The sequence below is a fragment of the Neofelis nebulosa genome, chromosome 8 (genome assembly GCF_028018385.1).
Source record: "Neofelis nebulosa isolate mNeoNeb1 chromosome 8, mNeoNeb1.pri, whole genome shotgun sequence".
NCBI lineage: Eukaryota > Metazoa > Chordata > Mammalia > Carnivora > Felidae > Neofelis > Neofelis nebulosa.
The window spans coordinates 27,756,170-27,878,444 of NC_080789.1; the positions used below are offsets into that span (position 1 = coordinate 27,756,170).

General features: G+C 36.1%; 1 protein-coding gene across 4 annotated transcripts; it reads left to right on the forward strand.

Moving 5' to 3' along the window:
* The first annotated feature begins 3,906 nt into the window (after positions 1-3,906).
* Positions 3,907-115,763, forward strand: EEA1 (early endosome antigen 1). 4 transcript variants are annotated; one of them, XM_058741809.1, is made up of 31 exons: positions 3,907-4,176; positions 25,399-25,491; positions 32,321-32,446; positions 36,975-37,099; positions 37,688-37,742; positions 37,837-37,902; positions 40,020-40,059; positions 41,383-41,496; positions 42,206-42,327; positions 43,465-43,620; positions 47,410-47,424; positions 50,673-50,789; positions 60,102-60,440; positions 66,648-66,797; positions 68,071-68,190; positions 76,547-76,750; positions 79,700-79,900; positions 82,057-82,170; positions 85,038-85,193; positions 86,936-87,075; positions 94,395-94,725; positions 95,815-95,916; positions 97,703-97,897; positions 103,805-103,987; positions 108,813-108,998; positions 110,645-110,776; positions 111,940-112,125; positions 113,077-113,315; positions 113,588-113,708; positions 114,546-114,644; positions 115,352-115,763. In XM_058741809.1, exons 1-31 carry the CDS (start codon positions 4,153-4,155, stop codon positions 115,472-115,474), a joined length of 4,374 nt encoding a protein of 1,457 aa, XP_058597792.1. In that variant the 5' UTR covers positions 3,907-4,152; the 3' UTR covers positions 115,475-115,763. The 4 variants fall into 4 exon arrangements, with proteins under 4 accessions (XP_058597792.1, XP_058597794.1, XP_058597795.1 ...); XM_058741811.1 differs by lacking the exon at positions 47,410-47,424 and having other exon boundaries at positions 3,908-4,176; XM_058741812.1 differs by lacking the exon at positions 32,321-32,446 and having other exon boundaries at positions 3,908-4,176.
* The last annotated feature ends 6,512 nt before the right edge of the window (positions 115,764-122,275 follow it).

The window sequence follows — 122,275 nt, forward strand, 5'->3', positions numbered from 1 at the left end:
TATTAATTATATATTATTATTGTATTAACTACATATTATAATATTATTATATTCCACAGGAGGGACACCTGTCTGGTTCAGTCAGAATAGTGTAAGACTCTTGATCTCTGAGCTGTGAGTTCAAGCGCCACGTTAGGTATAGAGATTACTAAAAAAAAAAAAAAAAAAAAAAAAAAAGATTCTGCAGAATTCCAGTGTAGAAGGCCTTAGCATGTGACCTTAACAAACAGCTTTAAACTGAATAAACTTTTGAAAAATAAACAAAAAAGAGAAACAAATGTCACTTAAAAAAAAGAAACTTGTTGGGAATGCAAGCTGGTGCAGCCACTCTGGAAAACAGTATGGAGGTTCCTCAAAAAACTAAAAATACAACTACCCTATGACCCAACAATTGCACTACTTGGCATTTATCCATGGGATACAGGTGTGCTGTTTTGAAGGGACACATACACCCCCATGTTTATAGCAGCACTATCAACAATAGCCAAAGTATGGAAAGAGCCCAAATGTACATCGATGGATGAATGGATAAAGAAGATGTGGTGTATGTACACACACACACACACACACACACACACACAATGGCCTATTACTCGGCAATCAAAAAGAATGAAATCTTGCCATTTGCAACTATGTGGATGGAACTGGAGGGTATTACGCTAAGTGAAATTAGTCAGTCAGAGAAAGACAAAAATCCTATGACTCCACTCATATGAGGACTTTAAGAGAAAAACAGATCAACATAAGGGAAGGGAAACAAAAATAATATAAAAACAGGGAGGGGGACAAAACAGAAGAAGACTCATAAGTATGGAGAACAAACTGAGGGTTACTGGAGGGGTTGTGGGATGGGGGATGGGCTAAATGGGTAAGGGGCACTAAGGAATCTACTCCTGAAATCATTGTTGCATTATATGCTAAGTAATTTGGATGTAAATTTTAAAAAAGAAAAAAGAAAATTAAAAAAAAAAGAAAAAGGGTTAAATAAGAAAAAACAAAAAAAATACGTTGATTTCACAACTACAAAAAACACTTGTTTCCTTTCTCTACTTACAACCCTTTTATTTTTTTAAGATTTTTTAATTTTTATTTTTAAGTAATCTCAACACCCAGCATGGGACTTGAACCCACAACCCTGAGATCAAGAGTCACACACTCTACTGAATGTATCAGTCAGGAACCCCTACTTCTAACACTTCCAACACCCAATGTGCGGGGTTTTATTCCACACCAGGTAATTTGCCAATTCTCTGGATAGCAGCTGGGTGTCTGTTGGGAAAATGAAGAAAATTTTACACCACAAGATGGCCGATGGGACTAAAACAAGCTCTGGTCTCTAGTTTAGAGACCCCTCTTCTGGGTTCTTTTTGCCCTGTTTGCCGCGCGAGTGAAAACCCATCACAGATATGGAAGCTGACAACTATAAATTACCCTTCCCCCCTTCATCCGGGGCTCAGATCTTGGAGAAAGTCTCCTCTGAGACCGCTGGTGCTAAATAAATCTCCGATCCACCAAGATCTCCGAGTGCCGCTTGGTTTTTCCGCCAGCGTTCCGGCCTGGTTCTGTAACATGTCCTACAATTTAATTCAATTCTGATACAAACTACCTGGAGCCAGTGCAGACCCTCCAGGTTCAGGGCTCAGTCCACAAGATTTCCCCCACTTCAGACACCAGTCACAAGGTTCAGGTTGTCACCTTTACTTTGGACCAGTTGGCTATAAATTGGAGGTTCCCACAACACCCTCCTCAGGTTTGATAATTTGCTATAACAGCTCAAAGATCTCAGGGAAACTCTTTACTTACCATTACTGATTTATTATAAAAGATGCAACTCAGGAACAGCCAAATGGAAGGGATTCGTAGGGCAAGCTATGGGGGAAGGGGGAGGGGTTCCCTCTTCTCTGGGCATATCATTCTTCTAGTACCTTGGTGTGTTGGCTAACCTGGAAGCTCTCCTGGGTTTAGGATCGTTATAGAGGTTCTATTACATAGCTATGGTTGATTAAATCAATGACCATTAGTGATTAACTCTTTCAGTCCCTCTTCCCTACAGGAGGTGGGGGGGATGGGGGGGCCTCAAAAATTGCAACCTTCTAATCATGCCTTGACCTTTCTGGAGATTAGCTCCTATGAGAAAGCTATCTAGGGACCCCCAACCACCAGTCATCCCATTAGCACACAAAAAGACACTCAAGGGGCACCTGGGTGGCTCAGACCCTTGAGCATTCAACTCTTAATTCAGCTCAGGTCATGATTCCATGGTCCTGGGATTGGGCCCTGTGTTGGGCTCTGAGCTGAGCAGACTCAGTGTTCCATGCTGATTCATTCATTCATTCTCTCTCTCTCCCTCTGCACCTCTCCCCTGCTGGCTCTTGCTTTCTTTCAAGGGTCTTAGAAGCTTTGGTGTCAGGAAGTAGGGTCAAAGATTAAATATTAGAACAAAAGATGCTTCTAGCATCCTGCCAGTCAGGAAATTACAAGGGTCTTACAAACTCTGTGTCAGGATCTTGGTACAGAGACCAAGTATATATTTATTATGCCACATAGTTTTATCACCCTATGTTGGTCAAAGTATTTCCCATGTTGTCTGAAAATAAAGCACCCTGTGTCTGGAAAGATGGAAAAGTGTGTGCTTTGCTATGTTTGTCTGGAAATATTTAAGTGCAATAATCAATAGTGATTAATAATGTATTAGTTTTAGGTGTGACTATTTTGTTGCACTATAGACACACACACTAAAACACAGAACATGTTTGGAATAGAAACATATTATATCACATGCTTTACACTTTAGAAAAAACACTTACATTAACTCATTTGAAAATAGTATTTGCTGCATCTTTTCAAACAATCTGGAAGTACTTTCCAAAAAGCACTCCATTCATTGCTTGGGTAGGCAAGGTCAATTGCATTACTCCTTCTTTTCCTATTTAAATAATATTAAAGTTTTCTCTTCTTCTCAGGGTAAAACTTCTGAACCTCTTAGCTTGTGAATATTAGCAGAATGGTAGGACTCTGGAGCTGTGATTGTTGAGTTTAAATGATGACATGGTACCTGGAAGTCAATTTGAAGTCCATGTCCTTGTTTTGGCACACTGTTTATCTGTGACCTTATTATTTTTTCTTTATGAAACATACGCATTAATGTTGACTCAACTCATATACCTATTATTCGAATAGGACTTAAAATTCCTTAGGAGAATGGGCCACACATGTGCTTTAGAAAGACAAAGTGTATCATGTTAGCGACATCCGTCCATTAGATGTTGTTGTTATGGTCCAGAAAGGAGAACCCTAAACTTCTCTTGCCAACTCAAATTCCAGTTTCTTCCTATCCTTTCTTTTGATTCTATACTTTCTCTTTGGCTGAAATTGGAAGCAAAAGGGAGTAGAGAAAGGAAAGCAGGGGTTGAAGAGGAGGAAAGCCCAACAGACAGGTTAATCCTGTCTGCGATTCTCTGCTTTCACCCAGGGGCTAAGCTCTTCCAGCAGAAATGAAGATGCAGTCCAGGCTCGGTCGAGACCAGGGTCACGTTGACAAATGTGACGAAGCAGCCTGAGTTTTGGTCGCAGGTGCGCACCCCGCAACCCCTCCACCCGCCGAGGTCTGGGACCACCCCAGGCCGCGGCCCAGGTCTCCCCATCCACCTCCCGGCGGGCACGCGGTCGGCGCGCGGGCACGGCCTCTGACGGAGCGCGGGCGTGCGCTCGGCGGCCGCGGCGTCCCCTTGTCCGCCGGAAGGAGCGGCGGCGCCAGCGTCCTGCCGCCTGTCCGTCACGCAGCCGCCCACGCCGCCGTCGCTACGGATTGGTCGCAGGCCGGGCCGGGCCCCTTGGGGCCCCGCCCCCCGCGGATGGACAGGCCGGGAGGGCGTGGCGCGACGGGCGGGTCCGCCCAGCTGTCAGTTACGGGGGCGGCCCGGCCGGCGGGCGGGCGCTCGCTGGCTACCTCGTCTCTCGCTCGCGCGCGCTCCCTCTCGCCGCCTGTGGGGAAGTCGGGGCCGCCCGAGCGGCTGCCGCCACCGCCTCGCCCCGACCTCCTCCCCGGTCCCTTCCCGGCTCAGTCTCTCCCGCCCGCGCACCCCCGAGTAGTGAGTGGTCCCGCGTAAGGTCCGGAGAGTCACCGCGGCGGCCCGGGTGGTGTTTTAAACCATGTTTAGGAGGATTTTGCAGAGGGTAAGAGAGTGAAACCGTCTTTCCGGCAGCACGTGAGCGGGAGAGCCCGAGTCCGGGGCTGCGGGCGCCGCCGCCGAGCTGAGGAGCCCAGGCGGCGGCGTGGACGCCCCTCCTCAGCGCGGGCTCCTTCCTTCTGTAGGCCCCGCAGCCCCGGGAGGCGGTTAGGCCTCGGCCGTCCTCTCCGGGGGCGGGCCGCGGGGGCAGGGAGGGCGGGTGGGGCGGCGGCGGCGGGGCGGCAGGCCGGAGCCCGGGCCGGCGCCGAGTCCCCGGCGGCCCCGCGCGCCCAGGCCCGGCGCCGCGCTCCCGCGCGGGGCTGTCAGTGCGACGAGCGGCGGGGCGGGAGGGTGTGGTGCCGGCGCGTTCCTTCCAGCTCCGGGAATGGCAACGCAAAGGGAGTTAGTGCGTCCAGACGGGTGGAGAGCGCCCCGTGGGAGATCGCGGGAGGCTTGCTCAGCCTCTGCATCCTTCGCGCCCACCGCGCCCCCCAACTTTGCACGCACCTGCCACTCTTGGCTGGACAGTATTGCAGGGTAATGTGGTTAAACCCGGCCTAGCTCGGGCCCAATCGTGGTACCGACACTTACTGGCAAAGTCAGCTGAGGAAGAAGATATTACTCACTCTTGGAACCCCCCCCCCCCAACCCCCAGTTAAAAATGCGTTTCCCCCTCTCAGCCCAGGACCCTTTTTGAGCTCTCCAAGAATAAATTCGCAGTAAGCCTTATCCAGTGATATACGCATACTCCTTCACTTTCTGCCAGTGCTACTATCCCTATTGGAAATCTGGGGGGGAAAAAAACAACAACAAAAAACCCTTAAGATATAAAAAATAAGAACATTGGAAAGCTGTAGGTGTGTTGTTTAGAAATCAGTTCCTGGAATAATAATAGGGCATATTTTCCTACAAGAGTTACTGTACTCAAGTTTTTGTTTTGGATAGCTTTTTTTTTTTTTTTTTTTTTTTGAAAGTGATGGGGGTGTGCAACAAAATGTAAATGATTGAAAAGTTGGGGCCAAACTCATTAGATGGTTGCTGGGGAAGTAGCCTCACTAGTTCAAAGGACAAAAGAAATTAGTGCGTTTGTAGTATTCAGCCAAGGAATGTGCCAAAGACAGTTGAGTCATCCACTATATGGAAAGGGAGTGTTCTTGGCTCCTGCATAGCTTTGTGAAATGTTCAAGTCATGTGAAACTTGGTCATCCGTCAGGGGGAGAAATAGTTAACTTTTGAATCTACCACCCCGTATTGACATTTGATGATTTTCTGCAGTGGTTTTGTCAGAGTCTTTTAAAATCTTGATAAGCCGATGATTTTGGCAGTAGCAAGGGCATGCCCTTTACCCTTGCCGTCAGTTCCTGTGTTCAATAGTAAAGACATCTGTGCATGATTTGCTTGTAGTACTTGGAGATTTTTCTTTTATGGGACCTGGAGGAACGGATTAGCTCATGCTTCAGATTGTGTTTCTGTCATAGTTCCACATCTGAAAATTAGTTTGCCTATGGTCTGCTTTAAAGTTTATAAATAAAACAAAGTGTTTACTGACTTACCAGCAGCTTCTGGTAGGGTTGCCTGGCTGGCTCAGTCCGGGGAGCATGCGACTCTTGAGCCTGGGTTCAAGTTGTGAGTTCGAGCCCCAAGTTGGGTGTAAAGATTACTTAAAAAAAAAAAAAAAAAGATTAATTAAAAAAAAAGTATTCTGGCATTTATAGATTCGTTTTCAGAAATATGGAATACTTTCCAGTACTCTTGGTTTAATGTTGTTAAGCATTACCATCATATTAGGACTATTTTTATATAAAGACCACGTGTTGATACATAGATATCAACTGTGACCGAAGTTTTAATTAAAACTGCAAAATTGGAATTTATTCTGGTTATTACTGAGATGTGGTATAGAATCATCACATATGACTTAAGTCAGTTGAAGACTGACTTTCTTAACCAATGCGTTATTGACATTTGTGACTGGATAATTCTTTGTTGTGGGGGGCTGTCCTTTGAATTCTGAGATGTTTAGCAGGATCCCTGGCTTCTCCTCACTTCAGACCGGTAGCACCCTTCCCCCATTCCCTTTCCCCTCGTGGCAACCAAAAATATCTCTGTACTTTACCATATTCCCCTACGGACAAAATTGCCCTTGATTGAGAACCACTGTGTTAAATATGTATACTCTTTTATACGTATAAAATTTGAATTGTTTCTCAGTTACTATTTGTTCCCTGTGTATTTATTGAGTGTCAGTAAATGTCAGACATATGCAAGGGTCTGGGAAACACTTGATAAATTGGTCCTCCCTTTAAAACTCACAGCCAGATAGAGGATGTCGACCATTTAAAAGTAATTACAGAGTGCCCTGGGTGCCACTCTGGGTCAGGGTGTTGGGACCATCAGGAAAACTTCTGGTAGGAGGGCATATTCCTACAGTATATACCTTATTGACTCCACAGGTGGTATTCACTAACAAGTATAACTAGAATCTTTAAATTATGTAACATGGCAACCATTTTATTTTACCCCACCCTGATAATCTTATTTCTCGGCGGAGGTGATAAGATATTAAGATGAAAGTTGCTAATTTAGGGATTTGTTTGAAATGGTCTCCATGCTTTAACATTCTCTTTTTGGATGACCTTTTCATTTTAACTGCTGTTATTTTCTTCTGAATAGTGTCCTTTAAAAAGCATTTTTTTTTTTCAACTTTTTTTTTTTTTTATTTATTTTTGGGACAGAGAGAGACAGAGCATGAACGGGGGAGGGGCAGAGAGAGAGGGAGACACAGAATCGGAAACAGGCTCCAGGCTCCGAACCATCAGCCCAGAGCCTGACGCGGGGCTCGAACTCACGGACCGCGAGATCGTGACCTGGCTGAAGTCGGACGCTTAACCGACTGCACCACCCAGGTGCCCCTAAAAAGCATTTTTAAAGAAGAAACAGACAATGTGCTTGCAGTCAGTTGTAACTCTGAGTCACTGAACATCACCAATAAGGTCCCAGGGTACTTTACAGAAAATGTTTGTTTTCTTCTTCCTTTTTTTTTTTTTTTTCCCGTTAGCTTACTATAAGTTGTCTTTCTGAGGCTTGAAAGGGTCTGATTTAGAAAAAAAATTCTTTTTATGGTTGCTTCAACATGTATGTATTGACTATTTTGCTTAATGGTCCTTTGAAGAGAAATACGAATTTAAAGTGCTTGATGACCATGGGGCGTCTGGCTGGTTTAATTGGTGGAATATGCAATTCTTCATCTTGGGGTTGTAGGTTTGAGCTCCACGTTGGGTATAGAGATTCCTTAAAAATAAAATCTTAAAAAAAATAATAAAGTGCTTGATGACCAGACAGATAGATGATCAGCATTTAGTACTTTAGGCAGTATGTAAACTTTGTTGCTATTTCTTTCTTAAGGAATTTACAGTGGTTTAATTAGAGTATTAGATTTCCTTTCGCTGGTATATGCCAATAACATTGCTAAAGAAAAAAATGGACTTAAGTATTCTAGAATTGTAGAAATAAAAGGCTTTTTTTATGGTCAGCAGGTCTATTTGATTTTAAAAATGAGGAAGTATAAACAGATTAAGTGATTTATCTAAGGGCAACACGGTTAGTAGATGTCAAAACTGAGCCAAGAGCCAGATTTTCCCAACTCAATCCATTTCTCTTTCTCTGGTACCTTGTTGCCCTTTCCACTACTACTCAATTGATATGGTTAGCACTCTGCTAATCACAGTGGAAGATATTGGGAAAATATGAGACATAACTTCTTCCTCAAGGATATGATTAAGTGCCAGAGAAATTGGTACAGACAACGAAGGCTGTAGTGGTACAAAAGAGGAAAGATCAGAATGATCCTGTGTGAGTGGGTAGTCTCCTTGGAGAAAATGAGCATGAGGTGGGGTTTTGAAGAATGTGTGTGTGTAGGAGAGGTCTTAGGAAGGTTTCTTTTTCGGAAGGAGTTACAGTACAAGTAAAGATGCAGAGATGGGAATGAGTTCCTTCTTCCTGCCTTCCTCCTTCCTTTACATATTACTTTTCAGTAAGCAGATATTTGTAACACTTGGCTATGTGCTAGAAACTGGGGATACAACAGTGAATAAGATACAGTCCTTACACTCAAGTAGCTTACACCAAGTGACTTTTAGAGAGAAGAGATCTGTTTACAGCACAGAGAAATTGAGAGAAATTTACAAAGATAGTGTGACACCCCATTGTGGAGATTCTTGATCTTCTAGCTCATCCCTGTTCAATGCAAATGTGAATTTCATATGTAATTTGAAGTTTCTAGTAGCCACATTTAAAGTAAGAAGAGGTGAAAAAAGAATAAAAAGAGGTGAAATTAATTTTTAAAACATATTTCTTTTGACCATGTATCTAAAATATTCAATATAAAAATTATGATATATCTTACATTCTCTCTCTGTTTTTTAACTAGGTATCTGAAATCTGGTGTGTATTTTGTACTAACAGCATATCTCAATTTGTACTAATCATATTTCAATTATTCTATAGCCCTGTGTATTGGGTGGTGCCGTTTTAGTTGAATACATATTTAACTTTTAACTTTTTATTTGGAACTAGTTTCAAACTTACAAAAAGTTGCAAGAATAAAATAATAGGAACAAGGAACAGCTTTTAAAATTTTTTTTTTCAAGTTTATTTATTTATTTTGAGACAGAGAGAGAGAAAGGACAGAGGAGGGGCAGAGAGAGAGGGAGAGAGAGTGAATCCCAAGCAGGCTTTCAGATGTGGGGCTTGAACTCACAAACTGTGAGATCATGACCTGGGCTGAGATTAAGAGTCAGATGTCTAACCTACTGAGCACCTAGGTGCCACTACAAGGAACATTTTTCTCACTTTCTTCTCTCTTCTTTTTCTGTGTCTTTTTTTTTTTTTTTTTTCTTCTTCTTCTTCTCTGACTCATTTGAGGATCAATTATGGTCTTTTACCTCTGAATACTTCAATGAAGAATAGGAATATTTATTTACATAGCCACTGTATAGTTGCCAACTTTATAAATATACTTTGGTTCAGTTACTATCTATAATTCCAGTTTTGTCAGTTGATCCGGTATGTCCTTTGTAACATTTTGCCCTCACCAGTTTAGGGTCCAGTTAGGATTAGGTATTATATTTAGTTGTCATATTGCTATAGTCTCTTTTTATCTGGAACATTTCCACAGCATTTGTTTGTATTTATGAAGAGTACAGATCCCCTCCTGCTTTTTTCCCCCTACACTGTTCTTCATGTTATCTTTATGTGATATTTTCTTGTGATTAGATTGAGATTATGCATTCTTGGCCAGGATGTTGCCTAGAAGATGTTGCCTCACATCTGGAGACCCAGGGTGTCTTTCTGTCCTTCGTAGGTGCTGTTAGATTTGATTACCTTGTCAAAGGTCAAGGTGTAGCCCATTTTTGACTGTATAATACTATTCTTTCTTCTTTTGCCATTAGTAGGCATCTACTTATAAGACCCTGCAAATATCTTGCTCCTTATCAAAAATTTCCCTTAAATTATAGCATCCATTGTTCATTCTTTGTTGTTCATTGCCTATCTAGTCTTCACCATAATGACTGCAAAATGATGATTTTCCCACTCCAGCATTCCCTTCTCCTTCACCAATTGGTCATTGGGTTTCCCGTTCCTCCTTCCCTCTCTCCCTCCCTCTCCATTTCCTTTCTGTCAGCTTCCTTTTTTCTTTACTAATTTCAGTTTTTAAAAATGGTTTATAACTCATCACTGTTCTTAATTATTTTGGTGCTCTAATTGTGTCAGATTTGAACAGTGGGAGCCCATTAGGGTGGCCCTGTGTCCTTTTGACATTCTCCAATAATTTTTTTTTAACCTCTTCACTACTTTTTGGTATAACAGTGTATTCTAAGCTCATCCATTACTCTTTCCTAGCCCTGAAAATAGCCAATTCTCTGAGGAGCTCTGTTTCTTTTAGTGGGGATCCAGATCTGGGGTAACTTTTCTTCTTGTTTATTTCAGCAGACAAGTCTGACATTTTGAACTTTATTCTGTAGGCATTATGAAATCAATAAGATTTTATTAAGCAGGGGTGCCTGGCTGGCTCAGTTGTAAGAGAATGCAATACTTGGTCTTGGGGTTGTGAGTTCGAGCCCATGTTGGGTGTAGAGATTACAAAAATAAAATCTAAAAAAAAAAAAAAAGGTTTTATTAAGCAGTGAAATATATCTGGTATGCAAGACAGGCAAAATTTTCCTCTACCTTCTTAGGGTGTGTCTGGCTGGGCCTAAAAATTTAACTGACATAAGGCAGACTAACAGGAGAAAAGCATGCAAGTTTATTAAAATTTTACATGTATATGAGAAGCTTCACAAGAGTATGAGGACCCAAAGAAGTGACCAGACCAGGTGTTTATATCTTGTAGACAAAGAAACAATACGTTTGTGAAGAATTGACAAGACAGTGGGTTTGGGTTAGGGGTAGTAAGTGGTGAAGAAGTAGCCAAGAAGATAAAGGTTAGTTTAAGAAGTTTGTTTATGCAGATTTCTCAGTTCCAAATTCTCTGTGTCTACTGATGAGAAAATCTTTTTTCCTCCTGGTACAGCGAGGGTGCCTCTCACATGAGAGTTTTATCTCTTGCTTTCAAAAAGAAAAAAGAGGGTCAGAGTGTTCTTATACCTGCTGTTGTAGTGCCTTTAATTAAAGATAATCAATATGCTAACCGGGCATATTTTGGAATGACATTCTGGCTTTCTTCAGGCACAGAGTTGGGAGTTAAAAAGTTTGTGGAATGAGTATGAAAGGAATGTTTTAAGGAAGAGTAATTTGTCAGTGTTGCATGTGATGGATTAAAACCATAGGAGAGTATAGGTAGAGATGAGATAGGAGAGATTTTGATATTTTAGGCGCTCAGAAATTATAATTTACATTAGAATGACGACAGTGTGTGCAGAAAAAGGTAATGTATAAGGAAGACCTTTTGAACATATCTCTTCCTCACATGCGTAGTATGGGCCCACTGTGTGTTGTGGACACACTGATGAGTAAAAGACATAAACCCCCGTGGAGCTTGGTGTAAGAGAAACTGTTCAAAAATCCCATAGCTATATGGTCATGTGGGTGAGTCTTAGGAAGGAAAAGCACAGGGAGCCCCAAGAGCATACAGCAAGAGCGACCTGATCTAAACTAAGATGTTAGGGAAGGCTTCCTAGATTGGTTACACACTTAAGTTTGATGCAGTTACTACTAATTTATGAAACACATTTTAAAAAGTGGTATTATTTTCTCTCTGTGGAGATTTATTTTTAGTGTGTTAAGAATAGCGATTGAGATACAAAAGAACCAGGGCTCGAACTAAGTTTTCTCTTCTTATCCTGGTGGTCTTTTGCTTGAGCTAAAGAGACAGTATAATTAGTGGTTAACAGTCTGAACTCTCGAGCCAGACTGTCTAGGGTGATATTGTTTCCTAGTTACTAGCTGAGTAGCTTTGGGCAAGTTACTTGATTTCTCTGTCTCCTTAATAATAATAGTACCTGTCTCATAGGGTTGTTGTGAGGGGGTACTGAATTAATACACGTAAACGTCTCTGACAGTATCTGGCACAGAGTAACTACCTCTCTATAAATATTAGCTATTGCTGATGTTGGTATTTTGTTACTATATACTCCAGGTTTCTTCAAGGAACACTTTTCTTATCAATCTCCTTGTGTATGTGTGTGTGTACATGTGTGTACAGTCATTCATCATACTATTGGGCATTTATTCTGTGCAAATTGCTGGGCTTGGGGATAAAAACTCTTGCGGAGTTTTAATGAGGGAGACAGATACTTAAATAATTACAAAGTAATTTGGAAGATGTTGGGGCACCTGGGTGGCTCAGTTGGTTAAGCCTCCAACTCTCAGTTTAGGCTCAGGTCATGATCTCACGGTTTGTGAGTTTGAGCCCCACATCGGGCTCTGGGCTGACAGTGCAGAGCCTCCTTGGGATTCTCTCTGTCTCTCTCTGTCTCTCTGTCTCTCTCTGTCTCTCTGTTTCTCTCTTCCTCTCTCTCTCTCCCTCACCTTCCCTGCTCATGTGCGCTCTCCCTCTTTCAAAATAAATAAATAAAAACTAAAAAAACCCACAATGTGATGTGCTAAGTGTTAATAGATACACAGAGGAAGAGTTTGTGAGCACAAAAGAAAGAGTAATTCTGTGAGGGGAGGGGTAGGTGGAGACTGTTGAAGGCCTTACGGACACTGGCAGTGACAGGCCAAGAGGAGCAAGGGAGAGGAGCCATCTTTCGAGACGGGGGCCAAGCAAACGCAAGAGCATGAAATAGCGAGCACAGCATTAGGGGAAGTGTGAACATTTCTGTATGTGGATGGGGGTAGTTATAAGAGATGAGACTGGAAGTTTTGGTCTATATACCATAGGCGATAAGGAGCCTTGGAATTTTTTAAATGATGAAATCTGTAATAAGGAAAACCCTCCAAAAATATTTTTTCCAGGTAATCTTTATAAAAAGTAAATTGGGTAAACCACTCTTTTGTCTAAAATCTGTTGGTGACTAATCACTGCCCACAGGAGATGTCCAAACTTTTTACTTTGGCACACAAGGCCCATAATGCTCTGGTCCCTTTATAGGATTTCAGGCTCATCTCCATCTACTGCACATGCTCTGCCCCTGCCTTTCTCACCAGTTGTGTTTCCCACCAGTTGTGTTTACCCTGTTCTCTCATCCCTTCATACCTCTGTAGAAGTGCTTCGTTCTGCTCACAGTGTCCTACCATCACTTGTAGGCATTGCTCAGTTCAGATGACACTGGGACTTACTTGCCTGCTTTTTTTTTTTTTTTTCCCCCTCCTCTTCTCCCAAAACATCCCATACTAATTAGGAGAACAGGCTTTTGGTATTAGACTGTCATTTAAGGTCTGGGCTCCTCCACTCATGAGGGTGAGATCTTGCACAAAATTTCAGGCTCTCTGAGACCCAGTTGCTTTATCTGTAAATGGAGGATTTTATATACCTCAAGTGTTGTGGAAGGATTAAATGCAATAATGTTCATGAAGCACTCACCACAGGATCTAGCATTCAGTACACATTTAGTATTTAAGAGCTATTATACTTCAGGTCTCTAGAAAAATTTTTATGTTGTTTTTGTAATTTGTTTACTTGACTATTTGTCTACTAGACTTGAGCTCTCTTATGGTGGGGATTTTGTTTTCTTTTTTAGTGGGTAGGCTCTAAGTTGGTGTTTGATGCTTGGTGGTTTTTCACTAACATACTCTGACTACTTGGTGGCTGTGTAGAGAGGATGGCTCCATTAGGGGAGAGACTGGCTAGAGAATAATAACGTTTAATTCCTAAAATTGCTGCACATTAGAATCATTTGGAATTCTTATCCAAATTCTTCCATTGAAACAGAATTTCTGGATCTCTAGTTTTCAGTTCAGGAGATGGTTAAAGCTTGAATTTAGACAATGGCTTTGGGGATAGAGAAAGAATAGAATGATTTTCAAGAAAATTAAGGCGTAAAATTGATAGGGTTTTTGGACTTGTGAGTAGTTTGGGTAACTGAGAGGATGATGGAATGGACTAAGGTAAAGAGTAGAGGAGGAAGAAGAGCAGGTTTGGGGAGGAAGATGAATGTGAACTAGAGGTGTGGCCATCCCAGTGGAGATGTTCACGAGGCAGGTGGAAATATAGGTCCAACACACAGGAGACAAGTGGAGGCAAGTATTAGATACGTACAGATGTTGTAGAGAAGTCAAGTCAAATAAGGACAGAGAAGTGTCCACTGAATGGAACAGTTGAGTCATACCTAGTTCAGTTTCAGGAGAGTCATAGGGATAAATTGGGAAGTAAGGAAGTAGAAGCAGAGAGCACAGATTACTTCTTGAGGAATATAGAGTAGAGGAAGCAGAAACTAATTTAATATTAAATGCATGAATGAAATTTGTCATCCTTAGACCACGTTCTAATAAATGATTTTTATCTTATTTTAAAGTTTAAAAAAAAATTTTTTTTAATGTTTATTTTTGAGACAGAGAGAGATAGAGCATGAACAGGGGAGGGGCAGAGAGAGAGGGAGACACAGAATCTGAAGCAGGATCCGGGCTCTGAGCTGTCAGCACAGAGCCTGACGCAGGGCTTGAACTCACAGACCGTGAGATCATGACCTGAGCTGAAGTCGGATGCTTAACCCACTGAGCCACCCAGGGACCCCTGGTTTTTTTTTTTTTTTTTTTTTTTTTTTTGAGAGAGAGAGAGAGAGAGAGAGAGAGAGAGAAAGCACAAGTGGGGGAAGGGGCAGAGAGAGAGGAAGAGCAAGAGAATCCGAAGCAGGCTCCACACACCCTGCCAGCGTGGAGCCCGATGTGTGGCTTGAATCCATGAACTGTGAGATCATGACCCAAGTTGCTTAACCAACTGACCCACCCAGGTACCCCTAATGATTTTTATTTTCAAGAATTATAAACTTCCTCAAATCAGTTTAAGTTGAAAGGGGGATTTATTGTAAAATTTCAAAGTGATCCATGAATAAGAATTGCTATACAGTTGGGTCTGAAGAGAATGATGTCAGGGACAGAGGGAGTTTTTCTCTTTGTCTCACTGTTTCATGGACCACTGGCATCATTGTGTCTCTGTGTCCATCCTCCTCATTGCTGCCTACTCAGTATGCTCAAGACCCCAAATGGTCATCTGACCACACAGTTCTACTTACTTTTCACCTTAGTTTTGTGTAGCCAACTGACTCAGTGTCTCAATTCCCAAAATCCGAGAGAAGACTAAAATGTCCTCAGCATCTTTTCTTGTTGGGTTGTGCATAGGTCTCTGGCTGGCCAAAGGTGTTCATTGATGGTTTAGTCAACTGAGGTTGGAAGTGGAGTTGGTCATATGATACTTAGGACTGTTCCTTCTAAGAGTGGTATCATGAAACACACATTTTGCATATCATTCTTCTAGAAATAAGCTTTACCATGGCTCTGAAATAGTGATAATAGTTATGATTAAGTTCATTTGGTTCTAGGAATAAAGGATCCATCAGCTTAGCTCAAAAATAGCATAGTAGTGGTTATAAGGATGCACTTGGCAATAAGATGGAATTTCATAGAATTTCAAAACCAAACATTTAATATGGTGCTGAGCCTCTCAGACACTTTTACTGGAAGGCTTTGAAGGCTCTAAGGCAGTGCTATTCGGAACTTCATGACAGGGCTTTATAGATTATCACTCTAGAGTTGAGCTATTAAAGGACTCAGTAACTCTTCATATATTTGTGTCCCCTATATCTATCTACTTTTGATTTTGCTCTCAGCTAATTTTCTTACCCTCTATTCTAGTTTTTTTTTTTTTCTTCATGGCTTCTGCATACTCAGAGTCTATGGTCTTTTGAAACCTTAGCTGGTTTATAGCTTTGATTTGCTGAAGTCTTTCATGTACTTTTACTTTATCTCCTGACTACACTGTTTATCTATTTAGTGCCAGTTTATGTGGCTAATTGATCACTTTTCTTCATGGTTTGCAGTTCAAAGGCCTAATAAGCATGGAACTCAGCAGTAGTTCATTCTTGGTATTGGGGTGTTTTTTTTTTTTTTTTTTTTTTTTTTTTTTTGCCACTTGGCCATGTTATTGGCTGCTAGCTAGCTTGTGAATATTTGCTGTCTGGTCCAGGTGATCACATCTTTTGTCATGGCAGTAGACATGGGGTCATATAACCTGGCTGTCTTGGACTGTATTCTCAACCTGGGCTATGGTAGGATAGTTTACTTTAGGATGGAACCGTGGCCATTGCCTGTACTATGATTGATTGACATATTTAATACAATAACATGAATAATTTAGTTGCACTGACATCTGTTTAAGTGTTGCATGGACTGTAGCAGTAGTTGAAATTTAAAACCACCCTTTCCCCCGTCATTTCAGTTTTTAATATCAGACTATGGCTAAGTTTTACATAAATATGCTAATATAAAAGTTTTTAGAGTTTCATTGATACTTTATTTGGACTTTATTGGCTAAATAATATTTGGAAAATGTATTAAGAATTTCTGTCTTTATACAGTGCTATGTCAGAATACATTGTCTTGTGAGATGGATTAAATGGTAAATCATATTGAGTCAGATCTCTGATAAGGAAGTATGCATTTATTTTGTCCTGTGAGACATTTTTTTAATTTAACCTCATATCTGCTTGTACCTTTTTGAATGTTTGAAGCAATGATCTAGTTTTAAAATAAAAATATTTAAAAATAATAAAATATGTTTCTGGTTATGAAAATAAACCATGTATATCATAGAAGTTTGAATATATCAGAAAAGGAAAATTGAGAAGCAACAGGGCTATAGCATTGTGGATGGTTTAACATTAAGAACACAAGCTTTGAAGTCAGATGGAATCCCAGCTTTATGCATTATTACATTAAAAAATACATTTTTTAATGTTTATTTTTGAGAGAGAGAGAGAGACAGTGTAAGCAGGCAGGGGGCAGAGAGAGAGGGAGACAGAGAATCCAAAGCAGGCTCCGGGCTCTGAGCTGTCAACACAGAGCCCAATGTGGGACTCATACTTGCGAACTGTGAGATCATGACCTGTGCCGAAGTTGGACACTTAACTGACTGAGCCACCCAGGCGCCCCAGTGTGTTATTATATTTGTAAGCTTAGCTGACAATTTATTTAACTTTCTTTAACTGTATTTCCCCCCTTGGCTAAATGGGAACAATCCCTTTGACTTTATTCAAGGATTGTTAAAAGCATTAAATGATATAGTGTAGACAAAGTGCTTGGCATTATGCCTGTCATAGAGGTTATATGTTAGCTGTTGTTAATAGAAAGATAGAATATTTCATTTAGCAGATGACCGATTGACATTTTTTTAGTATAAAATTCAAGTTTCTTACTTGCATCATTTTAAAAATGCAAATAATCTAGAAGAAGTGGATACTCTGAGCTTTACAATAAGATTCATGGGTTATTTTGATTTTGTTAAATTTTTGAGTATAAAAGCACCTGGGCAAGTAGAGAAATCCCTGAATTTGAATCAGAAGACTTGAGTTCATGTTCTCTATCTCTGCAGTCAGTGTGATCTTAGGCAAATCATGGAGTTTCTCTTGACTTCACTTTCCTTATCTGTCCACTGAGGGCATCATCACCTAGGCAATTTCTAAAGTGCTTTTCAGGGTAAGCCTGTTACTTGAAAACCAAAAGAGTACCAAGATTTTGAGTCTGCAGATCATTTGCAGCCCTGAGGTAGCATTTTAAGTGTTATATAACAAATCAAAATAACTTTTAACCTATTTTCTAGCATCTTTGCTAAGGAAAAAAAAACCTGTCTTTAGAGCAAGAATTCAGTGATAAAATTTGATAACTCGTGTAAGGTTACTGTCACAGCACTGCCATGTAGTAGTTTTCAGAAGATAGTAGGTCCCCTTCTCTACTGAGATCTTCCTTGCCCCCAGCATGCAGCCCTTTATAAGTATCTCAGATGCAAGTAAGGGACATTCATTACAGCAGATGCTTTGATGCAGCACCTAGATCTTCCTTTAAGATGGAGTCACATTCCCCTAGCTGCCTGGAGTCATGGCTGCCGATGGCTCTTGGCTGCATCCTTCTCTGGGAGTTGCCCTAACAGAAAGAAGCTGCCTGATCCAAGATTATGTCCCTTTCCTGGAAACAGCCTGTACTTCATTACTGGTTGATGTGGAGAATACAAAGAATCCTCCTCTTGCCTTGGTTAGGGACTTCTGTGAAGGACCATCCAGCTTTAGGACTCTTGGTGGGATTAACTAAGGCCACTGTTGTAATTGTGCTACTGATTAGCACTGTTCATCTGCTTTCTCTGCCCTGTCATATTGCCCCTGTGCCCGTACAGGTGTTCTTGGGAGCATTGCCCAGTAAAACTGCTTGTAGTTTTCAGGGCCTCAGAGTCTGTTTCCTTGGGAGCCCAGATTATGAATCATCTGCTATTTGGATAGTGTGTCTTAGAGATTTTTGTGTCATAAAACATGATTATATTCAGGATGGTTTTTAATTTTATTATCTTTGTGTTCTACTTCTTTAAACTGATCCTCTATAGATCTCTTAGAAAAGGAATCTGTAGTCAGTGGATTAGAATTTGTTAGATTCTAAAGTACCATGCAAGACTATTTGCTGGGATTTTAAGTGTGGCACACTGATGCTCTGTTCGGGAGGTTTTATTATCAGCACCATTCCCAGTTCCCTCAACAGATTTTAAGACTTAAAGAATGAAAAGTGGCTTCTTTTTATTTTTGTAATGTTTATTTATTTTTGAGAGAAAGAGACCAGTGTGAGTGGGGTAAGGGTAGAGAGAGAGGGAGACACAGAATCTGAAGCACGCTTCAGGCTCCGAGTTGTCAGCACAGAGCCTGACGTGGGGCCCGAGCTCATGAACTGTGAGATCATGACCTGAGCTGAAGTTGGACACTATCCGACTGAGCCACCCAGGTGCCCTGAAAAGTGGCCTCTTCTTAAGACTAGATTTTGAACCCTATTTTGGTATATTTTTGTGTCTGCCTATCTGTATTTTTTGAATCAAAACACCTGATACTCTAAATTTGCTTCAAATATATAGCTCAATTGTGATTATATGTTAGATATTTAAAAAATGTTGGATATTAAATACTTTTACTCCTTTACCTAATATTGACTTAATTGTATGATGTCTGTAAGCCCAATTTAGTTACTAATAACTTATCTGTAATTAGTTTTAATAGTCTCAGTCTCTTACTGATTTAACTGCCTTTTTCTTTTTCTTTTTTTTTCTTTTTGGCTGCTTTTGAGAGATGTTACTTTCACATAACCATTAATAACTGGTAAAAGTTTTAGAGTTTTGAAAGTGTCCATAAGAAAGCAAAGTGTATATAGAGATTGGAAATATAGTTGATTGTTTCTGTGTTTTTCTTCCTGTTTATTTTGAGAGAGAGTGAGGGAGCACAGGGGAGGAGCAGAGAGAAAGAGAGAGAGAATCCCAAGCAGGCTCCTTGCTATCAGCACAGAGCCCCACATGGGAATTGATCTCATGCGCCATGAGATCATGACCTGAGCCAAAAAGGAGCTGGAAGCTTAACTGACCGAACACCCAGGCGCCCCTGGACGTGCTTTTAAGTTAGCCAATTTAGGACTCAAATGAATCATGGAATGAGAATTTTAGAGCTGGAAGGACCCGTGATCTTGTCCTGTCCCTGTAATTCTTCCTTGAAGAAGCTGAGATTAGAGAAATTGTCTTGATGGGGATCAGACAGATGACCAAGAAATATTTTGGTTAGTAGAGAGAATATTGAATTGGGACCTGGGAAACCTGTTTTAATTGCAACTTTACCATTACCAGAGTGATGTCAATCAAGTAAGCTTAGTTTCTAGGGCTAGTTTCATCATCTATGAAGTGATACAATTGGAATATAATTTCTGAGATGTTTTCCAATTTTTAAACTTTGTTTCTCGTCTTAATGATATGAATGACTACTATGTACAGCATATCTACCAAATGCTAGGCAGTGTTTTAAACATTTTAAGTGTATTATTTCATGTAATTCTTACAACAGTTCTGTGAGGCTGACATTATTAGTTCCACTTTACAAATGGGAATTTGGGGCTTAGAGAAGTTAAATAAATCTACAAAGCTTCTTAGTGGGTAACTGGAATGAATGCAGATCTGTGAGACTCTGGCTTCTGTATTCTGAATCACTATTCCTAGATTTAGGTGGACTTTTGCTTTTGGAACACTTAATAGGCACTGCTGAAAATAGGAGCCAGTTGCATTAGGTAAATATATGCTTCTGACACCCGTCTCTGGCATAGGGTAGTATTGTGTGTCAGTATGTTAGCCAGGAAAGACTTAGGATTCAGAAGTATATTGTGTGTTAGTACCTAGGAAATTTTGGAGAGGATTGAAATTAGATACAACCGGGGGATAGCCTCTTAGAAGCCCCTTTGAAAGACAAATTGAATAGGAATTGCACTCAATTTAGCATTAATAATTTAACAACATGAGTGATTGTATTTGCTTACTCATTAAAGTTGTAGGATGGTTCCAGGTTAGGTGGAATTGCTCACATTTCAGAAAGTAGGAATTGTTCTCAGTTCAAAGCTGATGAAAATGAGTTAGTTAAATGTGGTATGTTGGCAAAGAAGCTTGCCATTTTTAAAAATTATTTATTTATTTATCTTAAGTAACCTCTCCACCCAGCACGGGGCTGGAACTCATGACCCCAAGATCAAGAGTCACACATTCTACCGATTGAGCCAGCCAGATGTCCTGAGAAGCTTACTATTATTGTATGTGGTTGTATGATGGATAGAGAAGCTTCCGTGAAGTCATTGGTACCATAAGTTTTCTAGGTCATATTATTGCAAAAGTCTGAGTAAGCTTTCTTCCTTCAGAATATATTCTGTTTTAAGAAGGCAGAGAAATAAGAAGGAAGTTTCAGGACAAAAAAAAAGTAATTAGCAAAAATGAATTATGAAACAAGTTTAAAGGTGTTAGAATTATAATGGAGATGAGAATATAGAGTATTAGTGACCATTTTCAAGGTTGAAGACTTAGAGCAAGTAAGAAGGACTTAAGAGACAAATTTTACATGAAGTTTGAGGCTGACAGCCAGGAGTTAGAATTAGGAATACAGGAGGTGTGAAATGAAAAGTAGAAGGTCCCCTCCCTAGGGAACACTGGTAATAGTGTCTTTGTATTTTTCCACAATTTTCTGACGCATATATCCATTAATATTATACAGATATGATCATAGTCTTCATATTGGGTTTTAATTTTTTTCACTTAATATAGTTTGGAGATCTTTAAGTACCAGCACTTTCAGAACTACTTCTTTTATTATTTGTTTATTTTTAATAACTACGTTATATTCTATGGATTAGCAGAATATGGCTAGTCCCCTGTTCTTTCCTTTTACTCCCTAGGCTTCTTGGGCTTACTTAGGTCTGTTTACTAGGACTATTTTTGGCAAACTTGATAAAAGATTTTTTTGGTGGTGGTAGTAGGGTTATGTAGTTATATCTTTGACTTGCTTACTTTTCTGGGAAGGTAAATCCCAGAAGAAAAGCCACCTCTACTCTGGAAAAATAAAGGATACAGAAATGGGGAAAATGTAGTTCTTGGGAGGTACAGCTTTTGTTTCCAGTGCTTTTGAGGATGGGTTCACTAGTTTTAAAACCTCTTGTGGGATGAAACTGTTGAAATGTTGATGGGTCAAAAATGAATTGCTAGTTTTATACAGTTCTTTATATTAAGTATGTAATTTAAAGGCTCTTTAACTTTTTCACCATTCAGCTCCTTTCTTTTTTTCTCAGATGCAGGAGTTGTCATCAGATCCAGATACCTGACTTTTATTTATAAATTCATGTCTCAAGCATACCATTTTGGGAAAGAATCTTACTATGTTTTTTAGAGTAGGGTAGATAATAGATGATAGAATCGTTAAAACATGAGAATCTTATGGATTTTAAATGAACACAATAAAGACAGACTCTGGGTAAGTTTAGAACATTTTAGAAGGTTACATTTTGGGAAAATGTGACAGGAATGTGGATCATCTATTGAGGTTTGCTTCTTTTTTTTTTTCTTTTTAATATCAAGAAAAGTTTCACTGTAAAAGTAATTTGACTATGGATCTAAAATTCCGAAAAAAAAAAAAAATGAGCAACACCAAAACCTGAAAAACTAAAAACCAAAATATCCATAACTGTTTTGCTACAGAAATCATTATTTATATTTTGGGATATATATCCTTTGAATCTCTCATATGAATAGTTTTTGTACACAATTATAATTACAGTGTGTATGTTTTCTTATTTTTCTGTGCAGCTTTTATAATCATTTTAATGGATGAATTTCAAAGTAGTATCACTTTTTCCTTGGCATTTTATATTAAATATTTAATAGTTATGAATAGGTTGTTTGCTTGTTGAGACAAATGTGTAGTGAATTGCTCTCAGTCTTGGGTGCTTACAGTGCATCTCAGTGGAGATGTCCAGCAGAGAAGCAGTATGGTTTAGTGATGATGAGCTGGTTTGCTCAAGTTAAAATCCTTTCTTCCATTAATTAGCCATGTGACTTTGGGCAAATTACTTATTTCCACACCTCATTTCTCTCGTGTGAAATGGAAATAATGATAGTATGTACCATTAATGTTTTTTGCTGAGGATTATTAAGTTAGTTGTTGTGCTCTGAATCTTGCCCAGTGTTTTACTAGATTTTCAGTTCCTTTAAGGTAACATCTAGATAGTAATGAATGATGATGTTAGAGAAGAAAAAGAAGAAGACCTTTAATCCTCCAGATTGTATGTATCATTGGGATGGAATATCAAGTATTAGAGACAGATTGGTAATGGTTGGCATGGATGGCAGATGGATGGACTGTGTTGATCTTTTTAGCAACCCTCAAATGATTGTAGTTTAGTTGGTGTAGTAGAGAGAGCAATGCAAGAGGAATCAGAAGATTAGCATTTTAGATTTTTTTTTAAAATTTATATTCAAGTTAGTTAACATACACTGTAGTCTTCACTTCAGGAGTCGAACCCAGTGATTCATCTCTTACAAATGATACCTGGTGCTCATCTGAAAAGTGTGCTCCTTAATGCCCGTCACCCATTTGAAATCCCCCCACCCCCTTCCAGCATCTCTCAGTTTGTTCTCTGTATTTAAGAGTCTCCTATAGTTTGCCTCTCTCTGTTTTTATCTTAGTTTTCCTTCCTTTCCCCTAGTTCATCTGTTTGTTTTTTATATTCCATTGATGAGTGCAATCATACAGTATTTGTCTTTCTCTGACTGACTTATTTCGCTTAGCATAATACACTCTAGTTCCATCCACGTTGTTGCAAATAGCAAGATTTCATTCATTTTGATTGCTGAGTAATATTCAATTGTATATATATATACACCACATCTTCTTTATCCTTTCATCCATTGATGGACATTTGGGCTCTTTCCACACTTTGGCTATTGTCCATAGCACTGCTATAAACACTTGGGTGTATGTGCCCCTTTGATGCAGCGCTCCTGTATCCTTTGGATAAATATCTAGTAGTGCAATTGCTGGGTCATAGGGTAGTTCTATTTTTAATTTTTTGAGGAACCTGCATACTGTTTTCCAGAGTGGCTGCACCAATTTGTATTCCCATCAACAGTGCAAAAGGGTTCTCCTTTCTCCACATCCTTGCCAACATCTGTTGTTGCCTGAGGTGTTAATTTTAGCCATTCTGACAGGTGTGAGGTATTATCTCATTGTGGTTTTGATTTGTATTTCCCTGATGATGAGTGATGTTGAGTGTCTTTTCATGTGTCTGTTTGCCATCCGGATATCTTCTTTGGAAAAGTGTCTATTCATGTTTTCTACCCATTTCTTCTCTGGATTATTTATTTTTGGTGTGTGTGTTGAGTTTTGTAAGTTTTTTATAGATTTTGGATACTAACCCTTTATCTGATATATATCATTTGCAAATATCTTTTCCCATTCCATAGGCTGCCTTTTAGTTCTGCTAATTGTTTCCTTTGCTGTGCAGAGAAGCTTTTTATCTTGATGAGGTCCCAATAGTTCATTTTTGCTTTTGTTTCCATTGCCTCTGGAGATGTGTCAAGTAAGACGTTGATGTGGCTGAGGTCAAAGATGTTGCTTCCTGTTTTCTCCTATAGGATTTTGATGGTTTCCTGTCTCACATTTAGGTCTTTCATCCATGTAGAATTTATTTTTGTGTGTGGTATAAGAAAGTGGTCCAGTTTCATTCTTGTGCATGTTGTTGCTGTCCAGTTCTCCCAGCACCATTTGCTAAAGAGACTGTCTTTTTTCCATTGGATGCTCTTTTCTGCTTTGTTGAAGTTTAGTTGACCATACATTTGTGGGTCCATTTCTGGGTTCTCTGTTCTGTTCCGTTGGTCTCCGTGTCTGTTTTTGTGCCAGTACCAAACCATCTTGATGATTACAGCTTTGTAATATAGGTTAAAGTCTGGGATTGTGATGCCTCTAGCTTTGGTTTTCTTTTTCAACATTACCTTGGCTATTCGGCATCTTTTCTGGTTCCATACAAACTTTAGGATTGTTTGTTCTAGCTCTGTGAAGAATTTTGATGGGGATTGCATTGAATAAGTAGATTGCTTTGGGTAATATTGACATTTTAAGAATATTTGTCCTTCCAGTCCATGAGCATGGAATATTTTTCCATTTCTTTGTGTCTTCTTCAGTTTCTTTCATAAGCTTTCTAGTTTTTAGTGTACAGATCTTTTACCTCTTTGGTTAGGTGTATTCTTAGGTATTTTATGGTTTTTGGTGCTATTGTAAATAGGATCGATTCCTTGATACCTCTTTCTATTTTTTTTTTTTTTTTAATTTTTTTTTCAACGTTTTTTATTTCTTTTTGGGACAGAGAGAGACAGAGCATGAACGGGGGAGGGGCAGAGAGAGAGAGGGAGACACAGAATCGGAAACAGGCTCCAGGCTCCGAGCCATCGGCCCAGAGCCCGACGCGGGGCTCGAACTCACGGACCGCGAGATCGTGACCTGGCTGAAGTCGGACGCTTAACCGACTGCGCCACCCAGGCGCCCCAATACCTCTTTCTATTTTGCTTCATTATTGGTGTATGGAAATGCAACCAGTTTCTGTACATTGATTTTTTATATCCTGCAACTTTGCTGAATTCATGTATCACCTCTAGCAGTTTTTTGGTGGAGTCTGTCAGGTTTTCCGTGTAGAGTATCATGTCATCTGCAAAGAGTGGAAGTTTGATTTCTTTGCCAACTTGGATGCCTTTTATTTCTTTGTGTTGTCTACCTGCTGAGGCTAGGACTTCTAACACCATGTCGAACAAAAGTGGTGAGAATGGACATCCCCGTTGTGTTCCTGATCTTAGGGGGAAAGCTCTCAGTTTTTCTCTAAGGTCTTCTTTCTGATTTTTGTTAACAGTACAATCTTGAGAAGTCTTTTAGCTACTTTGAATCTGTTTTCTCATCTCTAGAGATAACATTTACCCTTCCTCTCTCAGAGATGTCATTATGACTAAAGTGAGTTGAAGACTATAAGGCACTATATACAAGTGTAAACTTTTTATTAATTTAAAAAGACTAAAAATGAGAGAATGCATACAGAGACCTTGATACGGTATTGGGCACACTCTGCAATGAAGGATAGCTGCTAGTGGTATTTGTCTTCTTTTATGTGTAAGGCTAGCCCTGTTTACTGTTTAGATTATTAAGTAGTTTATGAATATATTATTAATACCTACTTTGATTTTTTTTTTCTCTCTTCTCTGTTTCAGACTCCTGGGAGAGTTGGCTCTCAAGGTTCTGATTTAGACTCATCAGCTGCTTCTATAAACACAGTGGATGTCAATAATGAAAGCTCTTCAGAGGTATGGAAATAATAATTTGGCAATAAAATTTGGTATTATTAAAGGAAAACGAGCAGAGGCTTGAAGTAGTGGTCAGTAATTTAAACTTTCATAGGAAAGGTCTCATCCTTCTTACAAACTGGAATATGACTTTTGAATCACACTTCTAGAAAAATACGGTGTTTAGTTCTAAGACTAAGAAAGTGTATATTAAAATTGAAAATTCATATTGTTAATTTGTCTTCATTGCTAATGTCATCTGAACTTAAGGAAGATTCTGACATCTGTTTATAAAAATTACCAATTAATTAGTGTTTGTACTGGCATGAACTACTGAGTTAATAAAAAATTAGATAAACTTATCTATAAAGTTTATACATTACTTGCTGTCTTTACAACTTTGCAAGAACTTTTATCTTTCATAGTTTATTAAAAAGTAATGGGGAAAGTAAGAAAGAACTCAATTTTTTTGAGAAGTTAGCCTTAGTATTTGCTTTATTATGATTAATTATTTTTAACAAACATTGTTTGCTCATTATAGAAAAATGAGAAAAGGGAAGAGAAGAACATAAAAACCACCAATAATGTCCTTAAGATATGGATGCACTCACATTCTGCTCTGACAGTTTTTGTCACTTGTCCCTTTCTGGGCCCAGTTGTACTGCCTACCTAGTTCCCCTTTTCTGTGCTCCCCTTTCCACACCTGTTTGCTGGTGAGTCTGTTTTCTGTCTTGTGTATTTCTGATTTTGTCTCTATGCATTCATCTTCCTGTTTTGTCTCTTTCTGGCCATCTGATTTCATGTATATGGGTATTAGCCTTGAGAAGATCTAAAAGACCATGAAAGTGAGAATAAAAGTATCAGTTGAACTTTATTAAGAGCAAGTTTAATTGTTGACCTCAGTTGGATCAAAAAAAAAAAGAGTCTCTAGTGCGTAGTGAGCAGTGCCTGGTGATCCTGCTGTATTTTCTTCTTAGGGTCATTTTCCTACTCTTTGAGACAGTTTTACTGTCTTCTATATCCTCACATCTCTCATGTGTGCTCCCCTCTCCCATCTTCCCTCAGTCACCTTCTATATCATAGGAAGTATTGGCTGAATGTCCAAAGCTATACTTGGCACCTTTGTTCTCTCTTTTTTAGTACACAGAAAACAGTTCCTTTTCTTATCAAATTTCAATCCATTCTCTTGTGCTCTGGATTCCATTCTCTCACATTCTCATTTTATTTTCTGTCCCTCCTGCCACTAGTTTTTACCCATGTCATGAATTATTCTTATTGGCATATAATACTGCTCTATAGGTTCATATGCCCAGTGCTTGGGTACATATTTGTCAAGGTCTTGGGTGATCTCTATTTCTGTCTCTGTCTCTCTCTCTCTGTCTCTTTCTATCAGTCTCTCTTTCAGTTTGTTTCCCTTTTGCCTTGGCATCCCACTTTGTACAAACCCTAGGTTTTAACTCTGTGCCCTTAGCAGCCATCTATATGGAATTTGAAATGTCTCTGGGACTTTAAAGTCTTCTGACTAGAAGAGCGCCTGGGTAGCTCAGTGCATTAAGCGTCCCACTCTTGATTTTGGTCCAGGTCATGATCTCCCAGTTTGTGAGACTGAATCCATGTCAGGCTTGGTACTGACAGTGAAGAACCTGCTTGGGATTGTTTCTCCCTTTCTCTCTGCCCCTCCCCTCCTCAAAATAAAAAACTTAAAAAAGAAATAGAAATAAAGCAATACCTTGCTTTATTCATATGATATTTATGTCATATTTTATTATTTAAGATAATGTGTAATATTGTCTTCGTATGGGCTGTTATAAGAAAAGTGCTATAGACTCAGTGGCTTAAACAACAAACATTTACTTCTCAAGAGTTCTGGAGGTTGGGAAGTTCAAGATCAAGGCAGATTCTGTGTCTGTTGAGGGCCTGCTTCCTGGTTTATAGGTGGCCATCCTCATATTGCTGAAGGGGCAAGTGAGCTGTCTGAGATCTTTTACGAGGGCACTAATCACATTCCTGAGGGTTCCACCCTTCTGACCTAATCACCTCCCTAAAACCCCATCTCCTAATACCATCACATTGGGAGTTAGGATTTCAATATAACTTCAACATAATTTCAATATGAGGATACACATTCAGTTTATATCAAACATGTAATGTGTATAATATGTAATGTAATAAGTGATTTTTTATATCCTTCAGTTATCACCAGGATGGTTGTTCAGAGTATTTAGTATAATGAATCGCCAGAAGCAAATGTCTTTGTTCACTCTTTATCCCTGTCTAGTCTGGCTTCCATCCTTAGTACCCACTGAACTACTCATTGATGACCCACATTTTCCTGCTCCTTTGGCTAGAGAGGGCAGGTTTTTTTGTAAGCGCTCACTGAAGTTTCCAGGTTGCCAGCTTCTCCAGCACCCAGTCTGGAATATATGATGCAAAAGAAAACCCAGAGTATTCATCATTGTATCAGTGCTTGGATCCCAAGATCCTTAGCTGGTCTTCCTTCTCTTCACCTTTCAGAGTTTTCTTATGTTTGTTTTATATATAATGTCTAGGGATGTTAGGTGTGCTCAACAGGAAGAATAGGGAAAAGTGTATCTGTTTCTTTCTGTCTGCAACTGGAAATCTGACCACTTTAAAAGTTGGATTATTTCTCTTTTTATTATTGAATTGTAAGAATTATTTATCTACTCTGGGTGCAAGTCTTGTCGATAGTTTGATTGCCTCCTATTTGCCCTGTTGGCTAGGGAAGGATTCCTGTCCTGGGCTCACAGGGATGGCTGAACATAAACTAACCTGACACTGGACAGATGAAGTCAACAGCAGTTTATTATTCAAAAGACTCATGGCCCAGGAGGACACTGTATGCCATGAAGGGCCATATGAGGATTGGACTCGGGAACAAAATGAACAACCACGGGCTGAGAGAGGCAAGGTTTATAGTATCAAGAGGATGAGGTGCCCCTTGGTTCCTGGAGCATATGATTGGCTTGTTAGAATAATTCTGTGGGCTGACAGGGAACTGAAACCTGCTGTTTAGGCATATGGAAGCTCTGTGAAGAGGAGGGGTGTTTGACTGCAGGCCCCTATCTGTGGGAGCAGAGTGGTGAGGGAACTGTAGTTAGGCCACGTGAAGCTCTCCCCTCACCTGTTGACAAAGGAGTGCGTAATACTGGGTCTCAATTTTCGACTTTACACCACAATCAGATATATGTGATGTTATGTTTTTTTCTTAGTCTGTGGTTTGCTTTTCATTTTGCTCATGGTGTCTTTCAAAGAGAAGTTTTTAATTTTGGTGAAGTCCAGTTTGTCAGCCTTTTCTCTTATGGATAGTGCTTTTTGGGGCATTCTATGAATTTTTTTGCCTAGCTCAGTGTCATAGAGGCTTTCTCCTATGTTTACCAATGGTACTTAAAAAAATTCATTTTAATGTGTATATTTAAGTCTGTGGTTTCTTTTAAAATATTGTGTATGGTATGGGATAGTGGTTGAGGTTCATTTTTTCCATATGGATATGGAACCCACAGCTTTTTATATAGTTGTTTCAGTACTATTTGTTGAAATGTTACCTTTTCCTATTGAATTAAATTTTTGCTTTTGTGGGAAACCAATTGACCTTATATGTGTGTTTCTGTTTCTTTATGCTCTTTGATCCAGGCATACAGATTTCCTGCTTTTAAGGTGTGCCAAGTTTTTTCTTATCTCTGGACATCTGTATGGTGATCCCCATGTCTTACCTGTTCTTTTACTTTTCTGCCTGGTTAATATCTTATTATCCTTCAGGTCTCATTACAGATAATTACTTTTTCAGTAAACTTCACTTGACTCACATATAGGATAGATGCTTATTCCATGTGCTTCTGGGGAATTGTATTTCCTATCCTTTTGATAATGATTATTCTGAGATACACTTATTTATCAAATATCTATTGTTGTCAGACGCTGTTCTGGATGCTGGAGATATGACAGTGAGTAAAATAGTCAACAATCTTTATCCTGGTAGGGGCACCTGGGTGGCTCAGTCGGTTAAGCGTCCGACTTCCACTCAGGTCATGATCTCGGTGTACGTGAGTTGGGCCCTGCGTTTGGCTCTGTGCTGACAGCTCAGAGCCTGGAGCCTGCTTTGGATTCTGTGTCTCCCTCTCTCTGCCCCTCCCCTGGTCGTGCTCTGTCTCTCTTTCTCTTCCTCTCTCAAAAATAAATAAACATTAAAAAAAAAACCTTTATCCTGGTAAAGCTTATATTCTTGTAGGTGGAAATAGGCAAAAAACCCCAAAACATATGAAAACGGACAGAGGGAAACAACTGGTGTTATTGAGAAAAATAAAGCAGGGGAGGAGGCATAAGAAGTGTTTTGGGTGGTTGCAATTTCAAATAGGATTGTCAGGGAAGACTTCTCTGAGAAGGGCATAGCTCAGGAAGAACTGAAAGAAGTGAGGAAATGAGTCATGTGGGTTTCTGGAACAACCATGTTTCATTCATGTGGAACAAGTGGAAAGTCTCTGAGGTAGGAGCATGCTTGGCATGTTGAAAAACCAGCAGGGAGGCTAGTGTGGCTCCAGCACAGTGAGTGAAGAGAGTTTGGGTCTGTGAGCTAATCAGGTCCACCTTATGCAGGGCCTTTCAGGCCTTTGTACAGACTTTGGTTTTTACTGCTGATGAGATGGGAAGCCATTGGAGAGTTCTGACAAGGGAAGTGACAAAACTTGTTTACATCTTTATAGGATACATTCTCACTGCTGTGTGGAAAATAAACTGTTCGTGGAGTAAGGATAGAAGCAGAGAGGCTGTTGAAAGGCTGTTGCAGTGATCCCTGTGCGGTGTGAGACTGATTGCGACAGGGTGGTTAACAGTGGAGGTCCTGAGGGTCTAAATATAGTTTGAAGGCGGTTCTACTGGGATTTTCTGATTAGTGTGCTCTAAAATGTAATTACTTTCTTTCATAACTTTTTCAAGAAGCCTGTAAGCTTCCTGAGGATGGGACTTTGTGCCTTATTTTATCATTTTGTTCTCAGTACCGTAGAATAATGGCTGGAACACAGTAATCACACTTGGTACACACATTTTGAGTGAATGATTGAATATTGTATGTGGAAACTTACAGTGAAGAAACTAGTAAAGTCAAAGGCAGAACAAAGCTATCATGGCAAAAAAAAAAATATGCAAATGATGCATTCTTTTAAGGAATTACTATTCTGTGGTTCCTGCACTTTGGACTGTGGTTGCCTAGAAGACAACTCTTTCATCAGTAAAAAGAGAAAACAACAAAGAAAGAATTCACGTTCCTCACTTTCATCCTCTGGCTAATCTCCTTTAAGGGTTGTTAAGAAAAGGAATTAATGATATTAATCATTGCTAACATTTATTGAATGTTTTCTTTGTATCAGATGCTATGATAAGCACTTTGCATGTACTATCTCATTTAATTTTCATGAGACCCCCCCCCCCATATGAAGTAGGTGTTACTGTTACCCCATTTCACAGATGAGGAAATTGAAGGTCATGTAATCTACTAAGAGTGGTGTGAATCCAGGATTCGAAGCCTAGCTCTTAACTACTGCCCTGCCTGCCCTCCCACTTTGGGTCCTTATTTACAGTCATCCTCTCCTTTGTTATATCCTTAGTGACATTAGTGACTCAAGGAACATCCAAGTCTCCCAGTTTTTAATGTTTTCAATGCCAGTGATCTTTATTAATTTTTTCTAGCTACTCAAGTTCATGGCAGTACCTTCCATCTTATGCAGTAGAATAGTTCACCTGAGATGTCAAAACTGTATTTTCCATTCTTACACAACTACCTGTCTTCTCAAAAACTTTCTCATGTTCTTACTACTTCTTTGGCCTTGCTGAATATTTCAGGTTTTTAATTCCTATTTTCTGGTCTTTCAACCTTTCCTGGCTTCATTTCCTTTCCTCTCTAACCATACATCTAATGACAGAATATTTATTGAACAACGCCTTATGACTAGACTAAGCATTTTATGTACTTCATGATAACTCTAGAGGAATAGGTACTAACATTAACCCCATTTTATAGATGAGGAAGTTGACGTTTAGCAAAGTAAAGTAACTTCCTTAAGTCATATAGTTAGCATTGGTTGAGTCTCAAATCCACATTATTTTTGACACAAAAACTCATGGCGTTTATAACCTATTGTCCTTCACTACACTCTCCATTTTATTCACTTTCCGATACCCTCAGTTCCTCTGTTCTCTTATCCCTCTACTTTCCTGTCTGACAAAACATTAAACCATAGATCAGTGTAATGGCCTACATTTTAAAATACAGATACTGTTAGGAATAGGGAATTGGGGAGATTGACTTAAAATGGTTTTATTTGGTTCATAAATTTAGAAGGAAGAGTCCCCTACTGGGAATTACGGCTGTGGGCAAATATGGGGTCTTAGGCTAGTAGATTATGGTAAAGACTAAAAATTGCTTTCATTGTAAGAACTTTTTTTGTTGAGAACATGATGTTGCATAAAGCTATTTGTTATAACTGCCTGTCATTTCTTGATCGAAAATAAAAGCTAACTTGCCAATAATGGCTCTTAGATAAGTAAGGACAGACTGTCATAAACAAAAAGAATAATAATATTCCAACTAAAGCAACTGGTAATTGTAATAAAATTGAACCAATGGGAATTTCCAGCATAAGGCTGGGAGCTACTTTTAGACGTCCTACTTTGAATAGATCTTTCAGTTTTTGTATATAGTTACCACTTGAAAATTTCCCTTATGTATACTAAAAAGAGATGTACTAATTATTTCCCTGTTATGTCTGTTTTCATTGTCTGTATTTTGTTTTATAAATAACTTTTTATGTATATCCTCCTAAAAGTTGTTATTTCACAGGGTTTCATCTGTCCATTATGTATGAAAAGATGTATAACTGCTAGTGATTTGTCGGAGCATTACCAGCAAGTGCACGCTGAAAATGAAACAAGAGGACAGGAACTTCTTAATGACTCCAGTGTTACTGTGGGTCCTGTATATTTTGCTTTAGCAGCTTGGTTATGGTTGCAGAATAGCTTTGTTTTTCCTTGCCTTGGTGTTGCTTAACTTTTTCTGCTACAAAGGGAATATGGATTGCTTTAATCATGCATGCTTAAAAGAAGGTTCAATAAGGAAAGCAGGCTCTTGGGAAGTTGGGTTCATTGCTCTTACTGTTTGCAGCTGTCTTTTTTGTGAATCTGTAAACAAATATAAAAGTTTAAGTTAATATTTTTCATAAATTTTGCCATGAAATTCAAAATATAAAGTGAATGATGTCTGATTTCACCATTTTTAAGTTGTATCTTTATTATTTAGTTAATGTTTTATTAACGCATATTTAAAAATGCTTTGGGTTAAAATGCTTTATACTCGTATATAGAAAGAGGACTTTGCATGTTAATTGTTGCTGTTTTTATTTGAGAAAGTATCCAGCATTAGAACCTGGATGTACCATTGTTTCAGTCTTTGTTTTGACTCCCTAGACTTGAGGAAGGTGACAAATGGCACATACTCATCATTAACAATGTATCATCCAAATGTCTCTCTGTAGTGTGTGGGACGGCCCATATCTAAGGCTGAGGGTGGAAGCCAGTGAGGGCAAGTATTGCCCTTTTGCAGGCTGGAAAAAGTTTCTTAGATGGTCTTGATCTATCTCTTTCTTTTGAAAATCACTGCAATAATCTAAAAATAAAGAGAAACATAGCTTTTCTGATTCTTTTGCAAGTCTCACAAAAGAATGAAACTCCTTGTACCCAGAAAGACACAAGAAAAAAAAAAAAAAAAGACATGTGTTTTTCTGTGTGGCAATTATATATATAAGAAAGGATTTCACCAAACATTCACTTATTTGGCATATTTGTAGTGTACTTCTTATGCATCATATATTTTGGTAAGTAAAGAATATAAAAAAAGATATGATCTCTATCCCAGGCAATTTCTGTGATAAATATTATTTGTAAAAAGAGTGCAGTGGTGATTCAACCTGAGGAGAACCCCAGAAAAGCTTTACTGGGGGACAGTTAAACCAGACATTTTCCAGGGTGATACGGAAAATGGGTGCAATATAGGAAGACACCAACTGGTTAAACTAGCTAACTGGTGCAAGCAAAAAGAGAGACCTAAAAGATTCTTGGAGCCCTCCTTAGCATTGTCTTTCATACCTCTTGTGCCAACTTTTCTTCTTTATGGGTTAGTCGAAATCAAAAGTGACAATATCACCTACTTGTCATTTAAATAAGAACTTTATTTTTAACTGAAAGAGCACTTGGTATAAGAAGGATACCATAAATATCAAGTTAAGGTAAGTTCTTTAAGTGTAGTGTATCTGAGAAAGGATTAGAGATCGCTGAAATCTCAGAGTAATCTTAAGTAGAGTGTGTGTGTATGTCTGTGTGCATGTTTGGAAGTTGGTGAGAAATTTGGAATAATTAAGGGAAAAATGTAGCTGGCTGTTTTTAGTGTTTTACTGTTTACTAACAGCATTTTTGTGGAAGTTATCGATCTACCCTCGAAGGTGGTTGCGAAGAAATAGAGAAGCAGTCTCTTAATATCCACAATTAGTATTACAAAGCCCATGAATGAAAGATCATGCACTGTATTCAGGGGGCATCCCTCAGATATTCACTCTGAGCTTATGTTACTTTCATTATAAATGACTGATGTGGTCTTGATAGGCTTTTTTCTTTATCCTTCCCATCTATATCAGGCTAGCATTACTAAAAATAGCACGTGAATAATATTTTTAAAACATTTTTGTCTGCGTTTATTTATTCTGAGAGACAGAGTCTGCAAGTAGGGGAGGGACAGAGAGAGGGAGAGAGAGAGAATTCCAAGTGGGCTCTGCACCATCAGTGTGGAGCCCAACACGGGGCTCAGACTCACCAACTGCGAGATCATGACCTGAGCCGAGACCAAGAGTTGTGTGCTTAACCGACTGAGTCACCCAGGCGCCCCACTATGTGAATAATTTTAAGAAATGATTGTGGAAAGACAAAACAGGGTGTAAGAAAAAACTATAAACTGTGGGTCCAGAAATTAAAGAGGCCAGAATTAATAGAGTAAAAGTCACCCGTTCAGTGATAAATATTTATGCATCTGAAACACCAAACAAGTTTAGTATCTTCTATTTAAGAAGGTGAGAAAGTATATGTATTTTAGAAAGATTTATTTTTATTAGAAATGTCCCAAAATTAAAGTGTTATTTAAACATGGAAAATTCATTTAGGTGAATCATATGGAAAATTCACTTAGGTGGAATATTTCTATGATTAAATATATATTACTGAATTTCTAAAATTTCTCTTTAGGGATGAATCAGTTCTTTCTGGAGTATTAACCTGGTAATATTTAGAAGCTTTAAGAAGGTATGGCATACCTTAATGTGATCGTTAGCTTTCTTGGTATCTTTAGATATCTAGACCCAAAATCTGGAAGTAGAGACAATAGTCAAAAAGCCAAAGTTGTAAAGATTAAATAGTGTAATTGGTCTGTGGCTTCTCTGGGGAACATTCTGTAATTTGCCTTCTAGATACTAGTAGAAGCTGACATGCAAAAGAGAAATGACCGGCTAAATAGTATAGCTGTTGCACTAAAAGCATGTTAACTATTGTGGTACAACAGTTACCGAGTAGAAGTTATAAGAATGGCAAATTAGGTATAAAGTGGAGCCGTCAAAAAACATAATGGTAGATAATAGATGATTTTGAAGAAAGAGCATAACATGAGCTAGATTAACACATAGGCTGGGGACATTCATTCATTCAAAAGACAGTGCTGCGCATCAAATACCTCTGGAGCCAAATGGCGTCATTCAGATGTGCAAAGGTACATCCTGAGTACTTAGTGCTACTACCTTTGCTTATTTCAGAGTTTCATAGGTGATCATTGCGTTCACTCACCTGTTGTGCCCCTGCCCTTCGCTCTACTTCTGTGATCAGAACATACCTCTGTTTTCCAAATGCAGCACGTCTGTGTTTCAAACCTCTTTCCACACCTTTGTTAGAATGCCTCTCTTTTATTTCTGACAAGTGACTCCTACTCGTTCTTCAGTACCTAATTCCAGTGTCCAGTGTATATACACATACATATAACATAAATGAGTTTCTGTGTAGTTTTTGTAAAACACTAACTCCTGCAACAGACAGAGTTGGATTCTTTTTTTCCTGGGTTCCTATAGTTCCTTATATTTACTTATGTTATACCATTGTCTGGTAATGTTTGTCTACATATCAGCATTCCCTAGTACTCAGTGAGCCTTCATTCTGCTACATAATGTACATAAATAAATGAATATATGCTATTTGTATAGCACCCAATGAAGGAGAAGTTTATTTTTAAGTTTTTACTTGTTCGGAGTACTTATTACTTCACTCTATTCCTTGGAAAGTTTTATAACCTGCAAGATGTTAAAGCTCTTCTGTCTTTTTGCCAAATTCTGCCCTGCCAGGTTCATTCATATTTTTGTTTTTTTTATTTTTATCTATTTTTTAAGTAGGCTCCATGCCCAATGTGAGGTTTGAACTCACGACCCTGAGATCAAGAGTCTCATGCTCTAACAACTGAGCCAGCCAGTCGTTAATTTATTTTATTCATATTTTTAAAATAAATATATAACATAGAAAATATAGAGTGTGTTCAAAAATAATACAGTAGCCATTAGGGAAACATGGATGAAAAGCTCCAGTGTGTTGTGTATTATAGGGAATGTAGAAACTTGACAAGCTACTAAGGGTAGTGCTGGAGGGAAAATCAGTATATGCAAAGGCCTGGGAATGTGGGATACCGTGGTGGGTTTGGAGAACGTAGGTAAATCTGAATAGTTGAAAGTGTCAATATAATTGTGGAGAGTGAGAGGTGCCCCAGCATCAGAGTGATTATTAGGTCATTGAGGAAATATTCATGTAGGACCTTGTATGCCATAACCATATAATTCTGAGGATATTTATAAGTGTTTAATATTTTATGGGTCTATTAATTTTAGGCTTTTACAGTGTTCATCTTAGGTTAGCAAAGAATTTACTGACTAGAATACTTCTTAAGCATTGTGGATACTCTGGTAATTATGAGTTATTTAATACAGTACCTTTTCCCTCAGTGATCAGAATGCTTTATATTCTTAATTTTTTGGTTATCATTACTAGGAAGTAGATTGGAACAGCTGTTATTTTACTAAGGGGATATCTAGAGAGAGGGGTGGGAATATGATGGCAGACTTCTCAACTAGTCTTCTAGGTTAGAACTGCTCAAATTAGAATTCTGTACTCTAGCCATCAATTTACTCAACCTAAAAGATAGTTGTAAGGGTTTTTTTTTTTGGTTTTTTTTTTGTAAACTTCAATCAGAATAGATGGTGATGTACTTTTGCACAATACCTGAATTTGGGCTTAACATCGTAAGTTACAATTTACTAATGGCACCATTGGTGTAAGACATTAGACCGTATTTCATAACATACAAATTGCTATTTTACAGTATTCAACACAGTTTTGTAACCTTTTTCTCCCTCTTTCTATAGGGTTTCATATGTCCCCAGTGTATGAAATCCCTTGGGTCTGCTGATGAACTTTTCAAACACTATGAGGTAGTTCATGATGCTGGTAATGATTCAAGTCATGGAGGAGAGGCTCTTGCTCTGAAGCGGTACAGTACAATTGCTTTGAAGTATAATGCTATTATGAATGCACGTGATCTTACCTCTTTCCTGTGTTAGGGTCTTGAGAGTGTGCTCACCATTCCTTGTTAGACTGACTCTTAGGTGAGGAGAACAAAATGTAAGAAGTTTGACAAGACTCAAGGAACAGAAAGAAGCCAGTGTTGCTTGAGCTGAGTGAATGAGCAGGAGAGTGTTAAGACAGGGACTAGATTGTATAGATTGTATAGTCCTTGTTAATGAGTTTAGATTTTATGCTAACTACAATAGGAAGGTATTGATCCTTATGGTTAGTAAATTAATGGGAGATATTTTGTTTCTGGCCTCAGGCAGTTAATGATTATATCATTTCTGTGATAAAGTGTTTTTCCATTTATGAATGAGGAGCTTTCAGAATAAAATTATTTTTCTAAGGGTTATATATATATGCCAGTATACATAAAATTCTAAGCAGCTTTTTTTTTTAAGAATTGCAAAAACTAGAAATTAATGTGCAGTCACTAGCCATGATTTATTAAGAGACCAGGTTGTTAGAGAACATTAATTATTAATTCCTTTTTTCTCCAATATATATTTAGAGATGATTTAACACTACTTAGACAAGAGGTCCAAGACCTTCAGGCTTCACTTAAGGTAAGAGTAGAAATGATTACATTTGTGTATTTTCAGTGTTTCAGATAATAAATCTTTTGAAATTTAATTAAAAATCTTTTTTTTTTTTCCTTAGGAAGAAAAATGGTACTCAGAAGAATTAAAGAAAGAATTAGAAAAATTTCAAGGGCTGCAACAGCAAGTAAATGCTTTTAAATACTTGAAGTGTGTTTATTAGATGTTTATTTTCATTGTTAAAAATAAGCATTTTGTAAGCAGGTGGCCTGATATAAATAACTTCCTAATGAATTTATCTGTATTTAATAGCCTACAGTGTATATCCTTTGTAATTCTAATGAATGCAAACAAATATTTTGGAAGCTCAGATGTTATTTCTTAAAGGTGCTCCATTAAGAATCAGTGACCTGTGGGTTTTTTTTTTTTTTTCTTAATACCAGGCTGCATTATTCTTATTTTCTGAAAATATCCCTAAGTGGTTAAAAAATATAGGTTCAGACAATAGTGAGATTCTTCAGAGCATTTGTGTTGTGACAAATGGGAGATCACTAAATTGTCTGCTAGTAGGGAAAGAACTACTACTATTAACTGTTTACTGTTTATATTCTTTTTAAAAGAATTTTTAAAGTTTACTTATTTTTGAGGGAGGGAAGGAGGGGGAGAGAGATAAAAAGAGAGAATCCCAAGCAGGCTCTGCACTCTCAGCATGGAGCCCGACATGAGCTTGATCTCACCAATAGTGAGATCATGACCTGAGCCGAAATCAAGAGTCAGTTGCTCAACCGATTGAGCCACCAGGCACCCCTGTTAATATTACTGAAGATTGTTTGAAAATATGGGGAAATGGTTGTATTAACAATTTTAGTTATTTTTTTAAACAGTATTAGGTTTTAAAAAACAGAATAAAGGTATTTATGTATATGTGTATGTATACACACAAACACACACAGCTTTATATAAAAATAATATGTAGAAAAAACGAAAATCATGGGTAACAAAAGTGGTTACTTTGGAGTAAGATTCTGTTGATACATAATTTAATGTATTTTCTAAATGTCTTAACCAACTATGATTTTTATATTAAAATTATATTGGCTTTTGCACTACAATTACATGAAGGATCATAGAGTAATAAATTTTACTAAATGTAGTTTTCATTTGTAAGAATAAAGTGGATAACCTTCAATAATAGTTCTAATATTTTTATAAAGTAATTAGTGATCCTGTTGCCTGTTATCTTAGTACATTGTGACTCTCAGTCTATCTTTTTTGCCTTTTTGTTTTTTCACCAAAAATTGTCATTTGGACTAGAAAAAAAATCCCAAATAAATGGATAACAAGATATTATTAGTCTTATTACTACTCAGCTTCTGTATTTGAGGCTGTGAAAGAGGTTTTTAGTAATCTAAAGTACTTAAAGTTCATTTACTCTGTTTTACATAAATGCCATTAACAAATAATCAAACATGTGCTGTATTATTTTTTTGTACTTGAAAACAGAGGAAATTGTTTACCACATTTGAGATGACTATTTCACATTTAATAAATTAAATTCTCCACAGTGCAAGGTGAAATTGCCTTGGTAGGAAATTTACCTTGGGGAAAATGTATTTAAAATATTGATGGTTCTTAGCAACCAATATGTCTAAATCTAATGTATAGGAAAATAAGTCAGATACACTAGGAGTTGTTTTATTAAACTCTTGAAGATATGTGTAATTCTTTAGAATGTGGAAATAATGACTTGGCAGTATAGTATTTTATTCGTAATGCACATAATAAATTAAACCTTATGGAATATATTCTTTATTTCTGCTTTTTTAAAAGATGATTTATAATCATGAATTAAAAATTTGTGCTTTTAATGCCAAACTTTATAGTAGTGATGGTTCATGGCATGTTTTCACTTTTGCAGATTTTTATATATTATAGTATTGAATCTTATTTGCTGACTTCAGTATTGGCTTTAGAATCTATATTCATAATGATAGTTTATATTATTTTAAAATCTTTACTGAATTTATAGAACTTAAGATGGTACCTATTATAAGATTCACAATAATTTAAATATATGTTAACATAAAAAAAATTCTTAGAACCAGTGACTGCAGCTAGATCATTATGCCAGTCTGCCTAATGGTACTTTAGAAATCTGGAAGATTGTGAGCAGACCAAAATTTAATCAGAATCTTGCTACTTACCTGATAGAATGTGGCTTGTAGAGACTTTTTTCACATTGGCAATTATAATAGTATTGTCTTTTTCTTTTAATGCGTTTGTTTATGTCTTGTTTCCATTGAGGAGTCTAAACCTGATGGATTGGTGGCTGATTCATCAGCAGGTAACTTTGAACTTTGCTTAAAGCAGATATTTCTTCATTTTTCTTTTTCTTCTTCTTTGTTTATTTACTTATTTTTGAGAGAGAGAGCTCAAGCAGGGGAGGGGCAGAGAGAGAGGGAGACAGAGAATCCCAAGCAGGCTCCACATGGTCAGTGCAGAACAGAGCTAGAGGCTCAAACTCAGGAACCCGTGAGATCATGACCTGAGCCCAAATCAAGAGTTAGAAGCTTAACTGTCTGAGCCACCCAGGCACCCCTCTCATTCTTCTTTTTCACTTTTTACTTTCTTTTGCTCTGATCCCTGCTACATGAATTTGTATTGTGATTATACTTTCTGGCTTTAAAACAGTGAAGCTAATAGTCATATTTTAGGTTTAGAATATTATTTGTGAACTTTATAGTTTAATCAGTTGATAAAAATCTTAGTGTTTTCTTTGTTCTGTATATTCTGAAGTTATAAACTTCTGAAATATCACATTAGTACATTTTAGTGAAAAGTTAAATCTAGTTTGAAGAATGATGTCCTCTTTTTCTCTTGAAATAAAATGATGAAGCTAGCATCTTTGTAATTGACTTTGGAGGAATGCTCAATGAATAATCAAATTTGTATTTTGAGGTTAGCTGTTGTATTTACTTTCCCTCTGAAATCTGTCTCGCCCTTTTTTTTTGAAATCTCTTTAGGAGAATGGAGTATTAGGAGTTACTGCATATTTTAATTATTTTATTTAAGATTTGGATTGTTCTTAAACCATTTCTTTCTTTTTTTAATGTTTATTTTTGACAGAGAGATACAGTGTGAGTGGGGGAGGGGAGGAGAGGGGAAGAGAGTAGGGGAGGGGGAGAGGGAGGCACAGAATCTGAAACAGGCTCCAGGCTCTGAACTGTCAGCACAGAGCCTACTCTGGGCTCGAACTCACAAACTGTGAGATCATGACCTGAGCCAAAGTTGGATGCTTAACCGATGCTTAACCCAGGCTCCCTGTTCTTGTTTCTCAATATAATCAATTTTATTTAGAAAGCCAGAATATGTTCCTTTTTGGACAGTTGATGGTTATAGGAAAATAACTGAAATGTAAAAGCAAAATACTTTTGAAACAAATATTTATAGATTATGTGTCTTAAATGAATCAGATATGCTTAATTCTTGAAATATGAAGATTCTCCATTTATAACTGGATGATAGACTCATGTTGATTCTCTTTTTTTTTTTATTTTCATGTTGATTGTCTTTAACTACAACAATGATTAGGATATAAGTAATAACAGTTTAGGAAATGTAATTAGCATTAATTATGTATTTAAATAGCTATGATACATTTTTGTAGAACTACAGTCTTTGGAACAACAGTTAGAAGAAGCCCAAACAGAAAATTTTAATATTAAGCAAATGAAAGACTTATTTGAACAGAAAGCAGCCCAACTTGCCACTGAAATTGCAGGTAAATTGAATCAGATCTTTTTAGCCAATGATGAGTCTCGTTACCTTTTTGCCATTGTACATCCTGGAAATAAGGCATTGTATTTTAGTGTATTGTATTTTGGTGTGATAAAACATTTGTTATAGATTATGGTAGTGATTATTGGAATTTAATAATAGAGTTGCTGTATAAATTATTTTGTTTGTCCTCTCACCTCTTCCTTTCAAAGGATCGATTTTCTCTGTAGAATTTTTCTTCTAATTTAGAAAAGGTGAATTTTCTTTGGGGCATGCTTAAAGATTAACAAGTAACATTTTGAAGAAATTAAATAATACAGTTAGATTTAACATTTGGTTATGCTATCAATTACTTTTTCTTTAACTACATGCTTTTAGGTTAAACTATTATATGTGATTAAGTATACATTAAGATGATAATTAGTGACAGTGCTGTATGGAATTTAGACAAAAACATCTGATTATTTTAAGTTCATCATTTAATCAGAAGTAAAAGTTTATTGTATATATTTAGGGTTATCTAAGGAATGTGAATTTGAATTAATATTAATAATATGTACATACTAGTAATATGTAGTTATCCATACATAATAATATGTAATTAATACATATTAATATGTAGATATGCAATGTAATAGATAAGAATTTATAAAACTACCCTTTCCTACAGTTAATGTCATGAAACTAATATTTATATAACTATCTTTAATTAGATATAAAGTCAAAATATGATGAAGAAAGGAGTCTTCGAGAAGCTGCTGAACAAAAAGTGACATATCTGACAGAGGAATTAAACAAAGAAACAACTATAATTCAAGATCTGAAGACTGAACTGGTAATTCAGAAACCTTATTGAAATGTACTTTTATAATTTTCTAAATGAAAAATGAAATATATACTCTGAAAAAATGTTAAAAGTATTGGTTGAGTAAAATGAAGGAAAGGAAAAGTCCCTCTAGTTCTATCCTTTACACGTATACCAATGTGATTTTTTAAATAAAAATGGAATGTATGATACAAAATTTATTACCTTAACATTTTTGTTGTTTCTATCTTAATATCATGTGTCTTTTTACTAGTTTCCTTATCTGCGTCTCTGATCCTGACCTTTCCCTGCCCTTTAGTTTTATAAATCCACCTACTTTTAGAAAACTTCTGATTGCATTTCTAGCTTCATTTCGGATTCAACAAGTGTAGCATCAGGTCATCGTATTTCCTCCCCAACTGTTTCTGTCATTGGTGCTATACGTCTTCAGTGCTCTCCCAAGGTGTACAACTTTGGATCTGTCCTTGTCTCCTTTCTGTCCTGTATGTATGTATGTATGTATGTTTATTCATTTTGAGAGAGAGAGTGAGAGAGCATGAGCAGGGGAGGGGCAGAGAGAGAAATGGAGAGAGAGAATCCCAGGCAGGCTCTGTGCTGTCAGCGAGGAGCCCGAAACAGGGCACGATCCGATGAACCATGAGATCATGACCTGACCTGAAACCAAGAGTCGGACACTCAACCGACTGAGCCACCCAGGTGCCTCTCTGCCCTTTATTTAGCACTCAATAAATATATGAATAAAATCAACCATATGCATATCCATATCCATTAGCAACAAACCCTAATTATGCTTACATCTGCTCCTTTATTTTTATTATCAGTTTCCTAGGATAGAAAATGGGGCATTTATGCTTCAAAATGTGGCATTTATTAAGTGATTGTTATAACCATGGAGTGTAGTTTGTGAAGGAAAAGAAAGCAAATAAAGCACTAAGGGTAATTGTGAATTTGCTCTCTTTCACATTGTGGTGATACTATTAAATATGACAAAGATTGGGAAGAGGAGAGGCTTTTTGGGAAAAAGATATCAGTGGTCAACATTTGCAGTCTAACAATTGATATTAAAGATTATTTTCATTTTGATTTCTTTGTAGTAAAACCATATTTTCGTTTTTCACTATAATTTTTAATGAAAATGCTTCACAGCTTCAGAGACCTGGTATAGAAGATGTTGCTGTGCTAAAGAAAGAACTGGTCCAAGTTCAAACACTAATGGACAACATGACGTTGGAGCGTGAAAAAGAATCTGAAAAACTCAAAGATGAGTGTAAAAAGTTACAAGCAGAATATGCTAACTCAGAGGTAAATAAGTTCAGTGTGCCTAAATGTGATTGTTGTTAACTTGTTTAGTGTATACTGTTGAGTGAAGCCAGCAGTTGAAATTTTTCCAAGTGATCTATCAAAACAATACTTGACTTTCATTTGCCCTGAGTGATATTTATGTATAGTCAGTATAGTCTGAGAGACAATATTTAATTTTGCTTTATAAAGCTAGACATTTAGAGAAGAATGTATAAAAGAGTATTGTCTATTTAATAAATGTACATATTGTGGAGAAATGACTATTTAAAGTTAAATTTGATCCAGGCTAGTCAATAAGTGGTAATTGAGTTTATCTCAGTTTGGTGTAGGGGTAAAGGAAGCATGATTTCATTTTTTTACAATTGTATTATCAATGTTGTTTAGGAAAAATATTTAGGAGAACTTATTTTCTAGTAGGCTTGTTTTTCACTTATCGATTATTGAATTATGTTGTTGAAAGAAATCTTAAAAATCTGTTAGACTAACACTTCACCCAGGACCCTCCTTTGTAGCCTCTCTGATAAGTGATCCCCAACTCCTGCTAGGTGATGTAGGGGTGCATATTTCTTCATAAGTCAGCCGTTCCATTGAATTGACATTTGTTTCCCTAGAATTTCCATGCACTGATTCCAGTTCTCCTTAGGAATTACACAGAATAAATTGTTCCTTTTTTCCACATGAGATATTTGGACTGTTCATATTTACTCTGAGTTCTTTCTTTTTCAGGATAAACATTTTCAGTTCCTTCTGCCATTTGTCACATGGCTTGACTTTGACCTGTAAATCCTTGATATAATTATGTTAGTATATGGCAAGCTCTAGGATTTTTAGTGAATATATTTGCTTAAAAATGTAGCCTTTGTCTTTTTTACTAAAGTATTATAGAGGATACTGTGTTAACAGTTAACAAAATATTAATAGATATTTGTAGTTCTTAAGCTGCCTTATGTGACATGGACCTCTATTTTTCATATTTTCAGTTTAAGAGGTTGTTACAGTAACGTTGCAGTTTGCTTTTCTTAGAGTTTTTAAGCTGGTGATCTTAAAAGCCATTCTATTCATAATCAGTAACATAATGAGCTATGGAGTATAAATATTATAGATAACCATGTCACCCTTTATTTTACTTCTTCCTGTATCTTTGTAAAAGGGGAATGGTGAACCTTTGTAGGTACAACATGCATAGGCATGTGAAGCTTTATGATGCTTACTTAACACTTTAGACTTTAAAGTTTATGAACTTCAGGTGCAGACTTCCCAAAAGTGATCTTTTTAGCCCAATGACACTTGACCCCACAATTTTTCCAACAATTTTAGGGAGTTCATAAATTTATTGAAGGCAGTTAAAAGCTTTTAATGTGCAGTCAAGGAGGTGCTGAATCAAAGAAGTCTCATGAGGAAAAGTCCCATTCAGATAATGTGAAAGTAGAAATGCTTGAATCTGAGTGAATCGAGTCATTTATTTCTGTGTTTTAATAAGAATTACTTTTGATTAAATCTGCCTGCCCACTGGTATTTCTCAAATTTTTAAAAAATTATACTCTCTTTTGGTTAAAAATTCCTTTAATATTATATGAGGTTTCAAATCGAATGTAACAGGTTGACTAAAATTGAATCACAGCAATGGCACTTTTAGAATATATCTCTTTTATTTAAAAAAAAAATTTTTTTTTTTTTAACGTTTATTTATTTTTGAGACAGAGACAGAGCATGAATAGGGGAGGGGCGGAGAGAGAGGGAGACACAGAATCTGAAACAGGCTCCGGGCTCTGAGCTGTCAGCACAGACAGCTCGAACTCACGGACCGTGAGATCATGACCTGAGCCGAAGTCGGACGCTTAACCGACCAAGCCACCCAGGCGCCCCTAGAATATATCTCTTTTAAAGTATAATCCTTTCTGACTGTTTCCTGCTGAGAATTGTGGAGTTATACATATACTTGTTATACAAATAGAATTTGAACAGGGAGAAGAAATTTATATATTTGCTTGCATTTTGGGAAAAATATATGTGGGAAAATATTTCTGAGTAATATTTAAGAATTACTTTAATATGGAGGATTTTTGTAAATTTGTATTTTTATTCGTGTAGATTGGATTATCTTCTATGTTATGGGAAGACGTCATTTAAGGTGAAAAAGTATAACTAGAGTTATAAGATTTGGGGGAAAAGGATTTAGTGGCTTCCCTGTACTGTCCTCCTATCAACAAGAGTAATTGTGGGAAACAATTTTTTTTTTTTCTCTCAAAAAGATGTTTCTGGAAAAGAAGAAAAATGGCATAGAAATTCATTCTTCACATCTTAACTTTTACATTTTCATAAAGGTTTATCTTTTTAAATGCTTTGAAATAAATGTTAAAATAAAGAGATTTGCTGAATAGCACTTAACATTTCATCATCATTTTAGTAAAACAAGGGTAATATTTACTTTCTAGTAGTTAACTAATAGGTGTGTAATGATTGAGACTTCAGATTATGTTGAACAAGTTTAGGAAGTGGTAGCATGAGTCAGAGTAATATTATTTTTGGAAACAAGCTCTTAGGTTTTGAGCACCACCAAGTTTTGGATAATATGCCAGGTACTTTAAATATATGGTCTCTTTTGTTTCTTTTAACTCTGTAAATTAAGTATTAAGTTTGTTTTATGTGTAAGGAATCTGAAGCTCGGTGAAGTTAAATAACTTGTTTAAGTTCATGTACCTCATATAAGGAAACTAGGATTGGATCCCAGGTCTCCTCCAAAGCCTCAAGTCTTTTCTGAATCGTGTTATCTCTCATTTAGGGTGGTCTGATAATTGCCTTATAAGTAAATTCGTGCTATTAATTTTGACCTAATACTTACTGTTATTACTTTTTATATTTTGCCATATTATATGTTGTAATATTTATATTGAGTACAACTTAAAATACTTTTGAGTTGTTTCACACCATTTTTATATTAAAACAATTAATGTCTAGATATTCCATCTCATTTGTTTATAACAATGTTATAAACCATTTGTTTTTAGCTTGTGCTTACTTTTTAAATATGTGGCATGTATTTTATTAATTTATTAAAATTAAATCCTATTCTTAAATTTGTTGGTGAATTATAGCACTTAATGAAAAACTTACTTTATGTATTTATTACTACTTTACTGAACGTAAATACTGGTATCTGAAACAAAATACACGAACAGGAATTAAAGGAGCTAAAAATGTAATGATTTGTTTGGTATTTCTAATTGAAGCTAAAGACATATGATGTAATATACATTGTTAAGTATGTCCTTATGTTCCATTACATTCATTTAGATATGCCTATGAATTCATTGACAGGTTTTGTTTTGTTTTGTTGTGTTTTTGGTTTAGATATTTTAGAAGGCATATAGAAAAATAATTCATACTAAAGCATTTGAAAGTACTTTATAAATAGTTATCAGAAATTGAGGATTTAAGTGTTAAAATAAGTATTATTTTTAAAAATTTACATTACTGAAAATATCAAAGCTATAATCAACTTACATTTGGTGTGGTCTTTAATGTAAATGGTTGTTTAAGAATTTTATTTGAATTCCAAATAAACTCATTTTAAAAGCTAAAATATTTACAAAGATATGGAATAAAAATGGTTATACTCATGCATAGTTATTAAAGAGTACTTAAATATCTTTTAAAAGTGTACTAATATTAGAGATCAGTTTTAGCAGTATGTTTGGACATTTTTATTATGTGTTCAGTGTGTACTTTTGTCAGTCTTCCACCTTTCATCCATCATTTTATTATTTTTTTTTCTGCTTTCTAATGGAGATGCTTAAACTTGAGGTAATGTGTTTTGGGAAGGCTTTTTAATGTTAGTAATACCTTTAATATAGCTCCTTCTGTTGTCAAATGGAAATTTTGTGTTTCAAGGCAATCTCAGAACTTCAAAGATATGCTTATTTTTGTTAATCAAGTGAATTTTCAATCGTCTTTAAATAATTACATACAAATTGTAGTAGAATATTATTAGGACAATAATTATAATTCTAAAACACTAGCAGGATATTTGCTCAAAATATCTCTAATTATTTTTTAATTTAAAATTTTTTCGTAAAAGTCTAACTTGAATTCAGTAACATGGCTTCAAGGAAATGGAGGCTATTTTATCGGGTCTCAGATACTGGGAACAAATATCTGTTAACTCCTTGGAGACGAATCACTCATTCCTTTAGAGAGTAGTTTTTGAATGCCTAGGGTCAGTAGCTGTTTTAGGTATGGGGAATACAACAGTGAATAAGACAGAGTGCCTGCTCTCATAAAGCTTATAGTCTTTTGTGGAAGCCAGATAATACATGAATAAATCAAATCATGATGGAAAATCAGGTAATAATAAATGCTATAAAGAAAAATAAAGCAAGGTATGTATGGGCTGTAGTGGAGCTGGCAATAATGTATGACAGTTTTAGATAGAATGATCAGGGAAGGTCTTCTGAAGGAGGAATGTGTGAGAAGTAAGCAAGAGGGTGAAGAATTGGGAGTAAGCATTCTCAGGAAGAGGGAGTGCAACTGTAAAGTCTCAAAGCGCAGATGAGTTTGGCCTGTTAAACAGTGAGGAATGTCTTTGTGGCTGGAGTGGAGAGCCATCTTTGTTTGAATTTGACCCATAGTCATATTTGAACAGGGAATGTATTTTCTTGCACATTTTGACTTTTCAATTTGTATATTCCCCCAATACAAACATAATGCATGATCATTGTAAAACATTGAAATGATTCATGATGTACAACAGAGAAAATGAACCTTATCTGTAGTTCATTCCCCTCCTTCCCCTCTCCATGACTAAAGTGTACCTTTTGGTGTAAACTCTTCCCACATCTTTCTTTTTTCCACCCTTGAGTAAACTAAAAAATTTCAAATGGTTGCTTTCAAAAAAATTATAGTTAAAAATATACATATTTGTACAAAGGATAAATGATATACCTAATGTTTAATTCTTTAGGTATTAAAATATAAAGTCATTTATAAGAACATATTTTAAAACTATAAAATATAACAAGATATTGTTGAATATATTTGCTTTACATTTTGCTTGTTTAGTTTTTTCTACATGTCGGAGTTAATCAGCAAGACAGATGTTACTCTTGGCTTACTATATCTTATAAACTTTAATGTGGAATCATGGTTTTTTAATGAAATATACTCCTAATTTGCATCTTAATATGCACTATTATTTCTGTTTATTATGTGTCACTCTGCTAAATCCTTTGATAAGATATTTACAAGCCAAGATTTAAATACAATAATATATCTTCTTTTGTGATAATTTGGCATCTACGCTAATGATTAAAATAGGGTAACTTAAAATAGCCAAACTGTTCCTAATATTTCTCTGAATATCCATAATGTTACTAACAGAAAATGATCCTGAGATTCAAAGTTATTAGGGATAGCAGTTTGAAATAAACTCCCAGTATCAATGAAAAGGTTACATGATCAGTTTAAGAAAGAAATTATTAGGATATGCCTTTAACTTGAATATAGTTAAAAATAATGAATATTTAAACATTTCCTTCTTTGAAGCATAGGATATATATGGCATATATTTTATGTGTGTGTGTGTGTGAGTGTGTGTGTGTGTGTGTATATATATATATGTGTTGTTATATGTTGAAACACCCTGTTTAGAAGCTGTAACTGTAAAGCAATATGACAGATTGCCTGTCAGTATATCAGAATTGGTTTATTTAGATGAATGTTTTCCATAAAAGGTTAGGCCAGGAAGATATCTTAGACATGCTGCTATTTGTAAAAACTTTTTTGAAACCTCTTTTAGTGACTTTAAACCAGTTTGGAAAACACTCAAAAAACTAGTTTCATCAACTTATGGTTATTAAAATAATATAAGCCCAAGTGTTTAATCATTCAGTTCAATCACTTACCTTCTTTACTAGATGGTTTTCCAAAACTTAACACCAAAGCACTGTAATAGATGACGATATACTACCAAAGAGAATCCTTAAAAAAAACAAAACAAAACAAAAAAGTACCACACATACTGGAAGGGTTTTTAAGAGAAGAGTAGCAGATCTTTTGGTGTTACTGTCAAAATAAATCAGTAGCCTTCTAAGGTTTCTCCCTTGAAGATGTATTTGTAATATTTGATGTAGATAACTACTCTTGTGTTTATTAAAAAATTTTTTTAAATGTCTTCCATAATAAAATTTATTTACTAATAAAGAATATAGACAATGAAAATGTAGCTTTAAGAATGTAAAAAGTGAAGTCAATAAGCTAAATATTAGAAATAGAAAGTTCTTTTGTTAATGTCACTTTCAAGAAACCATACTTAAAAAGCAGTACTTAGTGTCTCTCTCTGGTCATTGAAGCTTTCATGTATAGGAAGTTTCTATTTCTGAGACTTTGCTTAATTTTCTCTTGCTTTTAAATGATTAAACCTTTGTCTTAATTTTGTTAAGATGCATTAAAGCAAATTCGTGTCCAGCTATTATACCTAGTCATGGAATGACCCAGCTTAATAAAATTATATCTAATAAAACTCTGTATAACTTCTTTGGACAGATACTTTCCATTACAGTCAAAAAGATGATTCTCTACCTTTCCAAGGTGATTCTGTATTGTGTGTTTGTGTTTATTTAACATGTTTTTAAAGTAGAAAGAAAGGCTATCCTGTAGAAGTTGGGATAAAAGGTAGGCAGTAACTTGCATATGTTCTTTAAATTCAGAAGGATTAAAGTACAGAGTTTCAAAGCCAGTAAATTCAGGTTGATAGTTTGATGCTGACGCAGATACGTAAAGTAGGATGCCAACTATTCATTTCATTCATTATTAAATAAATGAGGTTAAACATTTTGGATAAATTTTAAAAATTAATTTTCAGTCAAAAATGATGTGGGGTGGCAGTAGGGTGGTAGGAAAAATAACTAAATTGAAACTTCGAAGTATTATATCAATTTAACAACAACAGTGACAAAAATCTGTGTAACTTTAAAACCTTTGGATACTTCCATTCTCTTTTCCATTTTAGTTCCCTCTAATTTTTTTTTTCTTTTTTTTTTTCTTTTTTTCTTAAGGCCACAATAAGCCAGCTAAGGAGTGAACTTGCCAAAGGCCCCCAGGAAGTTGCTGTATATGTGCAGGAGCTACAAAAACTTAAAAGTTCACTTAATGAATTAACACAAAAAAATCAGGTGAGTATTTAAAAACTACATAGAGTGGTGAATTGGTTTATGTATCTTAAATTTTAATCTCGTGTATGTTATTTATATATTGGCATGAGTACAGTGTGACTTATTACTCTGTTGGTTTTTTTTTTAAGTGTTAAGTACATTCACATTGTTACAGAACTGATCTTCAGAACTCTTCCCATCTTCCAGAACTAAAATTCTATACTCTGAACACCCCATTCACCACCACCTTTTGTAGAGGAAAAACACTCCTGTGTGTCTCCTCTACTCTCAGTACTTTACTACACCTTTACTTCTGACACCAGACATATGAGTGTTCCACACATCAGCAGTTCTATGACACCAGTGGATGACCTACAGTGTAACTCAGTTCTACCACCATTTACTTGGAGATAGTGGGAAATAGTGTCAGATCCCACAGGGGTTTGGCTGCCCCCTCCCCCCACAAATACCAGTTCAAAGTCCAACTTGTTACCTGTACTTCTCACCAAATGGCTGTGGCTGTAAATGGGAGGTTCCCACAACCCTCGCCTTAGATTGGATTAGTTTGCTAGAATGACTCACAGAACTCAGAAAAAACATTTTACTTACTAGATTAATGATTTATTTTAAAAGATTATAATTCAGGGGGTGCCTGGGTTGCTTAAGCTTCCGACTCTTGATTTTGATTTGGCTTGTGATTTCACAGATCATAAGATGGAGCTCCATGTCAGACTCTGTGCTGACAGAGTGGAGCCCGCTTGGGATTGTCTCTCTTCCTCTCTCTCTGTCCCTACCCCGCTCGTGCTCTCTCTCTCTCTCAAAATAAATAAATAAATAAACATTAAAAATAAAAGATTAGAACTCAAGAATAGCTAGATGAAAGAGATCGGTAGAGTAAGATGTATGGGAGAGGTCATGGAGCTCCCATGCTCTCTCTGGGTGCTTTCTATGTGTTCGCCAACCTAGAATCTCCCTAAACCCTGTCCTTGTGGGTTTTTATTGAGGCCTCCTTACAGAGGCATGATTGATTAATTTATTGGCCATTGCTGATTAATTTGACCTCCAGCTCCTGTCCCCTTTCTGAGGTAGGGGGTGGGGTTGAAAATTCCAACCCTTTCATTTTGGTTGGTTCCCATGGCAACCAGCCCCCATCCTTAGGAGCTTTCTAAAAAAAAAAAAAATCACCTCATTAACATAAACTCATTGGTGGTTGAAAGGGAGTTGTTATGACTAACAAAAGACATCTTTGCTACTCTTTTCACTTAGGAAATTGCAAGGGTTTTTGGAGTTCTGTTCCAGAAATGGAGATGAACACCAAATGTATATTTCTTTTTATACGTTACTATCACACCTTTGATATACAGAGTTTTTGATTTGATGTAATCTAGTGTCTGTTTTTACTTTTGTTGCCAGTGCTTTTGGTGTCATATTTAAGAGATCATTGCCAAATCCAATGTCAGGCAGCTTTTCCCCTGTTTTCTTTTAATGGTTTTATACTTTTAGGTCTTATGTTTAGGTCTTTGATTCATTTTTGAGTTAATTTTTTTTAATAGTGAAAGGTAAGGGTTTAGTTTCCTTCTTTTGCATATAGATAAACAGTTTCTCCTGCACCATTTGTTGAAAAGACTGTCCTTTCCTGTGGTCTTGGCACCCTTGTTAAAAATCATTTGACCATGTATGTGAATGTTTACTTATGGGCTTTCTATTTTTATACCATTAGTCAATATGTCTGTCTTCATGCTAGTACTCTACTGTTTTGACTACTGTAACTTTGAAAAAAAAATTTTTTGTTTTTAATGTTTACTTATTTTTGAGAAAGAGAGAGAGAGGCAGAGCATGAGTGGGGAGGGACACAGAGAGAGACACACACACACAGAATCCAAAGCAGGCTGCCGGCTCTGAGCTGCCAGCACAGAGTCCTACATGGGGTTTGAACCCACAGACCGCGAGATCATGAGTTGAGCCCAAGTCAGACGCTTAACCTCCTGAGCCACCCAGGTGCCTCTGACTACTATAGCCTTCAGTAAGTTTTAAATCAGGGAATGTGAGACCTTCAGCCTTGTTCTTTATTTTGGAATGTTGTTATTTCCCACCTTGTTTCTTTATAGATGAGCAACAGATAATATTAAGTTTGGGGGCAGGGCAAGTATTGGTTAGTACTTTTTTTCTGTGTCTACTTTTTTGGTTGTGGGGGGAGTAGAGTCACTAAACCCTTATATTCAATGGTATGGTGAATTTGTTGGCTTGCTTTTTAATAAGTTGAACCTAATATTTTGATAAAATATAGCAAGGGAAGAACCAAAGAAAAGAACATGGTAGAGGGGAAAAAGAAGTAAGTATAATTGGTTGGAAATATCAGGCCTCCTGCCAACAGCCAGGCGAATGGGCTTAGAAGCGGATCCTCATCCTCCAGTTCTTTTCAAATCATCAGAGACTGTAGCTCTGCTCTGGCCCACAGCTTACTACAACAGTCTCATGAGAGACCCTGAGGTGTCACCGTCAGCTGAGCTGCTTCTGGATTCCTGACCCTCAGAAACTGTGTGAGATAATAGACACAATTTTAACCTAAGGTTTAGGGTAATTTGTTGCTTGTGCCCTTGGCCAACCTCAAACCTCTTGATCTCAGGAAAGCTGTATATTTTCAAAATTGTTATAGACTCCAAAGAGCTTTTATTTTTGGGGTTGTATCTATGGATATTTAGTATATTAGAAATTAAAACATAAATTTAAAAAATATGTGTTTTTAAAACATTAATAAATATTAACAATACTATTTCTTATGAAAGATGACTATTTTCTAAAACAAAAAATAGTGGTGGTGTTTTATATTTTTGCAAACCTCCTTAATGTCTAGCTTAATATTAGGACAGATGGATTCTCACATCTGCTTTTACATTTCATCTGTTGTGATATGGTTGAAGGGTATGAAGACAATTCAATCTCACATAGGTGTGTAGTTGGGAAGAAGAGGAATCTCTGAATAGCTTTTTTTTTTTTTTTTTTTTTTGGATAATTATAGCTATTTTTATTTGATACTATACCAAAACTAGATAAGGCATAGTTTCTCAATAGCTAGTTACAGTCTAGAATCTGAAACCATATCAATGCTATTTATATATTTGTAACATTAAATTTATTAGTTGTTTTTTTTTTTTTTGCCTTTTGAGTGGGTTTTATAACATCATGCATTAGTCAGGTGTAAAATATTGGTTATGCAGATCTTCCAAATATTAACACATTACCTTGTGCAATATAAAAACAGCATCATTTGTCAATATCTCCATCAGTCTCTGAATAGGCTTTAAGTATGAGGAAGTGTCAAGCTCATGGTGATGGATACTAGTTTTCCAAAATTCTGCCCTTCTTTGAAAGCTTGAATTTATTACTGGAAACAAATAGTATCAATTCTGTTTTCTTACGTGATAGGTTCTTTTCCTACCAAGTATGAATAATCATAGTTTGTTATTCTTGCCAGTAAAAATGGTGTTTTATGAAAAACAGCAACCAGCTCAGCTTGTAATTTAAGACCATAAATGCTTTTCCATGTGACAATTCTACTATTGTTTGGTATGCAGCAGAAGTGGTCTATGCATACTTCTACTTTTTCACATAGATTTTATTTTTCCTTGCTATTACAAATATTGCAGCTGTGAACATTCACATCTAAATCTCATGCATTCGTGCAAAAATTTCTTTGTTATGTCTCCCAAGTGAAATGGCTGGGGTGCAGGCTACACACGTTCAAGTTTAGTACGTGACCTCAATTTTCTGAAGTAATTATATCAGTTTACCGTTGTCCATTTCTCTGTCAACTCTTGATGCTGACTTGATCTTTTTCTGTGGCTTTATGAAAACCTGTCCATCCTCCTCCCCCTTTTGTCTCCTGTCAAGCTATACGTGGAAAACTTCTATATACAATTTAGTTTTATCTTTCTCCCTCAGTTTGATTTTTAATTTCTTAAAAATTGACATTCTACTTTTTGGAAATTGACCAAGATGTGTACATAAAGTGGATGTTTATGATCAGTGTCATTTATTATATAATTTTGAAGCATTAAACTATTAATAAAGGACATGATTTGACATTGATAGACTGAAATGTATGGTCAGATAATGAAGCACAGATTGTATGTATACACACACACGTATTATTAAAAGAAGTACTATGAGAATTTGATAAATAGTATATAGAATCAAGATGATTTAGTGTGGTAAGACTGGAATATAATTGATTAGGGAATTATGGCATCTTCTACTCATCTTAATAATCCTTACACTTACATTAAGTGTAAGACTTAACAATTTTTTTCCAAAATGTTTTCCTGTTTAGGATTTGCTCACCAGTTAAAGTTAAGTGCAGAAATGCATCCTTTTCTTATTATCCTTGCTATCTGCCTCTCCCACCTCTCCTCATCCCATGTCCTTGGCAAACTGATTGCTGACAGTGGTGATATCCACGTGTTTTGAATTTGGAAATCTTTGTATTTGGTCTTAGGAAGACCATTACATGAAATGCCTTGGGCATTTATTATAGGTTATATAGCAGCATCAAGGTGGATAGACAATATTTTAACACATAATGAATGGAAACAATAATTGCTTTTGCACTAATATCAAGGTATCCTCAGTATTAGACCAGTGTTTTGTAATTACTGCTTTTGAAAACTTAAAAATAAAAGGGAATATTGAAAAAACTTCCTTCTTAGTTTCAAATAAGAATCATAGTCTGATATTCATTCATTCATTCATTCATTCGTTCATTCATTTATACACTAACATTTAAACACAGTTCTGCAACTCAATTTAATTTTTTTTATGTAAATTCTGAACAAAATAATATGCTTAGTTAAAGCTCCTGGTATAGGTCATTGTAAGAGACTGAGTTATTTTTTGGGTTTTACCTCTCATCCTTTTTCCATCCTTTTATTGCTTTCCCTTTCCGGTAGTCCTAGTATTAAGGTGCTCATAGTCCAAAGCAAGAGTCAGATGTGACAAGTAGTTCTGTTGTTGTGTATGACCACTATATTTATTGCAGAGTGGTGCACTGAGGAATGGTGTATGTAGTACAGTGGTGGAAGGCATGTTTAAATCCCAGCTTTGCCACTGACTGACTGTGACAGCCTCTCCAAGTTTGTTTCCTTTCCTACCCATTTGCCTCTTAGGAGTGGTATGGGTCTTAAATAAATTAATAGATGTTTAAGTGCTTAGACCAGTGTCTGGCTTTTAGTAAACATCCCAGTCAAGGTTTGTTGTTTTTGTTTTTATTTGGTAAGTGTTGGTGCAGGGTTGGGTCAAGACCAAGGTGGAAGTTTTCCTAACTTACTGCCTAGTAAATCAGCAAATGCTTTTGTAGAAGACAACTTTTTAGCTTAGTCTTCAAGGATGTTAAGGAACGTTTCACATGGCAGAGGGGTTGATGGCATTCATTTTGAGAGTTAGATATGCAGAAGGCATGGGAACATGTAAGAGCACAAGAGAATATGAGATGTTGGAGAGCTATAGTAGTTCAATTTGTTTTTTCTCACCAAGCTGTTTTGAAGAACAAATGAGATGCCTGAAACTACTTTGTAAGCTAAAAAAATGCCATCTTTTTGCATTCATTCTCATTACTTGGGCAAGTAATAAGTGAAAACTGGAGTCTAATATAGGGAAATTGTCTCTGTAAGAAAATCTGTTGAGAGCAGTTGGTGAGGAAATCAAGAGGACGGGACAACATTTGGAAGGAAGGAGTTTTGCTTACCCAAATGATAATTATGTTATGAGTTAGGCTTAACAATCATTTTGGAATTTAAACTTGAATAGAGTGTTTTGGGGGAAGCATGAATTGACTCACTGTGTGTCTAAATTGTGTTGTGACAATTTACTGGACTTGGAATCATAATATATGACTCTGCCACTTGGCCAGGTCATAGAAGTTCTTTCAGTTTTTACTTCCTCATTCAGAAAATGGAGATAATAATGTATCTCATGTTTTGTTTTAAGAATTAATATGGACATGTGAAAGTGCAATTACTATGTTCTTTAATGACTCTCACTATACTTAAATCAGTTTTCAAAAACCATGTATTTGCTATAATATTTTGCTTCAGATTTCATGGGAAGACTGTAGTAAGAATGAAAATTTGTAGTACTAAATATAGTTAGCCTTCTGCATGTAAAAATTATGCAGTGTGAGTGGATTAAGTCTTTTTTTTTAGAATATATTTTTTAATTTATTCATTTTGAGAGAGAGAGTGTGTGTGTGTGTGTGTGTGTGCGCGCGCACGCGTGAGCGTGCATGCATTAGTGGGGGAGGGGCAAAGAGAGAGAGATTGAGAATGTCAAGCAGGCTCTGTGCTGTCAGCACAGAGTCCAACTCAGGGCTCGATCCCATGAACTGTGAGATCATGAGCTAAGATCAAGAATTGGTCACTTAACTGACTGAGCCACTCAGGTGCCCCTGGATTAGGTCTTTTAAAAAGAAAGTGGTTGAGGTTCTTTTAAGGAAAATTTAATTATCTCTCATCTGTGCTATAAAGCCCGGTAGCTTCCAATTAATTTTTTAGGACAAGTGAATTTTAAAGTCTACGGTTGTTATGTGCCTTTACTTCTTAAAGGTTGAAGCTGTCTGAGGGGTCATCTGTGTATAAATTGGTGGGAATATTTGGTCACACCATAAGTAAGCCTGTGGAGAAGCCTTGCTAGCTCATTACTAGCCTTCAATTTTTGCAGCATGTTTTAAAATTATATCCTGCCCACAGTCGTAGTATATGTGAGCATGGCGGCCTTCATGAAATTCAGTGACTTAGAATTTTCTTTAAAAAGATGCAGCACAGCTTTGAGTGGGGGAGGGGGGATGTCAGGGTCAGGGTGGGGGGAAAATGTAAAAAGATGCAACACAGTTATACATCAATGAATAGCCTTAATTTAACATACAAAGTCCAAAATAAATGTAATTTTCTTAAAACAAAAAAATGTAAAATTACATCCAGAAAGATCTGGAGTTACTAGCCAGTAACACAAAGAAATGTTTATAAAAACATTTTCTTAACAGATAGTTTAACTCAAAAGTTGTTTTTTTCCCTCTAGTCTTTCGACTCTTACTCTTTCTTTGTTTCTGTTGGTTGGCCAAGGCACACATCTCTTCTGGGTGCTCTTCTTACCTTTAAGTTTGTCTCACATCTTGTCTTTTTTACATATACCTATAGCATCTTCTGGACACTGCTTTTTCTGTAGTATATTCCTGCCTGGTAATCTATCTACATTAATGTACCTTTTCTCAGATGGTGTTCAAGAATCTTTACTGCTAACTTTGCTACATTGGTACCTAGATTTATTACTCCCCTTGAGGTAATAGTGTTTGCTCTTTCCCCACATGTATGTTGCTTGCCTCTTGTTCCCTTGTGTCTTTTTATGTAAATTTTTGTGTCTGTTTCAATGACATGGTGTGAGTCATGCATACGTATTATTTAACTCCTATCACCACTTTACTAAGCTCAAACTTTATTTTCAAGTGATTATAATTACTAGTTAGCCCCATCTGACTTGGCTTATTTTATCAAAAAAGAAAAATTATTCACTTCTGACACAGGTTTTGCATTCATTTTTTTAAAAAGCTTATTTATTTATTTTTTGAGAGAGAGAAAAGGAGCGTGGGAGGGGCAGGGCGAGAGGGAGGGAGGGAGGGAGGGAGAGGGGGAGAGAGAGAGAGAGAGAGAGAGAGAGAGAGAGAGAGAGAGAGAGAGAGAAATCCCAAGCAGGCCCCACACTGTCAGCACAGAGCCCCATGTAGGGCTCAGACTCATGAACCATGAAATCATGACCTGAGCCAAAACCAAGAGTCTGATGCTTAACCAACTGAGCCACCTAGGCGCCCCTGTATTAATTCATTTTTGTTTGAGAGAGTTATGTTTTAACTTTCTTGGAAAAGTTTTTTTTTTTCTTTAATGTGTGTATTTCATTTAGATTATTTAGAGACCAGAGGCTTTGATTGTCCTCTACTATTTCTATATTATTCCCTTCTAGCACACTGCATATAAAAAGTGAGTATAACCAACATCCACAGCTTGACTTCTCATATGCTTATAGTAGCTTTTTATCCTAGCTATTGTTCTTTTAGCATTGAGTCAGAGTTCTGATTCAGGTCTTATATATAAGTGTGTTGACTTAAAATGTTCTATATTAATCGTAACAACTCCACTGAGACTAGATGTCAACATTTGAATAGGCTAGTTGATCCAGATCTTTAATTGGAGGTGTCATTTTTTTGTATTTTGTACTTGATAGTACTGATTAAAATAATAAAACATAAGGCAAGTAAATTATGTTTAGATCACTATTTTTATACACCTAGAAAGAAATTTGAGTTAATCTTAAACTTGTGACTCATATAAATGGTCTTTATCAAGAAGAGTAAAAATAAAGAATCAGTAGGATCTACATACTAAAGCAGCAAGTGGTATTGTTATGCTAAAGCTTTTATCAGCTATGAAGTTACAACACCTCACGGCGCCTGGGTGGCTCAGTCATTTAAGCGTCCGACTTCAGCTCAGGTCACGATCTCGCGGTCCGTGAGTTCGAGCCCCGTGTCGGGCTCTGGGCTGATGGCTCAGAGCCTGGAGCCTGCTTCGGATTCTGTGTCTCCCTCTCTCTTTCTGCCCCTCCCCCGTTCATGCTCTCTCTCTGTCTCAAAAATAAATAAACGTTAAAAAAAAATAAAAAAAAAGAAATTACAACACCTCAAATCAATTGCTGTATATTGTTATTCAAAGTAATTTTTGATGATAGAAGGTAGGTTTTTTTTTAATGTTTATTTATTTTGAGGGACAGAGAGAGAGAGAGAGAGAGAGAGAGAGAATAAGCGCATGAACAGGGGAGAGTCAGAGAAAGAAAGGGAAAGAGAATCCTAAGCAGGCTCTGAGCTGATGGTGCAGAGCCTGCTGCAGGGCTCAAGCCCACGAACTGTGAGATCATGACCTGAGCCAAAGTCAAGAGTCAGACACTTAACTGAGTGAGCTACCCAGGCACCTCAGTGATAGAAGGTAGTTTTATTATTTAACTCAAATGGGAGAGTATAAATATGTTGTATACCCTAAAGAATCTAGTAGATTTTAGTGTTTCATTTTATGTCAAAATTCGGTTGGTAATCCTTGTATTAGTAGAGCTTAGTCAAGTGGGCCAATAATAAAATAAGTTAGTATGTAATAATTTAGTCCTATTTTGGCCAGAATATATTCAGCCAAATGTTTTTATATTGCAGTGTGGCTAATTTTAGTGGTATTGTTGTAAAGATAGTTTGAATAATTAGAATAATTAGAAATATTAAGAAAGGAAATTGTTTCATCGATATTTCAGAACTTGACTGAAAAGCTTCGTAAGAAAGAACTGGAGTGTACTCAGTTAGCGGAGAAACATAACGAAGAATGTGTGAGTAAAAAGAATATACAAGCAAGCCTTCATCAAAAAGACCTAGATTGTCAGCAGCTTCAGTCAAGATTATCTGCATCTGAAACCTCCCTGCAGAGAATACAGGCAGAACTAGGTGAAAAGGGGGAAGCTACGCAGAAGCTCAAGGAAGAATTATCAGAAGTCGAGGCCAAGTACCAGCATCTTAAGGCTGAATTTAAACAGCTACAACAACAGAGAGAAGAGAAAGAGCAGCACGGGTTCCAACTCCAAAGTGAAATTAATCAAGTAAGAGATGTTACTTTTTTTTATTGGAATTCCTCCTGTGGTTTCTTGTGTGCTTGGTAGTTATTTGATCATAATATTGTTCATTAAAAAAAACAGTCATTTGAAAAATTAACTCTTAATTTTCATAACCGGTAGTACTGAATCAGATTTCATTTCCTTTCGGTTTTCCTTAATGAGAAAAAAATGTTAGCACCCCTCATATAGTATTGCTGTGAAGTGTTTATGAATTAATACCTATAAATTGCTTAAGATGGTACCCGGCACAGGGTGCTCCGCATGTATTAGTTACTATAATTAATTCACATCGTTGACTATTCTTTAATTTAAAAATTCTTATGTTTTGTTACTAAATTTTTAAAATATGGTTAAATCAATAATTTAAACATTAGATATTTTAGTTATTTTAAAGTTTATTTGAGAGATAAATATTTATTTATCACGTGTGTGCACACGTGAAGGGGGAGTGGTAGAGAGAGAAGGAGAATCCCAAGCAGGCGCTGTGTTAACAGCACAGAGCCTGACTCAGGGCTTGATCCCACGAACTGTGAGATCATGACTTGAGCCAAAACCGAGAGCAGGACACTTAACCAAGTGAGCCACCCAGGCGCCTCAAAATTAGATATATTAAAAGAAAAAACAAATTAGCCCTAATAACTTTTTAGAAGTAAATAATTGTCTATCAGATTAATCAGTAATTTGATTAATGAAAGTTTGACTTTGCCATTAACTTAAATTAAGTTCTGTATTCTTATTATTGCTTATAGATAACATTAAAAATCAGTTGAAGAATGGATATTTGGGAGGCATTAAAGTCCTCAGCCACTTTTTTGATAATTCACCTATTTTCACTTAAATATTGCAGTGATACTTGTTTTCACGGCATCAGTCCTTCTTTCTTGGCCTGAGATATTTTTCCTGTTCCTCTTCTCCTTGATGACCACATGGCTTACTTCAGTTGTCACTCTTCTATAGAAATCTTTTCCTGTACATTGCCACTTCTCCCACCCTGATCCTCCAGAGATGGCTTAAGCATTACTTACCACAGTACAGTATATTATCATAGTCTATGTGTCTTTCTTCACTGGACTCTGTACTCTTTGGATGCAAAGACCACGTCTTACTCATTTTTTACCTTCACTACCTGGCACATTGCATGTTAATGAGCAGATATTTTAGTGGATAACTTAGATATTTGATGTTCATTTCAGATAAAGAAATTGGGTACTTATGGTTTCTAAAAGACATTATGTTTTAGTTGTTGGGAGATAGAGAACTGAAAAAAGAAACAGTACTTACCTTAAATCATTATGTAAATCTTATTGAGGACAAGGCAAGTACTCTCCTGTACCAAAGAATGTGAGGATTATAATAAAATGATCCTGTATATGATGGGAATTTTGCAGAGTTCCTCTTCTGTTTTCTTCTCCTATAGCACTTCATTTGTGTAATTATTTTATCCAGTATGTGATCAGGAAAAGCTTTGTGTGAGAGATAGAGGTGGTGCCTGAAATTATGATTTTGGGTAGGTATTGACAAGTGGCAGTTGGAAGGTAGAAGAATCTTCCAGGCAGAAGGATTACTGAGAAGAAACTAGTGTCAGCAAAGTATTATAAGAACCAGGAAGGGGCACTGATTTCCTCTTAAGATAGGGTGTGTATAATAGGAATGGACTATTGTGATTAGAAAGAGCATTTGGAACCTTATTGTGTAGGGTGTTGAATAGCAAGCTGAGGAATTTGGGCTTTATTTGGTTGTCAGTGGGAGGAGGGGTATCAGGAATTTGAGAACCTACTCAAACATATTTTTATACAAAGACTTGAGCATGTGATTAGTTGGTTTAGTCACAATTCTGTAATAAATAAAGAGGTCATACTGAAGACCTTGAAGTGACACCATTTATCTTCTTTTAGCCTGCCGTTTGCATTCTACCTTCAAAATATGTCTCAAAATATTTCCTCATCTCTAGTAAGGAACGACTTCTCTTCATCTATACTGCTACCACTCTTTTTTTTTTATGTTTATTTATTTATTTTGAGAGAGAGAATGAGAGAGAGGGAGAGAGTGGGGATAAGCGAGGGAGGGGCAGAGAGGGGAAGACAGAGAGAATCTATCCCAAGCAGGCTCTGCACTGTCAGTGCAGAGCCCAACTCAGGGTCCAAACCCACGAACCACGAGATCATGACCTGAGCTAAAGTCAGACACTTAACCAACCGACTGAGCCACTCAGGTGCCCCTGTACTGCTACCGCTCTTAATTTAAGCCACCATCATTACTCACCTAGGCCACTGTATTAGCCTTCTTAAAGTTTCCCTTCTAGTGATCTCCATAATCTATTCTCCTCCTCTTCCTCCTCCTCCTCCTCCTCCTCCTTCTCCCCCCAGCCTTTTTTTTTTAAGTTTATGTATTTATTTTGAGAAAGAGAGTGTGAGTGGGAGAAGGGCAGAGACAGAAGGAGAGTGAGAAGCCCAAGCAGGCTCTGGGCTGTCAGTGCAAAGCCCACCATGGGGCTTTATCTTGTGAACCCATGAGATCATGACCTGAGCCAAAATCAAGAGTTGGACGCTCAACTGACTAAGCCACCCAGGCACCCCTATATTCTTCTTTAGAACACTTTACATTATATAATTAGTTTTTTGTTTACTTGCATATTGTCTGCCATTCCATTGGATGCAATTCCCACATTCCTTAATGTGAGGAATTTGTTTTATTTTATACTGTCGGCCTCTATACTTAGGGCTTTCAGCAAATATTTATTGGAAGAATGGACATGAATCTTACCTTAAACCTTTTTTCATATCCTTAAAGAGTGTAGGTATGAATTGGGTTTCTCTTGCTCTCCATTGTATCCTCAGCACCCATTTCAGTAGTGACAAAAGTAGATAGCGGGTGATTGTCATGAAAGGACGTGAAAACACAGCAGCCTGTATTCTTCATATTTGGGTTTATGACCACTTCTTAAGTAGCCACAAATGTGCAAATAATGATGTTATATAACTGAAAGCTTAGATGTCATCATTTTAATTTAAAAAAATTATCTAACATACATCTTGAATAGCATAGTGGATTTAGAAACCAGCTGCCTGGGTTCCATTTCTAAGGCTTGTAAGCCATGTGATCCAGGCACATTATTTAATTTGTGCCTCAGTTTCCTCATCTCTAATAAGTAATAGTGGAATCTTCTTCATAAGGCTATATATATATAAGGATTAAATTAGTTAATATTTACATTTAGAATAGTAAATGTTGGCACATAGTAAATGTTAGGAGTAAAATGAATAAAGAATTATATATTATATATAGGTTTACAAAGTGAATTTATTATAGATTGTATATATATCTTAAAATGTGACTTTAGAACAGACCATTCTATTAATAATTCCAGTGTATATGATTTTTACTCTTGATTTAACCTCTTCTTTTTTAATATGTTTATACAAATAGTATAGACATCACTGTTTAAGTGATTTTGGCCTACTCCCACCATTGGACAGCCTTGATTTGAGATTCTTTTTATTTTTTTTTTTAAATTTTTTTTCAACGTTTTTTATTTATTTTTGGGACAGACAGAGACAGAGCATGAACGGGGGAGGGACAGAGAGAGAGGGAGACACAGAATCGGAAACAGGCTCCATGCTCTGAGCCATCAGCCCAGAGCCCGACGCGGGGCTCGAACTCACGGACCGCGAGATCGTGACCTGGCTGAAGTCGGACGCTTAACCGACTGCGCCACCCAGGCGCCCCGAGATTCTTTTTAAATTAAAGATCAGGGACTTACCAGGAGTTGTGCCATAATGAATGAAAAAGTTATTTATAGTATCATCTCACCCCGTTAGTAAATCTTCAGAGCAATAGTTCTCTTTAATTCGGTTGGTTCTCAATTCTGTCTGCACATTAGAATCACCTGGGGGGATTTAAAAAATTACCATTATCAAGGCCTTACCCCTGGTCCTATTAATTCCTGATCGCTGGCATAGTCCTAGGCATTGTCATATTTAAACATTTCCCCTGTAATTGTACTATGCAGTTGAGATTGAACACTGCTGCTTTTTGAAGTGTTACTTTTTGGTAAGTCCTTTCTAAAGAGTTTCCTGAAACTCAGTATAATCTGATTCTTGTGATGAAAACATGGATTTTTGGGCTTTAGCTCAAATGTACTAAATCTAAATTTATATGGGAAGAGTCTGATTATCTGTGTATTAACAATGATATCAGGAGACCCTTTTATATTATTTTTTTGGTGCATGTACAGCATAGTGATTTGACAGTTTTATACATTACTGAATGCTCACCATGGGGAGTGTGGTCACCATCTGTCACCCTACCATGTTATTATAATATTATTATTAACTCTATTTGCTGTGCTGTACTTTTCATCTCTGTGACTTATTTTATAACTGAAGTTTATACCTCTTAATCAGCAGGAGATTCCTATTCAACAAGTTTTAAGAACTAGATATGGGTGATGCCTGTTTGTAAGAGATCACACTCATTAGATGCTTGAAATGTGAGTTCACTTTGAAGGCCTCCCTTTTACATATCAGGATTTTGCCTAATTCTTGTAATAAGAAGGAAGTTTGGGTACTTACCTTATAGAGCTAATCCACTGCATTTTAACAAGAAGAATCAAAAGAGAGACGTCAGGGTGCTGGCTAAGGACAAAGATAAAATAAATGCATTCTCTTTAGTACTGATTCTTGTTTTAGTTAGATGGAAACATGTTTTACTTTAAAAATTGACTTTGGTTTTCCTTATTAAGGATAGAATATATTCTAATAGCCTCAGGGTGTTTCACAGCATAAGAAAATAGTGGGTGTCCACTTTTCTGATAAAACTTTTCTGTTTTTTCCTGGTCAACTATGAATTTTTATGGAGAAATATGCAAGTAGAGAGCATATATATAGGAATATGACACAAAGGCTAGAGATTCTTAATATTCTCACCATTAACCTGAATAGCTTTGATTGAGAACAGTTGTACAGAATGCTTTTTATTAATTACTAATTTTAGTGAGGCACATGAATGTGTTACGAGGCTGGTGTGGAGGAGCACTCATAGTGTATAAGCCTTGCCAAATGTCTTGCAACTTTTTCAAATATCATACAGCTCATTTTTGTTTTATATTTCCAGCACTTATGCAGTAATTCTTCTGAAATTAATACAAACTTTTTTTCTTTTTTTGATAGAACTCCCCCTCTCCTAAGAGAAACCGACTGCTATTTCTGGTAGTATTAGAGAAAATAAAGAATTTGAGAAAGTGATGGTTCTTAGCTCCCGGGCAAATCTTTCAATTAGTTTTAACTGGGTGGTAATTTTAAAGTTAATGAATGAGGGCCACCTAATATTAAAAATATATATATATTCTTTATTCTCTTTTATTTAGAAAATTATGTGCCAATCTCTGCTGTCAGGGCAGAGCCTGCTTTGGATCCTCTGTCCCCTTCTCTTTCTGCCCTTCCTTCACTCATGCTCTCTTTCTCTCAAAAATAAAAATTAAAAAAAAAAAAAAGAAATTATGTGCCAGTTTAAGGATTTGGGAGTGGTTTGTGCTCTATTCAATACCCAAATGTAAGAAGTTAATTGTGGTGGTTCATAACTGTGATAAAATAAGAACCAGTATGAAATTAAAAAAAAAAAATACTGTGGAATAGTATTGTATGTGCCTTGACTGTCTTGATTTAAAAAAAAAAAATTTTTTTTTTTTAAATGTTTATTTTTGAATGGCAGACAGAGCATGAGCTGGGGAGGGCAGAGAGGGAGACACAGAATCTGAAGCAGTCTCCATCCAGGCTCTGAGATGACAGAGCCCAACGTAGAGCTTGAACTCACAAACCACGAGATCATGACCTGAGCCGAAGTTGGACGCTTAACCGCTTGTGTCACCCCAGGCGCCCCTGAGTGTCTTGATTTTTACATTTCATTTTATTATTTTAAGTTCCTCAGGTGATTGTAATACTTAAGTCCAAAAAAGAGCCTTTGGTTCACTATATTTTTAAGAGAACAAAACCCCCCAAAACTGTGATGCTTAATCACAGTTTTATGTGATCCATCATAATTTATGTGATTAAAATTCAGCTGGATCTTAGGTTCCCCCAAAGTATATGAAAATTAAGATTAAAAAAAAACACATTGTTTAGACGGTAGTGATGAGTGTGTGTTTGTACACAGGTAGCATACGACCTTTTTTTTTTTTTTTTTTCTTTTTTAAAGTTACATAGCAAACTTCTGGAGACAGAGCGCCAACTAGGTGAAGCTCATGGTAGGCTGAAGGAACAGAGACAGCTTTCAAGTGAAAAGTTGATGGATAAAGAACAACAAGTGGCTGATCTACAACTCAAACTTTCTCGTTTAGAAGAACAGGTAAGCTAACATTTCAAGTGAGTTTGTGTTAGTAAGTTTATTGATAGATTTGAGGCATGTTAAATATTCATGATGGTTCAATTTTTTTATTGTCAGGAGCTTTAATTGGACATTTTTTTTAACTTTAAATTGTGACATTTATTTCTCCCCACTAGAAACATCCTACTTTCTATTCACTGTATATGGGTCATTTTGTTGTGACTATATTCTCTAAAGTTCTCAACTAAAATGTGTTAAGAAGACTATTCTTTTAGCTTTAGGCAAGAAAGATTCTGGGAGTGAACCTTTCATAGGCTGCTGGGAGGGAAGAGTCTCCCTACCCAGGAAGGACAGCATCCCAATAGAACAGTGAAAAATGAACACAGTTGGTGAGGATCATTAATGACACATATTTGGTGCATGTAAACCTTGAGTTTGCACTTACGGATTTTCACTTTCAATTAAAGCATAAGATTGAATGCTATTCTAATTAAAGGTGTGGTTGCTAAAAATGGTAAGTATTATTTGGTTAAAGTTATTAAATTATGTCTTTTACTAAAATTGAACAAGCAATGAGAGTTAAAATCTGTAGCTGCATCAAGCTACATCTAGCTTCATCAAGCTAGGATTTTCTTCTAGACCCAGAATCTTGGACATGGTAGATGATTCTGTTTTTTCCCAATAAGCGATAATTATGATTGTTTTGGAAAAAAATAAAACAAATATTGGTGCTGTGATTTAGATTGTTGTTACAAAAAAATTGTATGTAATTAATTCCTTGATCATATTAGTATAGAAAAAAGCAATAACAAACTGAATGTCAACCTAGAGAAAGAATTGTGTTCTTAGGATGAGTCCCTAGGAACACCTAGGGAATAGTTTCATAATCATGAGATTAGGATTCTATAAGTAATGAGATATTGCTTTTAAAGTTGATTTTATATATTGTCTGAATTTAGGGGTTTTTTTTTTCTTTTTTTTTTAATGTTTATTTTTTGAGAGAGAGAGAGAGAGAGAGCGTGTGAGTGGGGAGGGGCAGAGAGAGAGGGAGACACAGAATCTGAAGTAGGCTCCAGACTCCGAGCTGTCAGCATAGCCCAATGCAGCGCTCGAACCCATGAACCGTGTGAGCCGAAGTCGGATGTTTAACTGACTGAGCCACCCAAGCGCCCCCTTGAATTTAGGTTTTTACTTCAGACTCGAGAATTTTGAGAATTGAAGTAATGCCAGATATTTACGAATGATAGCATTATGCTTTTAAGTTGTTAACTGACAATCTACATTTTTTTTTAAGTTGAAGGAAAAAGTAACAAATTCCACAGAATTGCAGCATCAATTAGATAAAACAAAGCAACAACATCAAGAACAACAAGCTCTTCAGCAAAGCACTACAGCAAAACTTCGAGAAGCTCAGGTGAATATTATTTGAATTATTAGCCTTTTAAACAGGATTTAACCAGGTCATTATTCTTTTGTTGTACTAAAACTGGATAATGCAAAAAACTTGACTCTGAAGGGTTTTGATAATTTTCAGTATCTAGATGAGCAGAAAATCTTTTTCTTTTGATTGCTATGTTGAAATTTTCTATTTTAAAATTATTATAACTAGATTTGCTATTGTAAGTGTACTTATTTATATAAAATGTTTAAATTTTATTAAATTTCTTTATTATGTAGACAAAATATATTATTGCTTATTATTTATTATTTTTAAAAGTACCTTATTTGAAAAATTAAAACAAGTACAAATTTCCTGATTTAGTTAGCCCAGTAAAAAAGAATATTTTGTATATTCTACAGTAGAACTTAGTATTTGTTGGTCATGTCTTTCCTGCTTTAGAACCATCATAGGAACATTGGAATTGTAGGCATAGAAAATATAAGTGATTAGGTTAAATTTATACAGATTCTATAGCATAGCTTAGAAGATTGAAAGAAGTTAAATTTTCGTTTTGTTACAGCGAGGGGAAGAGGGTGCCCTCTTTTGACATTTGTTTATTCCTTCAGTCATTAATTCATTGAATGTTGTTGCGTACTACGTGTCAGGCACTGTGGTAAGCACTGAAAATAGAGATGGGTAAGACAACGTGCTTGCCTTCTAGAAAATGGTAGTCTAATGATGTGTAAACAGAAACGATGTTGGAGTTATTTAAAGGAGGCTGTAAGTAAGATGTCTCTTTCCCTTCTGAGTTTGGAGAGTGGGATGGGAGTCAGATGGATAGAGATAAAACTATTGTATTCATGTACTTGTTCTTTCATTTATTCAGTAAACAAATATGTATTAATATCTACTCTTAGCCAGGGAAGTGATTTTATGGACGTGACAGCAAATGAAATAGACAAAGCTGTCTGTTCTCATGGAGCTTAGTGAGGGGGACCAACAATAGCCAAGGTAAATAGGCAAAATGTGTGGTGTGTTAGATGGCAGTCAGTGCTATGGAGATGACAAAGGAACAGAGATTAGAAATTATCTGGGGAGCTGTAGGTGGGACTGCAGTGTGAGATAGGATTGCCAGGGAAGACCTCTCTGAGAAGATGAAAGAGCCAAAGGAATAGAAAGTGTGAGGCTTGTGGATATCAGAGAGAGCAGCATCCATACATTAAAAAGCCTTGAGGCAGGAACAGGTCGAAGGACTATTGGGAAGCTGGTGACTGGAGTGGTATGAGACATGAGAGGGTTAGAGGGTCACAGAGTCCTGGAGATCACAGAGGAGTAACATGTCAAGCCTCGTAGATAATTCTGAGGATTTTACTGTGAGTGATTTGAGAAATCATTGCAGGGTTCTGAGCAAAGGAGTAACATGATCTGATTTATAATTTCACAGGATTACTCTGGCTGCTGTATTGAGAGTAGACGGTAGGGACATGTGATTATAAGCAAAGAGATTAGCTATGAAACAACTACAGCGATCCAGATAAAGAGATCATATGGCTTGGATCAGAGTAGAAACAGTGCAAGTAATGGGAAATGGTCAGATTCTACATATATTTTAAAAGTGAAGCTGACACATTTACTGATAGATTGATGTGGGATATATAGAGAGAGAAGTCAAGGATGATTTCAAGAAGTTTGGCCTGGTTAATGAGGAGGATGGAGGTCAAGCAAGACTGAGAATCCATTGGATTTGGCAACATGGAGGTCATTGATGACATTGATAAGAGCAACTTAGAGAAGTAGGAATGGAAGCCTGATGTAAGGGGTTCAAGAGAAAATGGGGCAAGAGAAGTTTGATACAATGAATGTAGATAACTGTAGGAGTTTTACTATAAAGAGTAGCAAAGAAATAGAGTAGTAAGACTGAGGTAGAGAATTTGGCATAGGTCTGCAGCCGTGGGCTTTTTTTTTAAAGTTTATTCATTTATTTTGAGGGGGAGAGAGAGAGGTGCACACAAGTGGGGGTGGGGCAGAGAGAGAGGGAGAAAGAGAGAATCTCAAGCAGGCTTTGCACTGTCAGCATGGAGCCTGATGTGGAGCTCGAACTCACGAACTGTGATATCATGAGCTGAAATCGGACGCTTAACTGACTGAGCCACCCAGGAGCCCCAAGTGTGCTTTTTAAAAAAAATTTTTTTTTTTAATGTTTATATATTTTTGAGACAGAGAGAGACAGAGCATGAACAGGGGAGGGGCAGAGAGAGAGGGAGACACACACAGAATCTGAAACAGGCTCCAGGCTCTGAGCTGTCAGCACAGAGCCCGACGCGGGGCTCGAACTCACGGACCGTGAGATCATGACCTGAGCCGAAGTCGGACGCTTAACCGACCGAGCCACCCAGGCGCCCCCCAAGTGTGCTTTTTTATAGTGTGCCCCAGAATTAAATTTATTCATCCAATGACAGACAAAGCTGGAAATGACAGGCTTTCAACTTCTTATAGCCAGGTTGTCTCTTAGACTGAGGGGAAAGGAAGGGGCTGAATTAAACATGCTTAGCTTCTTTCTTTCTTTCTTTCTTTCTTTCTTTCTTTCTTTCTTTCTTTCTTTCTATTTATTTATTTAATTTTTTATTTTTAAAAATTTACATCCAAATTAGCATGTAGTGCAACAATGATTTCGGGAGTAGATTCCTTAGTGCCCCTTACCCATTTAGCCTGCCCCCCCTCCCACAACCTCTCCAGTAACCCTCAGTTTGTTCTCCATATTTATGAGTCTCTTCTGTTTTGTCCCCTCCCTGTTTTTATATTATTTTTGTTTCCCTTTCCTTATGTTCATGTTTTGTCCCTTAAAGTCCTCATATGAGTGAAGTCATAGGATTTTTGTCTTTCTCTGACTGACTAATTTCACTTAGCATAATACCCTCCAGTTCCATCCATGTAGTTGCAAATGGCAAGATTGCATTCTTTTTGATTGCCAAGTCGTACTCCATTGTATATATATTTACCACCTCTTCTTTATCCATTCATCCATCAATGGACATTTGGGCTCTTTCCATACTTTGGCTATTGTGGATAATGCTGCTGTAAACATGCGGGTGCATGTGTCCCTGCGAAACAGCACAACTGTGTTCCGTGGATAAATGCCTAGTAGTGCAATTGCTGAGTCGTAGGGTAGTTGTATTTTTAGTTTTTTGAGGAACCTCCATACTGTTTTCCAGAGTGGCTGCACCAGCTTACATTCCCACCAACAATGCAAAAGAGATCCTCTTTCTCCATATCCTCGCCAACATCTGTTGTTGCCCGAGTTGTTAATGTTAGCCATTCTGACAGGTATAAGGTGGTATCTCATTGTGGTTTTGATTTGTATATCCCTGATGGTGAGTAATGTTGAGCATTTTTTCATGTGTCGCTTGGCCATCTGGATGTCTTCTTTGGAGAAGTGTCTATTTGTGTCTTTTGCCCATTTCTTCACTGGATTATTTGTTTGTTGGGTGTTGAGTTTGATAAGTTCTTCATAGATTTTGGATACTAACCTTTATCTGATATGTCATTTGCAAATTTCTTCTCCCATTCCATCGCTTGCCTTTTAGTTTTGTTGATTGTTTCCTTTGCTGTGCAGAAGCTTCTTTATTTTGATGAGGTCCCAGTAGTTCATTGTTGCTTTTGTTTCCCTTGCCTCCGGAGACATGTTGGGTAAGAAGTTGCTGTGGCCAAGATCAAAGAGGTTTTTCCTGCTTTCTCCTCAAGGATTTTGATGGCTTCCTGTCTTATGTTTAGGTCTTTCATCCACTTTGAGTTTATTATTGTGTATGGTGTAAGAAAGTGGTCCAGGTTCATTCTTCTGCAAAACATGCTTAGTTTCTTATTCCAGACTTTCAGTTGGTTAAATTGAATTCCCCATTCCCTGGGGAAGAAGAATAAGAAAAGGATGACAAAGAGACCAGGCAAAGTCTCTCATTATGGAAATTTCAGAAGTCCTAAAAACTAATTAAAGAGGTAGAATCAGTGTCGTTCTAGGTGTATATATGTGTATAAAATTATTATGGTAGCACAGAGGACAGTTATCTAACTCAGTCTGGAAAAGAGCCGTCATTGGAAACTTCTTAAAAGTGACAATTTGAGTTGCAGAGCATGTGCAGATGTTCCTGGGTTGTGAAGATGGTGATAGTAAAGATTATACTCCGAATCAAGGAGTTAAAAGGGCAAGGATAGTGAAGCTGATATGAACTAAACTGAGATTGGAGAAGAGACCAGAGCATTAGACATGGGTGAGTTTATAGAAGGTCTTGTGTGACATTTGTCCTTGAAGATAGAAAAGTATTGAATGTCCTGAGAGAAGTGCCATAGCCAGATTTGATTATTGTTTTTTAAGTATTTAGAAAGAGAGAGACAGAGTGTAGGGAAGGGGCAGAAAGAGAGGGAGAGAATCCCAAGCAGGCTCCGCACCATCAGCACTGAACCCTATGTGAGGCTCGAACTTACAAACCATGAGATCATGACCTGAGCCGAAAACAAGAGTCAGACACTTAACTGACTGAGCCACTCAGGCACCCCCCCAGATTTGATTTTTAAATAAGTTATTCCTGTGGCTGTGTGAAAGGTGGATTTCAGAGTAAATATTCTGAAGCAGGAGATCGGTTAAAAGACTAATATATGCAGTAGTTTAGATGAAAAATAATAATGGCCTTAGTTCAAACAATTGTTAAAGATGTTATAGGGCAAATATGAATAATACCTGGGCAGTAAAAAAAAAAAAAAAAAAAAAAAGAAAAAAAGTAGGACTTAATAGTTGCAGGGAATGAGAAAGAAAGTAAATGACTTCCAGAGTGATAACACTGAGTACATGGTAAATGGAGGTGTCATCAACTTTGTTAGTGCATCTGAGACAGATGGCCATTTCATTGGGCAGCGTTGTGAGTTCAATATTGGATGTTGTTGAGGTACCTGTGGTATATATTCATTTAAAGCTGTGAGAAACATCACAGTATATATGGGGTAAATGGAATTATTAGAATAGATGTGATCAGCCAGGGAGGGAGTGTAATGAGGAGAATAGACAACTGGTAACACAAGACTTCTGGGAAACATTAGCACCTAACAGGATGGATGATTGGAGGAAGCGCACCCCAAAGGAAGAGCATGATCAGTGTAATTAAGGAGAACCTGCCAAGTGGAAGCCAAAGGAATGGGGAGAGTCAAAATTTCAGATTAATCAGCAACTTCAAATGTGCATGTGTCGTAGGGATGCCAAGTATGATAAGTGAAAAATGTCCATGATATTAAGCTATAATTATTTATTATAAATACATATTCTTATATATATGAAGGATTCTTATATAATATTCTTACATATTCTTGCTAAACATAATTGCAATAAAGTGATAGAGATGAAAGGCTGATTTTTGATGAGTAAATGAGAGATTTGCAAAAGTAAATTTGAATTCCTTTTGAAATTTAAATACGAATTGTATAAAGACTGCACAGTAGTGAGTGGGGCTTGGTCTGCGAAGTTTTTGAAAACAAGAGATACCTGAACATGTTTATAGTCTGGGACAGTCTGGGAGAGAGGGAGTCATTTGAAGATATTGAAGGAGAGGTGACTGAAGGAATAGGGTATTGATAAGCTGTGAGGTCATTGATACAGTGGGTGGTGGTAAATTTGAACTTATTCTCTGAAGGATATTCTTTGAAGCTTGAGGAAAAGACTAAATATGGATTTATCTGTCTGTTATCTATCTTTATAGATAAGAGAGTGAAAAATCAAGGTGCATCTTCCCTGAAGATACCCTCTCCCTCCCTTTGTTTTTTATGGATAAAGTTGGAGATAGTTGAATGGAAGGCAGGCAGAGATTAAAAATCTAGAGAGAATATTGAAGATTTTATTTTATTTATTTTATTTTTTATTTTATTTATTTATTTTGAAAGGGAGAGTGAAAGTGGTGAAGGGGACGAGAGAGAAAGAGAGAGATAATCCCAAGCAGGCTCAACACCACCAGTGCAGAGTCTAGTGCAGGGCTCAAACTCACGATCTGCAAGATCATGACATGAGCTGAAGTCGAATGCTTAACTGACTGAGCCACCCAGGTGCCCCTTGAAGCTTTTAAATAGTTATTGAGGGGAATGTTTGAGGGTAAGAATCTTACTCAAGTGAAAGGATTGACAAGATGATTTTAAGTATATAATGGAGGTTGCCATCTAGAACGTTGTAGTGGCACCAATCTCTGAAGGTTTATGATTTTGCTCTAACAGCTCTTAGAAATGAAGGTGTGGAGTAAGAAGATTGCAACACTGATCTAGGATTGGGCTTTTTTAGGGTGGCTGTGTGGGGAATTTGTAGGTGAAAGGAAATGGAGAATGTTGAATAGTTGAGAGGATAGTTAAGTTAGTTCATATCCATGTATGAGGTTCAGGAAGAGAAATGAGGCATGTGCTATATAAGTCAGAAGAAAATTGAGGTCAGTGTCTCTTTGGCATTGCATTGAAGAACAGAAATGAGGTCATGAAATTGGAAGATGGTCAGGAAGTTGTGGTCACAGAGTAGGACAGTTGAAATTTTTCATCTGGAACAATTTCAAGTGATTACAAGATCGTACATGTGAGTGAGTGAATAGAATGAGGTCCAGGAATTAAGATGATATGACTGTTGAGGCTGTGCTCTTAATTCTTTGTGTATTTTGTATTTCCCAGGAAATTGGCAGAAATTGGGATTGAGAGAAAGACTAAATCAGGTCTCAAGTCTTCAGTGAATGAGGTAGGGATTTATAGATAATAGCAACACAGAATAGAAGCTAGAATAAATGAACGACATACTTCCCAAAGCAGCATGAAGCTTTTACATGAGGGGGAGAGTTATGGTGGTGAAAAACCAGGAAGAAGTCAACCTCCCCTGCTTGCCCAGCAGAATGGTCCTTACGTATCTGAGAGTGTTGAAGGGGAATCAGCATCTATAAAGGGTGAACTAAAAATTTCAGTTCTGACTGTTCTGGAAACAAAACTTAGGCCTGGAACTGTGGTTCCAGAAGATGAGTGGGATGTGGAGAAGAGGGTCATTAGTGGCAGGAGTAGAGAATGAGAGCAGAGAGGTAGGTTGCCTTTCATCATTTTGTGACTGAAACTTAGATGAGAAAACATGTTTGAAAGTGATCTCAAATAGTGTAATATTGGTGCAAATTTTGGAGAGTACCAGTACCAGGTGGTTGCTGACTCTGTCCGAGCAAGGTGGTATGGGGTATAAGGTTTGTGGAAGGGCTTGTTAGGACCTGGTTCTGGGGAGAAGTGAGGCAGAGCCAAAGAATGTGGGTCGGATAGCTCCAGAATATTAATGGACATTGTTCTGGATGTGGGCTAATACACCGTGCTCTGTGTAACACTAAGACCCTCGGTAAAGTAAAAGAAGAGGGATCCCTTGATGTATCGATAGAAGATTCCTCTTGGGGTATTGAAGTGAGCCTTCATGAGTATGTGTGTGTTAGAGTGCAATCCTTTATTTTTCTGTTCATTCAACAAATATCGTAGAACATTTGTGTCTTGGATACATCAACGAATAAAACAGACAAAAATCCTAACCTTTGTGGAGCATATGTTCTAGTGAGGTGGAGGGAAGCAGATAAACATGAAAAATAAATAAATAATTTATTGTGTTAAAAGATAAGTGCAATGGAAAGAAAATATTCAGGAGAAGGAATATTGGGAAAGGCTGCAATTTTAAATGTAATGGTCAGGATAGGCCTGATTGAGTAGGTGTCATTTGAACAAACATTTTTTTATTTGTAAATTAATTAATTTATTTTTTTGATAGAGAATGTGCACTAGTCAGGGAGGGGCTGAGAGAGAGGGAGAGAGAGGATCCCAAGCAGGCTCTGCGCTGTCAATGGGACTTGGTCCAACGGATCATGAGATCATGACCTGAGCCAAGATCAAGAACTGGATGCTTAACCAACTGAGCCACCCAGGCATCCCTTGAACAAACATTTGAAGGAGAGGGAATGAGCCATGTGACCTTGTGGGAGAGGTATTCTAGACAGAAGAAACAGTGAGTTCAGAGGCCCTGAGGTGGGAGTGTTCCTGGTGTGATGAAGGAATAAGAAGAGTCCCATGTGTCTGAAATGGATTAAACAAGAGGGTACTGGGCAATGAGGTCAGAGTGTTAGAGTAAGAATGTGGTTAATTGAAGGTTTGGGGGGGGTTAAATTCTAGTTTACTATTGATAATATAGATTTATATTATTAAACACATAGTTCTAATTACTTAAGTTTGCTGTGTTAAAATGTAACGAGTAGAAAAAAACGTAAGACTCAGAATTTGAGTTGTAAAATGTATTATCAGTCATTTTCTGTTTGAGGAATAACTTTTCAAGTTCTCTGTCGTTAAGGTAGTAGTTTTCACTTCTTTACAGAATGATTTAGAACAAGTACTACGTCAAATTGGCGATAAGGACCAGAAGATCCAGAACCTTGAAGCCTTATTACAGAAGAGTAAAGAAAATATTTCCTTACTAGAAAAAGAAAGAGAAGATCTTTATGCAAAAATTCAGGCTGGTGAAGGAGAGACTGCTGTTCTCAACCAGTTACAAGAAAAAAACCATACCTTACAGGAACAAGTAAGCCTGTCGAATGTGTTCTATTTCTATTTTTGTTTGTTTTTCTTTTTAAATTTATTTATTTTGAGAGAGAGAGTGTGCATGAGCACAGGAGGTGCAGAGAGAGAGAGAGAGAGGGAGAGAGAGAGAATCTCAAGCAGGCTCTGCGCCATCAGCATAGAGTCTGATGTGGGGCTCAAACTCATGAACCAGGAAATCATGACCTGAGCTGAAATCAAGACTTGGACACTTAACCAACTGAGCCACCCAGGTGCCCCAAATGTGTTCTGTTTCTAAAACTCACTTTTATCTTTCTAAATATTGCTAAGTACTTTGTTTAAATGCCTCTTCATTCTGGTTATTATTAGTACTTTTTAAATATTATGGGTTTTTTTGACAAATACCATCCAATTTACCTTAGAGATGGGTTGTTATTGTAGTAAAAGTAAGTTAGCATGATTTGACAAAGATCCCAGTTCATGTCCCAGTATATAACCTACTACCCGTGTGACCACAAGCAAGTAATTTCATCTTGTTAGCTCGTTAGAAAGATAGTGATGGTGTTAATAATACATAGTTGCCTTATGGCATTTTGTGATGTTTTGAAAAAAAAAGAATAATAAATTATATTTATAAACTAAAAGCACTAATCAACTGCTAGTTATTACTATGTATTGGTTAATATGCAGGCTTACTAGTTACTTATATTTTGGAAATTATGTCTTTGGAACACATAGCTAATAATAATTTTGATAAGTTGCTCATATGTAGTTTAAGAGAAACTTAACAAAATTTGGCTTAATCCATTTTCAAACTGAAAGAATTTATAGTTGCTTTGTTGGAAGAATTGCCCAGTAAGAGAGTTATAATTATCTAAATGAGAAAATAGTAAAACAAAATATCAGTAAGTAACAACCACTTTTCTAATTTTATTTATTTATTTATTTATTTATTTATTTATTTATTTTATTTTTAAAGTTTATTTATTTTGAGAGAGAGCGCAAGCTGGGGAGAGGCAGAGAGAGGGAGAGAATGAGAATCTCAAGCAGGCTCCACACTGTCAGTGCAGAGCCTGGTGAGAGGCTTGAACCCAGAAACCATGAGATCATGACCTGAGTGAAACCAAGAGTTGGACACTTAACCAACTGAGCCACCCAGGCACTCCTCGAATTCTTTTTAAAATAATAAATAAAAATAAATCTATGTTATTTGTGCTTCTGGCCATGTTGAAGTAACTGATACCTATTTTGTCCTCTCACCATAAACAACTAGGAAAGAAAAAAAAAGTATCAAGTCACTATTTTCAGATACTGTACAACAAGCAATGCAGGGGTTTGATTCCTGAGAGAAGAGAAGCAAGGGAAGTGAACCTTTTGACCATTCCAACTTCTGGTAACCCAGAGGCATTTTCCAGACTGGTGTAGGCTGGGGGAATCCAAGGAAAGCACAGTGGTCTCACTGAACAAAGTACTAAGAGATTAAAGTTTAGGAAGGTTGAGGAACCTCAAATTGTGGGGCAGAATATCAGAGGGGAGGGAACAGTGGAGAGAAGAAGCTCTAAAAATCTGCATAGGGATCAACTTAAGCCTTCAGCTGACTGCTAAACTTTGCATTCTTATGTGGGATTTCATGTGGCCAGGCAATGAACAATTGTTAGGAGTTGCAAACTGAAAAATTATCAGAGTTTGGAGATGTTTATGCAAGAGCACAAAGACGTGATTGAGCACTTTGGGGCCATTTAGTAGAAACCCCGGAAATGTCACACCTTGGGATAAAGGTAAACCAGCCCCTAGGGTAAAAGCTGGTGTACACCTGACTTAACAAAGCATGAAAACAAGCCTCAGAGGATCCAGCTGAGCCATATGTGGGTTAACTGCCTGCTGGGACAAAATTAAGCATTTTTGAAAGAAGGCGACAAAGTCAAGATTTGTTTCCATAAATACCAAAACTTTCTAGACATTCAAAGAAGAAAACATGTATGGCTCTTAAAATATGCTTATGGTTGTAAAGGAAAAACTATAATGGAAATAGAAGTGGGAATGATTAAAAAAAAAGAAATAGAACTTTTCTCTCTATATATGGAATTAAAATCTCATTGGATGTGCTTAATCAACCAAATAGAAAACAAAAGTGAACATTAAGACAAGGCAATTGAAACTGTCCAAAAGGAAGCACAGAGAGAAAAAAGACTGGGCTAAAAACCAAAAAAACTATGCTTTAGTGACCTGTGGGACAAGATCATGTAATCTAACATACATATAATTGGTGTGACAGAAAAGTGGGGAGGGGAAAAATATTTATTGAAATAATGGCTGAAAAAAATTTAAATGTGATTAAAAATATGAACGCACAGATTCAAGAAACTCATTGAATTCCAATCAAGGTGCACCAAAGAGACAGTAGATGAATTGGATTTCATCTAAATTAGAATTGTTTACCCTTCAAAAGATACTGTTACAAAAATAAAAGTCAAGACAGAGTGGGAGAAAATACTTGAAATACACATATCTGACAATTCAGAAATACTAAGAATATATAAGGAACTCTTATTAATTATATCCATGATTGTCTGGGGCTAGAGATGAGTGGAGAGTACTGACTGCAAAGGGGCATGAGTAAACCTTTTGGGGTAATTGAAATGTTCTCTATCTGATTGTGGCAATGGTTAAGTGAGTGTATATATTTGTCAAATCTCCTCAAGCTGTGCAATTAAACTAGGTGAATTTTATTTCATGTAAATTCTAGCTCAGTAGAGATGGTTTTAAAAATAATAGGAATCCCTGAATTGGTGTTTTCTTATGATTTTGAAAGATTATTTACTTATTTGTGGAAAGATGAATAAATTTTCTTAAAAATATGAGATAACTTATAGAGCACTTTAATACTCTCATGGTCCTTAAATTTGTTTTTTTTTTTTAATTCTTCTTATATCATTTGTGACCTTCATAATTAGTCTTCCTTGTACGATAGGTAACTCAACTAACAGAGAAGCTGAAGAATCAGTCAGAAAGCCATAAACAAGCCCAGGAGAATTTGCATGACCAAGTGCAAGAGCAGAAGGCACATCTTAGAGCTGCACAAGACCGTGTCCTTTCCTTAGAAACTAGTGTCAATGAATTAAGTAGTCAATTAAATGAGAGCAAGGAGAAGGTCTCCCAGCTTGACATACAGGTAATTTTGAATTATTCAATTTAATGTGAGTTTTTCTGAATAAAACACCAATTGTAGGCCATCAAAAACTTAAGACTGTAGATTTTTTTTTAATTCAAATCCAAGTTAGGTAACATATAGTGTAATAATGATTTCAGGAATAGAATTTAATGATTCATCACTTACATATAACACCCAGTGTTCATACCAATAAGTGCCCTCCTTAGTGCCCATCACCCATTTAGCCCATCCCTCCACCCAACACCCTGTCATCAACCCTCAGTTGTTCTCTGTATTTAAGAGTCTCTTATATAAGGTTTGTCTCCGTTTTTTTTATTTTTTTTATTTTTTTAAATTTTAATATTTATTTATTTTTGAGACAAAGCACGAGCAGGGGAGGAACAGAGACAGAGAGGGAGACACAGAATCTGAAACAGGCTCCAGGCTCTGAGCTGTCAGCACAGAGCCCGATGTGGGACTCGAACTCCGGAATGTTGAGTTGAGATTATGACCTGAGCCAAAGTTGGATGCTCAACGGACTGAGCCACCCAGGCGCCTCTATCTCCCTCTGTTTTTATCTTATGTTTCCTTCCCTTCTCCTGTGTTCCTGTTTTGTTTCTTAAATTCCACATATGAGTGAAATCATATATTTGTCTTTCTCTGACTTAATTTCGCTTAACATAGTATACTCTAGTTCCATCCACATTGTTGCAAATGGCAAGATTTCATTCTGTTAGATTGCCGAGTAATATTCCATTATAGATATCTACATATATATAGATAGATATCTATATATATATCCCACATCTTCTTTATCCATTCATCCATCGATGGACATTTGGGCTCTTTCCGTGCTTTGGCTCTTGTCAATAGTGCTACTGTAAGCATTGGGGTGCATTTGCCCCTTTGAATCAGCACTCCTATATCCTTTGTATAAGTACCTAGTAGTGTAATTGCTGGCTCATTGGGTAGTTCTGTTTTTCATTTTTTGAGGGACTTCCATATTGTTTTCCAGAGTGGCTGCACCAGTTTGCATTCCCGCCAGCAGTGCAAAAGGGTTCCTCTTTCTCCGCATCCTCACCAACATCTGTTGTTGCCTGAGTTGTTAGTGTTAGGCATTCTGACAGGTGTGAGGTGGTATCTCATTCTGGTTTTGATTCGTATTTCCCTGAGGCCATCAAATGTTTTAAATTCTGTTTCTCCCTGTGTCTCTGTCTTTCTGTCTCTCTTTCTGTCTCCCTGTCTCTTTGTCTCTCTCCCCCTAATCTCTGACCTCTCTCTCACTCTCTGCTTTACTTAGTAGTGGAAAAACCTTGGGAACAAGAATTAAATAAAGGTGCTATCTAGACAGTTTGTTTAGCTTTCCTGTTTGCCTTTTTCCCTCTTTATCTCTTCTGGCAAACTACACCTTCTGAAACCACCAGAGCCTTTTGCTTTTCTTTTTTTTTCCATGAAGTCCTTATTATTGTTTTTGAAATTCAGTCATTTGATATTACACCATTAGATTTCTATGTTAAACACTTTTTGACTTTGATTTTTAAATTTTACTTTAAAGGTTAGGTTAAAAAAATACTTTTATATGCTACCATTATATATTTTTAATAACCTTCTTTCAGAGGCCAGTACAGAATTCACGTTCAATGCATCAGTGTTGGGGTGGGAATTAAAACGTGTTTCTTTTTCCATTGTCATCGTTGGTTTCCTATTCTACACTAAAGTAGAGAAAGTTATAGAAACATATCTAAGCCTTGATTTTATTTTAGGAAAACAATTCTATTGAAAGTAAGAAATATAAAATAACAGGCATGCATATTAACTTGGAGGAAGAAGATACACATTTCTTTCTAATTAAAATATAAATATTTGTTAGGTGGGTTACATGATAACCCAATATTTGGAAGTCCAGTTTAAAAGAGGGAGAAGTGTTTTGGTGTCATATAGGGACATATATATCATAATAAATCTCATCATTTGTCCAAACATTGTTAGGAGTCTTTTCTCCCATGTTCATTCCTGTTTTGGGATTATTACATACTTATTTTTCAGTGTCTAAATCCTTATTTTTTTTTTGACAAAGGGCTTAATTTTTAAAATAATTTGACAAAAGCAATGCATGTTGAAGCAAGAGAAAATCAAGAAATAAATACACATTAAATGACTGGCAAATTTTGTTACAGATTAAAGCCAAAACTGAATTATTGCTATCAGCAGAAGCAGCAAAAACTGCTCAAAGAGCAGATCTTCAGAATCATTTGGACACAGCCCAAAATGCATTACAAGATAAACAGCAGGTAGGTGAACGTGGTACAGTCTCATCCCATAACCTAATGTTTTGGTAGATAAATTAATTGCAAACATGTATGAAAGTGATACTCAATTTTATTAATATTGTGATCTACTTGTTTTTTCCCCTTAATTTCTGCCTGAGTTCAGAACCAGTTCTAGATGCAGGAGTCAGACAGATGAAGATAAAAATATCACTTTTGTTTTTGATAAAGTGCGATTGGTGTGTAAGCACGGTTGGGCTTCTTGATTTTGTATTAGTCCTTAGTGTTGACTAAGGTGTGCAGCTGAAATATCTGTTCCTAATTGTTGAATTGTTGCTTCATTGCATCAAGTGCCAATGATTGGTAAAGGGAGACAGACTCTCACACCTGTTCTTAGTAGGTAATCTGGGCCATGACCTGGATTTACTTACCTCTTGGAAGCAGGAAAAGAGCACCATATATTCCAATGCAGTAAGAGTTCCTCTTTTATTTTGGGGATAAGAATAAGTAGGGCTGCAGGGAATACATAAGTTACTTTTCTCAATACTTCTAATAGAATAAAGGCTTCCTACTTAAGGGCCAAGGTCAAAATGCTGATAGATTTTTCTTCCCTTTTAGCAAATGAGATTTTTTAAATTTACTTTTTATCTGAGTGGTAACACTGGTTGTTGGCCTAATTTTTTTTTGATCAATCTAGTAATATATCAAGTTAACAAAATAAAAGCTTTGTTTTCTATATTTACCCTAAACTTCAGTCCTATTTTCCTTCTTAGAGGGAATGTTTGCTCTTAAATTTGGTATGTACCTGTCCAGAGTTCTATAAGCATTGGGCAAATATGTGTGTGTATGTTCATATATAACACACACACACTAATATTTTCTTTTATGCACGTAGAATTACTTTGTATGCATGTTTTGCAACTTTTTACTCATTGCTACGTACATCTGGAAAATATGATCTAATCACAAGATCAGTGCTAGAAACTGTAATGAAAAGATTATTGATAAGAATAATCACATAAAAGTTTAAAAATTTTTTGCCAAAAATATTACTAACAAAATTAGAAAGCACATAGCAAAAGAATAATACATTTTCTGAAATATGTCCGACGAAGGATTAATATCTTCGATATTTAAAACAGATAGGAATTGCATGAAGCTACAAAAGAGTAAATGATCAAAAATATATTAGTGGATGTTCAGATTAAGAATCAATTGTAAATTAAGACAATCAATTGTAAATTAAGACAGTATGCCCTTGTTGAGGTGAAATGTGTTTGTTTAATACTGGAAGGATTGGAGATGGTGTAGAAGAGGAAGAGTAAGTCACTTTCATACGTTGCTGGTGGTAGGTAAGTTCAACCTTTTAATGGTGATAGGGAGAGCTGTTTGCCAATATATTTCAAGAACTTTAGGGTTTTTCATATTCCTTAGCTCACTTTTAGTCATTTATGCTAAGGGAATAATCATAGCTTTTAAGATGCTATTTACATTTCTGTTAATAACATACGGAAAGTTTAGTAGCAATCTAAGAATCTAAAATAGGACATTTGGCTAATAAAAGGTCTGAATCAATAAAATGGGAATTTATGCAGTCAAATACAATATTTTAGAAAATAATGACACAATTTCATGATGCATTGTTATGTAAAAACAAAGGTTATAATAAAACCTTTGTATGGCTTACAAACCTGTAGTATGTAAAGCGAGGTTCTACCTCTATTTTAAAAGTGTAAATATAAACCACAACTTCTTTATCCATTTGTCAGTTGATGGACATGTAGGCTCTTTCCATAATTTGGCTATTGTTGAAAGTGCTGCTATAAACATTGGGATACAAGTGCCCCTATGCATCAGCACTCCTGTATCCCTTGGGTAAATTCCTAGCAGCTTGGCAATGAGAAAGAATGAAATCTGGTCTTTTGTAGCAACGTAGATGGAACTGGAGAGTTTATGCTAAGTGAAATAAGTCAGGCAGAGAAAGACACATACCATATGTTTTCACTCATATGTGGATCCTGAAAAACTCAATAGAAGACCTGGGCACGTGGGGGTGGGGGGAGGAGAAGGGGTGGGGAAAGTTACAGAGAAGGAAGGAGGCGAACCGTAAGAGACTCTTAAATACTGAGAATAAACTGAGGGTTGATGGTGGGAGGGAGGGGAAAGTGGGTGATGGGCATTGAAGAGGGCACCTGTTGGGATGAGCACTGGGTGTATGGAAACCAATTTGACAATAAAGTTCATATTAAAAAAAAAAGAAATAATACCAATAGTAAATCAAGTAAAAACAAAAGTGTAAATTAAAAAATGGAAACATACAGAAAAGACTGAAAGGAAAGTTATCAAAACATTAATAGTGATTATCTGTGGGTGGTGGGTTTACTAGTGATTTTAATTCTTTCAGTGCCTCTAGATATTACAAATGAACAAGTTTCATAGATGTAGTCACTGTAATAGTTTTTAAATGTTATTTTTAAAAATTGCATCTTTTTTTAAATATGAAATTTATTGTCAAATTGATTTCCATACAACACCCAGTGCTCATCCCAACATAAAAATAGCATCTTGAAGATTGAAAACATTTAATTATAATATAAAAGTGTTATTTTATTATTAGTATATTTAATGTTCTATTGTATCTTTTGAGTCCTAAAATAACTCTTTCTAGAAAAAGTTAAGTGGTGATGCATATAAACTTAATATCTCATGCTATGTACGATTTCAGTTCAGGTCCTTTGTACTAGTAAAATAACCTCTGATAGTTCAAATAGTTTCTTAACCTTCAAATAGTTTCTTAAATAGAATTAGAGTTTTCAGTAGTACTTTGATCAAACATTTGGGAATACAAGAAAGAAAACCTTACCAAAGTTTTCAATTGTACTTTTCTATAGGAGTTAAATAAGATCACTACTCAGTTGGATCAAGTCACTGCAAAGTTACAGGATAAGCAAGAACATTGCAGTCAGTTGGAAAGTCATCTTAAAGAATATAAAGAGAAACACCTTTCTTTAGAACAAAAAACTGAAGAATTAGAAGGTCAAATTAAGGTTTGTATAAAAGATATTGAGTGTATTACTTATATTTTCTGCTACTGTAGTAATGGAAACTGATGACCTAGAAGGAATCAAAGGTTTTAAATTTGCAAACAAAGGTGAAGTTGTGTTATAGAATTTTAAATTACCTGGAATTTTTCTGGTCTTAATTTTGAATTCCATTCTTAATTTTAATTTCTTTATTAATGAGTGGCTTTTACAAATGACAGTTATATTGGTTCCCTTGTAATGTTTCAAAAAAAACAACCAACCAGGGATTTACTCTGTAATTACAAGGAACTTACCATTTTGTTGTCATTGTTGTTGTTCATAATTATGAAGCCTCTTCTGTTCCATCATTCCTATCTCCTTCCCTCCTTATTTCAGAATATATTTCACATATGACAGACCTCTTCACTTTTTAAATTTTACATTTATATCTTTTGGATTTTGTCTTTAGTTTAATAATAAGTTTATGCTGTGGTAAACTGCTTCTTAACTTCAACTCCAAGTGAAATTGTTGATGTACTAAAGAGATTAAATGAGTAGACCTATCAGACAAGGGTTTGACCTGAGTCCTTTGTCCTTGAAATGGGATCTACTATTGATTAAACAAAGATTTCTCAAATTACTATATATATGTAAACTATACCTTCACAAACAGAACACTTCTGTAGAACTATTGGATGTGTACATGTATATGTGTATATCCACACCAATATAACATGGAAGAAGAATTACATTTTTAATTCTATTTATGAGTTTCTTTTTCTTTATGGCCAATGATGATAGTAATGACACATTACTTTTTGTAATAATTTGAAAAGAACAGAAAAACGATTTTACTGAAAAGTATCTAATGAGAATTCTTTTTGGGTATCTTTTACAAATAATTGTTTAGAACCGAGAGTGTCTCTTGTGATAATCAGATCTTTAACATTTGGTAATTATTTTAGGGAGTATTCCATATGTTTTTTGTAATTATTTGTTACAAAATTTTACAGTTGCATCAAAATCTATTGTGAGAGTTGCATAAGAGCTATAGATACCTAGGTTGGTTTATAAAATATTTAGGGTGCAAAATTATTACAACTATGCAAGAAAATGCATTACTCTTATATATTCAAACTTTACATTTAACAGTTTGATTTTGCAAATTTGCAAAAATGCACACAGTTATATGTATATGTATGAGACAGAAACTACACTGTGAGGAACAGCAGTCTCTAAACTGAGAATTTAAAGGTGCAATATCAGGAATTCAGCTGTCTTTATATTTAGCGGCAATAGGTACTAAGGAGAAGGATGATATGACAACTCCATTTTAGTTTTGAATATTTACAATTACATCAGTGTTGTTTACTGTATATAAAGGATAATATATGTTAATGAGCCTATGTATGAACCTGTTACCTAGTTTTTTCGTACTTGACTTAATAACTTTTACTCTAGCAATAGACACAATTATTTTGTTTATTCTGTTATTTAGAGTTAATTTTAAAAAACAGAAACTTGGTGACTGCCTGTCATGTACAAAGCCTGCTGGTAGGTCCTCTGAAAGATTCCAAAATAAATAGTTCCTTTACTCAGTAGTGGCTTCAGAATGGAAAATGTGTTTTTTGTTATAACATAAACATTTTATGGTTATTACTCTGTGTTATGTCAACACCAATTTGAGTATAAACAAAAATGTTATATTTAATAATAAATGGATAATTATTGACATTAAAATGGTTACTGTATTGTTTCTTTCATAGAAACTAGAAGCTGATACTCTTGAACTTAAAGGAAACAAGGAGCAAGCTTTGCAGGATCTACAACTGCAAAGACAGCTGAATACAGATTTAGAGCTTAGAGCCACAGAATTGAGTAAACAACTTGAAATGGAGAAAGAAATGTAAGCTAAACTACTTAAGGGAGAGGACTATAAACTAAGTATTAAAATCTTCTGATTTCAGGTGTGCCTGGGAGGCTCAGTCAGTTAAGTGTGCCACTCTTGATTTCAGCTCAGGTCATGATGTCATGGTTTGTGGGATCAAGCCCTGTGTGAGGCTCTGCGTTGACAGAACCTGCTTGGGATTCTCTCTCTGCCCACCACCCCCATTGTGTGTGTGTGTGTGTGTGTGTGTGCTTGTGTGCGTGCGTTCCCATTTTCTCTTTCCCTCTCAAACATTTTAAAAAACTCTTGGGATTTCAGTTTTGCTATCACAGTGCTTAAAGATTTATTAAATGTTTTTTCCTATTGGTTCTATAATCTGATGTTAATACTGAATGAAAAATAAAAGCATCATAGTATGGTTAAATTTACCTTCACTAGAAAGGACTGAAAATTTGGGTCATCTAGTCTCTTTTCAACAGTAATATGGTATTCATTTATCTGGGTTAAAGCAATTGTTTTGAGTTGTTCACTGATTTGAATAAATTACTCTGAAATTAGCAAATAGAGGAGTATTTATATATATCACCCAAGAGCAATCAGGCTTCTGTGTTGAGGGACTATACCAAGTAGGGAATGTATACTTTCTTACAAGAAATGACTTATTTTAGCTTTGTGGTACATCTTGACAGATCGTATTTATGAACACAAGGGAAACACCAGAATCAGTGTACCTTTTAACAATTATTGAAGTAAAATTTACATACTGTTAAATGCACAGATCTTACATATAAAATTTTGAGTTTTAGTAAGTGTATACTCTGTGTAATAATATGCCCTCCCACCCACAACATTTTCTTTTTTTTTTTTTTTAAATTTTTTTTTTTTTCAACATTTTTTATTTATTTTTGGGACAGAGAGAGACAGAGCATGAACGGGGGAGGGGCAGAGAGAGAGGGAGACACAGAATCGGAAACAGGCTCCAGGCTCCGAGCCATCAGCCCAGAGCCTGACGCGGGGCTCGAACTCACAGACCGCGAGATCGTGACCTGGCTGAAGTCGGACGCTCAACCGACTGCGCCACCCAGGCGCCCCCCCACAACATTTTCATACCCATGGAGTTTCCTCGGGTGCCCTTCTAGTCAATACCTTGTAGAAAACCACAGTTCTGTTTTCAGCCTTCATAGATTAATGTTGTGTGTTTTTGAAATGAAATCATACAAGTATGTTCTTTTTTTTATGACTGGCTTTTTTTTTTTCTCAATGCACTATTTTTAGTTTTATCTGTATAGTTGAATATTATTCCACTGAATGCATTACAGTTTGTTTATCTGTTTTCTGTTGGTGAGTATTTTTAGGTTGTTTGCAGTTTTTAGGTGTTATGAATAAAGATGCTATCCGTTCTTATACAAGTATTTTTGTGAAAGTACAGGGCTGTGGTGGAGTAGATGTATGTTTAACTGTATGAGAAATTACGAAACCTTTTCCCAAAATGGCTGTACCATTTTATACTTCTACTGGGAATGTTTCATTGCTTCATATCCTTGCTAGTATTTGGTGTTGTTGGTCCTTTAATTTTAGCTATTTATTGAATATGAAATGGGGTCTTATTGTGGGTTTAATTTGCGTTTCTTCACTGTGGAGTGTCTGTTAAATTATTTCACCTATTAAAAAATTTTTCCCCATTGGGTCTTTTTATTACTGATTTGTAGGAGTTCTTTATATATGCAAAGTTCTTATTCTTTGCCAGATAGCCAGTGAGTTAACCAAATAGATTATCAAGACTTTTCCTAACAGCTTTTTGTTTTGTTTTGTTTTGTTTTTTGTTTTTTGGTGATGTCTTTCAGTGAAAAGTTTTAAATTTTGCTTGAATTCAATTTGCCATTTATTTTTATTTTATGTTTAATGTTTTGTGTCATTTCGAAAAAACCTCTGCCTATCCCCAGGGTTTATGAAGAATTCTCTTATGTTTTCTTCTGGAAGTTTTACAGTTTTAGTTTTTACATTTAGGTCTAGGATCTATGTTGAACTTCTTTTTGTGAGAGGTCTGAGATGGAGTCCAGGATCACCTTTTTTCCTGTACATCATTAAGTTGTTCTGGTACCATTTGTGGATAAAACTTTTTTCTTCCAATGAGTGGCCTTTGGTGCCTTTGTCAAAAGCAGTTTTCCTAATATATGTGAGTTTATTTGTGGGCTTTATTCTGTTTTATTGGTCTATGTGTCTATATGATATCCAGACATCAATACCGTCCTATTTTGATTTTTGTATCTTCTTGGTATAGGTATTGATATCAGGCCGTATCAGCCCTCCAACTTAATTCTTTTTCAAAGTTGTCTTGGTTAAGTTCATTGCTTTTTACATATAAATTTTAGTATTAACTTGTCCATTTCTACAAATAAAATTATTGGGTTTTGATTGGAATTTCAGTGAGTCTCTAGTTCACTTTGGGAGAGAATTAATGTTTTAACAATACTGAGTCTTCTAATCTGTGAACATAGTATATTTCTAATAATTATGTCTTCTTTAATATCTCTGGTCAACATTTTGTTGTTTTTAAAATAGGGATCTTGAATATCTGTTGCTAAATTTAATGCTAAAAACTTTGTTTTTCAATTTTATTGCAAATGGAATTGTTTTTTAAATATAAATTTGTGATCACTTGTGGCTAGCATAAACATACAATTGAGTCTTATCTATTGACTAGCCTTGTTAAGTTTGCATTTTTTGTTTTCTAGAGTTTTTAGAATTTTCCAAGTGGACAGTCTTGATATATGTGAATTAGCAACAGTTATCCTTTTTTTTTTTTTTCTTCAGTATGTAGGTCTCTGATGTTTTTTCTTTTTTCTTGACTTACTGCTAGCCAACACCTCCAGTGAACATTTGAATGTAAAAAGATAGTAGATATCCTTGATAGGAAAGTAGATTCCTTTCCAGCCTTGAGCAGGAAACATGAAATACTTCATTGTTAATTTTGAAATTAGCTGTAGGTTTTTTGTGGATTCCTTTATCAGATTGAGCACATTTCTGTATATACTAGTTTTCTTAAATTTTATTAACTTTTTTCTGCATCTATTGTCATGATCATATGTTTTTTCTCCTGTATTCTGCTAATATGGTGAATTTTATTGATTGCTTTTTAAATATTAAATAACTTTGCTTTCCTGGGATAAATCCCACTTGATCATCCTGTATTATTCTTTTTATATATTACTCTATTTGACTTGATAATACTTTGTTTAAAATTTTCTTTGCATTCATGAGGACTACTGGTTTGCAGTGTTCTTTGGAATCATGGTTATGTTGGTCTTAAAAATAAATTGATAGTACTCCCTCTTCCCCTCCTTTCTTAAAGAGTTTGTATGTGATGAGTATTATTTATTTGTTAAATGTTTTATTGAGTTCACCAATGAACCAACTGGCCTGAAGTTCTCTCTGGGTTGCTTCTTAATTTGGAGTTCAATTTATTTAATAGATACAGGGCTATTATTGTTTTCTAACATTTTAGTTGAGTCAGTTTTGGTAATTTGTGTTTTTGAAGGAATTCATCCATTTCATCTAAACTTAAATTTATTGGTATAATGTTCATAGTATCATTATACTTTTTAAGGTCTGTAGGGTCTATAGTGATGTCTTATTATTCTTAATAGCAGTAATTGGTGTTCTCTTTTTCTTGATCAGTCTAATTTGGGGTTTGTCAATTTTCTAAAAGAACCTTATAATTTGATTTTGTCACTTTTGTGTTTAATTTATACCTCATCTTCTCTTTAGTAGTTTCTTCCTTAGATTTTGGGTTTAGTTTGCTCTTCTCTTTATAGTTTTTTAATGTGAAACCTTCCCTGTGAATGTTTACCTTTTGCAGTATCTGTTTCATTTTCTCAGTTCCTCACCCTCTTTGTATTTTGTCAATGCCAGATGTCAGGCTTCTGCAGATGGTAGTTACATGTCTTAGTCTAGTAAAATCAGTATAGTATGACAGTTTTTTAACAGATGGAGTAAATTACCTTGAGGAAGATTGTCTTTTTTCTATTTTGCACTAAGTGCTTAATGGGCTTATGAAAGCTCTGAGTATAAGGATGGATTAGTTGAGAAGATATTAGAATCTAAAATATTAATTTATGTATGAAATTCCAAATGTCCTTGGTGGCAGAGAGGGTATGTGCTTCCAGACATAACCTAAATAGTGATTAAAGCTGCAAAGATGAGCTATCTTTTGTTCACTACGAAGATAGAATTAATCTCTTAGCTTGCTCTTGATGTTGATGCTTGGATTGGGTCTTGCTACAAGATCTACAATGGACACAAAACTCACTAGAATTATGATGGGTAAAAACCAGTTCCACCCCATTCATCTGGATGTCTTATGGGAGGGCTTGTGACCAGTCACATTTCAGTAGACTTTGCCTTTAAATGTTAAGTAGGCCACTGTGAGTTGACAGACTTGATCTGTAACAAGGGTATGAAGAGTTTTGACTCTCAGTCCTACAGATGGAAGCTGAGAGCCTGGGAAAGGTACCCTTCAGGAAGATGAAAAAAAACCCATCAGACTGATGATAATTAAGTTGTTTGACACCTTCATGGTTTTGTCTTTGGAAGTGATGATGAAAGATTTCTTGTTTTCACATCCAGTAGAGTGGATCCTGATGCTTTGAATTTGAGGATGTAGAGGTACATTAGATACCTTAAATGGCATTCCTTCTCACACCAGTGCACAGATATTTGGGGAGCACATCTGATCCTTCATATCACCCATTGAGTAGTTTGTCTTCTCTGGAACCCAGTCATCAGTCCATGAAGATCACCTCTGAGTTAGTTCTTATTCTCCTTCCCGAGGTCCCTATGGGCCCAGTGTTTCTTTCTATTTCTAATGGGTTCAGTGTAAATGTGCCCATTTCTAGTCTATGTTCTAATAATGTATGGTTCAGAACTCACTCAGAGACTTCTATCTCATTTTGAGGTAGGGAAACCTTTTGATATTAAAGGGTTTTTTTTGCCTATATACTTTATGGAAATGTTTTTTATGTGGAGTCTTGCATTTCTACTGTGCTACATAGGAAAAAAAGGGCCAAGGAAACACATCTGGGATTTGACTAAACCTTATCTCTGATCCCAGGGCTCAACCCAAAGAACAGGGTAAAGTTTTCCCTTTCCCAAGGCCCACCTACACCTATGTATCTACTTCTCTTTCCAGCTCTCATCTTATGATGTATTTTCATTAATGTACAGTTAATATTTTTTCTAATCTCCTTTGAGATTTTTTTTTTTTGATGCATGGGGTTATTTAGAAGTATATTGGGTTAGTTAAAAGTATATTGTTTACTTTCCAAATATTTGGAGATTTTCTAGATAGCTTACACTTATTGACTTCTAATTTAATTCCATTGCGAACAGAGAACATACTCGATAAAATTCAGCTCTTCAAACTATCTTATTTATGACCCAGTGTATGGCTTATCTTGGTTAATTTTCCAGGTGCACATATATGTATTCTGTGTTAGATAAAGTGTTTTATAACTATCAAATCAAGGTGGTTGATAATGTTTAAAAAAATTCTTTTTGTTTGAGTATAGTTGACAGACAATGTTACATTAGTTTAGGGTGCACAGCGTAGTGATTTAACATCTCTGTATGTTATGCTGTGTTCACCAAAATGGTAGCTACCATCTGTCACCAGACAACATTATTATAGTACCATTGGCTGTGTTCCCTATACTGTACTTTTTGTTCCCTTGACTTATTCATTCCAAGTAAAGTTGTTTAACCTTCTGTATCTTTGCCATTTTTCCCCCTCTGGTTGTTCTGTCAATTTCTGAGAAGGGGTGTTAAAGTTTCCAACTATGATTGTGGATTTATTACTTTAGTACCCTTTTTAAAAATAAAGTTTTATAGTGACCATGAAAGCCTTTATTTCTGTTTTGCCTTCTTTAGTTTACATAATCTTATGATTTTATAATAATTATTTATGGGGAAGTTAAGTAGCATAGTAATATATATCAAGTCCTAATTTACGGTTGCTTGATAGGAATTATAACTATATTAAAAAGGTAAGATAATATTAATGTAATGACTTTTCTGATTGTTTTTAAATTTATTTATTTATTTATTTAATTTATTTATTTAGAGAGTGTGAACAGGAGTGGGATAAAGGGAGAGGGAGAAAGAGAATCTTAAGGAGGCTCCATGCCCAGCACGGAGCCTGATGTGGGCACGATCTCATGACCAACCATGAGATCATGACCTGAGCTGAAATCAACAGTCTGTCACTTAATCGACTGAGCCACCCAGGTGCCCCAGTGTAATGACTTCTATTTATACCTTTGAAAATCGGTGAGGTGCAGTATCCTATGAATGCACCCAACTCCCATCTTTTCTAGCCACTTAGAAAGTAAAAGTAAGTTTCTGGGACTAAAAGTTGAAAATTTTCAAAGTGTAAATATTCTGGTATTGTATGAATACCCAACTCCACAAATATGTGGCTAGCACATCTTTTAACAACCTCTCTTTAGCATATTATTGAATTTATGCTGATTATAAAGCATCAGAAATAGTATGTATTCAAGAAATATTACTTTGCATCCAGTTTCATTTTCACTTTTAAAATGGTTTATCTTTAATGTGTTTTTCTTTTAGTGCATAATTTCATTGAATTTGGTTCATAATTTTATTCATAATTTTATCAAAACAATAGAAGTTTTTAACTTTCTTGAAGCTATATTTCCATTTCTTTATTCTTACAGCTTTTTCATTCAGGTGTAGCAAATTTATGTTAAGGGACAAACGATAACAAGTCTCTTGAATAATCTGTTAGGCTCTAGGATTAAAGTAAATCTTTTTTCTCTGTGCTTGAAATGAAATTTGCTTTATTTTTTTCTGGGTTAATCATGTTTTGAAGTTTAATACCTAAAAGACAACATAATGTGTTGTATGTTTTCAAGGAATGAGGCAAAATTCTCTGTATGCTTGGGGGCTAACACAGTGAGTAGATTCTTTAAGGTACCCGAAAAACTTTTCTGGCTGTTGTAGATTAGAGGGTGTGCTATATGTTAGAAGGTCTGCTATATGTACAGTTTGGGGGGGCATCTATTGCAATAGATAAGACTGGATTAAGTCAGGAGAATTGTTAGGTAGTCTTAGCTTTACCACTAACTTATTTGACTCAAAGAAAATCATCTCTGCTACATGATCAGATCACATTTAAGGTTTTTTCAGTTGTGTGGTTTTATGACATTAATTTATTATTTTTTATTCTGAGCTACACAAGGAAGTTTCAAAACTCAATAATTACTAATTTTTCATGGTAAATTATGCATCGTTTAAAAAGTTGTTTCTTAAATATCTAGAGTATCCAGTACAAAGTTGGAACTACAGAAAAAATCTGAAGCTCTTGAAAATATTAAGCAAATGCTTACCAAGCAAGAGGAAGAAAAAAAAATCCTTGAACAAGAATTTGAAAATTTAAGTCAAGATGCAAAGATGCAGCACAAGGAATTGAATAACAAAATTCAAACAGCAGCAGCAGAACTGCAACAATCGAAGATGGAGAAAGAAACTCTAATGACAGAGCTTTCTGCGGCCAAAGAGAATTTATCAAAAGTTTCTGATTCTTTGAAGAACTCCAAAAGTGAATTTGAAAAGGAAAACCAGAAAGGAAAAGCTGCTATATTAGATTTGGTTAGTTGTTTATGTTTCCTTGGTTAGGTAGAAATGATTTTTATTTAAAACGTACTTTTGTTTCTGCTTAAGTCACTGATGACTTTTTATCCTACATTTAAATGATTTTAATTCTTGCGAGGAAATGAACTGGGATTGCTTAACCTGAGAAAAAGATATTGGTGTTTGTGAGTATAATTTTCCAGAGGCCCAGGAAACTTTCAGTTGAATAAACAGTTTTTCTTTATTGCTGGTATGATGCTAGATTTGGGAGACTGCCTCCTGTTTGTCCTCAGAGAAATTTTCACAGAGAATATAGCTGCTGGTTCAGACATTATTCACTTGCCTAAAAACCAGAAAAGGATCAGAAAGATCGTGACTTTTAATTCTGGCACTGTAAACTTTCTTCTTCTCGACTGAATATTCTAAAACTCTACATAATACCATGCCTTGGAGATACCATAAAACACATTTAAACTATATGGAAAAAAAGTCACACAGTCTCAGGAAATTCTTAATGGGGAATGTATTCTCAGAAATACTTTAACCCAGAATAACAGAGTAGCAGCAAAAGTAAAATTCTTTTGTTCTCAGTGTGAAGATCAGTGAAAGTGTTTAGTAGCACAAAAGATATATGGTATTAGTATGTTACTTTTATGTTTCTTTCTGTTTGGAGAAATCATCTCCTACATGTACATCTTCCCTCTTAAGTTACATGTGATTATTCCTTATTTATTCTTTTAATGCTTTCTTTCACAAAAATTTCCTTTTTTCCATTTTCTTAAGGATTGTTATGCTTTTAAAATAGCATGACAAGTTAATTATAATTAATTATGTGATATAAAATGTGGATTCCAGAGAATTCCAGAGTATTCTGCTGATGGTTGATGATAGAAGTTCTTAACCTTTTCCTGTCCCTCTACCCTTATTGCTGTAATATTTGCCAGTTTTATAACTGAAATGGATGATTCTATCCCATTCTAAACCATCAGTGATTCTGGTTTATTTCTATGTGTGGATCTTACTAAGTGTATAAATCAGAGTTCTTAAAGCTACTACAAGTATCTTCTGCATAATGTAGTTTTTTGTTTGTTTGTTTGTTTGTTTTAGGAAAACACTTGCAAAGAATTAAAGCATCAGCTTCAAGTACAGACAGAAAATGCACTTAAGGAACAGAATGAACTGAAAAAGTCACTTGAAAAGGAGAAGCAAGTAAGATTTTCTTTTTCTGTAACATAAAATATGTAAAGAATAATAAGTTCTATATTTACAAAATATTTTCACACTGATACTTAAATCAAAGGAGGTTTATTTCTCTGAAACATAATGGATCACAAAAAAATAGTATAAAATTGACATTTGCGTTCTACCTACTACTAAAAAGATTTAAGCTAGTTCATAATAAAAGACCCAAAATAAAGGATTATAATTAATAAAGTTAATTGAATCAACTTACTATAGAGTTATAATTAGATAACTTAGATTTGGGTACATTATTTATGATTGAAAAAATAGATAGGCTTTCAATAGAAATAACATTTTAAGGGCTCTTTATTTCATGGACATTTATATTTAATGGTATGTTAATGGTTGTATAACAACAGATTCTTTTATGGTTAATGCTTTTATTGCTGTCCATCAAAAACAAACCAGCAAATGAGTAAATAAATGGGTATAATATACAGCTGTTATTCTCTGAAGACCTACCTCTTGCGGTTAGAACCCAGGTATATAGTTTTTCTAGAGCTATGATTTGATAAAAGCAGCAAAACCTAGTCCTGAGAAATCTTTAATGTGATTATAGTCTGGTTGTTGATGGAAAGAAGACACCTGTGTTTTAGATGCCAGCCTTTAAGTGGAAAAATTATGGTGACTTATTACCCGAGCTCTGAGTCCAGATTGTCCAGATTTATATCCTGCCTGTGCCATTTGCTCGTTATGCTGACTTGCCTTGCTTTAGGCACATTACTTAATTTCTCTGTGTTCCTGTTTCCTCAGCAGTAAAATGGGGCTAATAAGAGAATCTGTGCCATAGGATTATTATAAGAGATGAATGGGTTAATATATTTCAAAGTCCGTAGAACACTTAACAAAATAAGCAACTAAAAGCTCAAATGTTAGCTGTCAGTTTCTCATTGGTTATCATATTATAATCATCATTATTGTTACACTACCTGTCTTCTGTTTTGCACAAAAATACTTCCCTTTGTGCTGGAGATGAGCTGAAGCAACCATATGTAGCAGTGAAACTTTTCAAAATTAACTTTGAATATAGTCAAATGCTCAAATTAGGTTCATAATATGCATAAAACATGAAAACATGACTTTGGCTGGAAGGGTGGGAGATCATAGTGGTTCACACTGACCACAGAGGAACCTCAGTGTGACTTTTTATAATACCTAATTTTGAACAGAAATAGATCCTAGTAGACTGTAAAAACAAAGTAATAGCACAATATGCCCCAGATCTCTAAATAAGGAAACTATTGAATGGTATAGTTTAGTGTCATCAGACAGATACTAAACATACTTGCGAAAAATGATTTTAGTTTTATCATAGTTCATATGGAGCTGTTCTTTTTGGTTAACCATGGCCATCAGACTAAGTTAGCATTTTGAGAATATTCTCGAAAGTCAGTAGACATTCTAGCAGTCTAAAGATTGATGTTGATATTCCTATTTCCTATGATACAAGGTAATAGCAGTTTCGCTCATTTACAAGCTCTATCCAAATATATATTTACAAGTTAGAAAGGAAGGTAAGATTAAACAAATATTGACGATTAATCCAGCATGTCATCTAATAGCAAATAGTCTCAGTTATGAAAGCTCCGTGAGGGTAGGGATTTTTTTTTTTTTTTTTTTTTTTTTTGGTTTACTGTTGATCTCCTATGGCCATCAGGGGAGTGGTGGTTTCTACCTGAGTAGTGCTTGGTGTGTAGTAGGTACTAAATGTGTCTTCATGGAATGAATGCTAAACAGATTTTATTTTCTTTAGACTTCTCATCAGTTGAATTTGGAACTCAGTTCAATGCAGGGACAAGTGGCACAGGCCCAGAATACTTTAAAACAAAAGGAAAAAGAAGAACAGCAACTTCAGGGGAACATAAATGAGCTAAAGCAATTGACTGAACAGAAGAAAAAGCAAATTGAAGCACTCCAAGGAGAAATTAAAATTGCTGTTTCACAGAAGGTAGTAATATGATATGTGTTTACTTTCTATGGGAAGACAGTCTTTGCAGTTAAGATAATATAACACAGATGAGTTGCAACAAGGAAAAATTTACATGTGCTCACAATTTTTTAAAGTATTTTCTAATGTATAAAAGCACTTAAATATGTAATTAAATAATATAAGTCTGGATTTCCATTCACTATAACCACATTTTTAGATAATGTTTATTTAAAATTCTAGTACTAATGATTTGATAGACATAAATAACAACATTTAATGAGATGGGAGTAATTTATATAACCTCTCTAGTGTATTAGAAAATTTTAAAGGAATTTAAAAATAAATTATCCTAACCAAGGGAAGATAAGAGCAAAAACCACAAAATGGTATGCATTTAAAAAATTAAGGAATGTAGGTTTCATATAGTTATAACTGTTTGATATTTTAAGTTACATCTTTAATGGTTTCCATTTCTAAACTATTCTAATTTTTTATTAAGTATCTATTTTTTTATTCTTAAGTATGTTTTAATACTTGTCCACACCAAGAGTTGACAAAGTTGTATTATACTTAATATTTGAACAAAAAGCTTTTCCCTACTGTTGGTATGTGCATATCAGTTGGTCCATGGAAAAGAGAAAAGTGAAATCTCTATTATGTAGAACAAAGTATGTCATATCATTAAGAGTTGGCTATCATATTACTAGAGAAAATAAAATTAACCTTGCAAATAGGTAATTTATGTTGACCACTGTTTTTATAACCATTATTAATGCCACTTTACAAAAGAGTAATTTTCTAATAAACAAGAGCAGACAAATTTGCCTGTGCATTTTTGGTGTTACATATAATCCTAAGTCAGGATGTAATTATCACAGTACATATTTTGTTGTACGATTTGATGTCTTGAGGTCATTCTTTTCTCCCAAATCTATTAGCCTCATATTCAGGTATTCCCCAAATCTTCATTTTTATAGCATCATAACTTCATGAATTAAAAAAAAAAAAGCCCAACTATTTTTAACACAATTTCTCTTGAATTATTCATTACAATATGATTTCTTTTAGATTTATGATTAATGTATGTGCCCATACTTTGTATGACTTTACTAGTTGACACCATAAGAATTATGAGATTTAAAGGAAATGTTTTTATTGATAGTTGTCTTAGTTTGGGTTGCTATAACAAAAATACCATAGACTAGGTGGCTTAAACAGTAAATGTTTATTTCTCACAGTTCTGTAGGCTGGGCAGTCCAATATAAAGACACTGGCGTATCCAGTGATATGAAGACCCATTTCCTGGCTTGTAGGTAGATGCTTTTTGCTGTAGCCTCATAAGGCTGAAAGAGAGATTATCTCTCTTGTGTTTCTTCTTGTAAGGGTACTAATCCCATGTATGAGGGCTAATGACCTAAAGGTCCTACCTCCAGGAGCACCTGGGGGCTCAGTCACTTAAGCATCCGCCTCTTGATTTCAGCTCAGGAAACCATGATCTCATGGTTCAGAAGTCTGAGCACCACTTCTGGCTCTGCACTGACGGTGTGGAGCTTGCCTGGGATTCTCTCTCCCTTTGTCTGTCCCTCCCCCATCTGCATGTGTGTGCACTCGCATGCGCACGCTCTCTCTCTGTCTCTCAAAATAAATAAATAAACTTTAAAATATTTTTTTAAAAGAAGTCCTATTTCCAGATATTATCACATTGTGGATCTAGGCTTCAACATGAACTTTTGGGGAGACACAAGCATTCAGCCATGGATATCGTTAATTTATGTTAGTGTATGGATGCTAAAATAAGGAGCACACTTTTTAAATTGGGGGGAATTTGAATGGATAGCCAGTCGCTATAAATTAGACTTTAAATTTAGAGTAACTAGGTGCCCCTGGGTGGCTTAGTCAGTTGAACATCTGACTCTTGATTTCAGCTCAGGTTATGATCTCATGATTCATGAGATCGAGCCCCATGTTGGGCTCTGCACTTCCAGTGCAGTGCTTGGGATTCTCTTTCCTTTCTCTCTACCCCTCCACTTCTTGTTCTTTTTCTCTCAATATAAATAAAACTTAAAAAATTAATTTAGACTAACTGGAGAATCACTGAAAGGCAAGTATGGTTTGGTTTTATTGAGAAGCAGTGTAGCATGGAAAGGACATATGTTGTAGCTAGTTAGATCTGAGTTTAAGTTTCATGTGACACACCTTCGGGTTATGGTCACAGGGAAGTGGTTATCTTTCCGAGATAAATGAAATAGAATCATAGAGTTCTTGTAAAGATTGAGAAAATGTATTTAAAATGCCTACTACTGTGCCCAGTGCAGTATGGAAGCAAAGTGGTTCTTGGCTATTAAGTGGAAATATAGCAAACTATGATCTAAGTGTGTCAGTGTGCATGGTGGCTATGCAGCGATGGTCTGTGACAGTTAATCACTGGCCCACAGTGAAATAGGAAAACAAAGATAATGTTTAAATGGGTATAAATATGTGTGTGTGTACACTTACATAATGCGTGGCTACACACACGCACACACACGCACATGCACACATACACACACACACTTTGGAAATGATTGTTTGAGAGCCAAAGATCAAGAATTCTGCAAGTAGGTTATAAGTCATTGGCCCCTGTACCAACTTTATTTGGAATCTGTTATGGGAATTCAGAATGAATAAGATATAGCCCCCAACTCTCAATCAGTTTGTAATTTAATGAGGAAGCAGATATGTAAAGAGGAAAAAAAAAAAACCCTAATGTATAAAGGAGAATGAAACCAGAACTTAAACAGAAATAGAAAAATTAGAACTTAATGGAAATTTTGACTGGCTTTCTAAGGAACTAGCATTTGTACTGGGCCTTTGAAGATGATTATAATTGTGAAAGGTTAAACAAGAGGAATTTAGATATTTCAAGGAGATAAAACAATATTAGCAAAGTTTGCAAGACTTAGAAAATGTTATAGAAGGTTAGCTGTCGGAGTACATGATAAGTGAAGAAGCGAGGGGAGAATAAGGCGAATAAGGGAGAATAAGAATCAGGTGAAGTCAGATCACAGTAGATGTTGTATAGTTGTTTCCATTTTACAATTTTAATATTGGAATATTAAAGACTTTTAAGAAGGGAGGAGTGTGATCAGACCTGTTTTAGAGCAAAAACTGGTCGGTTTGTGAAGGATGAATTGTAAATGACTGACCCTCCTGTATCCTTCTTTGGAAGTTTGGGTGTATGTCTGTTAAAGCAATTATCAAACTGCTGCATTGGTCTGGTTTTGTTTTTGTTTTAAATTGACTTCTCCACTAATAGATTTGAGTTTCTCAAAGTCAGAGAACTGTGTGTTTTGACAAATAAGCCATTGATAATTTTTTTAAATGAATGAATCAGCCTGTCAGAGTAAAGATAATGAAGGCCCAAGTATGAACCCAAAGGGCTTTTATGGTCATTACTGAGACTTTGCAGAGGGCTTAGTTGAGAGCCATGAAGGTGACGAAAGGGAAAGAAAACTAGATTTGTGGGGAGGAAAAAAAAGAAAAAAATAGTACTCTATAAAAGAAAATATATAAGTGTACTATAGTCTTCAAGATGAAGAAAGACGTACAGGAATTCTTCATCATGAAAAATCTAAATTGGAGGGAATGAAAAGGAGGTGACATGGGGTGTTCTGAGATAACATACAGGGAGATCAAACCCCCTTTCCTCCATCGGCAGTTAGCACACCTCCTGTCAACCTACCTCCTAACTCTCTTGAATCCATTCCCTTTTCTCATTTCCCACTGTCACAGTCTTAGTCCAGGCCATTTTGTTCTCTTAACCAGGCTATTATAAGAGCTTCTTAAGAGTCATTCCAGGCTTTTCCACCTCCAATCTATTTGCCATTCATTCCCTTAAGAAATATTACTAGGCACCTATATTATGCCATGGCACAGTTTCGGGTTCTGGAGATCTAGTCATGAACAGATAAGGAACCTGTTCTTGTGGAGCTTACACTTCCCTGGGAAAGAAACTAAACAGGGTGATGGGAAAGACAGTGATGGGACTGAGTCCTGCTAAATGTTGGGTGACCAAAGAAGCTTCCCTGAAGAGATTTGAGCTTGAAAGACAAGAGCTGTCCATACAAAGGTCCAAGGGGACAACTAGTGCAAAGACCTTAAGCTGTGACAAACTTGGTATTTTCTAAAAACAGAAGACCAGTGTAGGTTAAGTGTGGTGGGAAAGAGGAAGAGTAATATGAAATGAGCTCAGAGAAGTAAATAAGGGCCAAAGCATATGCATGAAGATTTATAGATTAGAAGGTAACAGAGAATAATATACTTTGTTCTAAGGATAATTAGAATCGATTGGAGAATTTTGAGCAGAAAATGGTGCAGTCTAACTACAGAGAGATAAAGGAGCAAGCAGAGAAGACATTGAAAAATGGTTGCAATAGTCCAGACAGTACATGATGATAGAATGAATTAAAGTGTTAGAAGTGGATGATTTGAAAATCTATTTTGGAAGTTTGGGTCATCAGGACTTGCTGATAGATTAGATGATGAGAGGTGATGGAAAGAGGAATCAAGAATAACTCTACAGGGACATCTGGGTGGCTCAGTTGGTTGGGCGGCCGACTTTGGCCCAGGTCATGATCTCGTGGCCTGTAGGTTCGAGCCCGCATCGGGCTCTGTGCTGACAGCTCAGAGCCTGGAGCCTGCTTCGGATTCTGTGTTTCCCTCGCTCTCTGCCCCTCCCCCACTCACACTCTGTGTCTCTTTTTCTCTCTGTCAAAAATAAATCAACCTTAAAAAAAAAAAGAACTCTACATTTGTGGCTTGTGCAAGCGGATAGATGACCATGTTTATTGGAGGAAAGAAGCTTTTTGATGAGCAGCCTTGCTGTCAGGAATCAAGAGTTCTGCTTGAGATAGATCTCTGTCAGTCACTGAGGTGGAGAAGTCAGGGAAGTACTCAGTTATAATGAGCCCAGAGTTCAGGCAGAGAGATCGGGGCTAGAGACACAAATTCTGGAGTCAGTTGTCAATAAATGATATTTAAAGCCATAGTTGAGTATAGTTCAGATCTTCGAGAGAGAGAGAGACTGTGTATGGAATAAAAGAAGGTCAGAACCCTGGCATCCTACAATATTGAGAGGTTAAACAGAAGAAGAGGAGGTTGTAAAAAAATTTAAGAAGGAATGACCAATGAGATAGGTGCCCTGGAAACCAGGTTGAAGAATGTTTCTAGGAGGGAACATCATCAACTGTTTCAAGTACTGCTGGGAGGTGAAGTCAGCTGTGGACAAGGACATGAATAGTGGGTTTTGGAACAAGGGGGTCACTGGTCACTTAAAAAGAAGTTGCATTGAGGTAGTGTATTTATTTTAAAAGCCAGTGCTTATTTTCATACTCTGCACACATATATTTTAATTATATCATAATTTGTGTGTATCTTCTGAGTCTTCGTAAAGACTAAAGACAAGTTTAGCATTTAGAGTCAGATCTTTGCAAGATTTCTTTTTCTGCCTTGTTGTTAATAAACACGATCTTGTAGAAATGTCCTAAGTTATTCTAGAATTTCAGAGAGTAGAAATGATGAATGCAGTAATGACTTTTTTATTTCTTTCCTATAGAAATTTCCCTTAGTTCAACCTTAAATTATATCATCTTCTAAAGCATCTAGCACTGTATCTTCCTTCAGAATGTGGTTGTTACTCTCAGTCTCCTGAGACATTGATACTTGGGACTATCCAGTGAAATGCTTTTTTCTGTATGTAATGCTTTTTCATTTTTTGGTTTTTAAATTGGGACTTGTTGGATTTTGTATTTTGTAAATCTCTTAAGTTTTTTAGGGCATAAATACAGTTTAATTTGTTCTCAGGGATCTTCTTGTGTGGATTTCATTTTGTATTTGTAACTGGTTTGTGATATGCATACTGTTCTAAATAACTATTGTGTGTTCCAGACAGAGCTTGAGAATAAATTACAGCAGCAGTCAATACAAGCAGCCCAGGAACTTGCAGCAGAGAAAGAGAAAATGTCAGTGTTACAAAATACCTATGAAAAAAGTCAGGAAAATCTAAAACAGCTTCAATCTGATTTCTATGGGAAGGAATCTGAACTTCTTGCCACAAGGCAAGATCTTAAGGTATAGTAAAATATATCATAAAAATATTAGGAAGTTGTTTATAGGCATTTATTAAATGGTTGATTTGAGACCAGATAGACAAGGTAATGTTAGTATTTGTGGAATATCATGCTTGTTTTCTATTAAATTATTATTTTTGGAGTAATATGCTTTTTAATAATGAAATTGTTTTATATTATAACAAAATATGATATATGTTAAATATGGGCATTTAAAAATAACATCCATAACAGTAAAATTATTTGGAAGTATACTAATTGCTACATTATTAGCTTATCTAAAGCTGTCTTCTTATAAATGTAAAAAGATAACTTTGACTTTAGTTTTTATGTTGGTCAGCTTCCCAAGACTACCAGAATGTTTAATGATTAAAATTAGGAGATTATAGCTGAAAGTAAACTTAACCTTAATCTAATTATCTAAACACTTTTGGGATGAGCACTGGGTGTTGTATGGAAACCAATTTGACAATAAATTTCATATATTAAAAAAAATAATAATTATCTAAACATATATTGTTTGTTCTTGACAAATCTATTTGATTAATGTATCATGTTTATTAAAATGAAGAATATGGAAAAAAGATAAATAATTTTTATGCAGTGTTATTAAAGTATGGGTTCCCTAAGATAAATGGAACGTTTGTGTTCTTTCCCACAAGATTCAGCTAGTTCTTTTTTTTTTTCTTTTTTTTCTTTTTTTTTTTGTCATCATGAAATGTTATGCTTTTTGTTTTTTTCCTTTCTGGTTTCTTTTAATTTGTTAATTTAAAGTACATTATTGAAGAATTTTGTTGAAAATCACAGGATATTTTTAGACAACATAAATATACTGTGTCTATATTTTATCATAGGCTGTTATAAGGAAGGCTTTCTGAAGGAAGTGGGACTTGAACAGGTGCTCAAGGATATATAGAATTTGAATATATAGAGAGTCCTGAGGAAGGTCATTTCACTCAGGGGCACATTTGAGAAAAGGTACTGCAGGGAACGAACAAAGGCAGGAGACAGTTATCAGTTGCTAGCATGCTGGTTTGTGTTTGGAGGATAAATTTGGAAAGATTGGGATCAAATTGTGAGGTTTCTTAGATGCGGAGCAAAGATGATTGGAATAAAATGAAGAAGGAATAAAATGAAGAAGACAGTACTTTGGACAACTTAACCAGGAAGAGGTTTATAGATAGCTTGGATTGGACCCGGGGAAACAAGACGTAGGAAGATTAGTGAAGAGGCTGTCTCCCTTCCTCCACAAATTCCATTAATCAAGGTGTGAATTGACTAGAACTGGGCTTAAAGTTCAGGAGGATGGAGCAGAAGAGATTAATGAGAGAGATAGGATGAAACAGGAGGGCTGGATGCAGACAGGCTGCAAGGGCACTGAGGGAACTAGGGGTCACTAATGATTTGACAAAGAAATAGGAAACTTGGGTCAAAAAATTTTCATGGTGCCCAGTTGTTATAAGAAAAGAAATACCACCTGACATATAGAAAATGTCTTATTTGCTATGCTCCCTTAGTAGCTTTAAATTCTTTTTCTTTTTTTCTTTCTTTTTTTTTTTCCTTTAGAACACTATTAAAAGTCAGGGAAGGTCTGTGGAAGAGTTTGGGCTTTATTGTAAAAGCAGTAGGGAACCACAGAAAAGATTTGCTCAGATCTGTAGGTTGGGCCAGTGACTGGCTGAGAGTAAGGAGTGGATCATGGAGCAACAGGGCTGAGTGTAGAGACCAGAGAGGAGACGGCACTTGGTCCAGGTGCACACGACGGCGGTGTGGGCAGTAACAGTAAGGATGGGGAATATGGATGGATTAGAAGGGTGTTTAGCTGATCAAGGAGATGAAACTTAATGATTGATTGTACAAGTCCTATAGAAATCACACTTTTTTTTCATACGGATGTATTATTTACCCAAGAACATTACATGGTGACAGGACTTAGATCTTTGATCAATATTCTTTCATTAAGCCAACAATGGTTTTTATTATGCTCGAAAGCTATGTTGTATACTAATAATTTGACACATGAAAACAAATCAAAGGCATGGAGAAAAAAGAGAAGGGCAGAGAGTCAAGCCTGCTGAGGAGTTTTCCAATTGTTAAGAGGCATGGCTAGCTCCTCTATTCCAAAGCCTCCTTTTGCAGACAAGACTGAGTGAGGCCTGGCGTGGTTTGTGACAGACCCAGAATTGCACAATAACAGAACCATGATTAGACCTCAGTTCTTGTGATTCACAGCCCTTTACTCTTTTATAATCACTAGGATTTTTAAATATGAAATAGAATATTGCTAAATTCTATTATTAATGTTTCCAAAATGAGAAGTATCTGAACTACTTAGGAAGCTAAAAAAAAAAAAAAAAAAAAAAGAAGAAGAAGTAAATTCCTCGAGAACTTGAAATGATATTTATGGACCAGAATAAGAGATGGTTATCAGCCATTATTTTTCTTTTGCTTCAGTGATGAATGATCTTGTTGCATGTGAGAGAGAAGGGGAGAGGTTGAGAACTTTGTAGCATGACACCTACCTAAGTCAAGGCTGCCATCTGTGGGCTGACATTGTACATCTAGATACCAGTAGAATGGAAAACAGGCTGGTCTGATCCATGCTTTTAGCCCCATCTGCTGGATTATTTATGAAATACTTACATTTGTTGACTGTATATTTCAAAACAGCTGTGCTGTGTGCTATTCTTTGCTGTCGAAGAAAGGTAGAAGTGGAATGTAACTGTACATTTTGCACCCTGAGTAAAGTGAAAATTCTAAGATAATAAGTTTAGAATTAAATATAAATCTTTATACTATTCCTTATATCACTTAATCAGACATCAAGAAAATAATAAACATTTTTAAAGTTTATTTTGAAAGAAGAGTAAAATTGTGGAGCAGACAAAAAACAATAGCTACCAGAAAACACTGCAGAAATTTCTTTTTTAGTAGCTACACTGCTGTAATTCGATTGTGGTATTCAGGGTCAAGATTGGTAGTTGATCTACTCAGGGATTTGCTTGTTCCAGTGGGAGTCAATGGGTTAAAGATAGGCCCACAAAACTGTTGAATGGGAGACGGGAGTTCCCCAAAGGAAGATATGCTGAGTAGGTGAAAATAAAATGGCCTATAACAAGAAAGATAAAAGGAATATTTAAAATACATGGCAGTGTATCACTGAATGGCATTGACAAATATTCAGAGACAAGAGCAGTATGTCAGCATAGCCCAGATTTTGAGCTTGACTTTAAAGATTTAGTCATTGGGTCTTGGGAGTTTAAAATTTTATTGAGTATTATTTAAACCATGGGCAGTTTGGAATTCTTGTGGTCAGAGATTGGGGGAGCTGTTAATTTCAGGCTCTAGCAAGCCTTGGTGTTCTTTAGTATTAGATCAGGACCTCTGTTACCTGATAATAATTGCTATAGACCGTATGGGCTAGGCTTTGTCAAATTTTATTATCTTTATTTGAAATCACTCTCACCCTTTGTGATGCTTATGTCAGTTCCCACATGTACCATGGAGCCTTACATAAACACATTTCAGGGAAAGTTCTCGCACTCACTGTTTTTCTGTGCGTTTGGCATTATAGCAAGTGCTCTTCTGCTACGTACAGCTTCCATTTTATGTGGTGGTTCTGTTTTTCGGGCTACATAGCCAGCTTCTTTAAGTTAAGGACTGTCTTTTACCTTACCAGTATACTCAGTTAATGGCTAACAGCTTGGTTAGTAAAGGACTAGATGACTTTAGGATTCTTTAAAAAGAAGCCTTGGGATTTTTAGTGTTCTCTAGAAGCCACTGGAAATCAAACTTCATTGATATCAGAAAGACTTCAGAACTGGGTTTATTTGTAAGGAATAAACTGTCTCTTTAGGGAACCTTGAGAAACCCTTTAAAATACAGTCTTCATTTAAAAAGTATTTATTTATTTCTTTTCCAATGGTTGCTTACTATAGTCAAGCCTAGCCAGCAGGGATCCTTCCCAAATTAGATCTTCTCCCTCCTTTTCAAAGGAACTGTATCTCCAGAATAAGAAAGATGAACGTCTTCCAAATGGTGGAAGAGTATCATGGAGTTCATTTCCTTCCCTTCTGATTCTTTGCAGTTGCAGCTGAGAGTGGCAAGGTCCCTGCCAGTTTCCACTACTCACCTGTTATCATATCTACCCCAGTCTGAAATCTAAGGGGCCACAAAGCTTGCCCTTTTCATAAGCTTTGGCTTCTCAAAATATCTGGGCTTTAGAACAGTCAGTAACCGTGGGCAGTGTTAACTGACAACACTGTTTCTGCCACATCGATGGGAAGTGAAGAGGATGGGGTGAAGGCCTTCTCAGAAACAGAACCCCATGTATCTGGTGGACTTTCTTCTTTTGGTTCACTTGATCAGGTTTGCAGATGTGAAATACAGTTGTTGGTTTTCGTTTTTTGTTTTTTTCCCAAGACAAAGACTATTTCTTGAGGATTTCAGCATGTCAAGGGACATATATGTATATATTTTCATATATTACAAGTGTGTTCGATATGATCCCTTTTTATTTGATATTCCTTAATATCACTTAGCTAGTAGTACTTACTATTTCTAGAGGTTTTGGAATTGCTTCAGTTTTATTAAATATTTTACACTAAACTGTTTTTCGTAGGCAAGAGAGTTAATGGTCTAGTGTCCTTTCTCTTTTACATGATCTTACTAAAGGGCATAACAAGCTATCCTTTTATAGTATATTGCTTTCTACTATACTTACACTGTTATGTTTCTGTTGACATTTGCTAAAAACAACAAAAAAAGACATACAATAATTTGGGGAAATTGGTTTTTTGTTTGTTTGTTTGTTTGTTTTTTGTAAGTCTGTAGAAGAGAAGCTTTCTCTAGCACAGGAGGACTTGATTTCAAACAGAAACCAAATTGGAAACCAAAATAAATTAATTCAAGAACTGAAGAGTTCCACGGCTACGTTGGAGCAGGATTTAGCAAAGAAAGAGCAACAGTTGAAGGAGCAGTGTAAAACGCTACAAGATATTAAAAAAGAAAAGGTATTTCATTTTCTGACTGAATCTAGAATCTGAGAGTTGTGGTATCTTTAGAAATCATCTAGTCAAACCTCTTCTCTGATATGGGCATCACTTTACTTCAATAGCTCTCCTTAGATGGACTTCTGGCTTCTGATACAACACCGTGGTAATTGGAATGTTAATGCCGGGAAGTACTTCTTAACAGCCCCCTTGTCATTTCTACTCATTTTTCTTACTGCTCTTTTTAGTTTTATAAACAAATCTTTTTCACATTGTAGACCCCTGGTTATTTAGAAACAGGTATCGTAGCTCCACCACTATTATATAACATTCTTTAGATGTGTGAATGAGATTAAAAGATCTAGAAATACTTCCTATGCTTATAATTCTTTTTTTAATTATTATTATTATTACTTTTTTTTTTTTTTTTTTTTTTTTTTAGCAATTTCTACACCCAACATGGGGCTTAAACTCACAACCCCCAGATCGAAAGTCTCATGCTGTTCCAACTGAGCCAGCCAGGCTCCTCTTATTCTTACAGTTCTTAAAATTTAGAGCCAACTTCTTCTTAGGGAAATGGGAGCGTATTTTACATAAATGATGCTGAGTTATACGGTTGAAAGCCTTGGGACCTGGGTCACTCAGTTGGTTAAGCGTCTGACTCTTGATTTTGGCTCAGGGCATGATCTCCCTGTTTGTGAGCTTGAGCCCCGTGATGCTAACAGTGCAGAGCCTGCTTGGGATTCTCTCTCTCCCTCTCTCTCTGCCCTTTCCCCATTCTCGTTCGCTCTGTCTCTTTCTCTCTCAAAATAAATAAAAGTAAACTTAAAAAAAATAAAGTTAAAGCCTTGTATTATAAGACCACTATGTTTAAAAGTTAAGATGCTATATGAAAGAGAAATTCAGATTCTAGGAAGCACTTTATTTTTGGTTTCATGGTTGAAATATATTTCCATTAGCTGATAAGATATTATTCTGAAGTATACAATTCCAGCGGTTTGTGGTGTATCTTAATTGTGCAATTCCTGAAAGTCTCTTTAGTTAAAAAAATTAAGGGATGTTTTTGTGGGGAGGTAGAGGTATTGAAGCTGGTATGATATTCATGATTTGTGTCTTGGGTCTAGAAAATTCTGAGAGAACTGTAGTTTCATAGGCCTCTGTTGCAAGGGCTTTAGCTCAGTCAGAACTGTTGTAATTTTGACTATATCTCTAATAGATTATTTCACTTCTCCAAACCTTTATTCTCTAAACCTTTGATGCTTATCACATGAGGATTAAAAAGAGCTATTTATATTTAGTATTGATATTAAATTAGGTAATATGTCACACTACTAGCTAGGCGCCTTAAATAAAGGCATTGATAGTAATAGTAATAATGATAATAGCATTAAGAATAAGAACGATAGGCTAAATTTTATAGTGTTCTTTCCTTGCTTAGACACTACTTATTTCACAGTATTAACATGAACTAATGCTTATGAAGATCTTATTAGTTGTTCACATTGTGTAAATAAGGACACAGAGGCAAGTGAAGGTAAGTAGTTTGCTCACGTTAACTTAGGTAGAAAGGGGCAGAGACCATGTCATGCCTAGTAGAAGTTATTCTCATGACATTAGTTTTAAGCTAAGTATTTACTTAAAATTATTTTTAAATTATTTTTCTACAGTCACTGAAAGAAAAAGAACTAGTAAATGAAAAGTCTAAATTGGCAGAGATAGAGGAAATTAAGTGTAGACAGGAAAAAGAAATTGCTAAATTGAGTGAAGAACTCAAGTCCCACAAGCAAGAAAGCATAAAGGTATGTGAAGATAATCATTGTCCCTCCTTCTATCCTGTATTATTGTCATTTAAATAAAAAATATGTGTATATATCTTACTGAGAATCTACTATGTGCTAGACGCAGTTTTGTTGTTTTGACAAATACTCTTGCTCTCATCCCTGTGTTGTGTGTTATCCATATACATGTGTTGAAACTATGTTCCTTTTGTTTGCAGATTAGTGAATAAAGCAAAGTAGGTCTAAAAGTTTAGATTTGTTGAGATGATAATCAACAGAGCTGTTGATTTAGAAAATTGTGCCTATGTTGGGGCACCTGGGTGGCTCAGTCGGTTAAGTGTCCGACTTTGGCTCAGGTCTTGATCTCAGGGTTCATGGGTTTGAGCCCCGCCTTGGGCCCTGTGCTGACAGCTCAGAGCCTGGAGCTACTTTGGATTCTGTGTCCCTGCCTCTCTCTGCCCCTCCCCCACTCGTGCTCTGTCTCTCTCTGTCTCTCCAAAAATAAATGTTAAAAAAAATTAAAGAAAATTATGCCTATGTTTAGAATTAAGATTTTCAGGGGATTCTGTTGTTTCAGTTGTTTTTCTTCCTAAAATCTTTTAATACTCTGTTCGGAACATTTTTCCTGTCATAAGTGTACCTAGGGTGCCAGCTGAAGAAACTAATTGTCTATCATTTGCTTTGTAAAAATGTTATTCATTTTCTCAAAGGTTAGATTCTCTCTTGAATGCTCTCAATAACACCTTTTATGTCTATCAGTATACTTCCCATTTTGCTTTATAATTTATTACCTCTTTATGTTATTATATTCTTACACACTGTGACTTCCTTAAAGCAGGTAATGTATATAATCTTTACCTGCATCCTTAAAACCCAACACAGTGTGTGATGCCTCAGTGGTGACCAATAAATGCTTGCTAAGTGAGAAAAGGGAAAATAAGGGGTAGAGGTTCTTCACATAATTTCATCAAAACGTGCATGTAAAGTGTCACTTGAGTTTAATTGAGCAGGAAGTAAATAATCTTGCGTCTTTTTAACCAGTTGTTTGAAATACTGAACTTTAAGAATCTCATAAGAGAAGAGGCTAAAACTCTTTTATATTGTTAGGATAAGTTGTATAAATTTCAGCTACATTTTGAAATATTCACTGTAAAGGATGATTTAGTTCCGGCCTTTTTCAATAGGAGGTAACAAATCTCAAGGATGCCAAACAGCTTTTGATTCAGCAGAAACTCGAGCTTCAAGGGAAAGTAGATTCCCTGAAGGCAACCCTTGACCAGGAGAAGAGAAACCAGCAAATGCTAAAAGAGCAGGTGAAAAAGGAAGAAGATGAACTAAAGAAAGAGTTTACTGAGAAGGAGGCTAAACTGGTCAGTAAGTTAATGGTGGGGAGTGTGTTTTGTAATTGATTTTGTAAGTCAATCCAGTAAGAGAGGATTTTTCTACTTGGAAGTTAGGATTTAAGTGCTCTTACCTAGCATTTTACTTTTTGATTGAGAAAGGAGATCTGATTTGTTTAAATAGCTGATACGTGATTGGAAGTATTTTAGTCTGTAATTATATTTTGGTTTAGAGAAGTGAAAATTCAATGAAACATAATTCATAAAAAATAAACACACTTTTAGTGCCAGAAAAACAAACAAATCCACAGCTATGTAGATTGAGGTAAATGGCGTGAATGCTGATGATGTTAAACTCATTTGTTTGGTCAAAGTGAGTGTTGATAAGGGAGAACGGAAACTTCAGTGTGGAATTTTGATGACCAAAGTCTACTTTTCCTTCCCTAAATTGTGCATGCCAAAATGGGAAGCATCTGGCTTTCCTCTGTTGAATTAAGTCCAAATATCCCCACGTAACTTGAGGGCTGAATGTTTTAGTTGAAGATTTGCGATTTCAAGTTCACACAGTGAGTTGAATGGCTTGGAATTGGTTTTTTGGCAGGTTGATAGAAGAAAAGGTACATGTGGATTTTGAGACTGAAAATGCCAGCTTTGTGTCCAGGGCACCTTGCTATCCCTAACTATGTGTTCTTCCCCTGTTCTAGTGAGGAAAACGAAAACCTCAAATTGCTGTATGTTAGTGGTTCTTCTTAGAGGCTTGCTGACTCTCATTTCAGCATTATGGCCTTTGAGCCAGTTCAGATTACACAGATGTTTGTGGAATCAATTTTATTAGTATGACATGAATACATTCTCCTGCCTTCTTTCCTGAAGAAGTAGTATTACTTATGTTGCCAGTATTTTAAGTTCAATAGCTAACTGAAATTTATTTTGCGTTACTTTAGGAATAGGTTTTTTCCTCACTGTTCTTCCTTTTCTCAGCATTCCGAAATAAAAGAAAAAGAAATAGGAATGAAGAAGCATGAAGAAAATGAAGCTAAACTTACCATGCAGATTACAGCATTAAATGAAAACTTGGGCACCGTAAAGAAGGAGTGGCAGTCTAGTCAACGTAGAGTCAGCGAGCTCGAGAAACAGACGGACGACTTACGGGGTGAAATTGCAGTATTAGAAGCCACAGTTCAGAATAATCAGGATGAAAGGAGAGCACTACTAGAAAGGTGATTGATGTCTAGTAAAATTAGTGTGTTTCCATTCTAAGTGACAAGAAGATTGTCTTTTTCCATATTTTTTAAAATAGAAGAGTCTTGAGAAGAGTACATTGGTCCCACAGGTATTTATGCAGCCATTTAAAACTAACTCTTAAAACAATCAGATAGTTGAAATTAAAGTATTATATTTGAGGTTATGAAGTAGTTTCTTATCTCTGTTCTAGAAGGATCTTTGATAATTTTTTTAAAAAAATTAATGATTGCTTTGCAATCTGTTCTAGATGTCTTAAAGGAGAAGGTGAAATAGAAAAGCTTCAAACCAAAGTACTAGAATTGCAAAGAAAGCTGGATAATACGACTGCAGCGGTGCAGGAGCTGGGCAGAGAAAATCAATCCCTTCAAGTAAGTCATCTGGTAATGTGAAGCTGTTTTTCAGTCTAGAGTTAACTCTTAGTGAAAAGCATATTTGCAATCTTTTTTGTTTTTTGTTTTTTGTTTTGAGAGAGAGAGAACCTGAGTAAGGGAGGGGCAGAGAGAGGGGGGGTGGGGAGACAGGATCCCAAGCAGGCTCCACGCCATCAGCGCAGAGCCGGACATGGAGTTGATCTCACAGATGGCAAGAACATGACCTGAGCCAAAACCAAGTGTCGGAGGTTTAACCACCTGAGCCACCCAGGCACCTCAGCGTATTTTCAATCTTAAAAAAAATCTCCTGTATTTAATAAATAACTTTTGAATGGTTACTATCTGTATAGCAGTATTGTAGGTGTTATGGATAGTTGAATAAAAGTGATAAAGAATTAATCTGAGAGACCCCAGGGATCAGTTAGAAAGCCTTGTCATTCACAAATTGGCAGCTCTGGGAAAATTGAGGAACATCAAGGAATAGACGAGCTGCTATGTGTTAAAGAAGCGATCTGAACATGTGCTCAGGGTACTTAGGAAGGATTGATCATTAGGGTTAGAAGGGATGGGAAATCACCAAAGATTAGAAATTGCCGGTGCCTTTGACGGTAAAAATTTGACTTAATTTGTCATTCAGACTTAAGAGTGTAGCAGCTTTTGACAATGGAAGCCAACCAAAGTATTTCTGATTTTTAAAATTTTATCCCATGGTGCCTATAAGTCTAAATTTTGAGAAACTTGGGCACCAAATTAGAAATTATCCATCATTCTTTAAAATGTTGAGTATTATAATGTATGGACACACACCCCCCCCCCCTTTTTTTTTTTTGATAGATCAAACACACGCAAGCGTTAAATAGGAAGTGGGCGGAAGACAATGAAGTACAAAACTGCATGGCCTGTGGGAAAGGCTTTTCAGTAACAGTGAGACGGGTAAATGATTTTGTTCATATTGCTGTGGTTCTGGATTTTATTTCTCAGTATCAATTAATGTTTTAACCATCAAAATCTTGTATTTGACAGATTTAAAAATTTTTTCTATTTATTGGTTAACTTTACAACTACATAGAATAATTAAATTTTATGCAGTCTAGTTTCTGGTCAGCATATGTATTTCAATTTTAGTTTTAAGTATAGTCCTTGCCTTCCTACTCAGTTACTCTCTGGAATAGTCATTTTCTGAACCACTGGGCCATATGTTTAGTCATTATGTGTTTAACTCATATGTTTTAGTCATCATTGGGTTATTTTAAAGAAAAAGCAGAGATGAAAAAAATGTTTATTCTGAATAACACCATGTGAAGTTTATATTCCTATTGAAGAAATTATGCCTGAAACACTTGGCAAATAGAAATGGTTTTCAGCTGGTCGAGGTGCTTTATCATCACTTTTTAAATGCCTCTGAAGGTTCTTTTGAGAATTCTTGATGAATTTTATATCAGATGTTTGGCACAGTATCTGAGAAATAGAAAGCATTCAAATTAAGAGATTAAATTGACATGTTGAAATATTTTTAAATAATACACTAATCCCTTGAAAGTTAATATACCTTCACAGTGCAGTTTGCAGTATTCTTATATCTCATCATGCTTTTGGTGTAGTTTTTATGCTTGAAATTGTTTAATTTTTGTCATTTACAGCATCACTGCAGACAATGTGGAAATATCTTCTGTGCTGAGTGTTCAGCCAAAAATGCCTTAACTCCATCTTCTAAGAAGCCTGTTCGTGTCTGTGATGCATGTTTCAATGACTTGCAAGGATAATGGGTTATCACAACTTCAGAATTGTATTACACTAACATTAGATTTTTTAATAAATGCACTTAATAGAGGTCTTGGACTACTATTTGATTTGGACAGTGGTTGCAATATTAGACCAAATTAGAATTCATATATTTTGGAATGTTATCAATATCAAGTAAAACTCTTCTATTTTTGTGAGACTTGGGCTCATCTTTCATTACTTTTTTCCATTTAACCCCTGGAACAGCTTTCATGCCAAGTTTAGAATTAGCCAATGAAATGTAAATAAACTTTGGACAGAAAATAGCAATGTATTTTTTTAAATATAATTTCATTGTTCACAAATGACATGAATATACGCTTCCATAGCTTACTTTTTTCTCCCAAATTTAGTATACAAAAATGTACATGGGTGATGTTATCACATCATATATGTTGCACAATAGCACATTATATTATTATTACATTAGATACTCTTCTTGGTGAAGTCATGCACAGAACTATAAAACTTTCTTTTTTTCTTATATATAGGTCCATAGCTCAGTTGCATTGTTATGTTATAAATTTACTACTCATGTGTTCTAAGTACAGTTTATGTTGAAATATGTACTAACCATGAATTTGAACATGGTTTTTGTTTTAACAATATTGATTAAATTCTCTTGGGTAGATTTTATGAAAACCTCTGTAAAATCAGTTTGCTTACTTTACGGTTATCCTGGGGTTGTATTTTAAAGATTAGGGTTAATTTTTCTTTGTCTTTTTCTATCTCATGTTTAAACTCTCACATACTGTTAAGAATTCTATAAAACTACCCACCCTCACCCCCCAGCTGGAGGATGAATCGTAAAAATTGTATAATGGTTCTATTGTCAGTTTCTTGTAAGTAGGAAGGTTTTGGAGATTAGCCTTTATGTTATACCCTCGGATTGTCTCTCCAGCATTTTGGGAATCTGAGTTTGCTTTTTTAATGGATCTATTTTTCCCTTTATTTGGTTTAACCTTTTGAACCGTAGCTCAGCTTCACTGTAATAGTTTTATAATTTTGCATCTTAAAGCCAGTAACTGATATTGCTCTAGTCTTATCTGTGAAAACAAATACACGTGGGAAGGAGACATTAAATGTTCGACTTTACATCTTCTTACCTAATAGGGAAACATTTTTGAAAGTTGTGAAGTTGACTTAAATTTAAAATGGTTATGAATTTGGGGTTCCATATTAACTGGTAAATCTTTTCACTTTGCAAAAATACTGCTATGAAATTGCTTTAAAGTAACAATTGGAGAATAGAATATCACCAAAAACAAATATATTTCGGAATCCCAAAGTTATAATCAGAACTGAAACAGAATGGCTAATTAAGGGTAATTAAAAGTTAGCTTATTTGTATGCTGAACAATGGAATTGAACTTTAATTTATCATAGTCTTCTTAATTTGGGAAACATCTGTAGAGAGGTCATTAATATTGGTTTATTCTTTCTAGAGAAAAAATATAAAGTTATATATTTGTGCAGTAATAAGGAAGAATGGGAGTTAATATTTCGTTTGCAATAGTCTATAATATACACTTGCTTTCAAATATCATGCCGAAATAAAGTTATCGGGTTTATGCTTTACCTGTAACATCGATAAATGAAGAGATTGTCATATTCATTTAATTATTTTATAAAACTCAGTTAAGTAAATCCTGCTGTCAGTAGCTATTAAGGACCCTGATGGTGTCCCTAGACTAGGATAGACATACATCCTTGAGTATACATAAAGAAGAAATACAATGACTCTTTATTAAAAACAACAGCTGGATGATATAAATTGAGCTAAAATTATTTGTGCATTTTCATATGCTTATAAATCCTTTCAAAGAGTCTTAATTCTACACTTTAAATATAAGGAAGTTAATATGAAACTTGGAAATTTTCTATGTTGGAAAAATAGATATTCACAGTACCTTTTTTTTTTTTTTGAAGATAGTAAAACTTCATGAGGATTCTAGGTTAGAATATTTGTTCACTTCATCTCCTAACTGGGTGCGCTGAAGGCCTTTTCCCGTCTTACCCTCTCACCCACATATTCACAAAAAAAATGTCGGGAGGGCAACAAACAAAATTGTATGTGTTTGAGTAATCACTAGTTTTCATCTAGCTAAATCTCATTTTATAGGTCCTGAATAATTTACCATAGGCTACTACACTAATGCTACCAGAAATGAACCTTTTGTGTGTGTGTGCTTATTAACTCTCACTAATTTAACGTGTTTTGGAAACAAAAAGGGTTTTCTTTTTCTTTTAACTAAAAAGTCATCTTCTGAGTTCTTATTGGCTCTACGTTTTAGATGTTTGCTGGTACTATTTGTCAGTGAGTCAGGGCTGGCACGTCCCAGCTCTTGGCTCTAATGCAAAGCCTGTTGGCATCACATGTTAGTAAATTCCAAACCCCAGCATAGAAATGTGAATTAAAATCAAGTTTTGCTGGGTTAGAGTACAATAAAGTATACCTACAGATTTTTTTTTTCATAGGAAGAAAACAAAGCTGCTGGTATAGGATTAGTTCATTTTGAAGAAAAAAGAGGGAAACACAAAGACCTCAATGCAGTGTACAAATAACATTTTGTTCAACTACCTCTTAATGTGGAATTAGCTAGTTTGATAGTTTCCTCACAGTAATGTTAAATAGTAACTGCCAAATTTGTTAGTTTCCCATCTCTCTTAGAAAGGCTTTGGATTATTTTATAGTTTTGAGAACTTTGAAGCCACTTTTTTTTAACTTTGCATTTGCATAAAAATGTTTAGCTTCTAAGTGGAGAGCAAATTATGATCATATATTTTGATATTCATGACCTATTTGACTATAGCAATTTTTTTTAATGCACTTTGGCTATAAAACCATGGATGATTTGATCCATAAGAGTTAAATGTGCCATCAATTTAGTATTCCTAGACATGAGCTTGATGAATGGCATTCTGTAATTATAATGTGCCACACATTATCGTGTCTTAATTGCCCTTTGCCTGAATTTTAATGATCAATTTGTTATTGTTGCAGATGTGAATATTGTGCATAAACTTACTAAATTTATGTAAAATTGTATAAAATAGAATTGGAAATAGCTAAGTTCTTTCTGTGTAGAAGTAATGAATTTATTGTAACATGATGCAGTTATGTATATGACATTCTGTACTTCCTTGAACTGGATCATATATTCATAGTTTCTATAGAAACTTTTGCATGAATATTTTCTCATTTAGGTTTTGGATTCATTGTTTGTATTGTGTTTACTACTTGTGATCATGTAGTTGTGCCTTACTTTGTGAGAGAGTTTAGCTCAGTAAATACTGTAATTTCTAAACTCAGTGAGTGGAAGGTTATTGATTATAAATGTAACTGATAAATTACACAACAGCATTTAAATCTGTATAAAGAAGAATGGAAGGATCCTTATTGAATTGTTGATTTTGTTTTTTTAATTTGTTAAAGATGATATTAAAAAACATTTCTTTCTAGTAGATGTATTCTGTGACTGTGAATTATTTTTTTCTATTAAAAAAAAAAAAAAGAGAGTACATGGGGCGCCTGGGTGGCTCAGTTGGTTGAGCGTCCGACTCTTGATTTTGGCTCAGGTCATGATCCCAGGGTCATGGGATCAAGCCCTGCACCGGACTCCTCACCAAGTGTGAAGCCTGCTTGGGATTCTCTCTCTTCCCCCACCCGTCTCTCTGGCTCATGCACGCCCTCTCTCTCTCTCAAATAAAAATAAATAAAAAAGAATAGAAAATATTAACCATTTTGTACTTATTTACAGATTGTTAGAACTTTCCACATGGATGTAGACCGTGGGTATGCTTTGATGTTCAATTTAGAATTAGGAATGAAGTTCATAATTGCAAGAGAAATCACTAAAGCCATTTTGCTTAAGACATTCACTTCTCATTCCATTCATTATTGTGAAGAATTAACAAAACTACAAAGAAATACTAAACAATATTAAAGTCATTCCTTCTTTCATTGTTCATCTAAGTTTAGTACCCAGGTGACCATTTAAAGACACTTTTCTGAGGGCTCACTATACCAGTCGCTTATTACCGTGTTTTTCCTGGGAACCGAAATTCCAGAAGTGTTTTGTTTTTTTTTTATTTGACTCTAATGTGCTTCCCTCTGAAGAGTTCAATGTGTATATCCTCAAGAACTTCCTAGATTATATATTAGACATGTTCTTTTGTGAGCACTATAGAATTTCAGTTTAAATATGTAGCATATTCTTTTTTAAATTTTATTTTATTGTGATCACATTTAACAGATCTACCCTCTTTGACGGCTTTTAAATTCTAGTAGAGTAGACCTGTAGAGCTTCCTCATCTCACTTCACTGAAACTTTATGCCGTTGACTGGTAACTTCCCATTTCTCCCTCCCTTGGCAACCTCTATTCTACTCTGATTCTATGCGTCTGACTACTTTCGATACCTCACGTCAGTGGAGTCCTACAGTATTTGTCTCTCTGTGACTGACTGACTTCTTTTAGCGTGATGTCCGAGGTTCATCTCTGTTGTTGCAAATTGCAGAATTTCCTTCTTTTCAAAGGCTGAATAGTATTCCATTGTATGTATATGCCGTATTTTCTTTACCTGTTCATCTGTTGGCGGACATTAAGGGTTTTTCCACTTCTTGGCTATTGTGAATAGTGCTGTGATGAACATGGGAATAGTAATAGTTCTTTGCATCGAGCGTATTCTTCTTCAGCTGTTTTCCATCTTGATGTTAATTTACTCAGTCTTTCCCTTTAATGAGATTTAAGGGTAAACGAGTTCTTTTTTTTTTTTTTTTAATTTTTTTAATGTTTTTATTTATTTTTGAAGGAGAGAGAGACCGAGCATGAGCAGGGGAGGAGCAGAGAGAGAGGGAGACACAGAATTTGAAGCAGGCTCCAGGCTCCGAGCTGTCAGCCCAGAGCCTGACGCGGGGCTCGAACTCACGAACTGGGAGATCATGACCTGAGCCAAAGTCGGACGCTTAGCTGACTGAGCCACCCAGGCGCCCCACGAGTTCTTTATACATATAATTATTTATTGGACTCACAGGATTTTTTTAAAAAAATTTTAATGTTTATTTATTTTTGAAGGAGAGACAGAGTGTGAGCAGGGGTGGGGCAGAGAGAGGGGGAGACATACAATCTGAAGCAGGCTGCAGGCTTTGAGCTGTCAGCACAGAGCCCAGCTCGGGGCTCGAACTCATAAGCTGTGAGATCATGACCTGAGCTGAAGTTAGACACTTAACAGACTGAGCCCCCAGGTGCCCCTGGACTTAGAGGATTTTAAAAGGAATCTTGAGAGATCACTTAGTCCCGGTCTGTGTCCTTCCTCTTAGGTTGGTTTTAAATATTTAAAAGTTTCTACAAGATGATTGTTGATTTTTTTTTTCTAAAAAATATATATTATTTTTTGGTCAGATATTTCTTCCTAAATCTTCTCTTGCACAAATCTGTATTATCTTCTGGATGTAATTGCTTTCAATCCCATCCAGGTCCCCTTTCTAGGAACTCACCTGCAGTCTAGTCCCCATTCTTGGCCCTCCCGTTTTTTTTTTCTCATTTATTCTTAGACATTAACAGTGGTTAATTGCTTTCGAGATTCTCCTTTTAATTCAACTGATTCTTAATAAATATCTGAAATTATATAGAGACTGCCCCTCCCTTCTAATAGTGCTTGGCCCTTGGACAAGAGCCTTTATGCTGCAGTGCGGCGAAATCTGTGTTTTCCTCAAAGAATTAACTGCACGTCATGACTTCCTCAAGCCCATCCTCTCTGTCTCATCCTCCAACTTGAGATCAGTTAACGTATCACTTATCTTCCAGCCCAAATTGAAAAGTGCAATACGTCCGTTTTGGAAATTGCGGAAGTTACCATTCCTGAAATTGAAATTTGTGGATTTCCTCTTGATATGATCTGACTATAAGAACCCGTTTTTTTAAATGAAGTTAATAGTGTATTCCACCATGACAATATAATAATTCAAGCTACTTTTACTTGATAAAGATTCTAATGACATTTCAAGTGCTTTCTGCCAAATAAACTTGGCTGTTCTATGCCAGCACACACACCACTCAAACCAGAAAGTGGTTTTATGACAAACTTCATCGTTCATTCCTCAAAAAATGAGGTTCAGAGAAAGCTATCTTAACTATTTCTGTGAAAATCTCTCACATAAAAGTGTTAACTGGCGAAACTGGAACAGACACTTGCTTTTTTTCCCCCTTAAAATAAAGGCATTTAATCTCTGGGATTTTCTACTTTCAATTTAGGGTATTACCAAGTATACCTGAGGTAAGTAAACTGTTGGCAAATAGGAATTTAAAAACTGTTAAATATAGACCTTATTGATTGCTTAATCTGTTAAAAAAGCAACCAAAGTTGTATCAGAATTATCAATGAGCTTTAGGGGTGCCTGGATGGCTCAGTGGGTTGAGCATCCAACTTTAGCTCAGGTCATGATCTCACGGTTCGGAAGTTCAAGCCCTGCGTTGGGCTGTGTGCTGACAGCTCGGAGCCTGGAGCCTGCTTCAGATTCTGTGTCTCCCTCTCTGCCCCTCCCCTGCTCATTTCTCTCTCTCTGTGTGTCTCAAAAATAAACATTTTAAAAAGTAAAAAAAAAGAATTATCACTGCATGTGAGGTAGGACTGTAAAGCAGTTAAGACTGGTTTATGAGCCATGTAGGAAATACGGTTTCATTATTGACATACACAAAGTGAGATGCTAGAATTCACACTGAGCACAAGCAGTGGACATTGCTTTCCTTCTGACCCTCCATTCATCTGACCTTTCACCCTT

Excerpts from the sequence above, each read along its gene's own strand:
- EEA1 (XM_058741809.1), top strand. The coding sequence starts at position 4,153 with ATGTTTAGGAGGATTTTGCAGAGG. Across the intron at positions 4,177-25,398 it reads TTAGGAGGATTTTGCAGAGG|ACTCCTGGGAGAGTTGGCTC; the intron begins GTAAGAGAGTGA and ends TCTCTGTTTCAG. Across the intron at positions 85,194-86,935 it reads AATTAGAAGGTCAAATTAAG|AAACTAGAAGCTGATACTCT; the intron begins GTTTGTATAAAA and ends TTTCTTTCATAG.